Source organism: Gobio gobio (assembly GCF_949357685.1).
Source record: "Gobio gobio genome assembly, chromosome: 12".
Taxonomy (NCBI): Eukaryota; Metazoa; Chordata; class Actinopteri; order Cypriniformes; family Gobionidae; genus Gobio; species Gobio gobio.
In genome coordinates, this window is record NC_137105.1 from 17,719,058 (window position 1) to 17,844,978 (window position 125,921).

At 37.0% G+C, this 125,921-nt stretch overlaps 4 protein-coding genes across 6 annotated transcripts; 2 read left to right on the forward strand and 2 right to left on the reverse strand.

Moving 5' to 3' along the window:
- Nucleotides 1-3,005: 3,005 nt before the first annotated feature.
- Nucleotides 3,006-8,988, forward strand: LOC307135376 (L-selectin). Its single transcript, XM_079831764.1, has 11 exons — nt 3,006-3,114; nt 3,222-3,285; nt 3,363-3,734; nt 3,902-4,009; nt 4,243-4,428; nt 4,600-4,707; nt 4,918-5,103; nt 5,181-5,360; nt 6,888-6,974; nt 7,076-7,097; nt 7,195-8,988. The coding sequence occupies exons 1-11, from the start codon at nt 3,112-3,114 to the stop codon at nt 7,268-7,270; spliced, it is 1,392 nt and encodes a 463-aa protein (XP_079687890.1). The 5' UTR covers nt 3,006-3,111; the 3' UTR covers nt 7,271-8,988.
- A 3,748-nt stretch (nt 8,989-12,736) lies between these two features.
- Nucleotides 12,737-31,440, forward strand: selp (selectin P). Of its 2 annotated transcripts, XM_079831746.1 has the most exons (22): nt 12,737-12,770; nt 12,987-13,053; nt 13,193-13,561; nt 13,754-13,861; nt 13,946-14,131; nt 14,797-14,985; nt 19,687-19,872; nt 20,041-20,226; nt 20,311-20,499; nt 22,640-22,825; nt 23,027-23,212; nt 23,305-23,493; nt 24,111-24,296; nt 24,569-24,754; nt 24,849-25,037; nt 25,726-25,911; nt 26,714-26,899; nt 27,095-27,280; nt 27,482-27,667; nt 28,000-28,203; nt 29,580-29,702; nt 31,292-31,440. In XM_079831746.1, the coding sequence occupies exons 1-22, from the start codon at nt 12,756-12,758 to the stop codon at nt 31,354-31,356; spliced, it is 3,753 nt and encodes a 1,250-aa protein (XP_079687872.1). In that variant the 5' UTR covers nt 12,737-12,755; the 3' UTR covers nt 31,357-31,440. The 2 variants fall into 2 exon arrangements, with proteins under 2 accessions (XP_079687872.1, XP_079687871.1); XM_079831745.1 differs by having other exon boundaries at nt 20,041-20,499.
- A 6,417-nt stretch (nt 31,441-37,857) lies between these two features.
- lmx1a (LIM homeobox transcription factor 1, alpha) lies at nt 37,858-47,739 on the reverse strand (the record flags this gene model as incomplete). Its single annotated transcript, XM_079830356.1, has 7 exons — nt 37,858-37,994; nt 38,106-38,264; nt 40,010-40,094; nt 40,417-40,494; nt 40,823-41,004; nt 41,986-42,203; nt 47,561-47,739. The coding sequence occupies 7 exons, from the start codon at nt 47,737-47,739 to the stop codon at nt 37,858-37,860; spliced, it is 1,038 nt and encodes a 345-aa protein (XP_079686482.1).
- Nucleotides 47,740-50,163: 2,424 nt separating this feature from the next.
- rxrgb (retinoid X receptor, gamma b) lies at nt 50,164-92,663 on the reverse strand (the record flags this gene model as incomplete). Of its 2 annotated transcripts, none has more annotated exons than XM_079832001.1 (10): nt 50,164-50,725; nt 50,817-50,922; nt 52,325-52,416; nt 52,517-52,649; nt 62,455-62,584; nt 62,716-62,876; nt 64,907-65,086; nt 65,198-65,342; nt 71,661-71,893; nt 92,518-92,663. In XM_079832001.1, 10 exons carry the CDS (start codon nt 92,546-92,548, stop codon nt 50,578-50,580), a joined length of 1,359 nt encoding a protein of 452 aa, XP_079688127.1. In that variant the 3' UTR covers nt 50,164-50,577. The 2 variants fall into 2 exon arrangements, with proteins under 2 accessions (XP_079688127.1, XP_079688128.1); XM_079832002.1 differs by lacking the exon at nt 92,518-92,663 and adding an exon at nt 86,271-86,340.
- Between the last annotated feature and the right edge of the window lie 33,258 nt (nt 92,664-125,921).

The following is a 125,921-nucleotide window of genomic DNA, read 5'->3' on the forward strand; positions in this document are numbered from 1 at the left end:
CTGCATATTAACAGGTAACCCAGCAGGTTTTTTTTGTAAAATACGTTTTCTGTAAAATATAAATGTTATTTTATTAGTATTATTTTTATATTGTTATATTTATTCTTAAATACTCTATTTTTAATTTTTTAATAATTAAGATGTTATTGTAATAGTAATATTTCTAATTTTGTTAAATATTTGTATTTATTGAATATAAACATTATTATTAGTCTCGTTAATATATAAACATTAATATATAAAATGTTATATGCATACACTTTTCATTTGTAAAAAAATAAATAAATTGCATTTTAACCAGAATAATCGTAATTAGATATCTTCCCCAAATCGTGCATCCCTAGTTTATCCTATCTCCCTAGAGCATCCCCTGTTCAATCTCTATTAGGCTGTTAATATGCTGTTTTGTAATCTATTCTATTTGAGGGCAAGTTTGTTTTAGCCTATTTTAATTTTGGGCCTAAGGTTTTGGGCATTTGGCACGTTGTTGGCTGTGGAGGGTTACTAATGTCATTGCTTTTTTTTATTATTTCTTTGATTTAAATGATTTTGGCAATGCGTCGTATAGGTCTTACATTTCAATCTTGATGGTCTTAAAATGTCTTAAAAAGGTCTTAAATTTGACTTACTGAAACCTGCAAGAACCTTGCTTACTGGATTTGTCTGCTGCTTTTGACACAGTTAATCACCAGATCCTCCTGTCAACTCTCATGAAGATGGGCATCTCAGGAACTGCTCTCCAGTGGTTCAAGTCTTACCTCTCAGGTAGGTCCTTCAGGGTGTCATGGAGTGGTGAAGTGTCTAAGTCACATCATCTAGCCACTGGCGTTCCCCAGGGCTCAGTGCTTGGACCACTTCTCTTCTCCATCTACATGTCATCATTGGGATCTGTCATTCAGAAACATGGTTTTTCCTATCACTGCTATGCCGACGACACTCAACTCTACTTCTCATTTCAACCAGATAATCCATCGGTTGGTGTTCGTATCGCTGCCTGCCTAACAGACATTTCAGCCTGGATGAAGAAACATCACCTGCAACTCAACCTTGCAAAGACAGAACTGCTTGTGGTCTCAGCCAACCCAGCACTTCATCGCAATCTCTCCATTCAGCTAGGTTCATCAACCATAACTCAGTCCAGGACAGCCAGGAACCTTGGGGTTGTGATTGATGGTCAGCTAAAATTCACTGACCACTGCAATTACTGCAACAACCCGGTCCTGCAGATTTGCACTATTCAACATTAGGAAGATTAGACCCTTCCTATCAGAGCATGCCACACAACTACTGGTACAAGCTCTTGTTCTCTCCAGACTGGACTATTGTAATGCTCTTCTAGTGGGCCTTTCGGCATGCACTATCAAACCCTTGCAACTGATCCAGAATGCAGCGGCGAGGGTGGTCTTTAATGAGCCAAAGAGAGCGCATGTCACTCCTCTCTTCATCAGTCTGCACTGGCTACCAATAGCCGCTCGCATCAAATTCAAGGCACTGGTGCTCGCCTTCAAAGCAACCACTGGCTCTGCACCAATATACCTAAACATGCTTGTTCAGACTTACACACCCTCCAGGAACTTACGTTCTGCCAGTGAACGACGCCTTGTGGTGCCATACCAGAGAGGCATGAAATCGCTCTCACGGACCTTTTCCTGGACCGCCCCCACTTGGTGGAATGACCTGCCTATCTCAATTTGTGCGGCCGAGTCTGTAGCCATTTTCAAAAAACATCTAAAGACACATCTCTTCCAGCAGCACCTGACCAATCAAGAATAGCACTTATCATTCTATTCATTTTCTGTCTGTCTAATTTATTTAAAAAAAAATTAAAAATCAGTTCTGTGCTAGATTAACTGAGACTTGTTACAGCACTTGCATATTTTTGCCCTTGACTGCTCTAGTTGTTTCTATTGCCCTCATTTGTAAGTCGCTTTGGATAAAAGCGTCTGCTAAATGACTAAATGTAAATATTATTTTGTTCCCACAAGAGTTCGGCAGAGACACCCAATGTGAGATTCTGAGCTGAATTAACAGGGTTATGCCTGAAATGTTATTTTGAAAGTTGAAACAATGTGAAGAATGTGCTTAAATTAGTAATTTGTAAAATAGTAATTTAAAGGTAATATAAAGTATAAAAAGGTAAAATAAAAATGTATTAAAAAATATTATAAAATTAAATGATATAAGCTTTCTAGACCAAAAAAGATATAATTTAAAGCTTTTTTGCTTTTATTTTGACCATGAGGGACTGATTTTTTTACAGAGTGAGGGACAGATGAAGGTTAATAATATTTTAAGTCTAATTAAGGTTTAATCTAATACATTTTTTTGTCCCACGTGTCGCATGGGATTATTCTGTGATACTTTTTATCTTGATCTTGATGCTAGTCAATATGCACTATTAGGGACGAGCACGATTGTGGTCCTTAAAAGAAAGAAGGGCATACAGCATTAGAACAACACCAGGGTGAGTAAATGTCACAATGACTTAATTTTTATTTAAGGCTGAACTATCCCTTTAACACCTAAATAAAGGTTGGAATTTAAGTCACGGCATCTTTATCTTTATCTTTCCTCACCTAAGTGCATAAACCCAATAGCATTGTGAGTGCGGTGAAAGGTTTTGTTTAAATAACCTGGGTCACGTTCATCTGGTTGTATCCTGTGACTGTGTCCTTCCCTGAAGCTGATCATAATCATGGAGTGTATGTTTGTTATATAATATATTTTCAGTGAGTTTACAGTAGTAAAAGTGTCTCTTGAAATGTACCACATTTGATAATTTTTCATATTTTTTTAATTAATTGTGTCATGTAATCATCATGTGCATCTCAGCACCATTCTATTTGTGCAAGAAATGATTTTATGAAAAGATAAAAGAACATATGACCAGCCGTTTCCAGAAAGTACCATTCTTTTGTTACATAATGTTTCAAACCTGGAAAGAAAACATCCTGCAATTTAATGCGAACGACACATATATATACGGTGGGAAAACCCGCGTTGCTGACAGAGCAAAAGAGACTTTATGTGAGAAGAGACTGTTGAAAAGCAACTGTGAACAAAATTCCACTAACGACAAGCGATTCAGTTGAAAGGAGACTAAAGAAGACCATGGTATGTATCTAGTATGAGTCTTTGCATTTTATTGTAAGCTTTTTGGTTCAATAAAAACCTTTTTGAAAATGTATATGTGCAATTAAATGGCTGTTTTTATTGTTTAGACTGGAGGTGTTATGAATCTTAGAGCTGTATCTGTGCTCATGGGAGTTTTCTGGCTGATACTGGGTAAGTGTATTCTACATTCATCAACCTTCGAGAATAAAATAAATTTAACTTGAACTTTTCATTTCTAAACATTACAGTCAGTGTTGAAGGATGGACATATCACTCATATAACAAGCAAATGACCTGGAATGAGACAAGGGTGTGGTGTAAAACACATTACACAGACATTGCAGTGGTTGACATTGAAAATGTAACGCATGAACTTAAAAACGTTTTGCAAAAAAAAACCTCGACTCCTTACTACTGGATTGGACTCAAAAAGATCGGTGACAGTTGGACATGGGTTGCCAACAGAGAGATCATGAAATATAAAAACTGGGCAGCCAATGAGCCCAACAATGCTAAGTCTGATGAAAGCTGTGTGGAATTGTACATCACCGTAACAAACAACAATGGCAAGTGGAACGATGACGGCTGCAGAAACCATAAGTACCCTGTGTGTCACAAAGGTAAGGAGTCTGAATTTGTCAAATGTTTCATTTATTTCCAGTTTGGAGAACATATACAGTATCAAATAACTTTCATGAGTCTATGAAAGACATCTCTGTGAGAGATAAATGGAGTGTTTTACAGTCCAGAAAGGATGTTTCTTATAAATCTATATATTTTCTTTCAGCACAATGTCTAAACAATTCATGCAGTGATAAAGGGCTCTGCAAAGAACAAGTCAACAAATTCACCTGTGAATGTGAGCCAGGTTTCTCTGGGCCACGGTGTGAATCAGGTCAGAACAAACAAATGTAAAGTGGTGAAATATCTAACTATGAAGTGACTAGTGAAATATATTATAATTTAAATGAGTGATTCAAAAGTGGTGGCCCAAGGAAGGTCTGTTCGGATGGGGCCTAGAGGGAGAAACAAAGTTAAATGGATAAAACTATAATCCTGAATAGTTTATATTACAATAATCTTTACTTACGACATCCCTTGAACATGCAATTTTCTCTCTCTCTCTAGCCGTGTCATGTGAGCAACTATCCGCACCACTGCATGGCTGGATGCAATGCTCCGGTCTGTATGGGAATCATTCCCTCAACTCAAGCTGTACATTTTCCTGTGCTGTTGGTTATAAGCTGAGAGGCACCGCTGAGCTCAAATGCAACTCCTCAGGTGAATGGAACGCACCTCCACCTTCATGTGCAGGTACTATTTATATTTCAATAGTATGATTCTGTATTTACCTTATATTCATGTAAGATTGAGTTGTATCAAATATCTTTCATTGGTCTATGAAAGACATCTCTGTGAGAGATAAATGGAGTGTTTTACAGTCCAGAAAGGATGTTTCTTATAAATCTATATATTTTATTTCAGCACAATGTCTAAACAATTCATGTAGCAATAAAGGGCTCTGCAAAGAACAAGTCAACAACTTCACCTGTGAATGTGAGCCAGGTTTCTCTGGGCCACAGTGTGAATCAGGTCAGAACAAACAGTATTTCAACAAATGTAAAGTGGAGAAGTATCTTAGTGGTTCTCAACTGGCGGCCAAAGGAAGGTCTGTTCCGATGTGGCCCATGGGGGGAAAACAATGTTAAATGGATACAACTATATAATCCTGAATAGTTTATATTACAATAATTCTTACTTACGACATTCCATGAACATGCTATTTTTTCTCTCGCTCTCCAGTTGTGTCATGTGAGCAACTATCCGCACCACCGCATGGCTGGATGAAATGCTCCGGTCTTTATGGGAATCATTCCCTCAGCTCAAACTGTAAATTTTCCTGTGCTGGTGGTTATAAACTGAGAGGCATAGCTGAGCTTAAATGCAATTCCTCGGGTGCATGGAACGCACCTCCACCTTCATGTGCAGGTTCAATATATATTTCAATAGTATGATTCTGTGTTTACATTATATGCATGTACGATTGAGTTGTTTTCTTCTTGCAGGGGAGTGTTTTCCCCTTCTTTTATTTGGTGGTGGATTGATGAACTGCACTAAAGGACATGACAGTTCCAGATCTGCCTGTAGAGTACAGTGTCCACCTGGACAATTGCTGCTGGGCTTTGCTGAGTTCACCTGCAGAGCTGATGGCATGTGGGAGTCTTCCTTTCCATTGATGTGTGCAAGTAAGGAGTTCACACTTTTCAGTTGTTTACCATGGAATATATGGGGACACAACAGTTTCAATAGATAAACTGAAAAGTATTGTATTTACTTGGAAATGTGGTACCCAACAGTATGCAGATACTTGATAATTTACAGCTATGTACAACTATTTTCCTTGAAACAAATATATGCATTATACAAGCTCATATAGCTATTGGCAAGTTTTATTTATAATTATTATAGGCTTAAATGAAAATCTTCTGACGGTGAGACTTGGTAACCACAGGTAAAACCAATGTATGGCTACTCACTACCACTGTCAAATTATATTATGATCTCAGGGGTGTAGCACAAAATCCTGGGCCCTATGCATAGGCAGTCCTGATGGGCCCCCATGTTCCATGTTAAAATATATTCCAGACTTTTCAAAGGACCCTCTCCCTAGACGGGACCCTGGGTAGTCAGGTCCACTTTCCCCCCCACTACCACGCCCATGTATGATCTTATGAATATATTGTGTATAAAAAAACGCCTAAACACAGGTAAAAACTATACACACCATCACAAAGAAAATGACATAATTTTATTTAAAAAAAATGAATTTGTGTATAATATATTCCCCTACCCACCAAATAAATATAATGTAGCCTATGATGCAAAATGGCTACAACATAGCTATTCAATATAAATATTACACATTTCAGCTTAAACTATGGTAAATTACTCTAGTACATTAATGGTAAATGTTTGTCAGAGTGGCGATTTGGGGATTTAAAAGTCTGAATCGTTTCAGACTGTTGTGCAAGCGCATTTCACGGAAAAGAAAGAATCGAGTGAAAAGAATCATTCATGTAGCCTACAAATGATTGGTAGGCCTATCGCTGGTTCAGACGACAGAAATACGAGACACACATAATAAATGAATCAGGAAGCTGTTGTAACTCGGGCATACAATGTGCCCCAAACTTTACATGTTTTTTTAGAGTCCTAGTAACATGTCAATATTCAGTTAAAGACATAGCATTACATAAATTACACATTTTACACTCTGATTAACTCCTAGAGATTTAATCAGATCAACATCATGTTTGGTCAGTCTAATCTTTGAACAGTTCAAAGGATGTTAAAGGTTTCTTATGGAACCATCAATGGCAATAAGGAACCTTTATTTTTATTTTCCCTAAGCCTCTATTTCAACCCCATTGGAGTACATTTTCAAATTTATTTAATAAATTCATATATTTATAATATGAATGCACAACTGATTTAATTCAGAATTATTCCCACAATAACATTTTAAAATATTTGGAGATTTTGAGGAACATTATTCCATTATAATGTATAAACCCCATGGTCAAAAATATGATTAAATGAATCCATTATTGTTTTTAAATGGAAGAAATTTCAGGCAACAATAAACAAGGTATAAAAGCTAAATCTAATTTTTAATAAAGAAGATTACATTTTTATATACATTTTTTTGTTTTGTTTGTTTTTTGCATAAACATATAATTTTTTTCTATTCATATTGTTATATCTTTCCTCAGGTTTTGTCCATTTTCTAATTGCTCTTTTGGCATCTGTTGTCATCTCAGTGTTTTGTGGCTGTTTTTGTTGCTCCATCTGCAGAAAGAGTGAGTATACGTGAAGTTTTGAAGGATTTATCAAATATCAAACAATTTATACATTATTATAAAAATGTTTTTTTTCTTCCCCTTTTTAAATGTGTTTGTAGGTAAAAAGGCAGTGAGATTGGGGTAAATTATGTTTACTTAACATTTTCTAGCCGGTTGCACTGATTTAGATGATTTAAATGACACCATGTAAATCCTACTCCACCATGTTTTCTTGTAGAACTCAAGAGGAAACGCTGAATCCAGGGTTTGAAGCAGAACAATCACCACTAGATGGCCCTCTATGTTCAGCATAAAGTTGTCTAATCAGACAATCACTGGACTTGATGTTATATTTTTGTTTTATTTAATTGTCAAATCTTCAGTCCATTCTTATTTTAGAGACTAGCTTTTTATGTGCAAAAACAAAATAAAGTCAATAATCCCATTGTCATCTTTTGCACAAAGAAAAAAGGTTCTAAACAGTACCAAATTAGGGTTCTTTGGTTTGTAACAATAGCAGAACCCTTTTCGGTGCTAAATAGAACCCTTTTGTTTCCATAAAGAAGCATGCTTTGAAAGTGTTATAGGAATGGTGTTTTAAATAACCTTTTTAAGTTTATTTGCATTAATATTAGTATATTAGTATCTTCATATTAATAATGTTAGTTTTAACGTTATCCCTAAAAATTATGTGCATGGGAAACCATCTGGACCAGGAGCTTTTCCTGTAGGCAATGCTTTGATCACCTCCATCACCTCCTTCAGAGTTATATCTGAATCCAGAAGTTGCTTCGGTTCATGTGATAGTTTAGGGAGATCTAGCGGTTCCAGGAATCTGCTAATATCCTTATCAGTTGGATGATGATGCTGACTTGTAAAGATTTATGTAAAATTCTTTAAATGTTCTATTTATATCTGTAGTAGTAGTAAATATATCTCCATTGGAAGACCTAACAGATGGAATAATGGAGGAACATTTCTTGTGTTTAATATAATTAGCTAAAAGTTTCCCTGGTTTATCTCCTGACTCAAAATATGTCTGTCTTGCCCTGAATTTAATCTTTTGAGACAGGATGGGGTTATATCTATATTTTAGCTGGCCAGTGTCACTTGACATTTTATCTTTGTTTCAGCCCTTTTAATACTATTTTCCAACTCCAAAAGTTCTTGTGCTTTAAGTTTTTTAGAATGTGCGGCAAATTGAATGATACGTCCCCTATTATTAATGATTGATGAACTGCCTTTAAAGCATCCCATGCCACTCCCACCGAGGATACCGATGACCAGTTTTTTTTAATGTAAACATTAATTTATGTTTTTAACATTTGTTGGAATACTGGCACCATCTACATGATTTTTTCCTCTCTATATAAGGCTTCAAATCTAAACATACCTAGGCATGGTCCGAAATTAAGATTTTACATGTAATAACAGAAGGGATAAGTGATTTTGATAAAAGGAGTCAATTTTAGAGAAAATGTTATGTGCATTAGAAAAAAAGGTATAATCTCTTCCAAATGGATTCAGGAGTCTCCAAATGTCTGTAAGGCCAAAAGATTGACAAATCTTATGTAATATCAATTTTGCTTTAGGTGTGTTATATACTTTTGAGCAGTTACACTCTAAAAATTGCTTGGTTAAAACAACCCAATTGCTGGGTTAAAACAACCCAATTGCTGGGTTAGTCCATTTTCAACCCAACTTGGGTTATTTTTAACCCAGCATTTTTTAGAGTGTATGATCTAGGATTGGATGAATTAGCAAATGAAAGGTCCCATGATGTGGATTTTTATTTTTATGTATGATGTTTCCTGAGGTGTACTTATATTGTTAGTATGATTTTTACATCATAAAATGTAATAATTTAGAAATAAAAGGCATTTTTTTATTTTATTTTTTTTATTTTAGCCCTGGCTTGAATGCTCTGTTTGAACGGGCGTGTCTGCTGTAAGACTTCAGTGTAAACGGCCACTGTTGTGATTGGCTGACGTCTTTGCATTTGAAATGCGTATTACATGTGGAACCCCTCTCTAATACTTTTACTACGTTTTTTTTTGTACTATTACAGCTGTCGAGATTAACGAATCGTTAGTGTTGATTATAGCATTATTTTTAGATCTTTTCCCATCACATGAAAGGCTGCAGTGATGAGCATTGAGTAGACATGCTTTCACCACAACTAACAGCAAACACAATATCAATATGAATACAGTAAGAGCTTTGTTGTGCAGCATAACACCGTCATTCATTATAACGGCAGTTTGGGAAAGTGTGCAGATATATTCACGACGTGTGATTGACAGCTTCAGCCATCGTACAGAGAGTGCTCTTTGATCGCTTTCTCAGATTTGTTTAATTCTAAACAATGTGAAGTTGATCGTTTAGTCACTGGCTTGATTCACTGATGCATAAACAGTATTAAACGATTTAGATAGAAAGTCTTTGTGAACTTGAATAATTAGCTACACATCAGAAATCACTGATCACAGATCAGGCATTAATGAACACTGTTACCGTTTGTGGCGGTGCTGTCGAATTGATATTGGCCAATAGAACCTTTTTTTTTTTAGAGTGTACTGTTACTTGACCCTTCGCTGCAAAACACATATCTGCCGAAAATCCTGTCGAAATTTTCAGCTTCCTGCAAAGCAAGATGGGTCTCTTGGAGAAATACTAAATCAAATGTATTGTGCTTAAGAGAAGATACCACCTTTTTCCTTTTGATAGACTGCCCCAGCCCATTCGCATTCCACGTGCAGAGAGATCATTTACCTAGGTCAACAAGTGACATTCTTGAAGTGTACAATCATGTATAGCGAAGTCCACATTCTTTAAACCATATTCAAACCGTAGCGTGAACGTAAAACCCAAAACAGGCAATGAAAAGACAAAATGCGCTTCAACTTGAGCAATGCGCATCAACATGCATCCCACAGAAAACCAATGGTACATGACTCGTTCAAATAGGTGTTCCGCGACACTTCTGCTACTCCAATAAGCATGACAGGCAGTGATCTCCCCTACAGTCTTCAATGTAAACAATAACTAAACAAATATTGTTGACATGTATTATGCCAGTAATACAATATACAGTTATAATAATGAGTTGATCTGGCGAAATCAGGAAAGACCATAATGTTATTGTTCTCCAAGCAGAGTTTGCCCTTAATCCTCGCCGCCCATAAATCAAAGTCCCTGTCGGAGGACCATAGGCATCTTGCTAAAATCGCCCAGGGTCTGTCTGTCGATTTGAGGCGCTGACCAGGAGATCGATGTGCACGTTCTATCCCAATTTGCTGGCCCGGCGAGTCAATCGGTTGCAGGATAACGCTGTCCAAAAACCTAACCATGTCCTGGCCTTTCTTCCCTTCAGGTATTCCGACGATACGGATATTGTTGCGTCAGCTCCAATTCTCCATGTCTTCTATTTTGTTCCATATCAGCTCCAGCTCGGCTTTGGTGGCAGGTGGATTAGCATGTAGTTCTTTCTCAGCCCCCTCTAACAACTCCACCGTAGTTTAGATAGTTTAGCCTCCACCTATGTGGTAGTTTTTCATACCTCCGCAATTCCCTCCATGTCACCTGAGATTTTTGTCAGAATTGTATAAATGTTTGCGAATACTCCCATCAGTATGCTCAGTGTCGGGGTCCGCTAGGCCCCTGCCATCTTGATTCTCCTGAGTAGCGTCGGGCATGTGCGGATGTAAGTGTCTTTTTATAACCCCACAGGCAGAGGATTTCGATTTTTTCGACATTGTTTACTTGTAAAACAATATCGAAATGCTGCCTCCTCTTGCATCGCGTCACGTGACTCCCGCATGACATCCCATTCTTAATCCGTAGGGTTTAATATGGAGTTGGCCCACCATTTGCAGCTATAACAGCTTCAACTCTTCTGGGAAGGCTTTCCACAAAGTTTAGGAGTGTGTTTATGGAAATTTTTGACCATTCTTCTAGAAGCGCATTTGTGAGATCAGGCACTGATGTTAGACGAGAAGGCCTGGCTCGCAGCCTCCGCTCTAATTCATCCCAAGGTGTTCTATCGGGTTGAGGTCAGGACTCTGTGCAGGCCAGTCAAGTTCCTCCACACCAAACTAGCTCATCCATTCCTTTATGGACCTTGCTTTGTGCACTAGTGCGCAGTCATGTTGGAACACGAAGGGGCCATCCCCAAACTGTTCCCACAAAGTTGGGAGCATGAAATTGTCCAAAATGTCTTGGTATGCTGAAGCATTAAGAGATCCTTTCACTGGAACTAAGGGGCCAAAGCCCAACCCCTGAAAAACACCCCACACTATACTCCCTCCTCCACCAAACTTTACACTTGGCACAATGCAGTCAGGCAAGAAACGTTCTACTGGCAACCGCCAAGCATGATTGGTCACTCCAGAGAACACGTCTCTACTCCAGTTGCGGAGTGCTTTACACCACTGCATCCGACGCTTTGCATTGCACTTGGTGATGTAAGGCTTGTATGCAGCTGCTCGGCCATTCCATGAAGACTCTTCTTGAGCTAATCTGAAGGCCACACAAAGTTGGAGGTCTGTAGCTATTTACAAACATGCAAATGTTTGTAGAAGCAGTCTGCATGTCTAGGTCCTTGATTTTATACACATGTGGCCATGGAAGATTGGAACACTTGAAATCAATTATTTGGAGGGGTGCCCCAATAACTTTGGCAATATGTATCTTGTTGCCTCTATTTGGGTTTTACATATAAAAAAAACTGCATGTTGTGTCAATGGTAGGAAAAATGACAGTGCTCTAACAACAGTTGTTAGCTGAATACATGAATAAATAAAATTGACATTGAACATGATATACAGTAGATGTAATGAAGACCAAGTTCCAGTATAATATCTTCACAATCCTCTAAGAAGTCCTTATGTCCATCTTTATGTGTGTATTCTGAGTGGCAGTTTCTCTCTGCAGATGATTAGGTTATGGTACCTGACATGATCTGAAATACACAATTGAGTTTAGAGTTACAGTTTGTCTGTACATTAGATTATGTAAAAACAATTATGGTTAAAAGGAAAAAGTGATATAAAGTCATGGGATAGCTTGAATGTTTTTTTGTGACTCGTATGTTTGGGCATAAAGTAATAATTTAAAAAAAATCTAACAACATGGATCACACATTCAATATCTCTGTTACTTTGTGGAGAAGAGGAGTAGGCTAACTGAACAAAGCTGCTCACACTTACATGTTATGTTAAAGTAGAAAGAAAAGACATGATTGGTAGGAAACCAGTTACAATATTTAAAGTTAAAAGGTATAGACATTTTAAGAAATAAATTATTTACCTGTCGAGAGTGTTGACATTGACAGTCTGTGTGGTTGTATAGCTAAGCTCCAGAAAATCAGTAATCAGGTGGCTTTGACAGTTACAGGTTTGAAAAACAAAAAGGCGGGAATAAAGAACACTACCTCTTACACAAAGAACCATTTTAGCATATAAAGGGTTCCTCAAGATGATACAGTTCTGTTACTATGTGTAAAGAAGCTTTAAAGAACGATCTTTTTTAGATTGTGCTTAATGTTGTGTTGCAGTAAAAACATAATTCAGTGTGAGACATTAAAATGATTTAATTTCTGGAATATAATACGCATATAATATACAAAGTCTCATGCCATGTTGCGCTGTAACTTTTGGCTGCACTATTACACAATTTCCCATCACTTAGTTCCCATGCAATGTAACTGTCTGAAAATTGGCCAATCATATTTGTCAGCAATTTCGTATGCATTAACTGTGAACGTCCTCTCAGAATTCCTCTCAGAATAAATGACACTGCATGGCTGCAGAAAAGGTAAGATGAACAATCTGCTTTACTTTATATATATTTATATTGAATATTCATGTCATCAAACCAAAGGGTCTAGAGGTCCAAATGGTTTTTAGGGTAATATTGTTATATTCATACTTAAAATAAATCAATAAACCCTTTGGTTTGATGACATGCATAAATGAGTATACAAATAGTGTATCAATAAATACTCACATATGCATTTCTCACATCCTTCAGATGGTTTTGTGGGTGAATATTAGACTATTTTCTGGATGTCTTGTCCTTATAACTGGAATTTATAATGGTATGTTCTCATTTGATCTTTTTCTAAACAATTTGTTTCTTAAATAGATAATAAACTACAAAGTTTCACAGTAAAATGAACAAAATAGCAAATCATATATATAGAGTACATTTTAATTCAACACAACTGTGTTTATCAGTCAAGGCCTGGACTTACCATTACAACATAGACACTGATGTGGACTGGACAGGAGCTCGTCAGTGGTGTCAAAAGCATTTCACTGATATGGTGGCCATCCAAAACCAGGCAGAAGTTGCATACCTTAACCAAGAACTGCCCTTCCATCGGAAATACTACTGGATTGGCATTAGGAAGATTGATGGACACTGGACGTGGGTTGGGACCAAAAAGCACTTGGTCCCCGAATCAGCAAACTGGGCGAAAGGTGAACCGAATAACAGGGGAACTGGAGAAGACTGTGTAGAGATCTACATTAAGGGGCAAAAAAACACAGCCAAATGGAATGATGAGAGGTGCAACAAAAAGAAAGCAGCTCTCTGTTATTTAGGTGAACACGCTTGATAACATGACATTTTAAATTGAGATCATTTTAATTTTAATTTAAAGAATGTTGTTTATTTGGAGAAGTAATTAATTTGTGTTTAATGCACATTAATATGTATAATAAGTGTATTAATGTATCCAGTTCTGACTGAAACCAGTACTCATTTGTTGTCATTACACTTGATTTTCTGTGTAGCCTCCTGTTCAGATAAATCCTGCAGTCAACACGCGGAGTGTGTGGAGACTATTGGGAACTACACATGTCAGTGTGACCCCGGTTTTATGGGCCCACGCTGTGAGGAAGGTGCTGAAGAACCCGTTCAAGTTCAAATATCGTAGCTGTGTGTTTGTGCATTTATTAACTAAGTTATCGTTTTCACTTTTGCAGCTGTCCAGTGCTGGCCAGTTAAAAGTCCGCAGCAAGGTTTTGTGACGTGTGACGGTGTCTTTGGAGCATTTCATTTTAACTCATCATGCCAGTTCCAATGTGCCACAGGGTTCAAGCTGGAGGGGGAACAAAGGCTACACTGCCTGGCATCTGGGCACTGGGATAATGCTCTTCCTGTTTGTCAGGGTATGGATCAGAAACAGAATACATTGCCAATGCATGAATGGTACTGCAGTAACTCTAAAGGCCCGATCACACCAAGGAGGATGATAACTATAACAATAAAATGTATAGTTCTTAAAATCGTTCTAAATACATTATAAAAGAATAGCAGTCCATACCACAACTATAACAATAACGGCACAGAGAAAAAATATCGTTGGAATCACATTTAGAACGATTTTTTTTTCCAGCTGATAAACGATAAAAACATTGACAGCCAATCAGAATCCATCCTGCTTTAAAGAGCTTGAGCATTTAAAGCGACAGACGACAAAACTTCAGTCCACGCTTAGGGAACGAAATCATCCGCTGGTGGATGCAAATAAGTTTTTGTTATCTTTATAGTTATGGTTCTAAATAACATGCCTTGAGTATAGTTTGATAGAGCAGAGTAAAAATGCTTTTTTAAAGAAGATTAATAGAAAACATTATTTAAATCTCTCTACTTCAAAATGTTACGTTTCATTCAATCCATAATTTTGCAGTTTCTTTGTAATTATTTGTGACATTTACGAGCAATTTCTGACTTAGAATTGTTAAAAGTGTGGGTAATAAAAAATAAGTAGATTATTGTATTTATTCGATTGCTGATGTATTACTCTTACAGCTTACATTTGTTACCTTTACAGCTGTCCAGTGTCTGCCGATCATTGATGCCCCTGGTGGTTGGAGTATGAACTGCACTCATCCAATTTCCATCAATAGCTATAACACTAGCTGCGAGTTCAAGTGCGAGGAGGGATTTGAGCTCCAAGGCTCAAGTACAACCTGGTGTGACCACACTGGCCAATGGACACACAAACCCCCCACCTGCACAGGTACAGCACATTTACAGGACTTTCCTCAATTAATCACCAGGCAGTTGCTGGTTCATTCAAGTGCACTGAATATTAGGCGTGTAACGGTACACATATTCATACCGAACCATTTCGGTACAGGACTTCCGGTACGTTGCACATGTGCAGCGAACGGTACCGAATGCAATCTTTAACAGTTAGGCTTGTTTTATGCGCGGAACATACTTCAGTCCGACTTCCCACATGGACATATTAAGTATTCTGTCCATTTTATCACGATATAGAAATTATAAATGCCGTTTTTTGACGTGACAGATCACTGTATACAAGTGAACGCGATCATCTCTTCCTAGTCAAAGAATAAACATCAATCAACATCAGAAGTTACGTTGAGGATACACTACAACTTACTGAAAGGTATCATGTCATGTAATCGCTCAATCAGTGTTTCAACAGCGGAAAGGCGTCAACAAAACAGCGTAAACAATGTCACGTAGCATTACATTTACCTCAGGCAAGTCATTCAGTGTCCACAGCTCAAGTGTGCCACACGAGTCCTGAAAAGTGAAGCCAAAGTGTCTCGATCGCCTCCAGGTGGCTGGATGTAGTATAGACCATACACCCCGCCCTCTCCATGAAATGTAATGGGACATAGACAAACTAAACAATCAAATTACACTTTTTTATCCAAAGATGGTTTCTGTCATTTTAGGCTGTTTTTATCATGCCGATGTTTGTTCTTTAAATAAATTTGGTTTTAGTTACACTGTAAAAAATGTAAGGCCTCTCCAATTCAAAATTTTCTAGTGACTGGTCACATCTAAAATTTTCAATTGGCCAAATTGAATTTCTGTGAATTGAATCCACAATTCAATTATCCATTGTGGCAACAATCTGTTAACATGGGCTCAATTAGAAATAATATGTTGAGCCAATGGAAAAATTTAATTTACCAACACTGTAAAAAATGTCAGGCCTCTCCAATTTAAACTAAAAAATGTAGATGTGATCAGTCACTAGAAAAACTTTTAATTGGAGAAATGTTTTACAGTGAAACTGTGTGGTTGGTCCAATTAAATATTTTAAATTGTAGTAACAATTGTTTATTTCTCACTGTCCCAAAAGACAAAAATGACTAAAAACATAAATATATTAAGCAAAATACAGAAACAGACAACAGGGTTGACATTTTATCACATTACTTTATTAACAAGTAAATTCCAACACAGGATATTTGGGTGAAAATACCTTATTTTCAATAAGGAAAAACTCTGAATACATTCAAGAAGTCTTCTGCATAACAGGATGTCTTGTTGTGGTGAAGAAAACGTGGCACTGCAAGCTAAAAACCTGCAAATAAAAATAAAAACTAACATAAATGACAAAGCTCCCCTGCATCACATCTGGCAAGAGACAGAACAGAAGTTTCTTCATAATGAGGATGAGACGAATGAATGGACATCAGAAAATCACGAGCTTGACGTGTTTGATATTAAAAGGCAATAACTTAAGCCCAGAAAGAGGCCGACGCCAAACGCACCGTGTTCAACAGTCGCATGCCGCACATATCACACAAATGACTTAATTTCCTTATTACCTATTGTTTTAGACATATAAGACATGAGGAAAATAAAACTATTGGCTACAGGCAGTGTTGCCACAGTTACCTTGAAAAAGTAACTTAGTTACTTTACAGATTACTTGATTTTAAAAGTAACTAAGTTACTTTACAGATTACTTGATTTTAAAAGTAACTAAGTTAGATTACAAGTTACTTTATTAGTTACATTCATCAGTTGCCGACAACACCTCTGCAGCCTCAACATAAAAATGACAACCGTTTTTGCCAACACTTTATTGGAAGTGCATTTTTAATAGTAACGTCAACAATGTATCTCCTGAAATTGTATCTCCAAAAAAAATATTTTGACTAATTTTATAAAATCTAAACATGTTAATGAAAAGGTACAAATTACTTTGTGTTCTTATTAAATACATTTATGAAAAACAATTTATATTTAATATTTTAATTTATATTTATATTTATATATGAATGTAAATAATTATATGGCCTACACAAATAATATAAAATTACAAGATTTATAGTTTATTGTAAACCTGATGTGCAGCTCTGTAAAGGTACAACAATTATATGATCGATACGTGAGAACAATATATTTTTTAATAATCTTTAAGTGCACAAAACTATGAAAATATATGAAACGCTTCAAAATCGCTTATGCGCATCCCGGGTGCAGAATGATGCGCTTAAAGCAACATGGAATCAGAGTGTGCAGTGCAGTGCACAATGAAAAGTTCACGGCATAAAGAGAAGATGAGCGTTGAGCCCACAAATCCTAGTCTACTATGTAGCCTATATCGGTCCAAACATTCACTGATGATTTGTTTCTTCAGTTTTTAATTCCGGTTGTTGTGCGTGTGATGCCTGATAGTCCTTGTGTTGTCACCTGGGTAGCTCGAGCACAACATCTTTCAGAAACCGCTAGATAAACTTCAGCAAGATAAATTATTTTATCAACATATCAAGTATTATAACGGGAATATCATATGGAGTGAGCTTTACCGTGCAGCTGCTGACTGTAACCGAACGCGACGCGCAGTTTTGCTGAACGGAGAATGATTGACAGCTACAGCGGAGGAAAGACATTATGGAATGGCTTTAGATGACTTTGTAGGCTACTAGCAAATCATAATATGCGAATAATGATTGCTGAAGGATAATGTGACAATATATATTTCTGATGATTATTTAATTATCACGACATGCCTAATCTGAGCAAGTGACTGCCTGTCTTGAGTTTTGTCGACAGGCGGAGCGGCCGCCTCGTAATTCTCCTCTATGCAGGAAAACCCCTGCTGAGACTAAACAAGAAAGCATAAATATATATTTTTAGTAAGGAAAATGACGAAAATAGTAACGCACAGGGACTTGGATAAGTTACTTTAATCTGATTACTGGTTTGGAAATAGTAACGCGTTAGATTACTCGTTACTGGAAAAAAGTAGTCAGATTAGAGTAACGCGTTACTAAGTAACGCGTTACTGGCATCACTGGCTACAGGCTACCATTAGATAATTACGTGGTAAACGAGAACACACTCATGAAACAAATGAATGCATGAACTTGTGATTCTACAAAATGTCTTTAAACTTCATTCCGGGTCATAAAGCAAAACTCTGTAGAATAATTTCAGTGCTAAATACTCACCAACGTCTTTGTGAGATGAATATCTCTCTATTCTCTTGGGAATGTCTGTTTCGGTCTTCAGCAACTGCTGGTTCGCCGCGCTCCGCATTTGAAATCTCATTCTCCACACGAACGGTTTTTTTCAAGCGCATTTTGCGCATGCGTATACCGTTTTTCGGACGTAGGACTTGTTCAGCCAACATGGATTTTTCACTTCGACTTCATAGATTGACTGAGTACAATTAAATATGTTCGGTTCGGTGAATATACAATTTTAATTTTGAGTTAAGACCTTAATGATTAGTACAATGCATATTTTTGCATGGAGATAATTATTTGGAAGTCATTTATTGGGCCAATATGTAATGATCAATTGTCACAATTTTTCCCAAATTTTTTTTTATTTGATGCTATAAAAACGGGTGTGAAGTTATGATTGACAGCTGAGATTGACAGCTTCTCTGATTGGAGCTTTAACTTTAATCTCTGCATTTCCATAAATATTTATTTCACAAAAGATTGTTGTTTAGGCGGGAGTGTGGGCGGGCACTCACTACTGCGTAGACCCGAGACCTAAGATGTCAACGCCATATTTGAACTAGCGGCTTCACTTACGCCAACGGAAGAGAGTGAAGGCCATCTTTTTTTCCAGTCTATGCCACATGAACTGGTTAGTTCACTAGAGAAACTCTTTCGCTAAATATATGCATTATATTAGCCTATATATTAATTATATTCTACTTACCCTGTTAGTGATGTCTTGAGTATTTAATATATGTTTAAATAAATCTGTCATGAAAATTACAGCCACTGTGTATAATTGATTATATTTCAACAACGAATTGGAGTAAAAACATAGTTTTATAAATAATTAGATAAGTTTATGCAAAAACTGCCTTATGTGAAGTTTACATGTTTGCGTACAATGTGTTATTTGAGTGTTGATTATTATATCTAAAAATAAATAGCAACTGAATTTAGGCTAATATTTTGGGCTCTGTTGTTAACCTTTAATAGTAATGTGCAAGTAAGGGCTCCCTATGTAGTTTACAGCATTACCTTTAAGAAACTTTTAGTTATAATTTAATTAATTTAAGGACAGACACAATTTGTTCAGTGATACAAACAAATAAAAAGCAATTTTATATTTATTTTTCCATCCCCTGTTGTATGGAACCGTGATTCCAAAACCGAGGTATGTACCGAACCGTCAGTTTTGTGTACCGTTACACCCCTACTGAATATACATGTTGACATGATTTAACAAAAGCTAGATGTTGGGAAAATGTTTTATCTAAAAACCCAAATGTTTTTAATAGTTCAGAAAGTGCAAAGTTCACTTCCTTTTCCCAATAGTGCACTTCCTTTTCGTTATTGTGAAACATTTTAATGTTGGGTAACACTGCTAAGACACACCCTGGAACATTAACAGTATTATGAAGAAAAGAGGTGAATAAGGTTTTTGTGTTTTTGAGCAGACACAATAAGTAAATGAATGTGTGCATATGTTGCAGTGGTGACCTGTAATCCCGTTCTGGCCCCTGAAAAGAGTCACCTGACCTGTGCTGATCATTTCGGAAAATTCTCTTTTCGTTCTTCTTGCAATGTTTCCTGTGATGAGGGATACAAACTTAGAGGAAAAGCCGCACTCACCTGTCTGAGTGACGGCAACTGGTCAGCAGCCACACCTGCATGTGAAGGTGGGTTTTCGGAGCATACATGATTTCTCAGTGTCATACAGAGTTATTGAATCCACAATGTGAGTGTACTGCAAAAAAAAAAGAGTCATAAACCATGCTCTTTTACACTACCTTATCCTCATTTGAGTCCATTTGTCTTGTCTGTTTTGTTTTAATCATCTTTGTCAGTTGTAAAGTGTGACCCACTGAAGCCCAGCCCACATGGCTCCCTGCAATGCTATGATCCTATGGAGGAGTTTGCTTATGGCTCCACTTGTTGGGTAAAATGTAACTTTGGATTTGTCCGCAATGGTACAAATTCCACTCACTGTACCAAACATGGGAACTGGAGTCACATCCCCCCTGTTTGCCATGGTAACCTGCTTCTTAAACATCACATACATATTTCAGTTCATGCATTTGGTCTAACAGATTCACTTTATGAGTTGCTTCCCACAGCTATACAGTGTCCACCTCTCTCTAATTTACCAAGTTATGGAAGTATGAGCTGCACACACCCCCTCTCCAACAACAGCTATAACTCCAGCTGTGAGTTCAAGTGTGAAGAGGGTTTTGTGCTCAAAGGTGCAGATTCCACTCTCTGTGACCATACTGGGAATTGGACACACAGTACACCCATTTGTACAGGTTTGGCATCAGTTCATATAATTCTTGTTGACCTAATGCCATTAAATTGCTGTATATTAGATGTTATTCACTCTAAGAAGAAAAGGTTCTACAACCCCCACCTTTCCCTCGGGTCATTTTGACCCGAAACTCATAAAACATTTTTTAAAGGGGTGGTAAAACACATTCTTTTGAAGGCTTGACTGTGTTTGTGGGGTGCACTGTAACATGTGTTCATGCTTCGTTTAAAAAAAAAAAAAAGCCTTATTTTTCATATATTTGACCTTTATTCTACACTGCTCTGTCCCTCCTTGTAAAACGGTCTGATGCTTTCCGGGTTGTATGAAGCCAGTCCCTCAAAAATACGCGATGGGCTCAGATTGGTTAGCTGGCCCAGTGTGTTGTGATTCGCTAACCGCCTAGTGCACGTTTGTCGGAAACGTCACGCCCCTTACCTTTACCGGAGGCTGTGCTTTGGTCAGTATTAGAAACAACGGCGTCAATAAAACCATATGAGCCCGAATCAGACCCAGAACATTTGAGTGAAGATGATCGAGCAGAACCTGTTCAGTCCTCAAGAGTAAAGACTGCAGATCTATAATCGCTACTGAATGGTACTTTAACTTTTGTATTTTTAGAACGATTATAGCCAAATATCTGTCGCAAGAACTAACCCAAAATGAACACTAAGCACTGGCTTTAACTAGTAAGTTAGCCAAATCACACACAGAACCATGTTTAGCATGCCTGTAGATAAACAATACATAAAAGCTCTAATCAAAGAATCATTTACACTAATGCCAGGTTCGCTGTTGAGATTTTAACGTTAGTGTTTGTAACGTTAGGTGTTCGTCGGATAACGTTAAGTATGAATGAGCATTTAACAGACTGGTTTGCAGAACAGCGCTGTCATCTGTTTACTTCCTTGCTACAACCTATTACAGGAAAACACATCGATGAAAAATAAATCAGACTTACAGGTTGTGGCCCGTAAACAGCTTCTGTTTGTAAATCCAGCTTTCAGGACAAGCCGTTGTGCATATCCTGTATTGAACTCGCGAAGTTTGTGGAAGGTGTCCTCCGTGAAATGTGCAGCGCGCGCGTCGTGCATCCACGCACCGGCAGTGTTTTTTTCACGCAGCTGACCTTGTGCAAATCCGGCATTGAAATCGCGAAGACGGTGGATGTTTTCCTCCGTAAGATGTGCTGCAGGGAGCCCCGCGCGCGCCTGTTCCCCGCTGTCTCATACACACGTGCAACATATTGTATGTTAAATGCTCTGCAACGCACCCCCGTCCCAAGGAAGGCTGAACAGAGCAAGTGCCCCAGACCTGCAATCCGGATGAAAATAACAGCGTTTCCTTGGCATCGCGGCAACAACACTCCAGCCTAACTATACCACAACAGCGCCGCGATACAAAATGGCCTCACCCCCCCTTATTTAATATTCTCGGAGGAGGGGTTTATGTAAATATTGAGCCTGGTGATGTCACCAACCCTGGAGGAATGTGTGTAGTCGCCTACTGGCCGTTTGCTGTAGTCCTTAGAAACTGATTTCTTTAAAAGCAAATATCCCCCTTTGCTTTAAACTTTGAACGTTGTAACTTTGCAGATGTTGTTTATGCTCAAGCAGCAACATTACACGCTAGCTAAAGTTAGAATAGTGAAATCGTGGTTTACCACCCCTTTAATGTTCATCATAGTCCAAGACCTTAGGACTTCTGTCACACTTGAACCCCAAATACACAAAAAATTTTTTGACTGGATTCAAGGAGTTTATGTGGTTGTAATGAAAAAGATAATAAAAAAGTAATAAATCCTTCCCTCTAATTTGACCCCCTTAGGAATGAATGGAATGCTGCAGTAAACATAAAAAAACCTAACAAATACTCCTAAATAAAACTAAACAATGACAAGAGACAAGTCCGAGTGCAAATACCAACGAGTCCAAGACAAGTCCGAGACAATAGAAAAAAGTCTTGAGTCCGGACTCGAGTACTGCAGCACTAAGTATTGAACCTTTTAGGTGTTCCCATCATATATGAAATATATTATATTATTGTTCCGTACACACTGTACATTATCAGGCTTAAGGGTTTCAGGATTTTTTTGTATTATTTAGAACAGAAAAATTAATTACGGATCTCATTTAAAATTTAAGCTGTGGCTTGTGACCCTCTCGTGGTCCCTGCACAGAGTCACCTGACCTGTGCTGATCCATTGGGAAAATTCTCTTTTCGTTCATCTTGCAATGCTACTTGTGAGGAGGGATACACACTAAGAGGAGAATCCACACTCACCTGTCTGAGTGACGGCAACTGGTCAGCAGCCACACCTGCATGTGAAGGTGGGTTTTTGGAGCATACTTGATTTCTCAGTGTCATACGGAGTTATTGAATCCACAATGTGAGCAATGGAAAAGGGTCATTATGTTCTAACTGTAAGTGCACTGCAAAAAAGAGTCATAAACCATGCTCTTTTACACTACCACATACTAATTTTAGCCTATAATCTGTCTTGTCTGTTTTGTTTCAATAATTTATGGCAGTTGTAAAGTGTGACCCACTGAAGCCCAGCCCACATGGCTCCCTGCAATGCTATGATCCTATGGAGGAGTTTGCTTATGGCTCCACTTGTTGGGTAAAATGTGACTTTGGTTTTGTCCACAATGGTACAAATTCCACTCACTGTACCAAACATGGGAACTGGAGTCACATCCCCCCTGTTTGCCAGGGTAACCTGCTTCTTAAACAGCACATACATATTTCAGTTCATGCTGTAGATCTAACAGATTCACTTTATGAGTTGCTTCTGATTTTCCCACAGCTATACAGTGTCCACCTCTCTCTAATGGACCAAGTTATGGCAGTATGAGCTGCACACACCCCCTCTCCAACAACAGCTATAACTCCAGCTGTGAGTTCAAGTGTGAAGAGGGTTTTGTGCTCAAAGGTGCAGATTCCACTCTCTGTGACCATACTGGGAACTGGACACACAGTACACCCATTTGTACAGGTTTGGCATCAGTTCATATAATTCTTGTTGACCTAATACCATTAAATTGCTGTATATTAGATGTTATTCACTCTAAGAAGAAAAGGTTCTACAACCCCCACCTTTCCCTCTGGTCATTTTGACCCGAAACTCATTAAAAAAAATTGAGTGTTCATCATAGTCCAAGATCTTTAGGACTTCTGTCACACTTGAACCACGAATACACACAAAAAAATTGACTGGATTCAAGGAGTTTATGTGATTGTAATAAAAAAGATAATAAAAAAGTAATAAATCCTTCCCTCTAATTTGACCCCCTTAGGAATTAATGGAATGCTGCAGTAAACATAAAAAAACCTAACAAATACTTTTAAATAAAACTAAACAATGACAAGAGACAAGTCCGAGTGCAAATACCAACGAGTCCAAGACAAGTCCGAGACAATAGAAAAACGCCTCGAGTCCGGACTCGAGTACTGCAGTACTAAGTATTGAACCTTTTAGGTGTTCCCATCATATATGAAATATATTATATTATTGTTCCGTACACACTGTACATTATCAGGCTTAAGGGTCTCATGATTTTTTGTATTATTTAGAACAGAAAAATTAATTACAGATCTCATTTAAAATTTAAGCTGTGGCTTGTGACCCTCTCGTGGTCCCTGCACAGAGTCACCTGACCTGTGCTGATCCATTGGGAAAATTCTCTTTTCGTTCATCTTGCAATGCTACTTGTGAGGAGGGATACACACTAAGAGGAGAATCCACACTCACCTGTCTGAGTGACGGCAACTGGTCAGCAGCCACACCTGCATGTGAAGGTGGGTTTTTGGAGCATACTTGATTTCTCGGTGTCATACGGAGTTATTGAATCCACAATGTTTTCTCAGTGTCATACGGAGTTATTGAATCCACAATGTTTTCTCAGTGTCATACGGAGTTATTGAATCCACAATGTGAGCAATAGAAAAAGGTTATTATGCTCTAACTGTGAGTGCACTGCAAAAAAAGAGTCATAAACCATGCTCTTTTACACTACATAATTTTTGCCTATAATCTGTCTTGTCAATTTTGTTTTAATTCTTTTTGTCAGTTGTAAAGTGTGACCCACTGAAGCCCAGCCCACATGGCTCCCTGCAATGCTATGATCCTATGGAGGAGTTTGCTTATGGCTCCACTTGTTGGGTAAAATGTAACTTTGGATTTGTCCGCAATGGTACAAATTCCACTCACTGTACCGAACATGGGAACTGGAGTCACATCCCCCCTGTTTGCCAGGGTAACCTGCTTCTTAAACAATACATACACATATTTCAGTTCATGCTGTAGATCTAACAGATTCACTTTATGAGTTGCTTCTGATTTTTCCACAGCTATACAGTGTCCACCTCTCTCTAATGCTCCAAGTTATGGAAGTATGAGTTGCACACACCCCCTCTCCAACAACAGCTATAACTCCAGCTGTGAGTTCAACTGTGAAGAGGGTTTTGTGCTCAAAGGTGCAGATTCCACTCTCTGTGACCATACTGGGAACTGGACACACAGTACACCCATTTGTACAGGTTTGGCATCAGTTCATATAATTCTTGTTGACCTTATACCATTAAATTCTGTATATTAGATGTTATTCACTCTAAGAAGGTTCTACAACCCTTATCTTTCCCTCGGGTCATTTTGACTCGAAACTAATTTGTAAATTTTTTTTTTTAAAAGATTGAGTGTTCATCAGAGTGGTCCAAGACCTTAGGACTTTTGTCACACTTGAACCACGAATACACACACACAAAAAAAGACTGGATTCGAGGATTTGTAATAAAAAAAGTAATAAATCCTTCCCTCGCGGGTCAATTTGACCCCTTAGGAATAAATGGAATGCGAGGAGTGCTTCAGTAAACATAAAAAAAATCCTAAATGCTCCAATTAAAACTAAAAATTACCAGAAGCCTATAATGTCTACATGTGTATCTGAATGCATACTGAAGAGATAAACTCAAGAACTGACTTTAGGACCCAGCAGAACAACTAATTTGCTTCGGGTTTTTAGGGATCCGGGTAATTTTTACCCGCGAGGGAAAGATTTGTCACAGGATACTAGTATACAGTATAGAACCTTTTAGGTGTTCCCAACATATATGAAAAATATTTTATTATTGTTCTGTACACACTGTACATGATCAGGCTTAAGGGTTTCAAGATTTTTTTAATGATTTAGAACAGAAAAATTAATTACTGTCTCATTTAAAATTTAAGCTGTGGCTTGTGACCCTCTCGTGGTCCCTGCACAGAGTCACCTGACCTGTGCTGATCCATTGGGAAAATTCTCTTTTCGTTCATCTTGCAATGCTACTTGTGAGGAGGGATACACACTAAGAGGAGAATCCACACTCACCTGTCAGAGTGACGGCAACTGGTCAGCAGCCACACCTGCATGTGAAGGTGGGTTTAAATCTATTTCAATAAATAATACATTATTCAATAAATTATTCAATTTACATCCTTGCTTTAAACAATAGCATCATGTGAAATTCAGGTTACGTTATGAAATTGAGAAAAAAAAAAGCGATTTAACTGGTAGTTCTAATACTGCGGAGGCACTAGAGTGAAATTTGTAGACGTGACACTTTTGTGTGCGCATGTGAAAAGTACACAGACCGGAAACTATAATGATAAAATATAAAATTTACATATTTAAATAAAACGGCGAGCAAAGCATTAATTATAAATAAATACAGTGCACAAACTTTAGCCTCTAGTTTTTAACTGAAAGCAACTTGCACTGATATATCTTAAAAAGCTATACTTAAATGTCCTTACTGAACTTAGAAGATTCAATTCAAAATAGCTGTGTGAGGACAGTCCCAATACGAATGTTTTCTCATGATTTTTAATGTTCATATGTTCGAGTTTTCAGTCCCGTAGAAGTTTCTCACACATCCACAACTGTTTTTTTTTTTTTTTCATGTGCACGCTAAAGTTTTGTGAATGTGTGTTTGTGTGTTTTTAATGGAAATGTGACGGTTTAGGCTCATTTATAATATAAATTCTGTAAATAGTTATTACAGGACAACCATACAAATCTGCGTTGGTTTGCTAATAAATCCACATGGACTAAACCAAAATATATATTGTCCTGTTGCAGCTTACAAAAGACATCAACAGAATAACACCACACATTCACAATGATGAAATAATTACATCAGCATAAGCATGCTCTCATACCGTTTTATAATCTTTTCAGTTATAAGATGTGATGCACTGGAGTCTTTTCAGCATGGGATTGTGCAGTGTCATGACCGCTTGGAGAAGTTCAGCTATGGCTCCTTGTGCTGGCTGAAGTGTGGAGCTGGATTTACTTTGAATGGAAGTAATTCCACTTACTGCACATCACAAGGGAAATGGAGCCAGGACCTTCCTGTTTGTCAAGGTTACCAAACAGTCTTGATACTCTGTGATGGATAACTAGGAAGGTTATTGAGGGAGAATTTATTTGTATTGCCAACTTCTCCAGTCCTGCCCTATATCATAAATAAAGAATAAAAATGTAGCACTAACATCTTAAATTAACTATAAAGTCATGGACAGTAAGGCATTATATATCTTTTGATTCTCTGTCCAATAGCACAGCAGTGCAGCCCCTTTATTGACCCTTCTCAGAGTACTGTAACCTGCACGCATCCTCACGGGCAGTTCAGCTTCGGTACAGTGTGTGAATTTAACTGTCAGGCAGGCTTCAAACGGCATGGCACACCTCGATTAGAGTGCTTGGAAATGGGGAAGTGGACTGACACCCCACCCTTCTGCTTGGGTAATCACTTTTGGGTCTTCCTATTTCACCTCAGGCATCTTGATGTGTCATCTTTTGATATCCTGTATTCATCTCTGTCAACCCATTAAAGCAAAATGAGATTAAACTAGCCTACTTGATCTAAAACTTCATGTCATGAAGTTTATAACTCAAGGCAGCTGATTATTATGTATGTTGACATTTATTTATTATCGCCCATAGCTCAACAGTGCCCTCTTTTGGGCGCTCAAGAAAATGGCTGGATGAATTGTTCTCATCCTCACTCCATGTTTAGCTACGGGTCACAATGCTTCTTGGGATGTGAGGCTGGATTTGAAATTACAGGAGAGCCAGGCATGGAGTGCTCTGCTTCTGGGAACTGGAGTCAGGAGATGCCATCTTGCACTGGTATCTACCTCTCGACAAAAATTGAATGTTCAATTTGGTTCATTTTTTTTCATATCTTGGAACATTCTCTATAGATTCTATTTTTGTAACCATAAACTAACATTCTCGTTATGTCGCAGGGAGGTTTTTTTCTTCTAAAAATCTAATAAGAACTACATAAGCAGATTAAAAACTAATATTTCCTGAATGTTCTGGGAACCAAAAATGTTAGCTAGGCTTCCCCTGTTAAACACTGATGAAAAATGATCAGACCATATAATTTACAATGATCATGGGACATGAAAAACATTTTTCACTAAATGCTTTACTATCGTTTCTCTTTTAAATAACAGCTGTTCGTTGTGAGCCCCTTTCATTCTCTCAACTTCCTGAGCTGGGACCTCTACCCTCAATGAACTGCTCTCACCCACATGGAAACTTCAGCTTTGGATCTCAGTGTTTTTTCAAGTGTGCCACGAGCCATGAGCTCAATGGAACCAGTCAGCTCATCTGCACCTCCAAAGGGTACTGGACCAACTCTCCACCCAGTTGTGTTGGTAAGGTCAACTCTTCTTAACCCTTTTTCGGTGCATTAATTCTGTGGAAAAATACTGCATGCCCATTACTAACACTAGCATTACATATTAAATTACAAAATGCAGAATGCATAATTACACTGGAACATTATGACAGGGGCTGCGTTTCCCTCTGTGTCGTTCACTCGGATGTGCATCATTGCTTATGTTGCATGAGTGCCCACTACTGGCGGAACCCTTGAAATGTGTTTAAATGGAACACCATAAGCCCTTGATCGTTTGGAATCCAATATGGAGCTGATATTTATAGGTTTTTCCTTATAAATTTGTTTACACACCATTCTATAGGCATGTATGTATGCTTGGGCTGTTAAAAATATTAAATATTACTATATATTAAATATATTTTATATAAAAATATTTTATAAAATTCACAAGCGAAAATGATAACAATACAATAAACTATAACAGTCAGCTTAAAGGATTAGTTCACCCCAAAATGAAAATTCTGTCATTAATTACTCACCCTCATGTCGTTTATCTTCGGAACACAAATTAAGATATTTTTTGATGAAATCCGAGAGCTCTCTGACCTCTCCATAAACAGTAATGAACACTTTCAAGGCCCAGAAAGGTAGGAAAGACATTGTTAAAATCGTCCATGTTACTCCAGTGGTTCAACCTTAATTTTATGAAGTGCAAAAAAAAAAAAAAAAATAACGACTTTATGCAACAATTTCTTCTCGTCTGTGTCCGTGTCCTTTGCAGTTTACGTTGTTACCGCAGTGCAGAGCTTCCTAGTTCTATGTCATTCGCCACCTCACCATTGGCCGAATGCTGTTCACGTGAGCACCACGACGCATGCGTGTGATGCTGAGGCAGGAGTTAGCCAATGGTGAGCTGTTGTTCTGACGTAGGACTAGGAAGCGATACACTTGCGCTAACAACGTAAAACGTGTAAGACACTGACACAGACTTTATATACAAATTAAATATCTTAATTTGTGTTCCGAAGATGAACAAAGGTCTTATGGGTTGGGAACGACATGAGGGTGAGTAAAAGATGACCGAATTTAAATTTTTGGGTGAACTAACCCTTTAAGGTAGTAAGTATTAAATGCAGTTGTAACAAAGTTCGTAGTTATGGGAAGAAGGAGGCGGGAACCAGCGAACGTTTAAAGACTTTAATAAATAAACAAACACAAAATTAAAGTAACGCAGACAGCCCCTCACGGACGGCTGCCGCACACAATAATAAAACGTAAACAAAACACAAAGTAAATGTGTTCATGTCAAATATCTAGCCATGTAAATACTTTATGTCAAAGGGGTTCACGGGTGACAAAAAAACGTTTTGGGAATCTCTGCATTATGACATATTTATTATGTGCTTTCAGTAAAGGAGATGTCAGTGAGTGCCGGCATGCTGATGTATGCAGCTGTGGGAGTTGCTTCTTCAGCTGGTCTACTTATGCTTGGAGGACTAATGTTTTTGTTGCTGCGCCAATTCACTAAAAAGGGTAAAAAAAAGATTAATCCTATTCTACTGTTGCCATAACCATTTTGTTAAACATACATCCATTCATACCATTCTCACCTTTGTGTGTGTCATAACTCCCTTGGACGCACCCACCGCTAGCCTAGCTTAGCACAAAGACTGGAGGTAAATGGCTCCAGCTAGCCTTTTGCTCAATAAGTGACAAAAAAATGCCAACATTTTCCTGTTTACATGTTGTGATGTGTATAGTTACATTGTGCACTAAGACAGACAGAAAATGAAAAGTTGCGATTTTCCAGACCAATATGGCTAGGAACTATATTCTCATTCCTGCGTAGTAATCAAGGAACTTTGCTGCCGTACCACGGGTGCAGCGGCGCAATGATATTACACAGCGCCTGAAAATAGTCTCCAGCACGCTCTCTGTGAAAGCAGGTTGTCACATTGGTGATGTTGACGGAAGTTAACGCTGTGTAATATCACTGCGCCGCTGCACCCATGGTACGGCAGCAAAGTTCCTTGATTACTACGCAGGAATGAGAGTATAGTAGGCATATCCGCCTAGAAAATCGCAACTTTTAATTTTTCGTCAGTCTTAATACACGATGTAACTATACACATCACAACATGTAAATAGGAAAATGTTGGCGTTATTTTGTCACTTATTGAGGAAAAGGCTATATGGAGCCGTTTACCTCCAGTCTTTGTGCTAAGCTAGGCTAGCGTGGGTGCGTCAGACAGAGTTATGACATGCACGAAGATGAGAATGGTATGTATGGACTTATCTAACTCTGGGGGATATGGTGAATAAGCTGTTCCTTTAAAGCATTCAACTATTAAAAAGTGTAATTTAATAGCATTTGATAATAACACTATTTGGTTGTTATTTGACAAATGTCTCAAGTCGTTCATTGTTATTTGATTATTTAGTGCTTGCTTGTTTAGCTTTAGTCAAATTTAGTTTGTTATTGTGATAAGTTAGGCCAATTATGTGTTTGGGTCTAATTCAACATAGACCAGTACAGTAATTTTAAATGCTGTTCCAATCCTGTATGACTTTCTTTCTTCTGTGGAACATAAAATATATTTTGTGAAAGGTCTTAGGGGTTTTTTTTGTGCCCAAACAATGGTAGTCAATAGTCCCTTTCACACATTAAACCCAGTAAATTACAGTAAAAATACCAGATTGACTTTTCCAGTAAATACACACATTTGCTATTCACATAAGCGATGATGTTTTTTTTATATGGTAATATTCCATTCACACATCAGAACCAAAATAGTGGTAAACTCTGTCAATTTTACTGTTGACTGTAAATTATTCAAAAAATAAGCATTTAAGTATGTGACAGGCATAAGTGGATGATCACACAGCATGTGTTTTTGCTCTTTAAAACACAAAATGCAGATAGTTACTATAGTATGCAGTAACTGCAGAGGGAGATATTGGTAACCAAAACTGTTTGACTACCAACATTTCTCAAAAGTCATATGGGTTTGGAACAACATGAGAGTTAGTAAATGATGACAGAATTTTCGTTTTTGGGTGAATTATCACTTTAACTTGTGTGAGTTCTAACAGTATATTAAGACGCTTATTCTTCTCCACAGCTCACTACGGTCTGAATGAATCTTCATGGGAAGGGGAGTTGAACCCAGTATTTGAATTCAATTAAAAAACTAATTTACTCAAATTCTGGGTAAAGTAACCAATATTTTCCATGTTGTTTTGTTCTTGCAATAAATTAATATTTGAATAGAACTGTGTGTTTGAAAAAGTTATTTGCACCCTATAAAAGAACATTTCTGTTTCCAGTGTTGAAATTTGCTAATAATGTAATATTAGTTAGTCCAGGATCATTACTTAGTGTCTGTGTGGCACCCTCACTAAGTATGTGAGAGACAGTATAGACACCGCCAAAAACACCCTGTTGTCCACTCGCTCACACACCCACTGTTTCATATAGCCTCATGCTGGACATGCTGCCCCAGATCAGACACCCAGGCCAGGGCGTGCTGCCTCTGGGCACTATGCCCACTGTCACCCAGGCCCACAGGCCCACAGTCTCTAGGCCTCTAGTTGCCCCTTCACCTTGTTCCTTCTATATGAGGCTTTAGGGTCAGGAGCTAATGAGCATTTTCTACATCTATGTCTAGGCTTTACAATAGATGCCTAAACTAAATGGATTTGCATTTATTTTTATAGTTCACACTCTATGTTCACTTAAATGTGATTAAACTAAAATGATTTTTGTGATGTGAAATGTAGCTACTGACAAGAATAGCCCTTCTATGTATTTTATGTGTGTGTGTGTGTGTGTGTGTGTGTGTGTGTGTGTGTGTGTGTGTGTGTGTGTGTGTGTGTGTGTGTGTGTGTGTGTGTGTGTGTGTGTGTGTGTGTGTGTGTGTGTGTGTGTGTGTGTGTGTGTGTGTGTGTGTGTGTGTGTGTGTGTGTGTGTGTGTGTGTGTGTGTGTGTGTTGCTGGTCAGGAGGAGCTCTTCTGCATTTCAGCACAGATTGAGAAGAGTTGCACGGGCGCCTAACCAGTCGCATCTGTCCGGGCATTAACGCAGCGTGACGCCAATTATATTATATTAAGAGGGAGCGGGTCTGCAGCCCATCCTGGCACGAAATGCGTAATAAATAACTGATCAGCTGACTGGATGACTCCTGGCTGCTATCGTAATAATAACGAGGCTATTGCTACCTGCTGAGACCGTATGATAGCAATTTGATTATTTTTCGTTTGGTTGGCTGCTTGGTCTGCCAACTGACAGTATCGCGCCAATAAATGCACGAGAGACTGCGATTCGCGTGCCAGTGCTGTTTTAAGCAGATTAGTAAAGCCACTCATTAGTCGACATAGGCTACAGTCGGAAAATATTATTTTACTGATTAACTTTAAGTCGAAACTGCATGGGTCATTCCTAGCATTCGGTGCCATTTGAGTCCCCATGACATAATGTGGTATATTTTGAGTAAAAATGGGCTAATAATTGTATTTAAAGGCTCATCTTACAGAGTTAATCCCCCTTTACCATAGAACACAATAATATGTACCCAGGATTAATTAATTAAAAATAATTACTCTGATTTTAGTGCAAGTATTCTAAACTGCCATGTCCCCAAGTAAGTTTGCCAAACTTCAGCCACAAATATAAGTAGGCCTAATAAAAATCAAACAAATTCCAAATTTTTCAATATTGTTGTATATTCTTATTTATAATATTCCTCACCAATATATATTTTTTTGTTATTAAAACATTTTTAATGCTTAAAGTCTGTAAAATATGTTGTGTCCCTGAACTGAATGTCCCCCCTGTTACTCTGATGGAAAATCCATCTGAACACACCCCTTGACTGTTCCTCTAATCACATGATTCTCAGGAAGAAAAATACCTTTTGGCGGCAAACTATCCACAAGGATCAAAGTAAGTCTCTTTCCTTAATTTACACTTTTTTTCCCCAATGTATTACAACAATTCATTCATGTGGTAAAGCATAACATGTCCACCCTGTTATGCTTATTTATAGTGGAAACTGATAATTGATTGTAATTTTGAAAATATGGTTAATAAACATGTTAAAAATCTTCCTCAGTGAACACTGCGCACTAGCTTGTTGTTCATCACATAAGTAGCAATGGCTAACTTTAGCATAAAATGTCCCTCCTGTTACTGTCCACCCTGTTACTTTTTTGCAGTAACAGGGTGGACATATTGTAACAGAGTGGACATAATACCTAGATAAATAAGTGTTTATAGCATTTATTTGTATTTATAATCCATTTATAAGGAATTTATTTTAATAATAATTTAATAATTTATATAATCTCAAGAAATAGTAGCTTAAATAGTATGCATGTATTTGTCAGGAAATGGCACCGCTGTCTGCTGCAGAAAAGCAGCGACGCTACAGGGAACGTCGTGATGCAGACCCAAAAAGAAGGCAGATATACCATAATAAAGAGAAAGAGAGGTGGAGAAAGGACAGAGAGGAAGGAATAAAAAAGGGGGTGGCAGGGTAAATTAGATGATTTGTGATGCGATGTCCTGTTATTCAGTGCCGTGATGTCCACTCTGTTATGTCCTGTCCACCCTGTTACCTCTGTTTTTTTATGTTAATAAAATAAGTTCAACAAATGTCATGCATATCTTTGTGGTTACTTGTAGAAAATGAAATGGCAAAATTAAATTATTTAAGTTGGGAACAAAATTCCAATTAAATGTATTTTTATTCTAAAAGAAATGTTAAAATTACCATTGTGCCTTAAAAAAAAAAAAACTTTTCTCAAGATAATGCTTGTTTATGGACACTTTGTTAAAACATTTGCAGGGTAGAGTGAGGGACATTTTAGCTTTTAGAATATGTAAATATTACAATAATTATGCATTTAAAACACGTATTAATTGAGATGAGAATGTCCGGTAACAGGGTGGACATTTGGCCTTTGCATGTGTGAAGAATTTGGTCAAAATTATTAAACAATAATATCCTGAGCTGGACCAATATATTTTTACTGTAGTGTAACAAGCCATTCTTCAGATAAAATTATAAAATCATAGAAATTTTTACATTTTTGAATAGAAAGTTACCAAGCTGAAATGGCACCGAATAGTAAGAATGACCCATTTACTACGTTCTACGAACAATTTCTGTTGATCCTGGAACAACATGTAATCAATCAATCAGATTTGAGGGATAGGTTAACAGCAGGGTATGTAATTTTCAGAAAGGCTATGGCAGGTACGACATTGGTCCCGTCAATGGGTTTTTTGAATGGGATTTTGGTTAAATGGCTGTAAGGTCTGTGGTCAAGAAAAGACATTTTCACGTTTTATTCTACGACATAAAATACATCAGTATTACCCACTCATTATTTTTTTTGAAGCTGTTACGTGTCTTGAAAAAGGCGGCTCGGGGACTGCAGAGGCCTTTGATATCACGCCGAAAAGGTACGTTAAACTCGTTAAGTTCACAATTGTGCTCTTATAAACTAGTTTAACTCAAACGTTCTGGGAATTTTTTTTTTAGATAAAAACTTAAAGAGTTGGGGGAGGCTTAGTGATGGTGAGGTTGAAATCGCGGGACCATTGTGTCTTCATTTAGCTTACCTTTAGCCTTTTAACGTTACTTCTGGCGACTGCATTTAGGCTTCAAAATTATTAAAAGTTCATCTGTGATAATTATCTTGATGTAGTGTAAGTATCATAAACTTTTGTTGATAACAGAGCTTGTTTTTTGCGATAATCTAAAAGCTTATAGGAAAATCCTATTGTTATTTCCCAGAGGGAACCAGTGCTATGCTAATTGTAAGTTGGCCTACAAAGTGACGTCATGCCTGCAGCATAAAATCAGACTACTGAAATCAGACTACTGAAATCAGACTACTGATCACTACTTAGATCCCACCCAGTGCTCCACAAAGCCACGCCTCCTCCAAAACACATGAACATGTCAGTCAGCAAGGAGCAATGAAAAGCATCACTAGAGACGATGTTAAACTACCCCATGTCTCAAACTAAAGCACATAACATTACAATAATAATGAACATAAACAACTTAAAGGGATAGTTCACCCAAAAATGAACTTTTTGTCTTACCCTCAAGTTGTTCCAAACCTGTATGAGTTTCTTTGTTGTGCTGAACACAAAAGAAGATATTTTGAAGCAGATACAGCAACCATTGACTACCATAGTATGGGGAAATACTATGGTAGTCAATGGTTGCTCTATCTACTTGGTAACAAACATTCTTCAAAATATCTTCTTTTGTGTTCAGCACAACAAAGAAACTCATACAGGTTTGGAACAACATGAGGGTGAGTAAATGATGACAGAATTTGGGTGAACTATCCCTTTAAAGAGCACTGACCTGCACCACCTGTGTGCAGATTCTTTTCAACGTTGATAGTGTTGCCACTGAAACGCATAAATTGTCACAAACCATCTCTTCCAAATTACTGTAGTTATGGTATGAACGCAGCATAAGCTCGTTTTGGTTTAGGAGGAACTGTGGTGGCTGCATTTGGTTGTGGTTCGTCTTTACACACACACACACACACACACACACACACACACACACACACACACACACACACACACACACACACACACACACACACACACACACACACACACACACACACACACACACACACACACACACACACACACACACACACACACACACACAATTGGTTCTTCAGTGGTTCTTTGGGGGTGGTTGAGGTGCTATACAGCACCACTGCCATAAAGAACCTGTTAAGCCCCTGTATAGTTCTTAAAGGCTCTCTAACTCTCCCTTAGTCTCTAGTTGGGGAAAGGATTAAAACAACATTCAAATACAGTGTATTTCCTGAAGATAACGTGGTTCTCAACCTTTTTACCCCCAAGACACCCCTATAAGGAAATATTCCAGGGTCCCCACATGACATTTTTTGACCTCAGAAAAGCATAAATGTGTTTCAAAATTTTGCCATGGTTGTGAATTCCCAATTCATAGCAAACATATGAGAGTGGAGGAACAGATCTAAAATCTGAGGAGGAGAATGGGGTGGTGGTGGGATGCAACAAGACAGTTTGGATACTGGGAGCTGTCAGTTCCAGTTTAAATTATATGGAAGGAGGAATACAATTGTAGGATGAGAAGGATTTTGACTGTAGTCTTTGAATGAATGTAGCATATACCTCTTATGGTTCTTAGCACCATTTGACAAAGGTTCTGTATAGCCCCTTTAAAGGTGATATTTACTACTTAAAGTGGTTCCCCTTTGATTACAAGCCAATGAACCACTTTTAGTGCTATATAGCACTAGTGTAGCATGAAACGCGCTGATGATGTGTAATGTCTGTGCGGGCCCAATAGTGATAGGGTGTGTGTGTATGGAAATACATATACGCTGACAGGCAGGTATGACATTGAATCACTGCATTCGGACCGGTGTGTTTTTGACTTAAAAGAACCTGCTCATATGAGTTATTTGTTGGGAAATCAGACTACTGATGGCTAAGTAGTGCAGATTTAGATTTTCATGAATGTAGGCAACATCGAGCCAAAATAAATGGAAACAGTTCTCAGTAACAACCAGTCCTACTCGCTCATTCATAATTTTGTAGTGTTAAAATTTGAATTATTTATTTTTATGTGACTATTTATTATTATTTATCCGAATAACCTCAAAACGAGCGTTTGCTCATGCAAACACACTGTTCATCTCACCTCTGCTCTGCAACATCCTCTGACAGGTCCACATGACAGGAACAGACAGTTAAATTGTTCCTGCCCAGTGACTTGTGGCACTTACATCTGGAGGTCTGATATCAGAGTAAGAAATGTGAACCTGGTACAGACAGAAAGAGGGTTCATTACTGGGGCAAAGAGGCACAGTATGAAGGGCTTCCTATCTTTGCAGCATGCCTTACATTTTCACCTGATATTATCCTCAACCTCTGCAGTATAATACACCAAACTATAATACTGACACATTCCAGAGGGGCAGCCCCGATGGTCTGGCTTTTGGGTGGTCACATACAAGCCCACGAGATAAAGACAAAATGCAAGAATGCAGCTTGGCATCTATAGAACTACAAAAGAAAATCACAGTATAGGCATTTATGGCCGGATGTGGAGTATATTTATGGGTATTTCTGATGCTGAAGATCTGGGCGATGCTATGCCCTGTGGTGGACCACCATCTGGCTCTGAAAAAGTGCCATAAAGATATGCATAATGATAGGAGGTGCTGAAAACCTTGACTGCCTATGACCTTGAGTTTAGAAAATGCAGTATAGTGCATGATTGTTTGTGGATACTGTTATAAATGACCATATCACTTATGCATATCAGAGTCAAAATATGTAAATGGCAATTTACATTGACTATAACTTGATAAGTCAAGTTACAAACAAAGTCAAATAAATTAAGAAACAATCTTGCCAATTCGTCGGCTGTTTTAAATAAAAAAAATTCTGCAGCATTTTATTGTAATTCAGTCCAGGTTACACACATAAAATAATAAATACAAATGACACAAAGAACATTTTCATCACAGTACATTTCCATTGTCGCCAGTCATCGCATGTCTACTCTAAAAAACATGCATAAGCAGAATACATACACAAGCATACATACACTTGCACTCTCTCTCCATCTTTTCTGAGCCATCTGAATGACGCTCAAGAGGCAAAATAAGAATCTTGCATTGAATACAATCGGTCAATCGGTGTTAAAAGTGAGGGTTCGCTGGATGACATACAGTCTCCAAAATGGCACAGAGTGTCACTGTCTGTATCGTCATAGAGTGTGTCACAACCTATTAAAAGAGAGGGGATAAATTAATGGGATGGACAAGGAGCAAAGTTCCCCAGTAGCCTACTGTATTTGGGTGTGACTATGACTATGAGTGTGTGTTGTATAGGCCTACCATAGGGATGCATGTGGTCTCCAGGCATTTGAGGAGGGGTGAGGCCCTGTCTGAAGGGGTCCAGCTTGAAGCTCCGTGAGTCTAGACTGATATTCTGCTGGGTAAGTGAATATGAACCTGCGCACTCCAGCTCAGCAGGCAGACCTCCACAAGAGGGCGCTGTGGTCATACAAATGGAAAGAAAATAACTTGGAGTGTGTATATTTACATATATTGGCCTAAATTATATATTTAGGACACATAAAGACGTTTCACAAGTAAAATTATTAACCCCGGGTCATTCTAAACCTTAGTTTAACAGAATAATGGGTTATATATTTTTTCCGTTTCACACCACAACCTTGATGTTCTACCTGATTAAAAAACGGCGTCTCGCGCTTGCGCATTAGTTGCGTTTATTCCTACTATACCTTTCAGTTTGACCCGAATACAACTTTTTGTACTGTAACGGTATGAATAAAACAGTTTTATGTTTTTTTTGTTTGTTTGTTTGTTTGTTTTTACACAGACCTTTTTGAGATTCTCATTCTATATCAAAACATGAAAATGACAAAGACCCTAAATGTATTCTATATGTATCATATCAAAATCCTCTCAAATTTGTGAATGTGGATTTTTGGAACAGGTCAAATGCAGAACCCTCTAATTCTGAAAATAAAAAACACTTTCTGCTTGGTATTAAGGCTCTATCCCGCAAAACATTGACGCAATAATTTTCAAGAAAAACAGTTTATAATTAGTTTTAAAACATAAAATTAGTGTTGTAACAATGAATCGACATATGAAAAAGTTAAATGTAATGCTTTCTATGACATTAATTTCATATTTTAGGGCAAATAATAATTTTCTTGTTCAAGTTAAGCATAAAAGGCAGTGCTAAATATTTTGTCCAGTGCAGATGTTCATTTTAGGTAGGAATATGATGGGTAATTAATATGATGGGTAATTAAACATTATTGCAGGAAAATTAGTTTAAGTTTCTCTTGGTTTAGGCAGAAAGCAGCTACTGTAATACATCTGACCAGGACTTTACTCCACAGAAAGTGGGAAAGGTCAAATGGCTTTCTCTCTAGAGATCGGTATGGATTGAAAAGTTTGTAGACAAACTTTGATGTTAGATTGAGAAAGCCTATAGCTAGAAAGTTTAAAATAGTTTTAACAGATTTAAGTTTGAATGTTTTAAGTTTGAAATAGTTTTAGTTTAAGTAGTTTTAAAAGCTAGAATCTTGGATGGATTGATTAGAAATATTAGATATAATGGAAGCATAAAGCATAACAAATTTGATACAAAGGAGTCTATATAGCTTATAAATATAGAATAAGAATATGTGAATAACTGACAAAAATGTCAGATAGAACCTTATAATTCCAAGGTGAAATGTAAATGAATTACAGCGTGGGAAATTTCTGACTGTTCAAAGCTCATGAATATTTAATGATACATGCACTGTTCAGTTTATGATTAGTTGTTGCTAAACAACTGGCCTTTACATTCTGGCTGTCACCCTGATTTTGCCAAGACGTGTTCCGGACCTGGATCAGCATATTTGGTTGATCCTGGAACAAAATTCCTGTTCAAAAATGTTGTCTCTATCCCTGAACCTGCCCTATACCCATCATTTATACCTAAAACCAGAGGGAAAGGATGGGTCAATAACACTGACGTAGAAGCACCTAAAACCCTGGTTTTAAGCCTAAAATTGACTGTAAACTTGTCCCTCAAATCTGATTGGTTGATTGGAATATTGTTCCAGAATCAACAAAGAATCACATTCACTGAAGAGGGCATCGTTTACATAATACCAGGTAAGACACAAGTGTGAAACGTTACTTTAAAAGTGGGTTTTAAAAATAGAATAACCCGGGGTGAAGCAACGTGTGAAATTGTTGTGAACTTTGTATACCAGTGTGTTGTGATTGGCCATCCCTTTTCTCCTGAGAGGACACACTTTGCTTCTGCTGCTGTTGTCTTCTTGCCAGTTTTTTCATCTGAAGAGACAATGTGTGTGAGAGAGAATCTTATAATAAAAACATGTCCATGTTCACATATAGAAAGGAGAAACTAATAAGAGAAAATCTCATTGTAATGAGATAGAAAGCAGAAAAAAACACATCACTACACTGAAAGGAAATCCAAGTCTAATCTACGGAGATCTATGCTTAATATGTCATCAGTTTCCTATGAGGCAATAACACAGCTTGTTTCCTTATTGGCAAGCTCATATACTGCAGAAAGAGATCTGTTATCAATTGCATAAGTTGATGTTCTTTCAATGAGTGTGTTTGTCTGTGTCGGTGGGCATCACATTACCTTGGCTCTTTGGTTCTGGAACCAGACCTGGACGACTCGTACGCTCAATCCTGTCTCTGCTGCCAGCGTCTCCCTTACCTTACAATAGAGAGACAGACAGAGAGAAAGCCATAGTGTGACCTTCATGGTCTATGGGTCATGTAGGCTAACTGATGAACTGACCCACACTAGAGTATCAGATCAACAGAGATAGATACAGCAATGCTGTCCAGACCAGCTGCGACTACACAAAAACCTCCTTCACAAAATCTAAAAGATAATCATTCTAAATAAAATTGAAATGTATAGGGAGGTAAAACAAAGCTTGGTGCTTTTGTGTTATTAAACTATTAGTAGTACATGCATTTTATGTTCATTTATTATTATTATATATTCAATTTTCAGGCTGTCAGTTTAAATGGCTGACCTTTCGACATGGTTTGGATGAGACCTCAAAAGAAGCTTTGAAAGCACGTCTCTGCTGTGTTGTGAGGATGGTTCGAGGCCTTTTAGGTCTCTTGTGGTCCAAGTCTCCTATTGTGTTAGACTCCCCTGCAGTCTTAATGTTGTCTTCATCATCATCCTCCTCCTCAACATCTTCACTTTTACCTGTAGTTAAGGAAACAGATGTTTGTACACTCTAAAAAAAAGGTTCTACATGGCACCAAAAATGGTTCTTGGCTCGTAATCATAGGGGAACATTTTTAAGTGCTATATAACACCAATTTTTGTGCTTCAGTGTTTCTTCAGCGGTTCTTCATAGGTTCTTTGACTAAGGTGCTATATAGCACCGCTACCATATACAGAACATGTTAAGATATGGTGCTATATATTCCTCTATGATTACGACGAAGAACCATTTTTGGTGCCATATAGAACCTTTTTTTTTTTTTAGAGTGTAGTGCCTAACAAATAACAGATAATAACTAGAAATAATAGAAATTCTTGAGTATCAAATCATATTATATTGATTTCTGAAAGATCATGTGACAATGAAGAGACTTTGACATTACAGGAATAAATTCAATTAAAATATTTAATTTAACTTAGTAAAATATATTTAATTAGAAAACAGTTCTTTTAAACTGTAATAATATTTCACAATACTACTGTTTTTACTGTAAATAAATGTAACCATTATCATAAAAGATTGTTTTTATATTAATATATTCTGTTATATTAAATGATTTATTCATTTATAAAATTATACTATTGTGCTTTATTAATATAATTTATTAACAATATGTTTTACTATACTAATTTATTATTATTAATACTACTATTTGAATACATATGGTCAACTTTATTCTTTAATATATAGTCTAAGCATTGCTGTGCCAGTGAGTGTATGTTGTACCAGAAGAAGCCTGTAATGTTCCTTTATTTTTTTTCTTTTCTTTTCAAAGCAGTGGTTTTCAATCTTGGTACTGAAGGACCCAAGCACTGCACATTTGGGATGTCTCCTTTATTTACCACACATGATTTCATTTGCAGAAGCACCATGACCTTACTGAGCGTATAGGATAAGAAAGGCATCCCAAATGAGCAGTGCTGTGGTACCCCAGGACCAGGATTGTTTTAAAACAATACCTGAGTCGGAGGTGGTTGGGCTGGCCAGTTGGTTGTGATAGTCTCTGGCACAGAAAAGCCTGTCCCCTGTAAGCACACAGCGGTCTCCCTTCTGCAGCCTGCAGGCGCACACACAGCAGCAGAAGCACCGCAGGTGGAAAACCGCAGGGCCTGCGTGCATCACCAGCTCGGCCGGAGAGATGACCTCTGCGCAGCCCTTGCACCGTACCAAAAACAATCTGAAAGGATAAATAAAATGCATCTCTTGATGGACAGCATAGAGAATAATTTTGACTTTTAACAGTCAAATTGACTAAATAAGTAAATTTTACTCAAATACTAGTGAAAATTTTAAGCAGAACTCAAACTGAATGAGTAACAGCAGATTTCATTTTCCCAGCATGCTTTGCTTCGGACTGTCAAAGTCAGCATGAAACGGAAGTTGTGATATTCTTCCCTATTGGGATGTATCTAAGTACAGCTTCTCAAACAAGAATAAATGTTGGAAATTGTGTCCATCGGGAAATGAATAGATCGTTGAATTGAATTGATCGTTGTATTGACAGGTTGTCCCGCCTCACGCCAGTAAACACGTCATCAGAGAATAGAAGAGAAGCGATGTTGTTGCATGAAGGGGAAGTTATTTTGATTAAAAGTTTACGAAGGCACGTGAATTTTTGAAAAAATTCTGATATGCAAGGATAAATCGTATTTCAAACTTAATTGGTTTAAGGCAATTGGTTTTCTCAAATGGTTTGAGTTTCCTTAACTCGTCGAGTAGTACAGTGTACCATCAGAGATTCCAGGAATGTTGCTGAGTCGCCCCGTCCATCAAGGAGTGAGACAAGAACTTGCCATGTCCCCTCCACCCAAAAACAAGCATGCAGACGCATACCTCCAGCATGGTGAGTGTGCATCTTAGCGCCTGGCAACCAGAGCTGGGTTTCAGTGGGTTAGACAGAGGCGGCCGGCTCCACGACTGTGTCCGGGGCAGGACTCCCGGGGAGGAGGGAGAAAGGAGCTCGGCAGGCTGTGGCTCCAGACGGAGAGAAAGAATCATGCCTCCCGGCGGGCGAGGCTGGTCCAGGGAATGATCTTAACTCGACTTAACTAAACCCAGACAAAGGAGGGAGCTGGCCCAGAGCCTCGCTGCCATTGTCCTGCCCTGGCAGACACCACATTTTCTGTTTGTCAAACTGGCCTGAGATTTCCGTGCCCGGAGGGGGGGGCAGAGAGTGGAGCTGTAGTTTAAGGTTTAGGGTGAGCGTGACAGGGAGGCTTAGAGAGAATCATCCCCAGAGGTATGACAGCTTCAGACTTGGGCTGACAGGTTACTTCTTAAAGCAAGACACTACAGGCAAAACCATTGTTTTTTCACGCACTGCTCAATTTTGAGATTTTGGGCTTTTTGGCTTCCATAACATGTTTTCTTTCAGACTAATGGAAAGAAGACATTCAAAATACTAAATTACTAAATACTTTTATTTCTAAAAACATGGTGAACATGTATTTTTTCTGGCTGTTGACAGCATTTTATTACTTATGGAGTGATACAATTCCAAAAACTGAAAAAATGAAACAAGAATTCTGAACCAATGGCTTTGTCCAATGTTGAGATTTTTGTGGAAGTGTGCAAATTAGCACGTATATATTAGATAATGCCTAATTTGCATATTTAAACATAAGATTTCAGAAAACATGTAATACAAAAACAAATGCCTTAAATGTACTGTTATTTATCAACTGTGTTAAGGAAGGTGATATTCATTAAGTTAGTTTTTACCTTATTTACCTAGTGTCTTGCTTTAAAAGGACCCCAAGAAGTTTTCCTTTCAGTCACGGACAGTATTGAATTGGAATCATCACACACTGTTTCTTTAAATGACAGCGCCATGATTACTGTATGTTGATGCATTAAAGATAACTGTGTTTCTATGCTACAATTTGTACCAATTATAGGCTTTTAGCTATCGATCAGTGGGTGTTATTGCTGATATGTGCATCTCAGCTAGGTGCACAGGGCATTGCAGTGTGTTCACGTACAGCAAAAAAAATCCTTCTCCTTCGTAAGTACGAATTGAAACATCCCAAAGCCTTGCATTATTGAGAACTATTAGTGTTGCCCTGGGGTTGCTGGGGAAACCGCTGCAAGTTTTTTAGGGTTCAGTAGAAAAAGAAAAATCTCTACTCCATTATACGCAAGAGCATCTGTGGTATGTGAATGCACATTGCAGAATATGCCAATGGCATGTTTGTGTATTATAGTGGCATTGGAAGCAATATGACACATGCTTTAAGATATATTTAGATATAGAGTTTAGTTAAAAGTTGCATTGACAAGATTTTAAAAAAAAACTACAGCTATTTTGATCAGGAAGCAATGTTGCAATAAAAAACCTGCTCTTCAGAGCCTGATTCTCTTTGACAACAAACTAGAAATGTGTTCATCATAATATCATATTATAATATGTGATGGTGGACTACAAAACCAGTCATAAGTCGCACGGGTATATTTGTGGCAATAGCCAACAATACATTGTATGGGTCAAAATTATTGATTTCTTTTATGTAAAAAATCATTAGGATATTAAGTAAAGATCATGTTCCATAAAGAAATTTAGTAAATTACCGTAAATATACCAAAAAATGTATTATTATTATTAGTAATATGCATTATTAAGGACTTCATTTGGACAACTTTAAAGGCGATTTTCTCAATATTTAGATTTTTTTGCACCCTCAGATTCCAGATTTTCCATAGTTTCTATTATTACAATCATTTACTTTTAAAGTAAAACCAATCTAAACTAAGTAAAACACATTTGCATATGAATTGCAATGATTTATAAATGAAAGATGAGATGCTTGACAGAAATGATTAGCATTTTTTAAATTGTAGAATTCAATTATCATAAGAAATGTGTTAAGATATCAACTATAAAGTAAAATCACTCAATTATTTTAATCTTTTGACAGTCATAATATAATAATGAAAGTCACAGTAAGTTCTATTTTTCATAATCGTTCAAAAGTTTTGGATTAGTATGATTTTTTCTTTTGAAATTAATTATTACTTTTATTCAGCAAGGATAAATTGATCAAAAGTGACAGTAAAAAACTTTCACATTGTTACACAAATTTCTATTTCAAGTAAATTATGTTTTGAACTTTATAGTAATTGAAGAATCCTCAAGAAAAAAAATGGTTCCACAACAATATTAAGCATTATTAACGTTTTCAATTGTGATATAATAAGAAATGAGAGAATCAAATCAGCATTAGAATGATTTCTGAAAGACAATGTGACACTGAAGACTTTGCCATCAGCTTTGCCATCACAGGAATAAATTACTAATACTAAAATTAATCATTTTAACAGTTATTTAAAATTGAAATATGCAGCCTTGGTGAGTGGAGGGGAGACTTCTTTCAAAATATTAATTCAACTTTTGAATGATAGTGTAAATGTTTAACCAACTAAAATTATAATCATCTTTATAACTATTCCTGGAATGGAAATGGATGGAAATACTAAAGAATTGCACTTCTCTGTTCAAGAGTCTGAAGGAGATAATTATTTTAGTTGAATTTACCCCCCGACCCTCACCCCCCACTACCCCCACTACCCCTATACAGTCTAAGCATCACTTTAAATCCAAATCAAATTGATCACCTTTATAAAACAGTGAAGTATCTGTTAATAGAACAGCCTGCTGACCCATTTACAGTAACGCTGCTGGTCAGTAAGTGCTGGGTCAGCGAGCTCCCCATCCCTGAGCCCATATAGTTAAGCACTGGGCTATTGGGTAGGATTGCCAGCCAAGTGCTGCGTATGTGGCTAATTGGTCAGGTCAGATATCTCACGGTCGGACGGGCACCAAGCAGGGGCACCACTGGGCACCAACCTATCCAGATGCCTTGACATACTTCACACGCAGAGATCCCCGCTACATGCACCCCCTCCCCAACATGCATAAACACACTCATATTCTCTCCTGTACCCAGAACATATGGCTCAATCCTCCACTCAGCCTCAGCTCTCTTATTAAGAGCACAGTGGTCACTTCTCCATCATTAATATGAGATCCATTATGATTTGCAGAAGTCAGGGCCTTTCTGTTGAAGACAAACTTTTCGACAGCTGGATCAGCTATTGAAATGAAATTTCAAATAGTGTCCATTCTGTTTTTTTCAGGGTCATTGCGCTCTGTCGTTTGGCAAACAGTTTTCTTTTTATTTGGAGGTGAGAATGTGCGTATGAGTGTGTGAATGAGAATCAGAGTGATTTTCGGGGGTAGTAGGGGGTCTGCACACTGTGTCGATGTGGCCATATGCTGTCCCCAGCTTGCCGTTGCCACACCGATGGGTCCTGCTAATTTAACACATCTTGACAGTGTGTCAGTAGTGCTGTCCTCCTGATCTAACGGTGTGTGTTTGTGTGTGAAAGCCTTCTCGCATTCCATGGCCCACCACGACCCTTCCTCCTGCAGTCACCTTGTCTTTCAGGAGTTCTGTGCCAAGTCCCTCAATACACACAGTCCCCCCCCCCCCCCCCCCCTCTCTCACACACACACACACACACACACACACACACAAAACCATCATTCATCATAAGACAATCATAGGACTATAGAATTATTGTTCATGTAAATTGGTAAACAATTATACCCTAACAAAATAGTACATGCATTCATTATATTATATCAGCAAGATATAACATTTCAGGAATGAATATGTTGTTAATTAAAATGTAAACAAAGTCACAAAGTTGCCTTGTCAAAATTAATTTAAGAGCTAGAAATGAACCAGCCTGCAACATCAAAACAATCAATAGAATAAACACCACTGCCATCTTTGATGTAAACAGGAATCAAAAGTATTTTAAATTATTTATAGCATCATTATTAATGAAGGATGTTCAGATACTCAAACTTTAATATGAACATTTTACTAGCATTATCCTCAAAGATTATTTCTGTGCAGATTAATCATGAGAATGTTCTTTCGAGAATAATGAAAGGGATTTCTGCAGTAAATTAAGTATGATAAAAAAAAGTTTGTCACCTCAGTTTCGTCGAGGAATAGAAAAGGCATATTTATTGTAAGCCTGAAATCTCTTCAAATAATCTTTCACATGCATTTCTAGAAAACTATATAACCATTTTGTGTGACCAATTTATAATTTTATATCTATATACATACATTAATCTGGGTTTGACTGTTGTTTGGCGCTACGCTTTTCCGTTCTCTCATATCTATATACTGGGAAATACAAATATTTCTCGCAATAATCTCGTACAATCATATTGTTTTCGTTCTCTAAAACGTTTGATTTAAGAAAAAAAAAATGGCGAAGACAAATAAATATGTGAAATGTTCAAATTAATTAAAACAAAGAATCAACAAGGGTAAAATTAAGATTATACTATATAGGCTAAGTTATTTGAGGGTGCTTCCTCTGACTGGAAGAAACTTCTGACTACCGTGAACTCCACATTTTTCCTATTGAACTTCAAATAGTATCCTATAATTCAAATAGTAGGCTATCATAAAACTAAATAATTGTTTACACAAATAGCAGTAAGTAAAGTCTTACTTCTGGTAGTCTCGCTTGCAGTAGAGTGTCTTATTGCGGAGGAAGCAGGTGTCTTTCAGAGGCTCGCGACATGATGCGCAGTGCAGGCAGCGCTCGTGCCACAGTCCGTCCTGCACGCGGAGCAGGTACCTGTCCCGGATGAGCTCATTACACCCCTCACACACGCTCTTTCTCCACATGTCTGAAATAAAGACAACCCTTTAATCCATCTGGGTAACTTCAACGTCTTCAGTGTCGAATTGTATGTGCTTTACTAGACAAATTAATAATAAAAAGGAAAGGTCTGAACTCCTTGATAACTTGCTATAGCCTAACTGCTTGAATCTGAAATGACAAATGCCGTCATTTTACAATAGGAGTTATCCCAAGAAAATGCAAAAGTAAAATAAAAGTTTAGCCTAATGTGTGGACAACGCGGACAATCACTGAAAAACAAAAATAAATAGGCTAAGTTAATTCACCCACGAGCTTTACAAAATAACAAAAGCATAACAGCAGAAATACAGTATAAACAGATGTGATTTGATGTTGTGTATCGTTAAAAATAATAATTTCCAATCTCTATTAAGATTATTCATTCAAACATAAAAAAGTTTATCTTTTTCATGCGAAATCAAAATAGCTATGCTATAGTTCTAGCATTCACTACTGTCGCATATTTGTCGCATATAAACCAGGTTTGTTCAACAACAGGAACTGTTTCTAATATAGTACATGAAAAAGCTTAACAAAAACTTTAAAATATGCAAAATTAGACAGGCATCCACTTACCATTGAGGAGAAAAAATCCGTTTGCGGCCCTGTATAACTTTCGACAGATGGTCAGATAGTTGTAAACGCGCACAAAAGCTCCATATGAAAATAAACCTGTGCCTCGGTTACCTTCTCTCTCTCTCTCTCTCTCTCTCTCTCTCTCTCTCTCTCTCTCTCTCTCTCTCTCTCTCTCTCTCTCTCTCTCTCTCTCTCTCTCTCTCTCTCTCTCTCTCTCTCTCTCTCTCTCTCTCTCTCTCTCTCTCTCTCTCTCTCTCCTCCCATTAAAAGGTGGAGAGTGCGCAGTGAGTGTTCAGCCATTACTTAACTTATGATGAACATGAAGGCTACATTATATGAAAAAACTTGAATTTATAAAGTGAGTGGGTAATTTTATTTAAATAGGGGGTAAATTAATCTCCCTCAAGCATGAAATTAATTAAGCATGATTTTTTAACCATAACCATAATGCTCTGTTTGGGTCTGAGATTCCAGTTGCCAAAGGCCATTTCAATTACTTAAAAAAAAACACACACATGCTATTAATATGAAAGTGTCAGATTGATTTTATAATTGATTATAAACCTTGATTGAAATATATAAACGTGAGGGTTCAAACATGTCCTGAAAAATGTTACATTAATTCTGCTTGCGGTCATATAGAAGTATGTTCCAAAGCATAAATGCAATGCATTTCACATAGATTCACAATGAGGCAGTGCACTCATGATATGCATGTATGGATTTATTGTGTTTTTTACTGTATATAATAATAGCCTAACTTTTCTGTTAAGATTGGTTTGAGCTACTGGGTTTTAATTAGATCAGATAAAAATGTTTAAAAAGATCTGAAAAAGAGGTTCATTTCTAAATTAATGTCTTTTTTTTACATACACAACATTGGGGTGATCTCAAACATACAAGTACATTCCAAACATATGTTGTGAGTTTATATTAATCAGTGCTACAGGCTACCTTATATAGTTTATTTTAATAATAATAATAAAAAAATACATAAACCAAAAACAAATAACTGAACTTAAGACTGATGATTAGTGATTCATGACTGATTGACTAATTTATATTATATAAATGAACATGTTTTATTATTTTAAACATAGAATGAACACGGTACAGATTATATGGTTTAAAGGGGCTATATGCAACTTTTTCCCCAAAATAAACGTAACAATAGCCTTTTTATTTTACCATTTATGACTCAAACATCTCCTGATGAGCATACTGACACCTTGTCCGCTAACAGTGGGTGCACCTATAAGCCTGTCTCCTATTTTTCCTATTTTCTGGCGGGTCGTCTTTTCCCGCGCTGTCTGCGGATGTGACGTCACCACCGCTGCGAGAGCGAGCAGAAAATGAGAGCAGTTCTGTTTTTTGGCCACAAGTGTCAGTCGCGAGTTTAAATTTCAGAAAAACGCATATAGCCCCTTTAACGTGAGATTTGTATTTTATTTATATATACATTTTAGAAATTAGTTTATGAAAAATATTGCTCTGTGAAGATTTTTTTAGATGTCAAAAAAGTTTGGGTTAGAAATCTTATATGCTACGTTCCCATATGACAGTTCAAACGTTACCTTTAGAGCAATCACTGCATTTGCGCCACCACAGTCACATTATAAAGTGAAAGTTAAATTATGGTTTGTATCGTTAAATGGCGCCATCTAGCGGGCGGGGATCATTGCACCAGATAATGTAAATGAGATACTGTTTTGCTAAAATGTATTATTTATAAAATTGGACAACACCACAAGCAGCAGTCAGTGGCTTGCTCTTTAAAGGCTTTTGGTTCTGCAGGGAAAAAAGGTTAGATGCTTCAGTAAAATAAGATTGATAGAAAACGACAACTTTCTCCATTCTTTTTTTTATTCAAAAAAACAAAAACAAAAGAAAAAGGACATAGCATTTAAATATTTAAATATTTATTTGGACAGAATTCTAAACTTAATTTTAGAAATTATTGTTTGGGTTTGATAAACATATTCCTTGAATAAAATATAATTTCTTTATTGCAATTTCTTGCCAATGTATACCTGATATTATCTATTTACAGAAACATTTCTTTTTAATACAATACCAATAAAATTACTCTGTTTCCTCTGAAAATATTTTTTCAAAAAAATAAAATAAAATAATAATAATTTGTGCTTGGTATAAAATATGCAGCGTACTGCAATATCTTCAATCAAGTTCGTTATTATATTAGTTACATAAGAATATGTACAAAAAATGGTCCATTGGAACTCGTGTCACGTGATCTGATGAGGTGCTTCTAGCATCTCCATTAGGAAAGTGTCTATGGGTGTGTCTCCAATCAGCTTGAAGAAAAATAGGTGCTCCAAACACTTGAGCCCGATGGATCGGAGGGCAGGGAGACGCAACAAAAGTTTAGCAAACCTGTTAAGCAAGGAGAGAAGAAGAAGATATTGTTAGGTATGAGCAATAGATATGATCAGTATTTTCTTAACAAATATGTGCATGGCTGTACCTGCCAGGCTGATCAGGGTATTTGTGTTTAGTGTAAGTCTCCAGTGAGGCATAAACTTTCTCCCTCAGTGCCTCTACCTCCATTGGGTTGGACAAGCCTTTGGCGTCTATGAGAAGAGGCAATTTGCATGATTAAGTATATACTCAGTCTATTAACTCATCTTAAAAATTATAATATATACTATGAAATATAAAATATATTATAAATATTATATTATATTGTATTATATTATTAGATTTGTGTAAACTATCCTGTTAACTTATAATAAAATATATTTTTTTTTGGTGAAATATCTTTCTAATTTGAGATTACATTATTTTATGTTATCTTATTCGATTTTGGATAAATTATTTCTTTACAGTGTCGGATCGTCACTAAAGTTTCACAGTCAAAGCACACACACATAAGGCCGCCTCACAAACAGCTTGCGAGTACCAAATTGCGCTCAAAGGTAACTCGTGTAAATTTTAGCGGTATCTAGGAGTGAGGTTGCGAATTGCAACCGCCCACTGCTCACGCATCCCTGTTGAAGCTCATAGAGATGCTAAGGTGGCTGACACAGGACAAAGACGTCATCCTCTGAGACAGCGCTCTGTAGAGCAGTTTGTCCATTTAGGGCTACTGTAGAAACATGACGGTAAGGGGACCAGTGGTGTATGGAGATAAAAAATGGCTCATTCTAAGGTAATAAAAACACAACGGTTTATTATGTACGGCTTTTATACACCACTGAAAACTTAGTTATGTATATTATATTGCATTTCTGCCAATAGATCCTCATAAATATTACACACTGCACTTTTATTTGGTCAAATACACACAAATATGTACAAAATGACCTTCTTGACAAGTTTTTTTATTCTATTTTATTTATTTGTGCTACTGCTTGTAAATTGTTTATTTGTTATTTTATTACTGACTGTTGACTTGTCTTTTTTGTGAATTCAATTCAGAGTTTGAAATCGGGCTTCTGCTGCGTGTAAGCTATTGTGCAACAATTGTCCCGTTGTAAAAAAAAAAATGCAATGCATGATTAAACATTTAGGCCTAGGAGAGATAATTACATATTTTTTAAGAAATGTCTAATGGGGCCTGAATGAATGTCTGTAAAATCCTGATTGGAGCATCCCTTTAAATAATTCTACATGATAAAAAGAAGGCTTCAAACAGATCCGTATCGGAGATCGGTATCGGCAGATACTGCTTCCTGTGATCAGCAATCAGCTCCAAAAATCCTGATCGGAGCACCCCTATTTTATAATAATAAAATTTATATAATATATTTAGGGTGAAATATCCCTTTAACTTGAGTATTTAAAATTATTTTATATTATTAGATAAACTATCCCTTTAACTTGACATTATATTTTATATAATATGTTAAAGCAATATTTCCCCTAAAAATATAATTTATTATATGGAATTCTATATAACTCCAAATTAAATATTTTTATTTTATTTTATCTATGCTGCAGACAAGTGTATATAAATGTCAATGAGTAACACACCAGGGTTGAAGAGGACGATGGCTCTAAGACAGCCTAGTTCCGTCTTATCCATCTGCATATCCTTCATTTTAGACACCAGCTCGGTCAGTACCCTGTCACACACACACAGGGCTTTAATTTCAATGCACAATTGGTGTAATAAAATAAATGCTACAGATTTTCTGATTTTCTAAAAACAAACTAGATCCTCACCTGTTGAAGATGGATCCCACACCTGCACTGTGAGCACTGCTCCTGTGGACATGGAGGCCTGTGCCCAGCAAGATGCCATCTTTAACAGTGATTGAGCGATGAGAGAATGAAGCAATGAGGAGCTCGTTCCATCCTGAAGGAGAAAAATGACATGAATAGCAGGAAAATCATTCCTATATCGCCCTCTGTCTTCATGAACTCAAAAGAGTGTTCTTCATTAGCGATGACTATTTTATGAGTGCATGTGATGTTTGTCCAGCAGAGGTCAGCATTCCCACTTACACAACCAAAACAGTTCTGCCTGACCCTTTGACCTGGAGTGACTACGGACAATTGAAATAAAATAAAATGTAAATATTAGAGGAATAACTTAAACTTGAAAACTGTTACCTTAGCAACTAAAAGTTGAAGTTGAAGTACTAAACTGATTAAAATAAATAAAATTAAAGCTATATCCAGTGGCAAGAAAAAGTATGTGAACCACTTGCAGAATCTGTGAAAATGAGAATAATTTTAACTAAATAAAAGAGATCATACAAAATTCAATTCACACTTATTGAATTTGAAGATCAAGGTAAATTGTACTCAATTTGTCTTCTGGGAAACATGCAAGTATCTTCTGTTGCTTCTGAAGGGCAGCACTCAATGAAAAAAAAAGAAGAAGATATTTAACTAGGGTCTTCGGGGTCTTTTCGGACTTTTGCTCAAATAAAAAAATGTTTTCCCTTTGTCCAAATGGCATGAGACTTTGTATGGTTGTCAAACGGGGGATTGAATCTTGAATCTTGAATCGGTCTTGAATCTTGAATCTTGAATCTTGAATCTTGAATCTTGAATCTTGAATCTTGAAATCTTGAATCTTGAATCGGTCTCCAAACGGGGGATATGAGGGAGTACAAAGCTTCTTGTTACGCCCTCCGGCGCGCCGTTAAAGCCGCAAAACTCCGCTATAAAGACCGAGTGGAATCTCATTTCCAACTCAACGACTCCCGGCGGATGTGGCAGGGACTGAGAACCATCTGTGCTTTTGGAACTAAATCCTCTGCAGAGGTGAGAGCTGATCCGTTGCTGGTGAACGAGTTAAACTCTTTCTACGCTCGCTTTGATGGTAATCGCGGCAGCGCGACTCCGGCGAGTGACGCGTCAGAGAGAGTCCCTCAGAGCAGCAACGGTCACGTGATCTCTGTCTCGGAGGACGAGGTTCGGAGGGCACTCAAACGTGTGGATAATAATAATAATAATAATAATACATTTTATTTGGCCGACGCCTTTCTGAGTACCCAAGGACATCTTACATATATCAACAGTCATAAAAGAATGAAATACATTAAAATACATTACATTCATAGTAAAATATGTACCAAATAATATAAATCTGATTAGTGCTAAAAGCGCCAAAATATAATATTTTAAATAAAGTGTCAGGAGGGTTACAAGGGCACTGTACAACTAAACTGTTTTACAGATTAAAAGCTTTCTTGAAGAGATAGGTCTTTAACAATTTTTTAAATGAATTGACTGAATCTGCCTGTCGAATGTGGGAAGGAAGGGAATTCCAAAGTCTTGGAGCAGCACAACTGAAGGCCCTAGCCCCCATGGTAGAGAGTCGAAATTTGGGGGTGACAAGGAGGCCAGTCGAGGAAGAGCGGAGGGAACGTGCAGGGACGTATTCTGACAAGAGGTCAGAAATGTAGCTGGGTGCAAGATTATGGAGTGCTTTGTAGGTAATGACAAGGGTCTTAAAATCAATACGGTAGTGCACAGGGAGCCAGTGTAGAGTGATAAGGATAGGTGTGATGTGTTCAGATGATCTGATACCAGTGATGATTCGAGCGGCAGAGTTCTGAATAAGTTGAAGTCTATTTATTAGCTTAGAAGGGAGACCGATGAGAAGCGAGTTGCAGTAGTCGAGACGTGACGTGACAAGGGCATGAATCAGAGTTTCAGTGCTGGCTTGTGTCAAAGTGGATCTAAGCCTGGAGATATTTCGGAGGTGGAAGAATGAGGTCCGTGTAAGAGATTTAATCTGTGATTTGAAGGATAGAGAACTGTCCAGAATGACACCAAGGCTTTTGACTTGAGTTGACAGAGGGGCCGAGATCTCATCTATGGTAAGATTGAGGTTTTGCTGTTTTGAAAGAGTAGATTTGGAGCCGATGAGCAGGACTTCAGTTTTATTGGCATTAAGTTTCAAAAAGTTTGCGTTCATCCAGATTTTAATGTCTTGAAGACAGTTTCTGAGTGAGATGGGTGGAAGGGGAGATGAAGGTTTAGTTGAAATATAAAGCTGGGTGTCATCAGCATAGCAGTGGAAATTTATTTTGTGATGTCTCATGATCTTGCCCAAGGGAAACAGATATATAATGAAGAGGAGTGGACCCAATACTGACCCCTGGGGGACACCCTGAGGCACAGAGGCACAGGCCGATTTATAGTGTTTGAGTTGTACAAACTGCTGACGATCCGTGAGGTATGAACAGAACCAGGAGAGTGCATCCCCTGTTATACCAATGCTGGCCAGACGTTCAACGAGGAGGGGATGTGAAATGGTATCAAAAGCAGCGCTCAAGTCAAGTAAAATCAAGATGGACAATAGACCAGAGTCAGCAGCACAGAGTAGGTCATTGGTTATTTTTAACAATGCAGTTTCCGTGCTATGGTTAGCACGGAAGCCAGACTGGAAATGTTCATACATGTCATTGTAATTGAGATGGTGATGTAGTTGATGAGCCACGACCCGCTCCAGTATCTTAGATACAAAAGGAAGGTTCGAGATGGGACGGTAGTTGTTCAAGTTATCAGGATCAGCATTTGGCTTTTTGAGGACAGGCGTGACAGCAGCAGTCTTAAGAGTGGGCGGAACAATGCCTGTGGAGAGGGAGGAGTTTACTAAAGCCGTGAGTAATGGAACAATGGAAGGCAGGCATGCTTTAAGAAGACTGGTAGGCAAAGGGTCTAGTTGGGAAGTAGATGTCTTTGATTTGCTGACAAGTTCTTTGATCTGGTTCTCTGAGGCCAAGGTGAAGTTTGAGAGGGTGTTGGTAAAGGCAGGGCCCTGCAGGGCAGTTATGAAGAACCGGTTTTGAGCTGGAGTGCTAGGAATATTAAGTAGATGGTGATGTATTTCTTGAATTTTTGCATGAAAGAAGTTTAGAAACTTGTTGCAGAGTTCCGTTGAGGAATCAGTGGAAATGTTGTCAGGTGGCTTAAGGATGCGGTTTACGGTTGAAAACAGGAGCTTCGAATTGTTATTTCCAGAGTTTATAATGTTTGAATAGTAAGACGTTCTAGCAGCAGAAATGGAGTTACTATATTGCAATAGATGATCTTTGTAGGCCTGCACATGAGATACAAGCCCTGTCCGTCTATAAAGGCGCTCAAGACGTCTCCCACGTCTTTTTAACTGGCGGAGCTCAGGTGTGTACCACGGTGCCGAGTGGTTAAAGGAAACAGAACGAGTTTGAATGGGAGCAAGAGCATCTAAAGAAGAAGATAGGCAGTCATTGTAATGAGCGATGAGGCTGAGGGGACAGAGGGAGTCAGTAGTCGAGCATGTATTTATGAGGCTCATAAGGTCAGATGGATTAATTTGTTTTATGTTTCTGTAGGTTATAGTGCGTTGGTGTTTATACCTGGAAACTTGGACAGAGACTTCAAATAAAACAGCTTTGTGGTCAGAGATGGGTAACTCAGCATGTGTTACATTGTAGGGCACAATACCATGTGAACATACTAAATCTAGAGTATGACCTTTGCTGTGAGTAGGAAAATGTACATTTTGAGTGACATCAAGACCATCAAGTAATGACATAAAATCAGCAGCAATGGAGCAAGTAGTAGTGGCATCAACATGAATATTAAAATCACCAACAAGTAATAAATTGGGAGAATAGACAGCAAGTGACGTCATTAATGTAGAAAAGTCAGTTAAAAACAGATCAGAAGGTTTAGGTGGCCTATAGAGTGTTACAATTACCAATGGTTGGAAGCCAGAGAGTTTAACAGCCAAGCATTCAAATGAAGAAAAATGAGGTATACTGATTGTTTTAGCTTTGATAGTGTCACGATAGACAACAGCAACCCCACCCCCACGCCCACTAGAGCGAGGTTGGCTGATGCATGAATACCCATTAGGGGTTGTCTGATTAAGATGGAAATAATCATTAGGCTGTTGCCAAGTTTCAGTGAGGCACATTATGTCAAGTTTACCATCACTAATAAACTCACTTATCAGCAGACCTTTATTAGTTAGAGATCGAACATTAAAAAGTCCACATTTAAAACAGTCAGTAAGACTAGCGCTTGGCGTTGCCTTGGAAACGGGAAACAAGTGATTTGTATTAACTCCACGGCCAGTGGAGGAAACGGGACGAACTTTAGACCAAATAGAACTAATAGCAGAGGTTGACTTACTGGATATATAAGATCGTCCCGATCCGCGGTGGATGTATCTCGGTCTGGAAAGAACATCACGGTGGGCAAACAGAGCCAGTGGAGTCCCGAAATTCATTGTGTTGAGACGCAATAGCTCCGCTGCCGAGTATTTTAGTGCTGAAGTGGCACTGACAGCAGAGCATAAAAGAATCCACCAAAGACACATATTAATCCTCATATTTAAAGCAGTACTTTAGAATCCCCCTTGGTAGGTTGAATCCCGAAGTTCAATAGTTAGGATGGCAGGAAGTATCCACGGGTCTTCGCCGGAGAGTGTGTGTGTGTGTGTGTGTGTGTGTGTGTGTGTGTGTGTGTGTGTGTGTGTGCGTGTGCGTGCGCACGCGCGCGTAAAAGAGCACCAGAGTAGATCCAAACACACACACAGCGATCCGCCTCGTAGTTGCCCCGGTAGCAGACAGGTCCTCCAGGGCAGAACACCACAGCGGACACAGACGTCACCCGGGACAGTCTCCACAGACAACGGCCACAGAACAAAAACGTCCCAGCAGCAGCCAAAAGGCCCGGCGCCGAGACGCGAGCGAGTCCGCGCGTCAAACCGGTCACACAAAGCGCGCAGAGGGAGACACACAGCGCACGTGGAAGATGGCAGATCCACCCCGCAGCCAGCCCGGCGACAAGCAGGCCCTCCAAGGAAAGCACACACACCACGGCAGAGTGGAATGAAGACGCCTCCGCCGGAGACAACAGGCAGTCAGCAACATCCGAACAAGACGCCAGCAACTGTAGCTATTTTACACTACTTTTTTGACTAGTGTAAATAGACGTCAAGTAATAAGAGTACATCCAAACAGTGATTAAATATTAAATCCAACAGTGTATAGGAAGTCACGGAGGGAGAAGCGGCAACCAAACCGTGCCAGCGTGCTCTCCGACCGGATGTAAGACACGATGTCAGGATGTCAGGAAAGCTGCTGGGCCGGATGGTATTTCAGGTCGTGTTCTGCGGTCCTGTGCTGATCAGCTCGCAGGGCTCTTTACATCCATATTCAACGAGTCCCTTGCTACATCTGTTGTCCCCACCTCCTTCAAACGATCCTCCATCATCCCTGTACCTAAGATCAGTAAACCCTCTTGCCTAAATGACTATCGTCCAGTGGCTCTCACATCTTTAGTCATGAAGGTCTTTGAGAGACTCATTAAAAACAACATTTGCTCCTCCATTCCTGACACTTTGGACCCTCTTCAGTTTGCCTATCGTCCCAATAGATCGACTGAAGATGCCATTTCTCACGTCCTTCACTCCTGCCTCACTCACATCGACAGCAAAAGTGGGAACTATGTCAGGCTGCTATTTATTGACTATAGCTCAGCCTTTAACACCATAGTTCCCATTAAGCTAACACACAAACTCCTGGATCTAGGCCTGAATTCTTCTCTCTGCCTCTGGATTGAAGATTTCCTCACTGGCAGACCCCAGGCGGTGAGAGTAGGCCAGTTCACCTCCACCTCCATCACCCTGAGTGTTGGAGCTCCACAGGGCTGTGTGCTGAGTCCCCTGCTCTACTCTCTCTACACCCATGACTGTTTGTCCACACACAGCTCCACCTCGATCATCAAGTTTGCTGATGATACTGTTGTCCTGGGTCTCATCTCCAACAACAATGAGACGGCATACTTGGACGAAGTGGAGCAACTGACATCATGGTGCCAGGACAACTGTCTCTCTCTGAATGTTAACAAGACCAAAGAACTGATTGTGGACTTCAGGAAGAGACAGCATCGGTCATACTCCCCTCTCATGATCAGCGGGACACCGGTAGAGAGAGTGAGCAGCTTCAAATACCTGGGTGTGAACATCTCCGAGGATCTGACCTGGACTACACACATCCAGACACAGGTGAAAAAAGCCAGGCAAAGACTGTACCACCTGCGCCAGCTGAGGAAATTCAGGGTTTCACCAGCCATCCTGAAAACTTTCTATCGAGGGGCGATAGAAAGTGTCCTGACTCAGTGCATCACAGCGTGGTACGGGAACAGCACCAGTCACGACTGCAAAGCCCTGCAAAGAGTGGTGCGCTTATCCGAGCGCATCTCAGGCTCAGCTCTCCCGTCTCTGCAGGACATCTACACCAAACGCTGCAGAGGTAGAGCTACTAAAATCATCAGAGACATTAATCACCCTGCAAACTCTCACTTCACCCTGCTGCCATCTGGTAAGCGCTTCCGTAGCCTGATGGCAAAGACTGAAAGACTCAGGAGGAGTTTCTTCCCCCAGGCCATCAGACTCCTGAACTCAGTCACGTGACTCACTTCACCCCCGCACACACATAAACATACAGTTTTTTAACATTAACATCCACATACTGCAATTGCACTGCACTTTACGTCCCTATTGTTACTGCGTAACAACCTGTAATAAACCTTGCACATTATACTTCTTTATATATACATATTATATATTTTATGTTAACCACTTATTTTTAAGTCTACAGTTTATCTCACTTATCATATCCACATATTTTTTATATTTTTATTTTTATCTTATTTCCTATTTTTATCTTTTACTTGATTTATTTATAATTCTACTTATGTTAATACTTTTTATTCTAATTTTATTCTATTTCTATTTAATTTCTTGTAACTGTTATTTGCACTGTCCATGGAGCGGACCTGTTTACATTTCACTGCCAGTTGTATATTGTGTATATAACTGTGTATGTGACAAATAAAACTCTTGAATCTTGAATCTTGAACAATCTCTAGATCAGTGTTTCCCAACCGGGGTGCCGTCTGACGAGATATATATATTTATTTTTCCTTCAAATTTTTCAATTAATTCTCTCTTTGTAAACTTTGTTCAATGTATGCGAGTGCTGCCGTATGTTCGAATATGACCAGTCATTTTCGCCGTCATCACCCGGGTGTAGTGCCAGAAGACGCGAATGAGAAGTCGCACGCACTCTGTGCACTCATCCGAAAGCGCGCACACGTCTCACAGCGCGCACATATTGAGTTCTCTTTCAAATCTTGCTCTTGAACGGACAAACTCACACAAAAAGTATGTCAACATGTCCATCTTGATGAGTATTCTAGCAGACATAGTCTGTATATGCCTTAAGTAAACTTTATACAGTCGAGAAAGATGACGCATATCCGTGCATTAGGTCTTAAAGGGGCAGTAGCCTTTACTGCTGTCTGTTTAATGTCAAACAACAAAAGACAACAACATCACTCACTGCTCTTGATTGAATAGCTTTTGTAAGTTTAATAGGATTAATCTTTAATTTATACAGTCAAATATGCAATGTTATTTTACATTTGATCAATTTCTGTACCTGAAAACTAATGTTAGACGTACCTGAAAAGCATAGTTTATTTTATTAGTAGGCCTATCTTTGCTGAATAGTATTTATTTGTGCTGCTGCTTGTATTTAAATTATTTGTTCTTATTATTTTCTTTATTTTTATTTGACAGTAGTCCTTTTTTCCCTGAACATAGCAAATGAACCGTACCGAAACGGTGAACCTAAAACCGTGATACAAACTGAACCGTGAGCCATCTGTACTGTTACACCCCTAGCGTTACGTATGCGAGGGGGTGCCACAAAATGGAGAACATTTTTAAAGGGTGCCATGACTGAAAAAAGGTTGGGAAACACTGCTCTAGATCTACAAATAAAAAAATTAATTGGATTGATATTTGTTTTTATGTTCGTGTGACAAAAAGAAGTCACACTCAAGGTCTTCGGGGTCTCTGGAGACCCCACTTAGAAAATGGACAAAATTCATCCTCAAAAACAAGAAACATCCACAATGCAAAATGATAAAACATCCATAATGCAAAATGATCATGCTCACACACACACACACACACACACACACACACACGTACATGCACACACACGCACGCACGCACGCACGCACACACACACACACACACAGGAATACATTTGTTATTGCCGTTCAGTTCATTGCATTTTGATGTTCATGTTGTGTATTTTTTACTCAATATGTAATATAACTGTTCATTTCTGTTCATTTTTGTTCTGTTACAGTTAGTAACTGAAGTGTAGATTAAATTTGTAGACTTATAAGAAAATCAGATGTTTGAAATAAATGATAAACTATAAAGACTTTTATCTTGTTCAGGTTTGATTCTAATCATAATGTAACATCATTGAAAAAAAGATTTTTTCAGTACAAAAAATGGCTAAACTTTGACAAAATTCATTAATTTTAATTGTTATAATTGTGATTTCATAACATTTAGATATAAATCCAACTGAAAAATACTTGTGAAAAGATGTCTTTCAGTCAGTCAAATAGCACATAGAAAATAGTGGAGCTCTGCAGCCATTTACTGGGAAATTTTTTATTTTATTTTAAAACTGTATTTTCCAAAAGATAGGCAAAAATCTTACACTAAACCATGTCAAATTATCTATGTTATCCCCACGAATGAAATTTAGAAATTTGGTTCTTTTTTAAAGTGAATTTTACATTAAAAAAATATTTTGTGTGAAATATATTTATTTATTTATAAAAATGTAAAAATTATTATAAATACTCCAAAAACTGCACAGATGTTGAGTAAAAACACTAATACACAGAGTAAAATTACATTTGTTCTAAAAAAACAAAACAATTGTTTTGTTACAAAATAAAATTTTGTTGCCTGGGGTCTGTGGAGACCCCAAAGACCCTGAGTGTAATTCCCAAACGAAGACCGTACAAGGGTTGAACAAAATAACAAACATTTGGACATCTTCATTCTGCTCAAAAGTTTTCTCCCCCAGCTCTTAATGCATCGTGTTTCCTTCTGGAGCATCAGTTGAATGTTTCAACCTTTTTTAGTGGTTGTGTTTGAGTCCCTCAATTGTCCTCAGTGTGAAAAGATGGATCTCAAAATCATACAGTCACTGCTGGAGAGGGTTAAAATATGCAAAAGATGCTGGAAAACTGAAGAATGTGCAGGACCTGGAGGATTTTTCTGAAGAACATTGGGCAGTTTAACTGCTCAAGACAAACAAGGGACTCATGAACAACCATCACAAAACAAAAAACAGCCGTGGATCATCCTAGTATTAACACACAGTATTGAGAATTAATGGTTCATAAACTTTTGAACAGGGTTATTTGAATAAATTCAGCAATTTTTTTGTCCTGTGGACTATATGTAAACATTTTATGTAAAATATCTTATTCAGGACAGTACTAAATAAAAAATAACATGCATTTTGTACTATCTCTTATTTAGTTAAAATTATTCACATTTTCACAGATTCTGCAAGTGGTTCCTTTTCTTGCCACTGTATATAGAAATATAAAACAAATTTAATTAAAAAAAGGATAAAAACACTAAAACAAAAATGGAAAATATAAAAATAAAAGCTAATTCAAAATATTAATAAATACTATAATAGTTTATAAATAATACTAAAATACACTGGTGGTGGTTTTAAGTGTGTTTCATATGAGCGTTTGTTTGTGAACAGTAACTTCGGTATCTTCGTCATGTACGTTCATATATTTGTGTCACATACCTGCCCGAAGCAGAATGACCTGATCGTCCAGAGGCAGATCGGAGAAATGAGGTATTCTCTTGGCCCACTCCACCAGAGTGAACAGTTGCTTGTCAGCTGCATGGCAGATATTAGTGACTGGGTCATTTGTCTGAGGGAGACCAGAAGATGTAAAGAGAACGAGTACATTTGTTTGTTTTTTGTAAAGGATTTTTTTCATGAGGCTAAAGTCAGCAGATATATACTGTGTAAAATGTATTTGACCGAATGTCTGTGTCTTACAGAGTTGCCAGGGCTGCTCTCTGTGTATGTCTCAGTCTTGGGTTCGACAGCAAGCTCCGCATCCAGAATCTTATCCACAGGCATCTCTTCATTAAAACTGCTCGTTGATTCCACCTCATTATCACTTTTCTCCTTCCCACGCTGCCTCTCTTCCTGAACCGCTGGGGGGAATCACACAGGTCAAACAGAGTAAATGAGTACATAAAAAATGATCGTACATTTGAAAATTCTTTAGGACTATACAGTTTATAGTGCACCTATAACCTTTATATAACTGTGTATATTAAAGGCACAGTATGTAAGTTTTGCCGCAAGAGATCGCTTATTCAAAATAAAGGCGTAGCTTGATGCTGCTGTGAATGAGCGTGGAATAATGGGAATTGTAGTCTCGACTCTTCACCTCCACAGCCGATGGAAAGGAATCCAACCGACTCGGGCAGAAATCATGTTCATGAATGAGCAAATGTATTTTAAGTTTTATTAATGTCACGGTGGTATGAAGCAGGACGCGCCGAGAGCCCTTGGGAGCGAATACTAATGAGTGAGACCTGCACGAAAGCACCTCTGAGCTTTTATTGTGCTTATGCTGCAGTCGCTTCCACTCTTTTAGCGCTCTTAAATAGAGTTGACTCTGAGGCATGGTAAAAACGTAAATCAAGGTGAATCGAGAAAACAAGCGATTCAAACAATAAGACTAACCGTGTTGCGCTGTAGAAAGCCTTGTTTATACTCGACGCGTCCGCACGAGCGTGAGACAAAAATGACGTCATCGAGGAGTGGGCGGTAGTACGCGAGACCCCATTTCGCGTGGCGGTGTGCAGTGCATTTTTTTTTACTTTTCGCGCGGCTCCGCATCCAAGGATGCACGAGTTCTTGGCGAATCTAGTTTTATGTCTCATCATACTGGCACCCAGTTTGCACGTACAAATTAGTTGCTTATATTTACAAAATGAGCCTACAAAAGCATAAATAAGCCCTTTTATTGAAAATAAAGATCCGTTAATTTAGTTGTATACATGTGTACATACATTTTGTTCTCATGTCACAAGTAATAATATGAAGGTTTACTGAGTTTTTGGTGAAGAAATAAATATTGTCACCTGTGTACATTCTTCTAATTCTTCTCACCGCTGTTTCCTGATGGTTTATAGAACAATTATTCAGAGTTGCCCTCTGTCGTTTCAAAGAATAGTACAACAGCGAGCGCGTCAAGTATAAACGTCTCGTCCGTTTGGGGAGGAGCGCACGCAGTCAGCGGAGGCTCGCGCTGCGGAGCCAGGCGAAAGTACAAACTATATTAAAGCGTCTTTGGGGTTTCCATGATTTCTCTGGATTCAAACATTGTTGGAAACGTTTAGGATAATGTAAGTACACAGGTCAACAAAATATATAACATTGTTCTAGTGGTTTTTGGATATTTAAATCTAAAAATCTTACATATTGTGCTATTAAAATATATTTTACTTTATTTTAAATTTGGTTTATATTTATTATATATTTTTATTTGATTTATTTTATTTTAAAGTAAATTTAGATATTATTATAAAACACATTTATAGTATAAATATAATATATTCTATTATAAAATAGGTTGTATAAGGTTATGATACAAATACTACCAAGAATATAATATAATTAATGCTGGGTAATCGATTAATCATGATCAATCGCATCCAAAATAAAAGTTTGTGTTTACATAAAATATGTGCATGTACTGTGTATTATTATTATTATGTATATATATAAATAAACACACATGAATGTATAAATTATTTGCTTGCCCAGCACTAAATATAATATAATATATACAATATAATATAACATAATATAATATAATATATACATTTGTTGAGATTAAAATTTCAGTTACACTTTATTTTACAGTGTGTGTACTTGCCTATAGGACAGGGTAATATAATGTAACTAGACTGGTTAGGGTTAAGTTTAGGGGTAGGTTCAGGGTTAGTATTTAGTTATTGTAATTAATATAATAAGTACATAGTATGTATATACGGAACAGGACTATAAAATAAAGTGCTACCAAAATCTCTTGCAAGAGTGACCTGGCCCAAAGGCAGCATAAAACAAAACAAAACAGCAATTCAGTTTCCAAAAGGCCTATCCTCAGTGTCTTTAAGTGCTCAAACATCATACAATTATGGATACAAAACACACATAAGCAAATACACACCTTCCCGCTTCATGCCCATGGCTAGGCACTTCTGGTAGCGGCAGTATTGACAACGGTTGCGCTGACGTTTGTCGATCAGGCACTCTTTGCTGTCTCGACACGTGTAGGTCAGGTCTTTTCGGATGGTCCTCTTAAAGAAGCCTTTACAACCTTCACAACTGTAAACACCATAGTGCTTCCCTGCAATCACAACCACATTTGTCATGAAACCCAGAAGAGATGGAGATGTATTTTGCATTAACTTCCAAACCAAAACCAAATGCAACATCTAAACATCTCTGTGAGTTGTACCTGAAGATCGGTCCCCACAAATGGCACAGATGTGTTTGGAGAGGGATCCAGGGCTACTGCACTGATAGCTGCTCATGTTGCCCAGTGGAGCCAATCCTGGTGGAGGCTTGATGTCTTCTGAGCTATTCACATTCAAAGAGTTCATCTTTGAGGCAGGAAGAGAGGTGAGGAGAGACAGAAACAGCTTATCATACAGTGCAATCAGGAGTACAGTTTTTTTCACAATACATTGTTTGTGTCCTTGCAGCACACACACACACACACACACACACACACACACACACACACACACACACACACACACACACACACACACACACACACACACACACACACACACACACACACACACACACACACACACACACACACACACACACTCACACACTCACACACTCACACACTCACACACTCACACACTCACACACTCACAAAAACAGACTTCACCTTACAAGGCCATTACACAAGTAGTTCTGAGAGCGCTGACATAACATTTCAAAGGGGAGGAAGGATATTTGTCTCTCTCCCTGACTCCCTCTCAGGAGAATTGACTACTTTTCCATCACGTTATTTTCTGCACTACTGCATTCAGCCTGCAGGTGGCAGGATATGGCCATGCCTCTGGCACAAAGCATGTCAAATCATGAAGAGCTTCATTTGAGCCTCGTTCTCATTTGACTGGAATATATTTTTGTTGATTTATGTGTATGTATATGTCTGTTTCTTTTGTGTAAAAAAAATTATCTCTTTTAAAACACTTTCACTAGTCCTCAAACGTGTCCAACATTGTCTATTTACATGGCATATGACACACACACTTGACTTTTCACTACAATGTAATATCAGTCATTGTTCACAATACAGTGCTGTTACTGTTAACTAAAACGAAAATGATTTGAAACTGGTAACTGACACAAAACTGAAAAATATAAATATTGAAAAACTTAAACTTTACTAGAAAATTTGAAATGTTGCCATTGCAAATAACTGAAATAAACAAGTAAAAAAAAAAAACTAATAAAAATGACAAAAACCAATGAAACGACTAAATATATAACTAAATAAAAATGCAAACATTGAAATTATTAACATTAAAATACTATAGTATTTATTTACATATATTTATTTTACAGACATGTTTATCCAAATCCACTTAGGAATGAGGAATACAACAAGTACATAAATAATAATACTTAAAATAACTGGTTTGATCAAATTATTTGACTAAAATTACAGTGATAGAAATTACATTTTAAACATTTAACTTCTTTGTTGCATTAAGGCTAATTTCAAAGCTAACATTTTATAATCCCCAAGCACAATTACATTTTCTCATATTTTTTTATAACTTGACAAAAAAAACGCTTGATTGGAAATAACACAACCATGTCTGTGATACTTACCTTGGTTTTTCTTTACTTTCTGTTGTTGTTATATGGGTAAAAACCTTCATTGATCATTTTCACACAATATAATTTCAGTCTTTGGTTCTTAAAACGTCTAATATATATATATATATATATATATATATATATATATATATATATATATATTAGGGCTGGGCAAATTTACGCGTTAACGCGGGTGATTAATTTTTCAGCTTAACGCATTAAAATATTTAACACAAATAACGCAGAGTCCGTTTTTATATCCATTTTTGCCTAGCGTTACATGATTACGCTCCTATTCATGTAAATGCTTCCAAGCGCGACAAGACACAAGAGAACACGCTGTGTGTCAATGTCCTGTCTGTGTGGCTGCGTCTCATGTCAGCTAAAAGAGGGACACTCTGACACACACCAACACACACACACACACACACACACACACACACACACACACACACACACACACACACACACACACACACACACACACACACACACACTCGACACACAGACAGACTCACTCGCATCAGTCTCCTGCTCACATCAAGTTCTCTTTTGCTCTTGAACAAACAATAACAACAACACAGAGAATTTTGAGTATTCTCATATTAGGAGTCTTAAATTAGTTAAATAACGTCTTAAATGAACTTAAAGAGTTGTGAGGAAATGAGATGCGCGGGACAGCGCGTCAGATCCGCGTCATGTTCGTCAGCGGCTGTTCTTAAAGTGACAGCAGCACTGATGATGCCTGTCATTAATGTTCATCAAAGAACAACGGGAACAGAGAAAATTGTAGCTTTAATGATGATTAATCTATATTTCATTTATTATTTATGCAGTTAAGAAAGGTGTTTGATAACTATTACATTTCTGTTTATGTCTAACAGGGAAGGCCACAGGTAAAAATAACATTTATTATAATGGGTTTATGTAAAGATTGTTTTAAGTTCACTTAAATTAAAAGTAGTTTTTTTAAAGCCTAAAAAATTGGGAGCTTTCAGTTATACTGAAATGTAACGCCATTAATGTTTCATAGAGACATCAGTATCAGTGATACTGGCCTTCATTCATAAAAAGATGCAATTACAACACATATTTAAAATATGCTGTCTTTAAATTGTTTCTACATTAATTTGGAGAGTAACTGAAATTATTACAATCTCAAAATATGAAAAACTTAAAATATTAAAAACTTGTGATTAATCGAGATTAATTACAGAAAGAAATGCGATAAATTAGTTACTTTTTTTAATGGATTCCCAGCACTAATATATTTAGTTTTTTAATTCTGGGCTTTTTGCCTTTATTTTGATGAGATAAAACTCCACCCTTGATCAAAAAGTGGCCAAGTATCCCTTGTAACATAGTTTCAGAAGAAGAAGCACCAGGCACAATTAACAGCACGTGCTAGCAGCTTTACAAGCATTTCAACACATTTTCTTTTAATTGCAATATAATTTCAAGCCTATTTAGAACCTGTATGTCTGTCTTGCCCTGTATAGTATATACCCATATAAGTTCACTGTTATTTATGTCCTTTCATTGGACTAAAAGCCTGAAACATTTGTCTGAGTCAATGGCTTTCTCAGGCCTCCAGGGAGAAATGAGACACACAATCACAAACATAAAGTTGACCTCTCTGTAATAACAGGGCATAAGTATAAGTGACAGTCATGGTACAACACACATCACCTCAGTGCATAGCTTCAATGTTCCGAAAATACAAGCCTACTACATACTAAATATTGTGAAGTATACAATGCAGTAACATGCTAAATTTAAGCCACATGATGTCATTTTGGGAATAAAAAGCAGTTCATTAAAAATTTTTCATGAAAATAATTTTTTTGGCTGTCCGATTACATAATGATTTAAAATTGCTTTTCCTAAATGTTTTTGTGTGTTTGTGAGTACATTTATTGTGGGCTAGCATTTATTTATTTTTATTTATTTAAAAGGGGATAATATACATGAATCAACATTCAAATAAATATAATTCTGTCATGACAACCCTGAGTGTTTGGCATGGTACTGGATATGACAATAATGATATTTTTGGTCTTGGCAGAATCCGTCTGCTATGCTGCTGCTGTTATTGCTGCAGCTGATGCAGAGCAAGTACGGGACTTGCTACTGCCAATACACTGCCATCCAAAAGTTTTTGATTCGTAAGATTTGTAATGTTTTAGAAGAAATCTCTTATGCTCACCAAGGATGCATTAATTGTATTGAAAATACAAAAAAGAAAAACAGAAATATTGTAAAATAAATAATATTAAATAACTGTTTTCTATTTGGATATATTTTAAAATGTAATTTATTTCTATGATGCAAAGCTGAATTTTCAGCATCCTTACTCCAGTCTTCAAAGTCACATGATCTTTCAGAAATCATTCTAATATGATGATTTGCTGCTCAAGAAACATTTATGATTATTACCAATGTTGAAAACAGTTGTGTAAAACATTCTTTGATGAATAGAAAGTTCAAAAGAAAAGTATTTATCTGAAATAGAAAGCTTTTACAACATTGTACTACCGTTCAAAAGTTTTGTGTCAGTAAGAATTATTATAATTTTTTTTTTTGGGAAAGAAGTTTTTTATGAACGAGAGCAGCTGACGTTCGTATCACAATCTTTAGAAGGTACCGACAGTTTTCATATTCCTAACTCCTGACCAGTGTTGGGGAAAGTTACTTTGAAAAGTAATGCATTACAATATTGCGTTACTCCCTTAAAAAGTAACTAATTGAGTTACTTAGTTACTTTTTAAGAAAAGTAATGCGTTACGTTACTTCTGCGTTACTTTTGCGTTACTTTTGCGTTACTTTTTCTCACCTGGGCTGGGCTTGCTTTTTTGTTTAGTTTTTTAATAGCAAAAAAAATCCTTTTTTGTGCAAATGTAAAGACCTCTTCATACCAAAATTGAAATAATAAGCCTCAGGCTGAGATAAAAATGCAAATTTACGCATGAACCATACTGCCGTGCTGTGCTGCCATTCTGGATAATGGAAGAATAGGATGCAGGAGAAAAAAACGTTTTACCAATAAAAACAAAAAATCTAGAAATTTTTGCTCATGGCTTAACTGAATCAAAGATCAGCAGCACGACATTGGTCAATAAAGGTAGATTAAATGCATAAAAATATTTTTTTATTTAACATTTATATATTTGAGGTTTGCATAGTACTCTGATTTTGCATTTGACTGATGTTATTAATTTTGAGGAGTACTGAATCTTTATTGTGCAAGTGAGATGAATAAATGCTCACATTTAGTCTAGAACTACAATAACACATTTACACACAACGCCTCTGCACTTACTCTCGATTTTTCTCAACATGGGGACAGGAGAGTCAGTCAAATAAACAAATAAATGTGAAAAAGTAACTTGCGTTACTTTTTTGAAAAAGTAACTCAGATATTTTGTTGTAAATTTGAAAAGTAATGCGTTACTTTACTAGTTACTTGAAAAAGTAATATTATTACGTAACTCAAGTTACTTGTAATGCGTTACCCCCAACACTGCTCCTGACACATATGAACAAATTACGGTCACTATATGACTTTGAGAATAAAACAGAGGTCAAAAATGGAAGCTTGAGTCTTAGATCTTTTAAATTATGTATAGTTTGTCAAGGTAATTACTTACATCTGACAGTAATTTTGAGCTAATTTAAACAAAGAAAGCTTCAGTGCGCCCTCGTGCACGATGTGTTTGTTTGAGTTGATGTGTGTGTGGGCGTCGCCTCAGTATTTGAATCTCTATAGAGCGCATGCTTTGTGGGCGTGATCGCATTAGTCTATAATGAGCCGCTCAGGAACGACTAACATCGCTCTGCTTTCAAACGGATTACATAAACACAGAATATTTGTTTTTGATTTGGTTTACCATATTTAAAACCTGACATTTAAGCGTTTCTTTAGACATATGTCTCATGTTTGTAAGACAAGTATTCACTAAGCTAGAGGTCTTTTTCTGAAGACTTTCTGAATGAACGTCTTTGACAGAGAGGCTGCCGATCGCGCATCATGTTTGATTTGTTTATTTTGCAAAAAGCACAACAATTTGTTTTCATTGTGACTACTAAAAAAAAAATAGAAACTTAACAGATTATAATGATGTATAACACTTGCCTGAATGATAAAAAACAACGAGTTTTTTGAGTCTCTTTGGCACTGATAAGAAAAAAAGTCAACTCGAGAGGGTTAAAGAAATTAATACATTTATTCAGCAAGGATGCATTAAATTGTGAATTGTCAAAAGTGACAGTAAAGACATTTATAATGTTACAAAAGATTCTATTTAAAATAAATGATGTTCTTTTGAGCTTTCTATTCTTCAAATAATCCTGAAAAAAAAATTTTTTACACAACTGCAGATCATCATATTAGAATGATTTCTGAAGAATCATGTAACACTGAAGACTGGAGTAATGATGTTGAAAATTCAGCTTTGCATCACAGAAATTATAAAATATATTCAAATAGATAATAGTTTAGTTATTTTACATTTTAATAATATTTCACAATATTACAGTTTTTTTGTGTGTATTTTTAATAAAATAAATGCAGCCTTGGTAAGCATAATAGACAGATACAAGTGGAGCTGAGGAAGGTGGAGGGTTTCTGAAAGTGTGCTGCAACTGCTACAGGAAATGCTGACCAAGTATTTGAAGCTTGAGCAGCAAGCTCATTGGCTACTGTTACAGCAGGAACCAATCAGCTGTGCCCTATAGAGAACGATTTGATAGCAATCAGACTGTGCCATCTAGAGGTTCATGACTTTATTTTTATTTTAGTTTCATTTAACTTTTTGTATATGTGTAACAGAGGCCAGCTAGTGAGAGCTGTGCAGGTAAACACTAGCGACTGATGCTGAAGACGGCAGTCTTTAGCCTCCTTGTTAGCGCGCCTGCCTCCCATGCCAGAGACGAGGGGTGAGTAGGACTGGAGGGGTTACATATGTACCCAAGTTAGAAAGAAAAGCTCATTTCTAAGTTTGCATGCTTGACTTTTGTATTGCTTTTAGTTGGTGTCAGCCTGAGAGAGCACAGAGTTATGGGAATGTTCTTACCTGAGGGCTGTTGAGAGAGTTAAAGCCCATACTGGGTGTAGAGGGCATGGAAACGGACGGTGAGCCCAGAGATGGGGCGATGACTGAGTAGGGAGAGGCCAGGCAATTCATCGACGAGCCCAGGGTGCTCATGGGAGACTGCAGTGGGCGGGAAGAACTGATGACGGACGGATGACCCACTATGGAGCTCATGGGTGGCGGATGAGAGGGGGGCGAATTAAGAGCACTAGTGTCTATAAAGAGATGAATAGGTGAGATTAATATTAGACAAGAGGAATTCAAATGTAGTGCTAAAATGATTGCTAATGACATTCACCTCAGAAATTGCTAGTACATTTCACAAAAATATTACAAAGAAACAGCAAGTGACACATTGGGTCCTATTTTAATGATTTGAGCGCATGTGTCCGAACCCACTTTTGCCGATCTGCACACCAGGCGTATGTCCAAAAGGGTTGTACCTAGTCTCTTAATGAGTCATGGGTTTGTTTTAGGCGTAATGTGCAATCAACCAATCAGAGTCTCATCTCCCACTCCCTTTAAAAGCCAGTTGCACTTGCACCATGGGGGATTGGATATTTACATGGCGCAATTTGCAAGTGGAAAGACTGAACGCTTCTCCAGAGAGAAATCCTTTTATTTTTTATTTTTAAAGGGGTACTTCAGTGCTGGGAAGATGAATGTGTATTTAAACTGTGTCATTTATGTAGTAGAAATGTGAAACAGAAAATGTATTTTTGTCTCATGTGGATGAAAGACAACAACTCCCAGAATGCACTTGCTTCGCTGCCCAACGAGGCCACTCCCAAAGCCACGGCTACTGGTTACATCTCTTGCCCATCACGGCATCGGCCCCAATGTCATTTGATATTCATAGTAATAAAATCATTTTGTTCAGTTAGAGAACAGACACTACAATTAAAAAACTGAACATGTCTTTTCAATAAAGTGTGAGTGAGCCGAATGAAAGTCACGTCACAGACGCAGCAGGAGTCCGATTTCATTCATCACGGGAGTGAAGAGCTGAGGTAAGCGCGGCAGTCATTAACGACACGTGTCCAGTCTGGTGCGTTATCAGATCATGCCTATGGAAGCTTAACTTTCATAGGAATTCATTGAAAAGTTGAAACACTCACTTTGCTCCACATCGCTCCGTTATGAATGCCCGAGCCAGGCAGCCGTACGCATTTACATTCTGAGATCCCACCCCTATGGGCGGGTTGAAAACATGTGGAACTAGCTCCTTCTACTGGCTGTAGTCTCTAGCCTCTGGCCCAAAAATCCTCAGATGACGCAAAATGACGATATTTGGGTCATCGGAGGATTTTTTCCAGAAATAAAATGGATAATTCTCTCGTCTCAGGGGGACATGAGGGGGGAAAAGTACGATAATTCAAATATACTACCAGGTTTCTACTGATACAAAGCTTAATGCTAATCGGTGAAGTAACACTTTAAAAATGTTTGTGTGCTGTTGCTGTGTGTGTAACAAGCAGTGTACGTGTGTTGTGCACCCGCCTATAGACGCATATTACTAACGCGTCCTTTAAATAACACAAAAAATACTGCGCTATTGACTTACGACCAGGTTTTTGTTGGTCAATGGCACAGTCATTTTCAGAAGCCTCAAAATAGCACCTGAACACACCTCGTTTTCAGACCAGCATGGCCATGGGCAAACAGTAAGCGCGAGTGCATTTGCTATTTAAACAACGTGGTGCTGGATGTGAAAATAATAACTGCGTCAGGCTGAAATTAGCAAAAAACACTTGTGTCGCGCCTGGCATCACATTGCACCTGTGTATGATAGGGCCCATTGAATTAAATGTGAAATTTTGAAGTTAGAAAAAATTGATTTTCTTGTAAAACATACTCTATAAATCTTAATACAACTTCAAAAAAAGTGTAGATATAAAAAAAGAATTTGACCGGTGTGACAGGTATGTATAAATATATCAGGACGCAACCAATACTTTTTATTTAGCATGTACAGACGTCAGAGAACCGAGTAACTATGACCACGGGAACATCAAGTACCTGTGGAGGCTTGAGTGCCTTTGCAAAACATACATTTCCTCCATTAATAAGGTTTAAAACTGTGCTGTGTAATGTGTAATGAAAAAAATGTGCTGTTTGAGTTAATGCAAAAGGACACTTTACTGAGAGTCCATTAAATCCTTCCGTTTTAACCATTCAGTCAGCAGCTGATGGAGTGCTACATATGAGTACCTGTAGTTTGTACCAGAGCAAGCACATATAATCTAACGTAGTACAAGGACACACAGGGCAAAGGTTGCACCTTTTTGCCAATACCGATAGTGTTGCAATCCATTAACTCGTTTCATCATTCATCAAGATGAAGATCAAATCAAATTAATCAAAGATTAAATTAACATGAATACAGCTTTAAGCAGCCTCTTATTGAGATGTGCAACACAACATCTTTATCAGTGAATTGGTCAGATAATCTGTGTAATTAAATAATCAAATAAAGGTGATTGTAATTGTTTACCTCTGGCAGGTTATTTCCATTTACTGCTTAATGCATCACTGTAAAATAATGGTGAACATTTTATTTTACTAATGACTGTCAAGCTATCAACTACAGCACAACACCATAATGCACAACAATCACTGCAAATCAAGACAAAACATTTCCTTTAATCATTATATATAATCTATATATTTTATCATGCTCGTGTCATGCTGAGAATAATGGGAAATGTAGTTTTGAAGCATGAACCTCTTAAACTTGCTAAATGAGAAGCATTTTCTGTCAAGCTCACCAAATGCATTCAAACTAGAGTTGATTTAAAATTAATTATTTTTATTAATATTAATTGGTTACACTTTATTTTAAGGTGTCTTTGTTACACGGTAATTAAACATTTAAGTACTGACTAATATTAAGTAACTACATGTGCTTACTAGGGGTTAGGATTAGGGTTTGGTTTAGGGTTAGTTGCATGTAAAGATGCATAATTTATAGTTAGTACTATAGTAACTACATGTAACATATGTAGTGTTACCATGAATTTCTATTCAAACATTTAAGTGTACTTGAAAGATCTGGATAATAAGACAGCCCTAGAAATGGTTGACACACTGGGGAGCACTCTTGGGAACAATAGAGGGCAAATTGAGACACCCTGAGTGTCTGAAATGAGCTCCTTTTGTAATATTAGAGAGATGAGTGCATTTAATCTTGTTTTTTCTTTTATTCAAACTTGAATAGATCCAGAATTTTTGATTATTAACAAGGCAAAATCAAGCATTACAGCAGTCAGTCTGCTTTCTTCCAAGCTGGTTGCATGTGTGTGTGTGTGTGTGTGTGTGTCTCTAGGCAGAAGGGAAAATATCTGTGGCGGATGGTCAAGATCAAGATCAAGATGCCTTTGGTAGGGCGGAAACATGGCCAACCAGTGATCCACATGTCGACCATTACATTTAAATCAGACCACACAAGTGAAATGCCTGAAACACAACATTTTTATGGCTTTGGAATTGCATCTTTAAATTTGACAATTAAACAAAATGTCAAAACATACCGCAAATTAATGCTGATGATCAAATTAATACTGACATTGTTGTGGGTTAGAAGGTATAGGATTCCCATCATCACAATATATATATATTTCCTAACTTTAACTCCAAAATATAGGACATACTGAAATAAAATGGATTGTGTAATTTTATGTTGACTTTAAAATATATAAAGTATAATGGAAGATATCGAAATTGACATCCTGTAGATGGCAGGATACTTTATCTCCATCTCTGCAGAGCAGACTTGCATTTTATAAAGTTGAAAACACATTTATACTTTTAGACGTATCAACCTTTAGCTGAGAATTCGGATCTTATTCTTCTGAGACAGTCCATGTGCCAGACATTCATCAGGATTTCACAATGACACTCTGCAGTGCCCATGACCTTTGTACAGCTGTCTGATAGCAACGTGCAGCCTTTGGTAGACTACTATCAAGTTTAGAGGAGACCATATGAAATTGCAATCACATTCATGCACTGTTGTTGCATATTTCATGAAAGCAAAACTGTAATCAGTATCCTCATAGATACTTTGTACACTCAAAACAGAAAGCTGTATAGTTTCAATGAACATGACAAGACTAGCCCTTAGTCTGAAATTAGACACAGATTCAAGGGCTGGATCACAACAGGATTTGGACAGGGCTAACTAAAATCTTTTGATTTTTAATTACTGGTCAGCTGATATGTGGAGTCTCCAGCAGGGCTCTAATTCATTAAGCCTCTCACTAACTAAATAATAATTCACACGGACCTGATAGAGCAGTGGCGTCGGCACAATTTTATTTTTGGTCGGGCCTGAGCAAAAGTGAGTGGGCACTTTCACGCGGGCGGGGGGGGGGGGGGGCGGTTGGGGATCACTATCACTGTCAACATAAACCAAAACTCTAGCTACAACCTTTCCACATACAAAACACGAGCAGCGGTTACAACAAACGTTAGACACTTTATTTCCTCTTTGCAAATATTTACTTTATTTTTCATTGAAAATAAACGCCTTTCCGATCTGATATGTGATGGGAAAAGAAAGTACAGATAGTTCGGCAAAAGGCGGATTCGAACCTCAGGTCCAATTGCGTCAAAACTTAGTGCCATGCACCTTAGCCCTACACTATCACGACTGACAAAGACTGATGGCATGTTCCCGGCTTTCCAGAATGAACGCGCGCTTGGAATTGAAAAGTCTTAATGTTACTTGTGGCCCGATGGATGGGTTCTCTCCCGCGTTAATGCAAGTTTTTAAAAGTCCTTTTTATAGAATGTTGCATCGCTGCTGTTTATCTCACAACTGCAATTTATAGGCTAAGTGAATAGGTAAACACACTTCATGAACTCACAGGCGTGAGCCGCGCGACATACATGAGACAGCCTGACACATAATTGCCTAACACAGCTGTCAATCAAACTCATCAAGCATTATGCAAAAACCATAGACTGTAAATAAAAAGTACATTTTATTTATTTTAGTATTTGAGATGTTATAAAAATGTGTAAATAATTTAAACAACTGTTATTTAACAAATATTATTATATTTGTATAATAAACTGAGGGGGGCCTAGTCATTAGTGGGCGGGCCTGTGCCCTTCAGGGCTACACCCCTGTGATAGAGAGAGGGAAAGTTCATTAACTATTTTATTCTATATTTCATTCTGAATCTATATTTATTTTATTATTTGTGTATCGCATATAGTAAAACGACCTCTGAAATGCTTAAAAAAATATTATTATATACTAGACTAAACTGCTGGTCTCTCAATTGCAAATTCAGTTCTCTTTCGCGTCTTATGCGCTTGAATGGTTGACTACACACGCAATTATGACAAAATGCCGATTGTGTTCTAACTGCCTGTTGAATTAACCTATTGCACCATAAAAAACATTTGTTTAATTTATATTGAATTGTTTGTAATTTGCTTCTTTTTTTTAATAACAGAAAGGAGATAAAATAACACAAAATAACTATATTGAGATATATATCGTTATTGTGAAAATTTCTCATATCATGAAATAAGAATTTGGTCATATTGCCCACCCCTAATACTGTTCCACTTGGGGAAAAAGAAAAAAAAAAACAATCAATGTTGCTTGCAAAGAGAGAATTACAAATACATACAAAAGCTGAATGGCAGATTGGAAAGTGACATGGACCACATAAAGAGAGTGCTGTGCTCGGCGTTCACCATTACAAAATGTATAAAAGATAAGACACCCATTTATCTAGATATAGAAATAATGATTTACATTTAGACTTCTTTTGTTTTCAAATAATTATTGATATTGATTTTTATTACACAGTAAATAATTTTAACTGTTAAAGACAGTAAAAATATCACAGTAAAAACCTGTTAATTGGTTAACATCAAGTTTCCGTACTATATACGGAGAAAAACTGTAATAGATCTAACCTAACATTTTGTGCAATTTTACAGTAAAATACTGTTGAATGTACCACAAATGTATTTTTGTTTGTAAAAAGAAAGAATCAATGTATAATTTACAGTGAAAAACTGTAAGCTGTCATTCCCACAATTCCCTGTGTGACACTTCAAATTTGATGGTTTTAATTGGAATAATTCTTAGTTTTCTCTTATCAGTAATGTACATTACGGTTTTATGTTAAATTATAAAATTATAATAAATTAATGTTTATTGCATTATTTAGTGTCATGTGTGTTTTAGTGTTTGTGAGTATGAAACTGTGTGCATCTTCCATATTTCCCGCAGCTTGTGGAAAAGCTACTTATTGATTCATTGTGTGGCTTTTCTCTTTACCACCAGTGTTACTATAGTGGATGCCAGTACATGTTAAAAACACAAAACAGATGTTAGTAGCAGCAACAAGGCCTTGCTAAATCAATTGGATTTACAGATTTAAAAAAATGTTGTTGGTAAATTACAGTTTCAAATTGTATAAATGTACAGGTTGTTCTGTAAATATGTTTAAATTTTTTATTCTAGAAACCACAGTTGCCAGATATATTAGATTTTTTTACAGCGTATTTTAATGATTAATAACATTATGCTGTTTATTATTATATTATTTTATTGTATTATATTTTAGATTTATTTATTTATTAGAATGCATCATTAACTACAAACAATGCAAGCTTTATGGCTCAAAGAATAATTGTGCATTTTCAGAATAAAACAATACTGCATGTGATTTCAAAGGAAAAGTCAAAATGGAAAAACTTGCAATAAACTAGACTAAACCGCTGATCATAATGCAAAATAGCCAAATAGCTAGTTAAAAGAAAAACGTTTCAAAATAAAGCCATGTTACTGAAGTCAATTTTTGAAGTCTTTTTTTCTTTGTGGACATCTGTAAAAATAGGTTTTGACAGTTAGCTTTTTTTTAGATTTAGCAGCATATTATTGGCTGGAACCACACAAACAAACCCACACCCACTTCATGAAAGTCAAACAGGTTCCCATCTTCCCATTATCCATTGAATTGCTTATTTCTGTTCTAAATGAAGTTCAATAATAGCACTATCTGATCAATAATAGCACTAAACCCTCATCTCATCACTGACAAGTATTTTCAACCAATTTACAGACACTTCAACTAAGAAGACGGGGGTTGAAGGAAGGGCAACAGACACAAAAAGGTGGAAGGGGGGCGGAAGTGATTGAGAAATGGGACACTGTCCCACTCTATCCCAGTCTACTGTGGAGACCTGGAAGACATTAAATCAACTCTGATTACCGCCATGTGTCCATAATCCCCCAACACCCAGTACTACAAACACACACACACACCTCATACTTCAGTTACCAACATTACTTCATTGACCATATCAAACTAGTTTATCGGCACACACCGTCTTTTATATGTGAATGATTAACCTATACACTGGAGATAGCATCTACACGTGGTTGCTGCCAATAAACGTCCTCTTGTAATCTTATTTACTTCGGTCTGTATCTGAAAAAAAATGTAATTACAGGCAATAAAACTCTCTTTACAACCTAAACATTACATACACCATTCTTAAAATGTTAACATATACAAAATTACGGACACTCCTGCTCATGTTTCTCTTATCAGTACTGCTGTAATAATGCATTATGTTCATGCTCATGTAATGTCCCGCTGACAGAGGTGGAAATGACCAGGACTCAGGAGGTCAGGGGCATGTTGGGATTTTTCATGAGCAGTATTGAGCACTGTCTTACACTATTACTGATTAAATGTAATTTTCTGGAGGGGGTTTTGTGTGAATGTGTGTGTTCTGTTGCACAAAAGATATACTGTAGGCTTATAACGGCTGATGTGGATGAGGTAAGAGTGAAGTGAATTCTAAAAGAAAAATAGAGTATTGAGTGAAGCGAAATGAAGTCAATGAACTCTGAGTGTGTCCTGTAGTAACCTCTGTATTAATCTGTTAAAAACTAGCACATTTTGCTACATGCATCACTCACGTTTCAAATAACTTCTGCTGACAACTGCTTTATAGTCACACATAAATGAGTACAATAAGGACAGACAGTTAGACAGACATACAGAGGGACAGATGATAGATAGATAATACTGTTCACTAAACAGTACAGTCTGAAAATGAAGGCGATATGCTGACATATGGAAACAAACTCCCACAGGAAATAAAGGAACATTAATCAGTTTCAAAACATCCTGTCATATCATGATCATATGACATCTGATAATCGGTAGCGTTGAGGATGATATAGTAATGAACTAAAAAAAAAAAAAGATTATTGTTTGTGATATCATACTTGATGACTCCTGGTAATGTCACAATGTAACAATCTGCAGAGATCCACAGGGACTGTGTTCCACTAAACATTGCACAAGAGACTGTGGAGTAAATGTGTTGAGCGGCAGCCAAACCTCTTTATTTGTCAAAAGGAACCTAAAAAGTGAAAACAATTCAAAAGCAGCGACTGACCCTCAATAGCCTGAATTCTGGACAACTGCAAACCTCAAAACAATGTCAAGATGACCTGTCTACTAGCCTATATTTTTATTATTTTTACTGGTTCCCAAAATAAGCAAGTGTCGTATGATTTTTGAAAGAATGAGTCTTATGAACCAACCAGGTCAAAAAGACTCTCAAACTCACAAGTTGTCTGGTTTTCAATAAGTCGGATCAATTCTTCACTGAATGAACTCACTGAATAGATGTACTGCCATTCAAAAGTTTTGAAAGAAGTCTCTTTTGCTCACCAAGGCTGCATCTATTTGACATAACAGTAATAAAATGTAAAAGATCCTTCAGAAATCACTATAATATGCTGATTTGGTGCTCAGGAAACATTTCTTATTATTATCAATGTTGAAAACAAGATCAAAACAAAAGTGTTTACTGTCACTTTTGATCAGTTTAATGCATTTTTGCTGATTTTTTGTTTTTTATTTCCTTAAAAAGATCTTACGGTCTGTTACAGGAAACACTGGATAAGGGTCACACTAGCCAGCTGACCAGTCAAGAAAATTACACAAGACAACAATTTCTGTTCCAAAATTCCTGAAACTGTGCTTGTTCTTGAGGGTTTAACAGAGGATCAATGTAAAGTTTCTTCTGAGACAGATAAGAGACATGTAGAAACAGATAAAGTCACAAACACATGTACATGTACACGCCTCTCTCAACCTTCAGAATAAACTTTCTAGTATAGCTTTCTAGAAAACAAGCTGTCCTGGGATATCTGAAACCAACCATCGCAATCAAAACATAAAAAGTGAATGGATGTTTTTTTTGTTTTACTGACAGAGAGGCCTAGAACATGTGTTAGCACATGTGTTAACATCTAAATTAGCTTTGTTTAATGACATATTTAATGAGAGCACATTCCTCAAGTTCCTCAAAGTAACAACTGCATGTATACAGTTTTTACAAAAGTGTTTACCACTTTTGATGCTAGGGAACGATCGGACAGCGTAAAACAGCAGCATGTGAGAAACCACAGTGTTGTCGTCTTGTCAGCCCTACACATAACATTTAGTAACTTCAGCAAAAGAGGGAGGTCAAGAAAAAAATAAAAGAGAACTGGTGAAAGGAAAGATTAGGATAGAAAGGAAGTCTGTAGTGTTTATGTAATTGCTGAGTCAAATGTACTGTAAAATGTTGAAAGACTATTTAGAGAATCTCAGCAATACAGACCCTCACAGGACGTTTTTTTCTCAGTACTAATCCAAACACTAACCTACTGTGCCAATCTCTTTGAAAATAAAAAAATGATGCCTCGATCTACCTATACCTACAACTCAATTCACTGCCATTTCCAGGTGAAATGAACACTAGAGGCAGTAAAACACTAACATTATGATAACAGAAGCAGATTATCAGTTAATAAAGACACGTGGTTCTTTGCACAATATTATGTTATAACTTTTACCATTGTATTGTTTTGATGTAGTAAACTTGCTCTGTAACTCATCTGATACAGCACTATAATTGGGTATGAGTCCTGTGAAACGGTAAAAAAAGGAAAAAAAAAACACTTGTAGAAGCAAGCTAAAATTACACGACTGCCTTCAGGAAATGCATTTTTATCTCATGTTTGCTTTGTTATCGGTTACGTTTAGGGTAGGGTTTAATGTAGGTTATATGCTACATAACATTAACCTTTTAGTATCACTTATGTTATGTACAACAACCACTGAATTAAACAATGCCAAGTTTATCTGTTTTGGATGAAACTGAATGCACTTTTAACATCACTCACAGACCATTTCAATTTAAAAGTCTTGTGAAACATGCAAAAAGCAACGTAATACCATTGTGAAGACATTTTGCTGGGTTGGCCAATACCTATTCATGATTTTATGGTATTATGAAACAAATCAAACAAGGTTTTCTTATGGTACCTACAACTTTAATATCCTAAGGTGGTTTGATTTAGCAGTTATTTAAAAAAAAAAAAAATTACAGAAAGAAAAAGCAAGCGTGCAATAGATTAAAGTAAATAAACTACACTATATGGATAAAGCATGTGGACACCACCGCTTGTGCTTCTTAATCACAAAACCAGGCATTAATCCTGGTCCTTCCTAATGGCTTCCACTCTTATGGGAAGGTTTTCCACTATATGTTATATATATCATCAATGAGGTCAGGTACTGGTGATGGGGACAAGCTCATAGTCAGTGTTCCAATTAATACCAAAGATATTCTGAAAAAGAGGGTTTATTGTCCATATGAAAGTAAATGGGGTACAATGTTGTTTTGGAACACATTGACTTTCTGTACATCTTGTGTTCCACAGAAGAAAGAAAAGCCCAAAATTTGAAGACCAAAAAAGTGCATCCATCCATTATAAAGTAATCCACACGGCTCCAGGGGGTTAATAAAGGCCTTACAATTAAAATATCTAGCTTCCGGCAGACCAGCTTCCGTATTCAACTTACGAAAAAAGTGTAACGCCTCTCACCGTTCAAAATGCTTACGCTACGTCCAACGTCATTGTCGCACCAGTTATGCTTTTTTTCGTACAAAAACCCATTGATTCGCTTCAGAAGGCCTCTATTAACCCCCCACCAATCTTTTAATATAACTCCGATTTGATTCATCTGAAAGAAGAATGTCATATACACCTGCTTGAGGGTGAGTAAACCATGGGGTAATTTTCATTTTTGGGTGAACTATCCCTTAGATTTGTCATCACTGGAATTAAGAAGCCAAGACAGACCTAGTAATTAGAAGGGCATGTCCACATACTTGCGATGCATGTTTCAGCCCTCATATAAAAAAACAGCAAGTATACCATTATTAAAGACACCTAGATGTACTCCAAGGTAAATTAAAGTAATGTCACATTTAACATTAATTTGTAAAAACGATGCAAACATCAATGCAAGCTCACAATGTAAGAATTGCAAACGTTTTTTTATTTGTTGTCAACATTCAGAGAAAGATAGAAACTGAAAGAGAAAGAACAACAGAGAGTGAGTAACCGACCGTCAATCAGCGGCGACAACTTCCGTCATCGCTTTCTATTGTGTGATCAAATAGGAGTTTGTCCTTGTCAGTTAAAGTATTTACACACACACCCACACACACAAATGCCTTCAACAGAACTATTGTCCGAGAGAAAGAGATGGTGAATGTGTAGAAAGACCACATGAGAAACAGAGGAGAAGCAAAGAAGTGAGGGGGTGAAGAACCGCAAATGTGTGAACTATAAAGGGATACACCAAAATAGATTGATCCAAGCAGACTTTCCTAAAATATCCGCAATACTCCATTTGAACAGCATTAGAGTACAGAGCCTTGGCAAGTATTCTCACTGTCAACGGCTGAGAGCAGAGGTTACAGATTCATTACACAGGCTACTAATATTATATATAATATAATATAATATAATATAATATAATATAATATAATATAATATAATATAATATAATATAATATAATATAATATAATATAATATAATATAATATTAATATAATATAAATATTATATTTATATTATATTATATTATATTATATACACACACACACACACACACACACACACACACACACACACACACACACACACACACACACACAAACAAACAAAAACACAAACACTGTGTTCCAAATTATTATGCAAGTGATAATAATTTTTTTTGATAATAGGATTTTAGTTTGTTTGTTTGTTCTTTTTAGATAACTGGTATCAATCTCAGGTTTATTAAATAGTTTGCCAGTGTAAATGGAAACCCTACTTTAAAGAGGTTGTCCCACACTATTAAGAAAGTCACAGTTTTCATGCAATATGGGGAGGAAGAAAGATCTTTCTGAAGATGAAAAACATGAAATTATGCAATGTTATGCAAAAGGCATGAAAACAACTAATATTGTGTGACAACTGAATGGAGTTTATTGAACGATCATAAGATTTGTGAGTAATTTACAGCACAAGAGAATTCGGTCAGATAAAGGCTTATTAAGGAAAGTTTCTGTCAAAAATAATTATAAAATATTATAAGGATAGCTATAAAAAAGCCACTGTTGAGCAGCAAACAGGCATTTGAAGCTGGTGTCTCTGGAGTCTCAAGAACCTTTCCATGCAGGCTGGCCGTGTGTAAAATTGCATTTCAGCCACCTCTAACCAAAGCTCACAAAGAGAAACGTTTACAGTTGGAAATACATTTTCAAACAGTTTTATTGCTGTGGTGTTTTTTGCAGCATGGGATGCATTGTCCTGGATGAAAATCCTTTTATTTCAGTAGGCACTATCCTTATTTTTATACCATAGCAGTTATAAACTTCACATATCTTGCAGAAGTCCTTTTGACACTTTCGGAGACCCTAAAGGGACCTTCCGTCTCACTTCCCAATATTCCAGCCCAAATCATCACCTGCTAGCTCCTTGCTGACGTCTTGTTAGAACATGGTGGCCACTCACTAACCATTCAAAAAATCTATCCAACTAGACCGTCCATTGTAGGACGGCATTCGTCAGTGAATGAAACTACTTAAAAAAGTGAATTCATGAATTTCTGCACAACTGCCAGCCTGCATGGAGAGGTTTGATGATATGCTATGCAGATTTAGGGTGCTTTCACACCCGGGTTTGATTGACGTCAGAGTTTGGTTCGTCATTGTCGAACTTTGTCATAATTTATAAATAAAAGGCATTTTTCCTACCTTGATTTTAGCCCTCTGCTCTGAACGCTCTGTTTTAAGGGGCGTGTCCGCTGTGAGAGTTCCGTGTAAACACCCACTGCTGTGATAGACTAACGTCTTTCTATTTGAAATAGTATTACTCTGTCTTTTAGCACGTTTTTACTACAGCTCTTATGGTTAACTAATCTTGAAAAGTGTTACATTACATTTAGATCCATGGCATTATATTAAGATTGTGGCATGAAAGGTTGCAGTGATGAGCATTGTAGCTGATCACACACATGCTGAGCGCATGAAAGCAGCGATCTCATCATTGCAACTCAGTTTCTGTACACTAACAAATGCTTTCATCTTCACTAACAGTGCAAACGTGATATAGTTTAGAGATTCGTTGAATAAAACGGGAGTCACTGATAAACTCTCGCTGTTTGATTGACAGGTTCAGCGCGCGCTGCTCCAACGATTGCAAAGGGAGCTTTCTTTGGTCGCTTTCTTTATAGAATTTAATCACCGTTAAATAACAGATTATTTTCATCCTACTAAGAGAAACAACGCAAGTTGACGTTTAGTCACTGGTCTGATTTACTGACACACAGACAAAGAACATCTGACTGTACAGGAATCATTGCATTTCAGATCAAGCATTAGAATTACCACAGTTACTTACATGTTGCAATACTGTCGAGCCCAGGCACTGCACAATATTTTGTAATCCTCAAGTGTATTTATTGCTTGGTAGCTCGATCTGGTTTAACACTAGTCCTATGATACATGCGCAAATCGGTGGGCGGGGCTAAACAGGCAGCGATGAAGTAGGCGTTGATATTCTTCTGCAAAGGCGGTGCTTGCCTCCCTTTGACGTCATAGATCCCCGCTTTGAAAAACCTGTCGTTTGCTGGGCCTGGTGTCAATAAAAGCTTTTCTTTGACTAACAAGGAAGTTTTCAGCTCTGAAACTTAGAGGATATTCTTATAGTATGATGACCTCTTATATGTCAAAAGCTCAAGGAAAATGTGATTTCTCAGTTCATGACCCCTTTAATAAATATGACTGAATCAAGCTGACTATTTTGGGTTACAATCAAACAATTTTTTGTAGGTCAGATCTCCTTCATCAGTTTGGGGTGGGACTATCCGTTTGTTTAGGAAATCAGGAAACCTGTTTAAAAACAATAGTTACTTTTGCAATCCCATTTATTAATGCAAAAACAAACCAATTCTAGTTTTGAATTTAAGCGGTTTAATCCCTTGCTTAGAAATAGGTACAACAGCTTCTTTACTCACGACAATGAACCACATACCAACACATCCATTAAAACTGCAAGTAATGCACAATCTAATCAGATTTCGAAATCAGTCAAACAAGTGTTTTTCCAATTGTTTTACACAGCACTGTTCTCTCATTTCCCATTAGGATGCACCAGCCATGTCGTTCCTGGGAGCATAAGCAGTTTAGGACCAGGTCTTATTATCAGATACTCACAGTGGCTGTAGTGACCGTTCTCTCTGCCGTGACTCTGACCGTGAAGAGGCAACGCCGGCGTATGCCACATGACCGCGAGCACCACTTAACCAAACCTCACCGGGCACAGTATAGCACCTGTCCGAACATAGACTCGCTCCACTGATGGAACAGATGGGATATGAGCGAAACAGGACGGCCGTAGGGGGAGGATCCACGGGGAGGAGTCTGCTCGTTTATGGGATTACTCGGATTATCAAAGATTGAATCCAGCAAGAACCGTTTACTGCCACAAAGATCAGCCTCCCTCCAAGCTTTGACAAGACTCCTTCTGCACAGACCGGACAGAGGCTCAGGGTATCATTAAATCTATCAGCCCAGATGGGCCACCTGTTGCCAGCCCAGGGATGAAGTGTGCTTAAGTGTGTGTGAGATTCAAATAAAGAAGCAGATTTTAAGATTATATTTACAGTGAACATCTGAATATCAAATAAATTGTATAATTGACCATAATATAACAGTACTTCTATTAAAGCAGTAAAGTGACAATGACAGCACTTTCTTACACACACACACACACACACACACACACACACACACACACACACACACACACACACACACACACACACACACACACACACACACACACACACACACACACACACACACACACACACACACACACACACACACACACACACACACACACACACACACACACACACACACACACACACACACACACACACACACACACAGAAGCATAGTTCACAGCCAAGTCTGGCAGCCTCCTCTCACACACCTGCTTGTGTGTTTATTATCTAATGCACTTCTAACTCCAGACACTGTGTGCCATGCTAAACACAGTGCCATGAATCAACATTAGAACTGGACAGTTGAAAGACCAAGAAGAAAAATTAGCTTGGATATTATTCACACTACTGTCCAAAAGTTTTGTTTTATAGATAAATTAATACTTTTTTTATTCAGTAAGAACGCATTGATTTGATCAAAATTTACAGTAAAGACATAAACATTATTACAAAAATTGAGCATCCGCAAAAATATTAAGCAGCACAACTGATAATACGAAATGTTTCTTAAGCTATAAATTAGCATAATATTAGAATGATTTCTGAAGGATCATGTGCTGAAGACTGAAGTAATGGATGCTGTCATAATTATTTTAAATTGCAATAATATTTCACATTATTACAGTTTTTACTGTATTTTGATCAAATAAAATACAGCCTTGCCTTGCTATGTATAAGAGATTTCTATTGAAACATTAAATTATCTTACCGACCACAAACCTTTGAACTGTACTGTATTAATAAAAAAATAATAATCTAGAGACAAAGTAATATCATCATATAATGCAGTCAATGAATCAACTGCAACTTCATATTTACTGTATGAAATATCAGTGTCACATCAGCATCAAGTCAATTGTGGATTTTGAGCAAAATTAATTGCAAACTTTGAGAGATTTCAACAGAGATGCCTTGAAAGCATTGCAACAATGCAGAAGACTTTCTACTAAAGCCTACAATATATCAATAATGATGCCATTAGAGTTTCATTGAGACACACAGGCAGTAGAGAGCTGACATTATGACAGAATGCCTTCGGGGTAAATCTAAAAAAGTCTCGTTAATATGTCATCCTATAAAAGCAATGCCCCACATGGATCAGTCTGAATGAAAAGAGAGTTGAGATCACACAGAAGATTGACACAATTGGAGCTGCCTGTAGAGATATTAGGAGCCACATCACCAAAACAACAGTATTAGGTTCTCAATCTCCTTGCATTTTTCTTATTGCTAACAAAAACATCAGACACTGACATCACTCAAGTTACAATTTCTGATATTATTATTATATTATTATTTTTAATAAAAATCTGACCCAACTAGCAAGACCCATGTCAAAAAAGGTTAAAAAAAATATATTTATTAAACCTAACAACATTTTTATCATCTTCCATCTTAAATACGCCTTAGCTTCAGAATAATTAAGAGGATATGCATGTGTACACAACACTACCATTCAAAAGATTTTTAGTTTTTTTAATTAATACTTTTATTTAGCAAGGATGCATTAAATTGATCAAAAGTGGCAGTAAAGATGCACTTATGTATCAGCCGTCGTTATTTGATTTTTTTAACAATTTAAAACCATCATCTGCATATTGGCTATAGCATAAAAAAGGCATATCAAACTGTTTATTAATTAACTATATGAATGCACTGAGTTGTAATGTCTTTCTATTTGTTAATGAAATGTGTAATGTTTTATTAAAATAATTTGCTGATGCAGCAATAAACTAGTTAGCATTCCTTAATGCATGTGTTTTTGAACTTTGCTAAGTTAAAACATGATCAAAACAGTCGTCTACTGTAATGACACAAGTTCAAATAATTGAGCAAGTGACAAATATTGGTATTGGAATTGGCCAATAGTTGTTTGTTTAAGGGTTAGTTCTTGCCTGGTCCTATCAGACTCTCATACATTTCATTTGTATAGAGAGTCTGGCCACTCTCCATTGACAAGCGTTAACTTCCTTGAAGGCGGGTACTCTGTTGAAGTTCAAAACTATTGGATCTGCCCAGAGCCACTCTGGATCTGCCATAACCAAATCGCTAATGTTTGGTCGTGACGCACGTCATCTCAAACTAGCGCACGACATCAATGTCATCGTTCTCAGCCACTCCCTCTGTTCGCTGATTGGACCGGTTAAAATTTGACCGGAGAAAACCAGAGAATGTACCGCAATCCCAGACGGAGTACTGAAGGAAAATGAAAATTGAGCGGAAGTACGTAGGAGGGTGGAGCCAGGCTAGGTTAGTTCACCCAAAAAAGAAAATTCTGTCATCATTTACTCACCTTCATGTTATTGCAAACCCGTAAGACTTTTCGTTCTTCTTCTGAACATAAATGAAGATATTTTTACTTAAATCAGAGCGATTTCTTTCCCTCTATTGACAGCTATGCAAATAGCACTTTGACACTTCAAAAAGTAAAACTAATCCATATGAATTGAGTGGTTTAGTCCAAATTTTCTGAAGGGACATGATTGTTTTATACGCTGAACAGATTTAATTTATCCTTGTATTCACATATAAACATTCATCAAAGCACACATCAGTTATGATAAACGGAAGCTCAGGCATGCTTGCTTGACGTGTGAGAACCAATAGGCTCATTCTCGTGTGTTAAGAACCAATGAGATTTGTTCTAGCGTGTCAAGCATGTTTGGGTGAGCTTCTGTTTATGTTTGCTGATCAATGTTTATATGTGAATAAAAGCTTAAATTCAATCTGCGCATAAAAAGCAATTGTGTCTCTTTAACTAAACCACATTTGGATTCGTTTTACCATCTCTTTTTGAACTGTTTTGAAGCGTGTAAGTGGTAGTTTCGAAGCTGTCAATGAAGAGTACAGAGCTGGCTCAGATTTTTGCAACAATATATTAATTTGTGATCCGAGGAGGAACGAAAGTCTTATGGGTTTGCAATGACATTAAGGTGAGTAAATGATGACAGAATGTTCTGTTTTGGGTGAACGAACCTAGCCTGGCTCCGCCCTCCTACGTACTTCAGCTCAATCTTCCTTTTCCTTCAGTCCACTGTCTGGGATTGCGGTATATATATTGTCTGGTTTTCTCCGGTCATTTAATCGGTCCAATCAGCGAACAGAGGGAGTGGCTGAGAACGATGATGTTGATGTCGTGCGGCAGTTTGAGATGACATGCGTCACGACCAAACGTTAGCGATTGGTTATGGCAGATCCTGTGTGGCTCTGGGTAGATCCAATAGTTTTGAACTTCAACAGAGTACCCGCCTTCAAGGAAGTTAACGCTTGTCAATGGAGAGTGGCCAGACTCTCTGTACAAATGAAATGTACGAGAGTCTGGTAGGACCAGGCTAGAACTAACCCTTCAAAATCAGCATCAGTATCTGCCCAAAAAAAAACCTATGTTGACTTTTGTCAACATTGATAATACTATGAAATGCTTCTTGAGCAGTGAGCCCCAAATGCAATCATTTTTAATACTTTTAATTTGTTCAACTGTTTTACTGTATTTTTTGATCACATAAATGCAGCCTTGATGAGCATAAGAGACTTCTCCTCAAAAAATCTTACAGCCTGCAAGCTATGTTGACAAGCATGTGAACATACTTGACACTGTGACACACTGTGATGTAAGGGTCCATGTCTTACATTTCAAAGCAGCATGTCCTAGGAAGCACTCAGGGTGCGAACATGTCCGGCGATCAAAATAGATTTCCACCCCTGACCCAGTCTACTTTACCCCAGACTTACATTACTCCAGCATGTTTATATATCCATCCAGGAGCTAATAAGAGCTGAGGGCCAAAATAGTATCTCTGTTAGTTCATTTATCTATAGCAGTTATAGCAGCACCACCGGTCTGAAGGTTATGACTGTGCATATGAATTGTCAAACTGCTCCTAAAAAGGACTAATCTTAATAATCATCCAATTTTAATTCAGCTGGTCATGATCTCAAAATCAAATGACTAACAGGATAATTTGCATAAAGAACACACTCCAATACATTCTTTTCTCAAGGATTGCATATCCTCTGTTTTTCCCCAAAGCCTTTCCCAAAAGCTGGGCTTTTCTGACTCTCCTGAAAGTGATGGTAAAGGCAAGGCTGCACAGTGAGTCACATGTTGAAAGCCTTAAGTCCATAGGAAAACTACAGAAACCGCTGTGAGTAGTTTGAAAGCATGTGTACAGCTGACAAATAACAAAGGTTTCTGAGCCACTCCTGCTTGACGACTGTAACACACGTGTCCTTTCTGTTTTCTCATCTAAGCGTCTTTGGACTTGCAGAGTGGGTTCACATTGTTAAAGGTGGAGGAATGTTGTCAGCTATAAACAATTCTCTGAAAGTCTACAGCAACAGAAAAAAAAAAGCTGAGAGTGAAGGCACAGACGGCTTCATTAACATCAAAAATTCCTATAGAGAGCATGTTGCTACCAACGCCAAGGTCATGGGTTCCATTCCCCGGGAATGCATGAACCAATATAATATAAACCCTGAATGCATGTTCTTTGGATAGAAGCGTCTGCCAAATGTATAAATGCAAATGTAATTAAAAAGCAATTGAATGTATATAGCTGTTCACTACAAAAATGTGGTTAACGGTGATTAATTTAACCTTGTTAACCTGGATCAAAGTTCAGAGCCTGCAGTGTGTCTGTCTAGCTAAGCAACACAAATAACCTCAACATCATAATGGCTCATCATGACTGCATCATATATTTACAGCATTTTAGTCTATATTTATTCATCATTATTAGTTCCCATTCTTATTGCATCATGCATGCATGAATACGGTTCTCTGTTATTCACAAGAAACGTTACACACTTATTAAGACAGCATACTATACTTGTGTTTGTTCACAAGAACTCTGTAAACACTTTTAGAAAAAACATGGTATTCTTCGTTGAAAATATGTACCTTACCTCGAAAGCATGTACATTAGGCTGAATTCTTGCTCTGCTGGAAAATCCAGCTTAACCCTGTACAGCTGTGTTTTGGAACATGGAAGATGGTTTCAAGCTGGCCATTAGCTGGTATAAGCTGGTAGATCATCTTGGAGCTGCCTGCTGGTCAAACCAGCTTAAGATGGTCAAACTCTTTTTAACATGATAGCGACCATACTTAGGCAACTAATGACCAGCTAATAACCAGAGTGGACAAACTAGAAACCTCCTACAATGTTACAAAACACAACAGTGTGCTAATGTATCCTGGTGACGTTTTTAAATCTGAATAAATAATGAAGCATTTGGTAAATTCATTACAACTTGACATGAACATGTCAAGTAAGTTGAAATAACAGCGTCGTGCACTTTCATTCGGTGTGTCAAACTGGCGATTTTTATTTGATTCGCCACTTATGATTTACACTCAACACTGTATAGGCTAACATTAGAACGTGCCTTTGACTTTGTCTAAAATAACATGTCATTCGCATTCAGGCGTGCTTTGAGAGCGATCGATTACATATGCAATTAAAATGCCAACCATGCCTGTAAACCACGGCGTGATCACCTGACCAATGGCAATTCACGCGGGCTGATACTACTATAATAATCTGTCTGAAGTTCACCAGCGAAGTTGTTTTAAAGTATTGACGGCACGCGCGCTTGTGACAAACAGCACGGGCAACTGCGCAAAGATGACACAGAAGAGCAGCAACAGGAAATGGAGAGACACGGAGACTTACGGATATGTAAATATCTGTTGTGAGTATCCATTCCGAGTCTGTTTACTGTCGGGTCTTGTCCTGGAGCCGCGCGGCACCCCTCTCAATTCCTCTGCCCGGCCCGAGTGAACTGAAATCTGCGGCGCGACTGGCTGGCTCGGGGCCCCGCTCAGGGGGAGGCTGGGAGGAGGGGTTTCACAAACGACAACAATCAGATAAGACACAGGCAGATGACTTCAACACGTGTATACAACAGTTTGTGCAAAATAACATTTCAACAGTATAACCATGACTAATTACAATTTAGAAAACATAATTTTATTAAATATATTGCAACTGGCATTTGCATTTATGTATCTGACAGATGTTTTTTTATGCAAAGCAACGTGCAACTCGTTTAAAGTATACATATTTTAAGTTCATGCATTTCCTGGGAATTGTACCAAAGACCTTGGTTTCAGTGACTACTGAACCAATCAACCATCAGTAGCAACAGTACCAAGCTGGACATTGTAAAATGTCTTGTCAGGAAACTTAAAAATGTTATTTAATATGACTTGACTACATTTAGTTACACCAGCAAAAGTAATTTCAAAGAATCAGGACTGTGTTTCCCAAAAGTATAAGGCTTAGATAGATGCTAATAGTTAGGCTTGCGATGCTTTTGCGAAACAGACCAGATCATGTATAAATGCCTACCTGAGGTAAGAACTTAACAATTTTCTTTTTTTACGGTGTGTCAAAAGGAATAGCATAATTTCAGCCAGGCAAAGGGTAGAATTTAAGAAATGATTAACCCAATCTCAAGAGAAAACGTAACTATTTTATGAGATGGCAATTTCATATGAATTTGTATGATGTGATTAGTATGGAAACTGGATTTTTAGAAAGAAAATGAAGGTCCACCACTAAACATAGTTGCTACGAAGGCATCAGAATGAGATTGTATGAACTTATACAAATTAGCCACCAATTTGCCATGAATTTCCATGAGAGTGTGTTACAATTTATAGGCCCGTTATGTACATTTGCTTGCATTCACCATATAACTCAATGTTAATGCAAACTTGTATTATATCAAGATTAAAAAACAGGAATAAAATGATATTTGTGAAAGAGATCTGTCTGGCCACCTGGTTTCAATGTGGTGGCTCAAAGATTCCTTAAAATCCCCCCAGACTGTTCCTCAAAGTGTGGGGTCATACAGGGGTGAGCTCTCACTACCTCCGAAGGTTATTCAGAAGTCACCAGCATTCACCAGTCTTGAACTAGTGTGGGGTTAGTGCTCTAAATGACCAGTGACTTCACAAGGCCCTTCCCTCTCGGTTTGAGGAAAAGCCCACCCCACATCCCCCACATACTCTATCCCCTCATTGTAAATGACCTATTAAAGAACACAAGACCATGGTAAACAAGACGAATGGCTTTTTTTCCAACCCATCTCACACCAATCAAGGCTTTCTGTTTGAACCCCCTTCCTTAAGTCTATTAGACCATGTTAATTTATTAAAGTCAAACCGTAGAATTAAAGCAGTCATTTGTCACTTGCTCTCTTTGTGTGGGCTTAATGGTGGCACATGGTGTAAGGCCTGCAATTTGTTATCCTTTTCTTTTTACTCTTCTTTTTATTTTATTTTAAAGCCATTTTTGGGTTGATCATACAGGGAAATCAAGTTATTGTCAGTTTATTTTGGCATAACTGCTAATAATACATTTGATGAATGCAAAATGTGAATAAAGTATGATGTCAAAAATGTGTCATGTTGATTATATATTTGACACCAGCTGCCAGAAACAGCCCTGGATTCTTTCTTTTTTTCCAACTATTTATTTAATTTGTTGTTTTTATTTTTCTCTGAGTCTGCCCCTTTTAACCTCCATCATGTTTCTTCTGCCTTCTTATCTCAAAGATAATCAGTCACACACTCTCTTTCTAACACACTAACAAACACACACACACACACACACACACACACACACACACACACACACACACACACACACACACACACACACACACACACACACACACACACACACACACACACACACAGTCAGAGCTGTCAGTGAGCCAAACCATATGCAGTAATCCCTTTGTATTCACAAACCCATCCAGACAAACAATGTGTCCCAGCCACGTCCCACCCCCAGCACACCAGACCTAGGCCACCTGCTAACTCTACATCATACACCCAGACACAAACCAAAGGATGAAGACCTACAAGTTTCTGTCAGTGTGTGTACTGAAAATTTCTCTCTGACATCGTGTATGTTATGAATTGTCTTTCTATTCCTACTGGCAACCCATGTGCAAACGCTCTCCCTTCAATCTGTTCTTCTTCACTCCACTCGTATGTTCTCAAAATCCACCACAAATCCCCCTCACACAAGCTGAGATGATAAGTGATCCTCTTCTGTTGTCGCTTTGAGGAGACAATGCTCAACAACTGTGTTCAACATCATCAATCTCAGAAGACATCCATCACGCAAACAAAAGATGAAGTGAGCAGAGGGCTGTTTGTGAAATGTCTGTTTGCTTACTCTCTTCAGCTCTCTTTTCTATCTTTAACCTCCATTTTTTTTTTCAGACCGAAGCTTTCTCCTGATGACTGCTGAGTTAAAACACCCACAGAGATGCAACAAATTGAGCACAGAAACCGAGGAGTGGGGGTGATTTTATGGAATTACGAATCATTCAGTTTTGTGTATTTCATACATCTTCTGTTTTACAGCAGGAAGCTCTAAAATTGTACTATATGCTTTGGTATTTTTTCTTATAAGGGCAGATAGACAGAAACTCTCAAATTAAGTTTTACTTCCATTATGAAAAAAAAATCAAAACGTTTTTTTTTTTTTAGCTGCTTGTTTTTTGATTTACCTTTTGAAAACCTGAAGTCTGATCGTGAACAAAGTTCCTATGGCAACATAAAGACATGGTGGTCAAAGCTGTAATCCATTCCAAATGGATGCTCTTGACATGCGTTATATTAACCTGTTAATCCTCAGACTGTTTGTGTGAGGGGGCTGGTGGGTTTATACACAATTAACCTGAATGGACTGTACTGGTTCATGATTGGCTAAAACACAAAAAAAGCCCCAGGATCCTCTCACACAAATGAGTTTAACTCATTGGATGCATTTATCTCAAAACACTCAATATGAATTACCTTTTTAGTGCTTAACATGGCTTGACATAAAACCCCTAACCTATTCATATAGCAAAAATATGTTTTGTTTTCTTTGTACAATCACAACTTCAGTAATCTTGCTTGAATTTTGGATACATTGATGGCCACATTTCAAATAAAAATGATAGGTTTAGGTTTTTGAAAACAAAAGAGCGTTTCATTTAAAGCATGAGAGAGGTTCAGATCTGGCTGAGATTGTTGTAGACCACCTCAGGTTAAGCTGACAATGTCCTGGGAAGACCAACAAGATTATGTCTATGAACACCTGCTCCAGATCTTCAAACCAGCCAGTGTGACCGGCTGGTCTGACATTTAGTAACTTAACAAGGACGAGAAGAGATGAAGAGCCTATGAGTAAGCAAGCAATCTGTTATACCTGTAAATGTGTACGTTATATATATATACGTTATAATATATATACATTTGTTCTACTATTACTCAAAAAAAGCATTACAATTATTATTATTGTTGAATACATCTGTTAAATAATTAGCTACATATCTTGCATCTCTTACTTTTTTCAGCACTGATGCTTTAAATAGGATATCCAGTGGCCAAGACTAGCTTAGTAACACATAGCCAAATGTCAAAGTGTCAGCTTTCAGACAGTAACTACATGTCTATATTTGTAAAACAAATCTTATGCAACGTCATCCTAGTTGTCCAATGCATTCAATGTCCGATCGGTCCAATTATTGGTTATTTTGAGTCGATTCTTTTCAAATGATCGGTTGAAACAATTCACAAACTGCGTTTCTCAAAAGCATCGTCACCCAAAACTGCGACACAGTTTTAAAGGGGTGGTAAACCACGATTTCACTATTCTAACTTTAGCTAGCGTGTAATGTTGCTGCTTGAGCATAAACAACATCTGCAAAGTTACAACGTTCAAAGTTTAAAGCAAAGGGAGATATTTGCTTTTAAAGAAATCAGTTTCTAAGAACTACAGCAAACGGCCAGTAGGCAACTACAGACATTCCTCCAGGGTTGGTGACATCAACAGGCTCAATATTTACATAAACCCCTCCTCCGAGAATATTAAATAAGGGGGGGTGAGGCCATTTTGTATCGCGGCGCTGTTGTGGTTAGTAGGCTGGAGTGTTGTTGCCGCGATGCAGAGGAAACGCTGTTATATTCATCCGGATTGCAGGTCTGGGGTACTTGCTCTGTTCAGCCTTCATAGGGACAGGGGTGCGTTGCAGAGCGTTTAACATACAGCATGTTATATGCACGTGTGTTTGAGTCAGCGGGGAATCAGGCGCGCGCAGGGCTCCCTGCAGCACATCTCATGGAGGGAAACATCCACCGTCTTCGCGATTTCAATGCCAGATTTGCACAACGTCAGCTGCGTGAAAAAAACACTGCCGGTGCGTGGATGCATGACGCGCGCGCTGCACATTTCACGGAGGACAACACAAACTTCCACAAACTTCGCGAGTTCAATACAGGATATGCACAACGGCTTGACCTGAAAGCTGGATTTACAAACAGAAGCTGTTCACGGGCCACAACCTGTAAGTCTGATTTATTTTTCATCGATGTGTTTTCCTGTAATAGGTTGTAGCAAGGAAGTAAACAGATGACAACGCTGTTCTGCAAACCAGTCTGTTAAATGCTCATTCATACTTAACGTTATCCGACGAACATCTAACGTTACAAACATTAACGTTAAAATCTCAACAGCGAACCTGGCATTAGTGTAAATGATTCTTTGATTAGAGCTTTTATGTATTGTTTATCTTCAGGCATGCTAAACATGGTTCTGTGTGTGATTTGGCTAACTTACTAGTTAAAGCCAGTGCTTAGTGTTCGTTTTGGGTTAACGTTAGTTCTTGCGACAGATATTTGGCTATAATCGTTCTAAAAATACAAAAGTTAAAGTGCCATTCAGTAGCGATCATTATAGATCCGCAGTCTTTACTCTCGAGGACTGAACAGGTTCTGCTCGATCATCTTCACTCAAATGTTCTGGGTCTGATTCGAGCTCATATGGTTTTATTGACGCCGTTGTTTCTAATACTGAACAGCCTCCGGTAAGGGGCGTGACGTTTCCGACGTGCACTGCAGTTAGCGAATCACAACACACTGGGCCAGCTAACCAATCTGAGCCCATCGCTTATTTTTGAGGGACTGGCTTCATACAACCCGGAAAGCATCAGACCGTTTTACAAGGAGGGACAGAGCAGTGTAGAATAAAGGTCAAATATATGAAAAATAAGGCAATTTTTTTTTTAAACGAAGCATGAACACAAGTTACAGTGCACCCCACAAACACAGTCAAGCCTTCAAAAGAATGTGTTTTACCACCCCTTTAATATAACTTTAGTTTCGGAACATAGCCTGGATGTGTCACGCATGGACCAGTAGTTGAATCACTTAAATTAGTCTTTGAACCGAACTGGTTCATGAACTGTTGAAAGCATAGACATAATAAATACATAGACGCTCTATTGGCCGCTTTAGAACGTTGCTGCAATACGTCAACGCGTCCGCCATATTGCTGAGGGCAAGACTGCACTGTAAACAAATGCAAGTAAACGGGTGAGCTGCGGTTTTTCTGGATAAAAACAAAAACGTTTACATTTATCAACCGATTTATGATGTACGTGGTATACTAAAAGTTATATTCAATAGTTACTTAAAATCTTGATAGTTAGACTTATACAATTTTAATAAGGAATTGTCAAAGGCTTGTAATGCATTTGGATTGCTATACTTGAATAAGAATTATGAAGACGCCCATACTGAGATATAATTTAATTTTCACATTAAATGAAATAAAGTTTTCTTATTGTGGAAAAAGCATTTTCTGTATTTAACCGATTTTTGCTTTTCTTGTGCTTAGAATTGACCGTCATTGAGAAAATGAAACATTGGCAAATACAAATCACACTGGCAGGCTGCTTTCTATTTTTTTTTTATAGCACTAAAATGATAGATATTTACAGATATACAATAACAAAGATAACTCATGGATCCTTTATACATATGATATGGTACAACTACACTGCAATGCAAATAGTAAATACATGATAAAATGAGAAGTAATAGTAAATAGTGTATAGTCAATAAAAAAATAGCAAATGTACGGCAAATAAAATAATGAATAGTATAATTATATAATATCAAAATACAATACTATAATATATTGATAATAGCATAGTTTGTATAATACTATAATAATAGCAATAGAATATTAAATATCAATTACAGAATAGAGACAATAATAAAACAGTTAAATAGTCACTAGTGAATAGTACAATAATTTACCATCATAACTATAATAGATTGATAATCGCAAGTGGTATAATATAATAATAATAATAATAATAATAATAATAATAATAATAATAATAGCAAATACAATGTAATATAAATTGCAGAATAATATAGACAATAATAAAAATAGTAAATTAAATAGTGACTGGTAAGTACAATAATAGTATTGGTATAATAATAATAATAATAACAACAACAATAACAAAAGGCTATATATTAACCATCAATCATCTATAATCAGTCATCCTTTGTAGGGTCGCCAGGGGTTAGAGCTAAAACCCTTGAAAAGCTAGCATGGCACACATCACAGAAAAACACAAAACCTGAAATGTACACCAGGGCATTGTCCACAAGGCTACCAAAGCAGGTTGGCAGGAAGCTGTGGTCACACACAAATGCAGAAACGTTTACAAAAGGGGATGGAAGCTCCTCAGAATCTTCTCCTGCTAGAGATAACATTTCAACAGCTGGGGTCCGTTCTTCGTACCTCGCTTAACACATCTGAGATGATTTGACAGATCCCAGATCTTTTAATCTTGATCACTGATCTCTGGATAATTTGGTTCTTCAAACAAATTTGCGGATTGGATTAAAATATCTGGATTAAGTTATCTGACATTACTGCACGTTCTTGTGTTCCCTGAAGAGGGCAGATACTCAAAACCACGATCAGCAATGCAGCGATTGGCTGGTGGCAAGACAGCAACGTGATGACATCATATCATTAAAAAAGCCACCTGGCTTTTAACTGTACGTGTGTAAACCTCTGATAAAATGATAATATATTCCATCACAAATAAATCTCTCAATCAAGTGGCTGTATGTATAGTACTATACACAACATTATAGTATTATAATATTATTTTTAAATACTCATTTTTATATTATTTTTATTTTATTATTATTTAAAATTATTATTGCCCCAGGTTCAGTAATTAACTCTTGTAATAAAGTAGCAGTGGCTGGGACAGATTTTAAGTATCACCTCTAGATGCAATCTAATCCTGTTTACATGAAATGAGCCGCTCCAGAGCAGGTTTGAGTTTACGGACCTGTTGCTATGACAGCAAGTCCAGGATGAGCTTCGAAGAACCAAACAATCCAAGATCATGCCAAATCATCAACAATCAAGTCCAGCTAACTGAGTTAGCCACATACGAAGAACAGACCCCTGATAACGACAGGGTCTCATCCTGTGGTTCCACATTCCCTGAAGTGCTTGAAGAGACACCGCACCAGACCATGAGACACCGGAAAATGCCCTGGAACTGGCCTGCAGTTTGGATGTTTATTCCATCCCCCTAAAAACCACACACACACACACACACACACACACAGACACACACAAACATACACTTACTTAAGGAATAGTTCACACAAAAATGTAAATTAGCTGATAATGTATTCACCGTAAGGCCATCCAATATGTATATCGTAAACATACATATACATTTATATATATATATATATATATATATATATATATATATATATATATATATATATATATATATATATATATATATATATATATATATATATATATATATATATATATATATATATATATATATATATATATATATATATATATATATCTCATATCTTGGCCAGCAGAGTTTCATATTTGGGTGAACTAGAACTGCACAATTCTGGATGAATCAAGATTTTTTGCTGTAATCCTACTTGTCAAAGGTTTTAATAGAAATAGCTGAATAATTGTAATTTAAGAATAAGATGATGTAGGTGTTTGAATTAATATTCTCTTTTACAATTAATCATGCAGCTCTTCCTTTAATACAGATATTGCCTCTTTTCAGATTATATTTTGATATAATTTCTGAAATCCGTACCTGATGCTCGAATTCGAGCGCTGAAATCGTAGTTGTTCAGAATCATCAACTTCCCAGGGAAACCTTCAATGTGTGATAAAAGTTAGCTAGCCAACTAACTTAACTTAAGTTAACTAACGTTAACAAGTCAAAATATAATATAAGCTAAAACTATAATATAAATGATGTCACTATGTCTCAACTTTCACAGCTAAGTAGCGACATCGCTAGCTATTTTAGACTCTGGTGGCCAACTAACGTCACTATTACTAATTATATAATAATATAACGACCAAATACAACCAGAAACAAATGTTCAGTCTTACTTGTGAAAGGTAATTCCCCGAGAACTGTTTCCAATTGTGCGGTGATTTGTACAGCCCCGAGCAGCACACGAAGCAGGCATTTTTCTCAATTCCAGTTATTAGAGTTATTGGAAAGTTGCCCTCCGCAATATGGCGGCGTCGTTGGCGTGCGGTCCAGCGGCAATAGGGCTTCTATGTATTTATTATGTCTATGGTTGAAAGAACCAGTTGAATGGCAACTCGGTTCTTTCAAACAGTTCATTTTAAAGAACCGGTTCAAATGCAGATTTTACTGATTCAACTCATTCAACTGGTCCCTCGGGTGGAGTTGAGATGGCAGGAAATGGCATGGAGTCAGGAAGTGAGGAGGAGATGGAAGGAGAGGAGGAGATGGAAGGAGATGACGCGGGAAAAACGAACAATAGTGAGGCTGAATGGCAAACGATGCGAAAAAGCAAAAGAAAGAAAAAACATTCTCAAAGTTCTTATGAGTCAGATGTGGGTAGTGTTATCAATTTGAACCAAACGGAAGAGATAAAGGTAAAGCTTCAATTTGATTCTCCTGGTTCTGTCAACCCATCGAAGCTGACTAAAGCACTACATGAAAGCGTAGGAGCAGTGAATGTTAAACCACTGAGAGATGGCAGTCTACTGATTATTTGTACAAACACTAAACAGCGAGATCGCTTGATTAAACTTACGTCCTTAAATGGAAAGAAAATGAAGTGTTTTGCTTGGCAAAGAAAGAAAACTGTACAAGGAGTAATCACAGGGGTATCAACAGATATATCAGTTGAAGACATCCTAAGTAATGTAGAAGGAGCTAAAGTAGAGAAGGCAAAACGATTATTGTATACTAAAAATGGGAGCAAGCAGGAGAGTTTGTCTGTTTTGTTACATTTCAATGAGGAAGTGTTACCGGTACGAGTAAAAGTAGGATATTTGAGTTACCAAGTGCGACTATACATTCCACCACCATTGAGGTGTTTCAAATGTCAGAAATTTGGGCATGTGGCAGCAGTGTGCAGAGGTAAACAGCGGTGTGGCAAATGTGGAGGAGAGGATCATGAATATGGCAAATGTTGTGAAGGTACAAAAGCAAAATGTTGTAACTGTGGAGGTGAACATAGTGCAGCATGTAAAGGATGTGGAGCACACAAACGAGCAGCTGAGGTACAGAGGGTTAAAGTAGAAGAGAAGCTCACATATGCTGAGGCCATCAAAAAAGTCAGTACAAAGAGAAATCTGGTACACCAACTACCAATGAGGAAAGTGCTTGAACAAAGACCCAATTTGAACGATTATAAGGGAAGAAATGAGTGTGATACAGCAAATAAGATAAATGTAGGAGTGGACAAAGTAAAGTTTGTGACATTTCTTGCTGAGATAATAAATTGCTCAGCTCAAACACAGAGTAGAACAGAGAGGATTCAAATTATAATAAGGGCGGCAGAAAAATATCTTGATGTGGGAGAGATATCAATTGAATTAATAAATGACACACTTAATGCAGGGATACAAGACACACAGTCATCATGTACTGGTACATAATGGTCCTTATGATTCTGCAATGGAATGCCCGTAGTCTTTACTCTAATGGGCAGGAGTTTAAGAATTTTATTGAAGGAATGGATAAGAAACCACAAGTTATATGTGTGCAAGAAACTTGGCTCAAGTCACATCTAGACTTTGTAATACATGGGTATGTAGTAGTGATGTATGTCTCGAGACCGGTCTTGGTCTCGAGACCACTTTTACGTCTCGGTCTTGTCACGGCCTTGACGGTCTTGGTCTTGGCCTTGTCTTGGTCTCGGACCTCTCGGTCTTGTCTAAGTCTCGCTGTCTCAGAACGATTTAGCAATACAATATCCACGACAATATTTTTTTTTTTTTACGACAACACAACGTTCAATAATGCACCATTAATATTATTTCGCGCCCTTCAAATGCAACCAATCACATGCATGTATTATTTTCTGACACAGCCGTTGGCGCTCTCATCCATCAGTGAGTGAGTGTAGCCGACGCCGTAGCGTACAGCGTAAAGAGCACAGATCCAGCATCTAGTCAGTCAGTATGTCAGCAAATTCCTTGGTCATAAAATTTGCTTTCATAGAACACAATGAGTTCTTCTGCACATCGTCAAATAAAAAAAAGCATTCGGCGAAATGTAGATTCTGCAAAGTCTGCTTGACAGAGACAGCCGGGACCACCTCAACGTTCACCAGACACCTGGAGCGTAAACACAGGGAAAGGTAAGCTATCTAACGTTACCCATTTTCAAACTCTTTGAGGTAAAAACTTTCCAACCTCCCATGACCAAACAGATCATGTATCTGCTGAATTATTGTTGTTTATCATGTGTTCTTCTCACACGTGCGGTATAAGTTATTTAGGGACATATGTTTTGCAAGCCTCTCTAAGGACGTGACTAACCTGGTGAAGATGAATGTAATAACGTTACTCGCTAAATACAGTTAGCTCTATCAGTGGCTACCGGCGGCTAGAACTTTAGTAGGGGTGGAACGGTACATGAAAAACCGCGCTCATAATTGAAGTGACGCGCTAATTTTTTCCAGGCGCCGTGAGGTGAAAAAATCACCCAAACACTACGTGTGTTTTTTTCTACTCAAGTCTACTCTACTTAATCGTTTTTTGGTGGTGGAAATCCATTAGCTACTAAAAAATGTATTTGCCATTGAGGAGCGCAGTGCATGGTTGCATAGCAACGACAGACGCCACAGGAAAATCAGACCGAATTTTACTATAACAAAAGATAGGCTAACTTGCATTGTAAATGTCAGTAATGTATATTTTTTATAAAAAAATATTTAAAGGCTGAAATATGTGAGGTTTATTTTTTTATAAAACCTTTTGTCAACTTTATTTGAACTTGTGTATGTTAGATAACATGTTGCAAGACACTCCTTTACAATCTGGCCATCATTTTTAATGTTATTAATTTAATGTTTATGTAAATAAAAAGTGCATATTGATGCTAATTTAATTTGTTATTTGCTGGTTTTCGACATAAAACTTAATTCAGGATTCTGTGATATATACTGTAATAATACTGTATCCTAAATTGGGGATAATTCACCTATTTCATATGCTGAAGTAAATTTCTGGAGTGTTAAAGATTAAAAGAAAAAATAATAACAAGAACCCATTATTTTTAGGAGTTGCTCATTCACCAGTTAGGAGCTATTTTAGTCTTAAAATTCTTTGTGAATATGGGCCCTGATGTCTGTACACATAGATGTAATGTCACTCTACTTGTAAGATACAGTAGTTTGTTGTGGTTAAATAGAAACAGATGTCTTACAGATTCATTTCCCCCTATTTTGTAGGTACTTGGAGTACAAAGCAGGATCTGCAGCATCAATGACAATAGCCGACCCCACACAGCCTCAAATATCATCGTTTGCTCAAAGGGTCCACTTATATTCCCCAAATTCAGCCAGGCAACAGGCCATCACCCAGTCCATCCTCCAGGACCTTGTGGTTGGATGCTCTCTCCCCCTGTCTATCGTTGAAAATCCAAATTTTAGACGCTTCCTGAATGTCATTGATTGCAAATACACTCCTGTGTCTAGGACCAGCTTGACAGAGAAGTGGATACCTCATCTTGTCACTAAAGTTAAGGGTGACATAATCAAAGCCCTGGAAGTCCAGTCAAATGTTGCGATAACAACAGACCTCTGGTCTGACCGGAGGCTTCGGTCCTTCCTGGGAGTAACCGCTCATGTTGCCTGCAAGGACAAGGACTCTTACAGTTTAAAATCATTTTTGCTAGACTGTAGGCGTTTCACAGGGAAGCACTGTGGGGAACGAATCGCCTCAGAATTTGACAACATTGTTGAGGAGTATGGCGTTGGCCATAAAATAAGCTACATTCTGACGGATAACGCGTCCAATATGAAGCGGGCCTTTAAAGTGAGGATGCCAGAAGGAGAGCAGCCTGAAGGTGACAGCAGCGATGACCTCGATGATGAAACGATGTGGGAGGATGCAGAAGATGTAGAGCCATGGTCATCGGGTGAACGTCTTTCTTGCTTCGCCCACTCGCTGCAACTCGTCATCAATGACGGGATGAAAGAGGTAAAGGCAATAGCTAGAGCCATTGCCAAGGCCAGCAAATTCACAACTCTGCTGCACAGCAGTAGCAAGCATAGGGACATGTTTGAGGCCCACTTTGGCTCTAATAAGTCTATCCCAGCAGCAAACAACACCCGCTGGAATAGCACCTACAAGCAGTTAAAGGCTCTCACCACACTTGACCATCGGGGCATTACAGAAATGTGCAGTGACACAGAAAATTTAGTGTTTTCAAACCGAGAATGGGCTCAACTGAACGACCTTTGTGCTTTGCTTGAGCCATTTTCTGAGGCAACAGACCTCACGGAAGGAGACACTGTAGTTACCATCAGCATGGTGGTCCCCACCGTTCTGGACTTACGGACGCATCTCATCAAGATGGAATTGCACCTGCCGCAGATTGTGACAATAGTCAAAGCAATGAAAAAGTCTTTAGAGAAGAGGTTCTCAGGGATTTTCAGAAGGATCAACATGGACGAGGGAGATCCGGAGCAACCATTTAACCATCGCATATACTTTCTTGCCGCCATGCTTGACCCCCAGTTTGGATTGGGTTGGGTAGATTTAGATGTCCAAAATGGTGAAACCGGTCCAGCACTGAAGAGGTTCAGAGATGACCTTAAAAAATCATTAACAGGTGGCTATATTATTTTTATTATTGTTGATGTTGCTATTATTACGGTCATTGTTTTTATATTGTCACTAGCAGCATCCTGTCTAATCCTGTCTTTTGTGTTTGTGTGTGTGTGTGTGTGTGTGTGTGTGTGTGTGTGTGTGTGTGTGTGTCTTTTTCCAGACCTTTTGATCACAGAGGTAGACAGAGATGCAACTGCAGCACCGATAGCAGAAGATGCAGAAGACACAGAAGAATCGCATAGTGACTCACCGCCGCCCCTGAAACATCAGCGTCTTCTTTCACGCTACAAGGCTTTTAAGTTGCAACGTAGCACAACCCAGAACTCGAGCATTAATGTACAAATAAGCAAGTACCATGACAGCATAAATGACTGTGACTGTGATGTACTGACCTTTTGGTCAAAAAACAAAGAGCGTTTCCCTAATCTACACAATGTTGCCTTGAAAGTTCTCTCTGTTCCTGCCTCTTCTGCCCCAGTTGAGAGAGTTTTTAGTAGAGGAGGTATTCTAATGAGACCCCACCGTGCACGGCTAGGCCATAAGATGTTGCAATTTTTAATTTTCCTGAAGTGTAATCAACCACTGTTTTAAAGCACACACAGGTGCGTGAGGGGGGCCTGTCTTTAATTAGCCATCCCATAGCCCTACTCTCTGGATCCATACAGTGGACACACTGGAGCCTCTAGGTCTAAATGAGAATTTAGATCTTTTTTGATGTATAAGTTTATCATCCTGTTCTTTGTCTAGGGTATCTGTGTTCTATGGTTCTTGCACCACTGAACAACATGTTTGATTTCATTGACAGTGTGTTATAATAACATGCCACTGCAGACATCAAGATTTCAGAATCTTATAAGCTCTTATTCTTATTAATGTACAATTTGATGTACAGTTTTTGATGTATTAATATTTAGTATTTGTATTTTGCATTGGTTTAGAGGAATTTGCGTCTTTTGATATCTCTGTGTGTGTGTGCGTGTGTGTGTGTGTGTGTGTGTGTGTGTGTGTGTGTGTACTTGTCTACCTATCTAACAGGGGACCTTGGTGTCGTAACACACTCACTAACAGGGGACCTCTGAGCCAAGAGGGGACATTTTTCAGGTCCCCTGTTGGTCATGCTTTAAATCATGTTAAAATCAAGTAAAAACACTAAAAAAACACTCTGGTGATTTTTTTTACTTTTGACCAAGTGGGGACCTACAAGTGTGTGTGTTTAAATCATGTGAAAATTAAGTAAAAACACTCTGGTAATTTTTTTAAAACTTATGACCAAGTGGGGACCTAAGTGTGTGTGTGTGTTTAAGGTCATACTCAGCAGCTCCCCTGTAGGCTGGAGCAGGAACTGTAAGGGCTCTTAAACACACGTCGTTCACACACACTCCTCTATTGTTTGAATGGCCTGCTGTCCCAGAGAGACTCTGCTGTTTAACAGGCTGCTTACTAAAGGAACAAGCATTACATCTCTTTACTAGATACCCTGACTAGTTTCAAACTTTGCATTACATTACAATTAAATTCTACACAGAATCCAAGAAAAAAGGATTTAAAAATCTAAACAACCAGAATGTAATTAGAAGTTTTGTTTTTGTATTTTTTATTTTAACATATTTTAATGACAGTAGCCTATATTCATTGAATATTATTGTATTTATCAAAATAAACAGAAAATAGTACAAACTTTACTATTCTTTTAAACAAGTGTTAAGACATTATTTAAAAAAAAAACATTTTAGCTCAAGTATTTGTATAAATAATGTGTGACTTTTGCCCCATGTAAAATGGGGTGTAAAAGGCCCACCTTACCACCTTATACATTTATGAGTTTTTTTAAACAAACCACTTTTGATTTATTTATGATTTACACAATGGCTCTGTCCCCTGTTAGATAGTAAATCACGACACCAGTGTGTTTGCGTTGTCATTTCTTGCCATCATAAACACACTGTAGATATTTAGAGTTTTTATAGCAATAACTGAGTTTTAAGAGTTAAATCAAGCAGAAATATTTCTCTAATGTATTAATTGCAGATCCTCTTTGAATAATGATTATGTTAAACACAATGACTCGGTCCACTGTTAGATAGTAAATCACGACACCAGTGTGTTTGCTTTGTCATTTCTTGCCATCATAAACACACTGTGGAGATTTAGAGTTTTTATAGCAATAACTGAGTTTTAAGAGTTAAATCAAGCAGAAATAGTTCTCTAATGTATTAATTGCAGATCATCTTTGAATAATGATTATGTTAAACACAATGACTCGGTCCCCTGTTAGATAGTAAATCACGACACCAGTGTGTTTGCGTTGTCATTTCTTCATCTCAAACACACTGTAGAGATTTAGAGTTTTTATAGCAATAACTGAGTTTTAAGAGTTAAATCAAGCAGAAATATTTCTCTAATGTATTAATTGCAGATCATCTTTGAATAATGATTATGTTAAACACAATGACTCGGTCCCCTGTTAGATAGTAAATCACGACACCAGTGTGTTTGCGTTGTCATTTCTTGCCATAAACACACTGTGGAGATTTAGAGTTTTTATAGCAATAACTGAGTTTTAAGAGTTAAATCAAGCAGAAATAGTTCTCTAATGTATTAATTGCAGATCATCTTTGAATAATGATTATGTTAAACACAATGACTCTGTCCCCTGTTAGATAGTAAATCACGACACCAGTGTGTTTAATTTGTCATTTCTTGCCATCATAAACACACTGTAGAGATTTAGAGTTTTTATAGCAATAACTGAGTTTTAAGAGTTAAATCAAGCAGAAATATTTCTCTAATGTATTAATTGCAGATCATCTTTGAATAATGATTATGTTAAACACAATGACTCGGTCCCCTGTTAGATAGTAAATCACGACACCAGTGTGTTTAATTTGTCATTTCTTCATCTCAAACACACTGTAGATATTCACTGTATATATTGAGATAACTCAATTTTATGGTGACTTGCATTAAAATGTTTATCCGTCTCAATTAAATTATGTGAACTGAATGACTTTTAACATTGACACTTTAGTTATTTAACCAACTGATGATTTTCAAGTCAGCAATCAACACACAACTGAGTTTTGACCTCCAAAATCTTATTATAGTGTATTTTTATGGTAAGTATTGGTGTTTTATGTTTTAAATCAAGCAGAAATCACTCTTTAAGGAAACAATTGCAGGTCACACTTTATACAGTGAACATGATTTCCTTAAATTGACTTAAGTCCCCTGTTGGATGGTAAAACACGACACCTGTTTGATTGCTTTGCCATTTCTTGCCATCACAAACACACTGTAGAGATTTTGAAGGTCAGAACTAAATTTTTTGGTGACTTGCATGAAAATCTTCATCCGTCTCAATTAAATTATGTGAACTGAATGTCTTTTAACATTGACACTTTAGTCGAAGATTTTCAACTCAACAATCAACACACAACTGAGTTTTGACCTCCAAAATCATTATACAGTGTATATTAAATTTAAATAAAAAATAAAAATTTCCTTACAAAACAGTTTGACTCAAGTTTGACTCTCTACTGCTTATTCATTATTGTTTATGTTACATGGTCCATGTTTACATTACAGTATAAAATTGTTCCTAAGTTTTCCCCTTTTATATAGATGGTAATGACTAAATATCCTCGCACACCGAAATTTTCACACGTTAAAAAAAAGATCAAGCACGTTTACACACAGCCTCTGAAACTTTCCTTCCTTCATCATAAAAAAAAATCTGATCAGGTTCAGTTTTCTGCATTTTTCGCATCCATAGCAAGCATTTAAAGAGGGGTTTCAAATTTCTGTGTTATTCATTTTTGTGTTAAAATTTTGAACATAAGTTGAACAGTTTAAAAAAGAAAGTGTGAACCTTCAAATTAGCCATTATAGTTCATAAAGTTTTGCTGGCGTTTGTATCTAATTGAGAAAAGAATGAATGTAAATTGAAAGATGTCGTCATTGAACGCATTTTGTGCCAAAGCAAATAAATGATCCACAGTTTAGCCACATAGGCTGATGTGATCCCTGAGTGAAGAGTTTTGAAAAAGTGATGAGTATTCAGAAATGTGTCCTAGCAGATGTTTAAAAAACCCTGTAATATCACTATTAGTAAGGGATCACTGTATAATATCAGTCTTTAAATGTGAGATATTTAAAGTGAACCTAAAGTATACTTGCAATAGTGTGATTTTAGCACAATTAAATATACTTAATGGATGTTTCGCAAAAGCGTTGTTTAGTGATATTGCGTCCTTGTGTTTCTGCTGTACGTCATCAGCAACTGTCTAAGTTCAATTACAATACTCAAAATCACATGTACAGAGGATGCACAAAAGTACCCGGATGTTATAAGATATATGAGTATAAATAACTCCATACAGATCTATTGTTTTACAAAAATAATCTATTGTTTACAAAAGGAGAAAACGTGTGTACTTTAATGAAAACTTGGACCATGTGACATAAACTGAAGTTAACAGCAAAAAAATATACTATAATGCTGACTGTTGTTAGTGTTTTTTGTTGTATGAGTTAAAAGTGTATATGTTGGGTGAATCCTCATTGTGTTCTGGAAGAATGAGTTGATTTAAGACATCAATGAAGTGTTTTGGTAGTTTTAGCACATTTTGAACGTGAAATTAACTGCTTTGCTTTGAAAGGTGTCCTAGCGATTGTAGCTGAGAGATAGACGTCAAACAGACTCAAACAAAGACCCAGAATTCTGTGGTGTTACAGCACTGTGGCTGCTGTAAATGGCTGCTGTACGGTTTCTTTATGAAATAATAGGCACAATGGCAAAGATATTTCTGCAAAAACTCCAAAGTAATGTTCGGTTGCAGTGAGAAAGTCACAAGAGACAACTAAAAAAACTCATGCGTGTATTTAGCCTAGTGTAGATCGGTTTGCTTACACATCCCCCAAACTCCATTTACATATGAATACAGGAAAGGCCAAAGCCATTGTCTCACAGGTGAGGAACAGGCCTAACAGAACTGTTAGACCCATGTCACAGACACAAACTTCTCATCCAAACTAGAGAAAACGCTGGGATTTACCTGGGAAAATTAAATCAATGTACACTTTTTCCAATCCCTACGACACATTTTTCAATACTTGGGTCACTTTTTTAAAACTCTTCACACACTTTTTCACACAAATTCACACAACTGAATTTCAGCTTGGCACAGCAGTTATTTTAGTGTTCAAAATGCACTAAAACTACCAAAAAGGATTCTGAGGATTCAAAAGAATCACCCAATATTTCAATATGGTAATACTGCCGAAATGTAGCAAATTGTTTGTTTGTTTTTAATTAATTTTAGTTAAGTTTTGAACATAAGTTAGGGAGTTTTGAAAAGAGAATCAAAAATTTTTCAAATTGGCCTATACAGTTCATAATGTTTTGGTGGTGTTTGTGTTGAAGTAAGAAAATAATTCTTATAAATCGAAAGATGTCGCCATTGAATGTATTTTATGCCAAATCAATGATAAATTATGACTTTAGATGGCCCCACTTTATATTAGGGGGCCTTAACTACTATGTACTTAAATAGGTACAATGTACTTATTGTGTTCATATTGTATTGCAAAACACTTTTGCTGATATTGAGGTGGGATACGGGTAGGGTTAGGTGTGGTTGTATTGGTAAGTTTAAAGGTAGGGTTAGATGTAAGGGAAGTGTCAACAGTGTAATTACAAATGTAACTACAGAAATTAATTACAGATGTAATTACATGCAGGTATATTTAAAAATGTAAGTACAATGTAAAGACATGTATGTACACAATAAGTGCATTGTATCAAATGGATAATTAAAATGTTAGTACATAGTAGTTAAGGCCACCTAATATAAAGTGGGTCCCTTTGGATTTTAAGATTTTATATTTCAGTATAATTCCTGCAGAAATGAGTTGATCATCGTTCTGACTTGAATGTGTTTGATCAGTTCTGAAAGCAGTGTGTTAGCATTCAAAGAATGTGCTAAAATATAGTTTTGCAGATAGTTAGGTACGAATAACAAAAGTGTTCGTGGATTTTGGAAAATGTGGTCATTGAATGCATTTTGTGTGAAAGCAATGAAAAATGATTCACAGTTTTTAACATATCAATTTAGTATTGGCCAATGCAATAAAAAAAAAAAACGTAAAGCGATATGCAGAAAGCTGTGGGGCTAAACACCAAGAAAATATCACTTCTAATAAGATGAAAATATATTTAATTTAATTTTTAAAACAATTTAAAACATGTCAACAGTTTTATTTTTATTTATTTTTTTTACATTTGCTGGGACACATTTCTCAATCCTCATCACTTTTTCACTGTTCACTTTTTGTCTTCACTCAGTGATCACATCAGTCTATGTGGCTAAACTCTGGATCATTTATCATTGCTTTGGGCACAAAATGTGTTCAATGACGACATCTTTCAATTTACATTCATTCTTTTCTGACTTTGACACAAACGCCACCAAAACATTATGTACTATACAGGCCAATTTGAACATTTTTACATTCTCTTTTCAAAACTGTTAAACTTATGTTAAAAAAAATAGACATTTGCTACATTTCGACAGTAATACCATATTGAAATATATTTTGAATCTAAAATACTATCAAAACAAATAGATTTAGCTGGTGTTAGTTTTTAAATTGCATTGCCATCCATTCAAAAGGGAAAAATTTAGGAATAATGTTATACTGTACTGGACCAAGGACCATGTAACATAAACTGCAGTGAATTATAGTGTAAGTCTTTTTTTGAAAAGAAAATTTTACAAAAGAAAACATTGTGTAATGATCATGTGTTTTAGGTCTGTGTTTTATGATTGAAAAAGTGTGTTTGTTGGGTCCTTTTTGGTAGTTTTAGTGCATTTTGAACACTAAAATAACTGCTGTGCCAAGCTGAAATTCAGTTGTGTGAAAAAGTGTGAAAAAGTGTGTGAAGAGTTTTAAAAAAGTGACCCAAGTATTGAAAAATGTGTCGTAGGGATTGGAAAAAGTGTACATTGATTTAATTTTCCCAGGTAAATCCCAGCGTTTTCTCTAGTTTGGATGAGAAGTTTGTGTCTGTGACATGGGTCTAACAGCTCTGTTAGGCCTGTTCCTCACCTGTGAGACAATGGCTTTGGCCTTTCCTGTATTCATATGTAAATGGAGTTTGGGGGATGTGTAAGCAAACAGATCTACACTAGGCTAAATACACGCATGAGTTTTTTTAGTTGTCTCTTGTGACTTTCTCACTGCAACCGAACATTACTTTGGAGTTTTTGCAGAAATATCTTTGCCATTGTGCCTGTTATTTCATAAAGAAACCGTACAGCAGCCATTTACAGCAGCCACAGTGCTGTAACACCACAGAATTCTGGGTCTTTGTTTGAGTCTGTTTGACGTCTATCTCTCAGCTACAATCGCTTTTTGATTTGATTTGATTTATTTAACAATTAAATTTTAAAACAAGTACAATCAGGCCCAAAAGACCATTTCATACATATAAAAAACAAAATTGTCGAGGGTAAAATACACAAAAAAGCCATAGGCTTATTTCCATTGTGGTCCTCAGAGTTCAAGATAGACGAGCAGTTCATAATGGGAATGTGATCAACACAACACACAATCACATACACATATAATACCTCAAACATCATTAAAAAGACATTTTTTGACTTCACTTCTAAAAGGACCTTCTTCTTTAATTTGTTTTAAGCAATCAGGCAATTTATTCCAAGCAACTGCACTGGAATATAAAAACGAATTCTTCCCATTTATACCCCTATACCGACACACATATATATTATTAATCCTTGACCTTGTAGAAAAACAATGAACATCTCTTATGAAAACATAGTAGTCACACAAATACTTAGGAACATTTCTCTGTAATATTTTATACACCATCATCAGCTTAAGAAAAATTACCCTCTTGTCCACTTTTAAAAACCCTATTTCCTTAAAATGATTAATATTTAAATGCATTAGTGGATGAAGGCCTAAAATAATTCTACACATTTTGTTCTGAGCAGTCTGTAATTTAATTTTCACTCGTTTGGTAGAGCCACTATACCAAAAAGCTGCTGCATAATCAAAATGTGTTTGTACTAATGCACCAGCTAACATTTTTAAGGTTTGTGTATCTAGGTAAGCAGCCTGTCTTGCTAAGAATTTAATTTGTTTACAAACGTTAGAATGCACTTGAACAGCCATACTATCCCCAGTCAGTTTATTATCTAAAGTACATCCTAAATATTTCACTTCTTGCTTAGCATTAATCATCAAATCTCCTACCCTCACTTCTAATTTGGAACATTTTCTCAATTTAGCCGCAGAACCAAATAAAATAGCTTCTGTTTTACCCAAATGTAAAAACAGCTTATTTTGAAAAAAAAAAAACAATTGGATACTTCCTCGATCACTCTACTTAATTCACTTTCTATTATTTCCTTCTTCTCATCAGTGGCAATTATTGCTGCATCATCAGCATATAATAGAAGGTGGCTAGAACAAGCCATTTTAGGATCATTTATATATAGTAAAAAAAGTAAGGGTCCCAATACACTACCTTGTGGTACTCCACAAGAGATGGGCAAATTATCTGAAAACACTCCATTTAAATCTACCATTTGACACCTATTTGAAAGATATGAGTTAATCCATTTACATGCTTTAGTGTCAAAACCCATAGCATTTAATTTTAATAACAAAATATTATGGTCAACTGTGTCAAAGGCTTTCTGTAAATCTAACAATACCATCCCACTTAATTTACCATTATCCAATTGTTTCTTAATATAATCTGTCAAATACAAAATTGTTGTCTCAGTAGAGTGAATCTTCCTAAAGCCAGACTGAAATTCATACAAAATATTAAATTTAGAAGTATATTCTACAATTTGGTCAAATAAAATCTTTTCAAACACCTTGGACAAGGAAGATAAAATAGACACAGGCCTATAATTGTTACATTCCAACCTACTCCCTTTTTTAAAAAGGGGGAAAACTCTTGCTTGTTTTAATTCATCAGGTACATTAGATTTGCCTATAGAGAGATTTAAAATATGAGTAACCATAGGGGTTATAAATTAGCTGAGTCTTTAATAAACCTTACTGGAATATTATCTAAACCTGTTGCTTTATTGCATTTCAAATCTATTAGTTTCTTATAAACTGTAGTCTCATTTACCTTATTAAATGAAAAACCTCCTAAAGTGACACCACAATTGGCATAATAGTCCCTAACTAATTTGTCATTATATAAACCGGTCTGAACTGGTAACTCCTTTATCAAATTTTCAGCAACATTAGTAAAGAATCTATTAAAACAATTGGCCACTTCTTTCTGGTCTGTCAATAATTGATCATTAACTTTAAGACTAATTCTCGAACCCTTACTTTTAGCTCTTTTTCGACATCCTAAATCATTTAGAACTCGCCATAATTTTTGAGAATCCTGTTTTACCTCACTAATCTTATATTTAAAAAAAATCATTTTTTGCATCTTTAATCTTACATCTTATCTCATTTCTTTTGTGTTTAAAATTTTCATAGTCATCCTTATTTCCATTCCTTCTAAATCCTCTTAGACTATCATTGCGTTCCTTAATATCCTTCAAAATACTATCCGTCATCCATGGTTCTGTTCTTTGTTTTATTCTTACCTCCTTGAAAGGCGCAACTTTGTTCAAAACTTGCAAGAAATTGTTCTTAAACTTATCCAAATGTAAAAAATGTAAAAAAAATTTTCTTAAACTTATCCCGCTAGGACACCTTTCAAAGCAAAGCAGTTAATTTCACGTTCAAAATGTGCTAAAACTACCAAAACACTTCATTGATGTCTTAAATCAACTCATTCTTCCAGAACACAATGAGGATTCACCCAACATATACACTTTTAACTCATACAACAAAAAACACTAACAACAGTCAGCATTATAGTATATTTTTTTGCTGTTAACTTCAGTTTATGTCACATGGTCCAAGTTTTCATTAAAGTACACACGTTTTCTCCTTTTGTAAACAATAGATTATTTTTGTAAAACAATAGATCTGTATGGAGTTATTTATACTCATATATCTTATAACATCCGGGTACTTTTGTGCATCCTCTGTACATGTGATTTTGAGTATTGTAATTGAACTTAGACAGTTGCTGATGACGTACAGCAGAAACACAAGGACGCAATATCACTAAACAACGCTTTTGCGAAACATCCATTAAGTATATTTAATTGTGCTAAAATCACACTATTGCAAGTATACTTTAGGTTCACTTTAAATATCTCACATTTAAAGACTGATATTATACAGTGATCCCTTACTAATAGTGATATTACAGGGTTTTTTAAACATCTGCTAGGACACATTTCTGAATACTCATCACTTTTTCAAAACTCTTCACTCAGGGATCACATCAGCCTATGTGGCTAAACTGTGGATCATTTATTTGCTTTGGCACAAAATGCGTTCAATGACGACATCTTTCAATTTACATTCATTCTTTTCTCAATTAGATACAAACGCCAGCAAAACTTTATGAACTATAATGGCTAATTTGAAGGTTCACACTTTCTTTTTTAAACTGTTCAACTTATGTTCAAAATTTTAACACAAAAATGAATAACACAGAAATTTGAAACCCCTCTTTAAATGCTTGCTATGGATGCGAAAAATGCAGAAAACTGAACCTGATCAGATTTTTTTTTATGATGAAGGAAGGAAAGTTTCAGAGGCTGTGTGTAAACGTGCTTGATCTTTTTTTTAACGTGTGAAAATTTCGGTGTGCGAGGATATTTAGTCATTACCATCTATATAAAAGGGGAAAACTTAGGAACAATTTTATACTGTAATGTAAACATGGACCATGTAACATAAACAATAATGAATAAGCAGTAGAGAGTCAAACTTGAGTCAAACTGTTTTGTAAGGAAATTTTTATTTTTTATTTAAATTTAATATACACTGTATAATGATTTTGGAGGTCAAAACTCAGTTGTGTGTTGATTGTTGAGTTGAAAATCTTCGACTAAAGTGTCAATGTTAAAAGACATTCAGTTCACATAATTTAATTGAGACGGATGAAGATTTTCATGCAAGTCACCAAAAAATTTAGTTCTGACCTTCAAAATCTCTACAGTGTGTTTGTGATGGCAAGAAATGGCAAAGCAATCAAACAGGTGTCGTGTTTTACCATCCAACAGGGGACTTAAGTCAATTTAAGGAAATCATGTTCACTGTATAAAGTGTGACCTGCAATTGTTTCCTTAAAGAGTGATTTCTGCTTGATTTAAAACATAAAACACCAATACTTACCATAAAAATACACTATAATAAGATTTTGGAGGTCAAAACTCAGTTGTGTGTTGATTGCTGACTTGAAAATCATCAGTTGGTTAAATAACTAAAGTGTCAATGTTAAAAGTCATTCAGTTCACATAATTTAATTGAGACGGATAAACATTTTAATGCAAGTCACCATAAAATTGAGTTATCTCAATATATACAGTGAATATCTACAGTGTGTTTGAGATGAAGAAATGACAAATTAAACACACTGGTGTCGTGATTTACTATCTAACAGGGGACCGAGTCATTGTGTTTAACATAATCATTATTCAAAGATGATCTGCAATTAATACATTAGAGAAATATTTCTGCTTGATTTAACTCTTAAAACTCAGTTATTGCTATAAAAACTCTAAATCTCTACAGTGTGTTTATTATGGCAAGAAATGACAAATTAAACACACTGGTGTCGTGATTTACTATCTAACAGGGGACAGAGTCATTGTGTTTAACATAATCATTATTCAAAGATGATCTGCAATTAACACATTAGAGAACTATTTCTGCTTGATTTAACTCTTAAAACTCAGTTATTGCTATAAAAACTCTAAATCTCCACAGTGTGTTTATGGCAAGAAATGACAACGCAAACACACTGGTGTCGTGATTTACTATCTAACAGGGGACCGAGTCATTGTGTTTAACATAATCATTATTCAAAGATGATCTGCAATTAATACATTAGAGAAATATTTCTGCTTGATTTAACTCTTAAAACTCAGTTATTGCTATAAAAACTCTAAATCTCTACAGTGTGTTTGAGATGAAGAAATGACAACGCAAACACACTGGTGTCGTGATTTACTATCTAACAGGGGACCGAGTCATTGTGTTTAACATAATCATTATTCAAAGATGATCTGCAATTAATACATTAGAGAACTATTTCTGCTTGATTTAACTCTTAAAACTCAGTTATTGCTATAAAAACTCTAAATCTCCACAGTGTGTTTATGATGGCAAGAAATGACAAAGCAAACACACTGGTGTCGTGATTTACTATCTAACAGTGGACCGAGTCATTGTGTTTAACATAATCATTATTCAAAGAGGATCTGCAATTAATACATTAGAGAAATATTTCTGCTTGATTTAACTCTTAAAACTCAGTTATTGCTATAAAAACTCTAAATATCTACAGTGTGTTTATGGCAAGAAATGACAACGCAAACACACTGGTGTCGTGATTTACTATCTAACAGGGGACAGAGTCATTGTGTTTAACATAATCATTATTCAAAGATGATCTGCAATTTATACATTATAGAAATATTTCTGCTTGATTTAACTCTTAAAACTCAGTTATTGCTATAAAAACTCTAAATATCTACAGTGTGTTTATGGCAAGAAATGACAAATTAAACACACTGGTGTCGTGATTTACTATCTAACAGGGGACCGAGTCATTGTGTTTAACATAATCATTATTCAAAGATGATCTGCAATTAATACATTAGAGAAATATTTCTGCTTGATTTAACTCTTAAAACTCAGTTATTGCTATAAAAACTCTAAATCTCCACAGTGTGTTTATGGCAAGAAATGACAACGCAAACACACTGGTGTCATGATTTACTATCTAACAGGGGACCGAGTCATTGTGTTTAACATAATCATTATTCAAAGAGGATCTGCAATTAATACATTAGAGAACTATTTCTGCTTGATTTAACTCTTAAAACTCAGTTATTGCTATAAAAACTCTAAATCTCTACAGTGTGTTTGAGATGAAGAAATGACAACGCAAACACACTGGTGTCGTGATTTACTATCTAACAGGGGACCGAGTCATTGTGTTTAACATAATCATTATTCAAAGATGATCTGCAATTAATACATTAGAGAACTATTTCTGCTTGATTTAACTCTTAAAACTCAGTTATTGCTATAAAAACTCTAAATCTCCACAGTGTGTTTATGATGGCAAGAAATGACAAAGCAAACACACTGGTGTCGTGATTTACTATCTAACAGTGGACCGAGTCATTGTGTTTAACATAATCATTATTCAAAGAGGATCTGCAATTAATACATTAGAGAACTATTTCTGCTTGATTTAACTCTTAAAACTCAGTTATTGCTATAAAAACTCTAAATCTCCACAGTGTGTTTATGATGGCAAGAAATGACAAATTAAACACACTGGTGTCGTGATTTACTATCTAACAGTGGACCGAGTCATTGTGTTTAACATAATCATTATTCAAAGAGGATCTGCAATTAATACATTAGAGAAATATTTCTGCTTGATTTAACTCTTAAAACTCAGTTATTGCTATAAAAACTCTAAATATCTACAGTGTGTTTATGGCAAGAAATGACAACGCAAACACACTGGTGTCGTGATTTACTATCTAACAGGGGACAGAGTCATTGTGTTTAACATAATCATTATTCAAAGATGATCTGCAATTTATACATTATAGAAATATTTCTGCTTGATTTAACTCTTAAAACTCAGTTATTGCTATAAAAACTCTAAATATCTACAGTGTGTTTATGGCAAGAAATGACAAATTAAACACACTGGTGTCGTGATTTACTATCTAACAGGGGACCGAGTCATTGTGTTTAACATAATCATTATTCAAAGATGATCTGCAATTAATACATTAGAGAAATATTTCTGCTTGATTTAACTCTTAAAACTCAGTTATTGCTATAAAAACTCTAAATCTCCACAGTGTGTTTATGGCAAGAAATGACAACGCAAACACACTGGTGTCATGATTTACTATCTAACAGGGGACCGAGTCATTGTGTTTAACATAATCATTATTCAAAGATGATCTGCAATTAATACATTAGAGAACTATTTCTGCTTGATTTAACTCTTAAAACTCAGTTATTGCTATAAAAACTCTAAATCTCTACAGTGTGTTTATGGCAAGAAATGACAACGCAAACACACTGGTGTCGTGATTTACTATCTAACAGGGGACCGAGTCATTGTGTTTAACATAATCATTATTCAAAGATGATCTGCAATTTATACATTATAGAAATATTTCTGCTTGATTTAACTCTTAAAACTCAGTTATTGCTATAAAAACTCTAAATCTCCACAGTGTGTTTGAGATGGCAAGAAATGACAAATTAAACACACTGGTGTCGTGATTTACTATCTAACAGGGGACCGAGTCATTGTGTTTAACATAATCATTATTCAAAGATGATCTGCAATTAATACATTAGAGAAATATTTCTGCTTGATTTAACTCTTAAAACTCAGTTATTGCTATAAAAACTCTAAATCTCCACAGTGTGTTTATGGCAAGAAATGACAACGCAAACACACTGGTGTCATGATTTACTATCTAACAGGGGACCGAGTCATTGTGTTTAACATAATCATTATTCAAAGATGATCTGCAATTAATACATTAGAGAACTATTTCTGCTTGATTTAACTCTTAAAACTCAGTTATTGCTATAAAAACTCTAAATCTCTACAGTGTGTTTATGGCAAGAAATGACAACGCAAACACACTGGTGTCGTGATTTACTATCTAACAGGGGACCGAGTCATTGTGTTTAACATAATCATTATTCAAAGATGATCTGCAATTTATACATTATAGAAATATTTCTGCTTGATTTAACTCTTAAAACTCAGTTATTGCTATAAAAACTCTAAATCTCCACAGTGTGTTTGAGATGGCAAGAAATGACAACGCAAACACACTGGTGTCGTGATTTACTATCTAACAGGGGACCGAGTCATTGTGTTTAACATAATCATTATTCAAAGAGGATCTGCAATTAATAAATTAGAGAAATATTTCTGCTTGATTTAACTCTTAAAACTCAGTTATTGCTATAAAAACTCTAAATCTCTACAGTGTGTTTGAGATGGCAAGAAATGACAAAGCAAACACACTGGTGTCGTGATTTACTATCTAACAGGGGACCGAGTCATTGTGTTTAACATAATCATTATTTACTATATAAAGTGATGACCTGTGATTATTACCTTAAAGAACAATTTCTGCTTGTCCAGTCCTATATATATATATATTTTTTTTTGGTGCAAGAAATCAAATCTCACTCTAAAAATCTCAAAAACAAAGGACATTTTTTGGGATTTTAGAGAGCAGAAACTATGTTTTATTCAAAAATAAGTCACACATTGAAATACCTTTACTGTAAAAAAAATGTGGGTCTCCAATTGAAAATTTTCTGTAAATTGATGCACTTTAATTCAATTAAAATTCAAGAAATTCAATTTGGCCAACTAAAAAATTTAGATGTGATCGGTCACTAGAAAATTTTCAATTGGAGACCTGATTTTTTTTTACAGTGTTGGTGTTCTTGAAAATAAGCTTAAATGAGAGATGTGGACGGATCATATACTGTAAGTATGAAGACACAACAGAGAATGAATTTCTTAAAGATAACTCTTAATTTTAAGAATTTTTTTATTTCTTACATTCTTTTCTGTAATGTCCACAACATGGCTTTTTCTCCGTTGTGTGCTCATTGTGTTCCCTGATGCCTGTGTGAACATTATATAATTATAATTATATATATATATTAAATAATGAAGACAGACTTGACTGCCAGCTCTCTTCCCTTTCACACACACAGCTCCATTGCAGGCTATGGAGGTCCCCTGTTGGATAGGTAGACATCGGTCAGGTCCCCTCTTGGCATGTTTAAAAATAAAAAAATAAATGCTTATTTGAAGTTATATTATGAAAAAAGACCTTAAAACAAAATTTTGTATCTAAGTTTTGTTTCTTCAAAATGACTAGAAACACAGGTCCCCTCTTGGTCAGTGTGGAGTGATGGTCCCCTGTTGGTAATATAGACGTGTATGTGTGTGTGTGTGTGTGTGTGTTGTTTGATTACAGTATTGTATTTAAGATGGTGTTAGACTAAATAAATGGTCTTTTAAATATAATCTGCATATATCCGTTGTGTTGACTAAACATTAGGCCTAATCCAAGTTTATAATCGTGTATCTTTAATTTGATGTTACGATTTCATCTACACATTAAGTATAATTTCAATTGGTTGCATATTTCTCACTCTTTAGACAGTTGTTGGAGGAGCAAGATGGTGTTGGAGGTGTTTGATGTTTTGTCTGATGAACCAGCCAGTACTAGTCATGTCAGTCCTCAACAGTACACAAAAGTTAAGGGAGTCTCAATCCTCTAATAGTGCAGTAACAGCTGTCATGCAATTGCTACACATAGTTGATCTCACCCAGTCTGCAAAAAACATTTACAGTGAGCTCACAGACACACACATGACATGGTCTGTCTCTGTATTGTTCTGCCTGTGTAGTTGAAGTAATACCGTCTAATATGTATTAAATGTAAACTGCGGCTGAACCCTAGTATGCTGCTGTTCTTGAATTCATACAAGTTATTGGTTAGCTTCAACACTAGTCTGTTTTTTCCCCCTCCGGTCTCGACTTGGTCTCGGTCTTGGTCTTGGTCTCGACTTGGTCTTGGTCTTGAGTTGGTCTGTCTTGGTCTTGGTCTTGGTCTTGTCTTGGTCTCGATACCCTCTGGTCTTGGTAGTGTCTTGGTCTCGGTTTAGGCGGTCTTGACTACAAGTCTAGTATGTAGCTGTTCGTAGGGACAGGGAAGCTGGTACTGGAGGTGGGGTAGCAACCTTTATTCAGCAGGGACTGGGGTACAGGATTATAAGTATAAATAAAGAATCAGAAGCAATTGTAGTGGAGGTATGGATAGGCAATACAAATATATGGATAGTGAATTTTTATAATCCATGTGGGAAATTAAGTAGAGAGACCTTTGAAAATATAATTGGTCAAGAGGTGAATAAGACAATATGGTGTGGGGATTTTAATGCACACAATACTCTTTGGGGTAGTACAAGCACAGATATCAATGGTAATATGGTTGAAGAATTTTTAGAAGATGAGGGTTTGGTATGTTTAAATGATGGAAGGGGGACTAGAATAGATGTAGTGAGAGGATTGGTATCATCTATAGACCTCACTTTGGTGTCTGAACAAATGGCCAGCATCTCAGAATGGGATGTTTTTGAGAATACCACAATAGGTAGTGATCACTACCCAATAATAAGTACTATTGGAGTAGGACCAGTTCAATTGGAGGAAATAAGTTTTCCTAGATGGAAGTTAAGAAATGCTAATTGGGCAGAATATAATATGATCTGTAGTGAGAGGTTACTAGTACTAAAACCAAACAGTTTCAATAGTGTGGATGATTTTAATGGAAAAATTACAGAAGTCATGCATTCTACTGCTGTAGAGGTGATTGGTAAAGGAGGTGGAATAGGAAAGCGTAAAATGGTTCCCTGGTGGTCTGATGAATGCAAAAAGGCTATACAAGATAGGAACAAAGCTTTTAAAAAGGTTAAAACCACATTCTGTTTTAATGATCTGGTGGAGTATAAAAAAGCTCAAGCAGTTGTTAGAAGAGTTATTAGACAAGCTAAGCGACAACAATGGCAACAATTTTGTAATAAGATTGGAAGGGAAACTCAAATAAATGATATATGGGGCATGATTAGGAAAATGAATGGTATCAGAAGAGAGTTTACACTACCAGCCATAAGCTATAATAATGAAGTCATGATCAATAACAAAGATAAGGCAGAAGCTTTAGCAAAAACTTTTGTTAAAATTCACAGTTCTGATAATTTGACCTCAGACGCAAGGGTAGCTAGGAATAAAATTGATAGATTATCCTAACATTTATAGAAAAAAAAGGAGTGTTTTTAATGAAGCAGTAGATGTTCCTTTTTCTCTATTTGAATTGAAAAGAGCTCTGGCTGGGGTTAGAGCAACATCTCCTGGTAAGGATGAAGTTTGTTATAAGATGGTGGAAAACTTAAATCCTGTAGCTCAGGTTGTAATTTTAAAGTTGTATAACAAGATATGGGAATCAGGGATCTTACCATTGGCTTGGAAGCACTCGTTATACCCATTGGAAAACCTGGGAAGGATAACTGTGAGGTAACTAGTTATAGACCTATTGCTCTAACTTCCAATATATGTAAAATTATGGAACGTATGGTTACAGACAGACTAACATATGTAATGGAAAAGAAAAATTTAATTACTTGTTATCAGAGTGGTTTCAGGAAAGGAAGGACCACCATGGACCCTGTTGTATGCCTAGAGAATGAAATTAGGAAGGCTCAGGCCAATAAGGAGCTGGTAAATGCAGTATTTTTTGATGTGGAGAAGGCATATGACATGTTATTGAAAGATGGCCTTCTTATCAAATTAGAAAATATGGGTATAGGAGGGAGAATGTATAATTGGGTGATGAATTTTTTGAGGGACAGGAGTATTGAAGTAAGGGTTGGGACATTCCACTCCAGTACCTACACTATAGAAAATGGAACCCCCCAAGGCAGTGTATGCAGCCCTCTACTTTTTAATATTATGATTAATGATGTCTTCGCAGGAGTTGATAATAGCCTTGGCAGATCATTATATGCAGATGACGGGGCGCTGTGGATAAGAGGTCGTAATGCGGCAATTGTGCAGAAGAAATTACAAGCAGCGGTTAGTACTGTGGAGGAATGGGGTAATAAATGGGGCTTCCACTTTTCCATTGAAAAAACCCAAGTAATATGTTTTTCTAAGAAAAGGGTCAACCCGAAAATACAGATTACTCTTTATGGGCAGCCAGTTAAGCAAGCTCTATGGATTAGATTTTTAGGGGTATGGATGGACCATAAATTAACTTATGGAGAACACATTCAGAAAGTCATAACTAAATGCAAAAAGGCTATTAATGTTATGAGATGCCTCACAGGAAGTAACTGGGGTGCAAGTATGAGGTCTCTTAGACATATTTATACTGCATTAATTAGATCAGCTTTAGATTATGCATGTATTGCATATGGATCTGCTGCTAACTCGCATTTATACAAACTAGATGTGATTCAGGCACAGGCTTTGCGATTGTGTTGTGGGGCTTTTAAGACATCTCCAGTTCCAGCATTACAGGTGGAGGTAGGAGAAATGCCACTATCATTGAGGCGTCTTCAGTTAAATATGACATATTGGTCGACATTACAGGGTCACAAACCAGAACATCCAGCTAAGTCAGTTTTAGGCAAATGTTGGGAGCATGGACGTAGGCATTTTAACAGCTTTGGATGGATAGGGGATAATGAAGCTGAGAAATTGAGTTTGACAAAGATATCTCATAGCTGCACAGTGGCATTATCGGCTACTCCCCCTTGGTTATTTTCTATGCCCAACGTGGATTTTGAAATTGTCAATATATTAAAAAATAGTAGAGAATATGGTGGGGTGGGTAACATGGTACAACAGTACCTAAGTGATAAATATAAAGGTATGGTTCAGGTTTTTACAGATGGCTCAAAGGATCCAGATACAGGAAGGACAGGAGCAGCTGTATATATCCCACAGTTTGAGAAATCTATTAAGCAAAGAACATCTGATCATTTGTCAGTCTATTCTGTAGAGATGTTGGCCATTCTGTTAGCACTCAGATAGAGGATGCTAGACCTAGTCAATTGGTTATTTGTTCAGACTCCATGGCAGCATTAAGTATTTTAAATTTCAAATCTACTTGTAGACCTGATATACTTTATGAAATATATCAAAGTCTATACAGACTCCATCAGATGAGTATATCGGTATTTTTTACTTGGATTCCTTCATATGCTGGAGTAGATGGAAATGAGGTTGTGGACTGTCTGGCCAAAAAAGCCCTTGAATTAAATGCAGATAACTTGAATGTACCCTTGAGTCGAGATGAAGTCAAAACTAT

Coding starts and splice junctions, on each gene's coding strand:
- LOC307135376 (XM_079831764.1), top strand. Junction 4,708..4,917: donor TGGGCCACAGTGTGAATCAG/GTCAGAACAAAC, acceptor CTCGCTCTCCAG/TTGTGTCATGTGAGCAACTA. Junction 6,975..7,075: donor TTGCTCCATCTGCAGAAAGA/GTGAGTATACGT, acceptor ATGTGTTTGTAG/GTAAAAAGGCAGTGAGATTG.
- selp (XM_079831745.1), top strand. Junction 25,912..26,713: donor AGCCACACCTGCATGTGAAG/GTGGGTTTAAAT, acceptor TAATCTTTTCAG/TTATAAGATGTGATGCACTG. Junction 28,204..29,579: donor CTCTCCACCCAGTTGTGTTG/GTAAGGTCAACT, acceptor ATGTGCTTTCAG/TAAAGGAGATGTCAGTGAGT.